Here is a 140,807-nt window from a genome sequence, read left to right on the forward strand (position 1 = left end):
ATATATTTCGAAGATTTTTTTTCTATAATAATTTATGCGTACTAACTTATAATATATAACTTATAACATATAACTTATATGAAAAACTTAAACTCAAGAGTTATCAAAACACAACTTATTTACAAAGAGTTATTAAACATAAAGGAACGCGACGTGATGAATAAAAATAGACTCTAATTGCATTTATTTTAAAAAAATATTTTTAGTAGTAATTTATATGTACTAACTTATAACACATAAGTTGAGTACAAAAGTTATATGAAATAACTTATCATAGTAACTTATGTAGACAAGTTATATAGAACTACCTATGTACATACAAAAGTTATTAAAACACAAAAGAATAAATTAAACTTATAGCTTATGCCAGTGCAAACATAAAAAGTTATTAACGCACAAGGGAAAGAGTTAACTTATAACTTATACTACAATTTAGAAACACAAAAGTTATAAAACACAATTTATGTACATAATTTTTTCTATAACTTGTGCGACTAAGTTATAGTTATAATTTATATGTTATAAGTACTTAGTATAGATAAATTATACTAAAATAAAGTTTTTCGAAACATATATAAGTGAGATCTAGTTTTGTTTGTCTCGTCGCGCAGAAAACACCGGTGGAGACAGAATTGAAAATGGATAAACCGTTTAAAAGTTATAGCAAATTTAAATAAATGTTTCATTTTTTAAAAGTGACGTCAGTACGAAATCAGCGGATGGTCCTACACTGTGTCGGCTACACTGTGTCGGAATTAAATCGTTCGCTGAGTTTATTTTAAACGAACGACCGCTGTAGTGGAATTGTGATCCGGACGTGAGGACGTCCAATTGCAAATTTGGCTTTGTTTAGTTCCAAAATTTTTTGCAAAATAGCACTTTCGTTTGTATTTGACAAATATTGTCCAATCATGGACTAACTAAGCTCAAAAAATTCGTCTCGTCAATTCCGACCAAACTATGTAATTAGTTTTTATTTTCGTCTATATTTAATACTCTATGCATGCATCTAAAGATTCGATGTGATAGAGAATCTGAAAAATTTTGTAAAATTTTTTTTGAACTAAACAAGGCCTTTGTGCAACACTGTTCGTCTCCTACCGCTGGCGCTACTTGCCTACTCCTACCTCAATCAGCAACTCTCATCAAACGGTCTTGACGGACGGAACGACGGCGGTCACTCGACTTGAACAGTCTCGAGTCACGGCAAATTTGAACTTTCTTCCCCTGCAGCAAGGCCTTCTCTTCTCATCACTTTTCCAGGAAGCAGGAACCCTACCTACCCCACGGCTTGGCAGGAGCACCTGCACGCTGCACGAGTGAAAAAAAGTCCTTCCTGACACGGGCAGGGGCAGCGGCAGCGGCGCTGGGGCCCACCGCCCGCCGCAGAGCGAAGAGCGCAGCAGAGGTGTCAGTGAGCTTTGCCATCGATCATTTAAGGCGCAGCCGCAAATAAATAAACGCCCACTCGCCCCCCTCGCTCGCGCCTCCTGCGGTCCTGCCGTTGCCATCAACGCCAGATCCTAGCCCGCCATTAATGCCGTTACCCCGAGCTCGAGATCAGAGGCGGCGGGGCGGCTGTGTCCGTGTTCGCGCCAGGCGTGGCCACCGTGACACGCGCCCACGCCGTTTATAAAACCGCACCGCCGCCCGCCCGCCCTCCCCCCCTGCTCGGCTCGGGTTCTGCTCTCTGCACCGCACACTGTCACCGCGCGTCCGTGACCTGACCTTGGCGGCCGCGTAGGATGCTCACGTGCATCGCCTGCTCCAAGCAGCAGTTCGCCGCCGGCGGCGGCCCGCCACTGCATGAGCCGCCGGAGGACGACGATGTCGTTGACGGAGGAGGCGCCATCGGCGGCGCGGGTACGCCCAGCACACGGCACGCCATCAAGGCGCTCACCGCCCAGGTGGGTTCTCGCCTTCTCGGGACAGTATGTTGGTCCTAGGGAGTGGGGTTCTGGTCTGAATTTAGCAGATTTTTTTTCCGCCCTCAATGTACCCTGTTGATGAACTTGGAGTCTTGGAGCTTGGAATCCAGCGAAGACTTGTTGGGATTCAGGCTCTTGCGAGTTGTCTATCCGTGCAAATTTCTTTGGGACTTTGATTGAAGCTTTGAGCATTTCCTGCCTCGTTTGGAGGCTGTAGAGTCAGATCGGACGGGCTTCGGGGGTGCCAACTGACGGGGCCTTTTCTGGGTTCAGATCAAGGACATGGCGCTCAAGGCGTCGGGCGCGTACCGGCACTGCAAGCCCTGCGCGGGCTCCTCCGCGGCGGCGTCGCGGCGGCACCACCCGTACCACCACCGCGGCGGCAGCGGCGTCTTCGGGGGCTCCGACGCCGGCTCGGCCTCCGACCGCTTCCACTACGCGTACCGCCGCGCCGGGAGCTCAGCGGCCTCCACTCCGCGACTGCGCAGCGGGGGCGCCGCCCTGTCGAGTGGCGACGCCACGCCGTCCATGAGCGTGCGCACCGACTTCCCTGCCGGCGACGACGAGGAGGACGACGAGATGGCGTCGGAAGCCGCTGGCGGATGTGGTGGTGGTGGCAAGGACGACGACGCCAGGGAGTGGGTAGCGCAGGTGGAGCCCGGCGTGCTCATTACCTTCGTCTCGCTGGCGCAAGGTGGCAACGACCTGAAACGCATTCGATTCAGGTGCGTTCCTCTGGCTACTTGGGGTGAATTTTCAGTTCGTGGTTCACAAGTCCATTACTTGATCACAAACGATTTTGTTTGCTTTCTCCTTTTGAGCAAACTTTTGATTGAGATTTTTGTGTCACACTGTGAATACAACAGTGCTTGGTGGTAAGTTTGGTAGACCATTTCCAGATAGATGAAACAAATTGTTACTTTTGTTAGCTTTTTCTGAACTAGCTGTCGCTGAAGGTGCAAACTGAGCAGTTGACCTGTGGTAAATGTTTAAATGATTCCATGTGAATCATACTTGGCACTGTAATTTCTTTGGTTTACTTGCTAAACATAATAGTAGAATCTATACTGTTCCTTGAGAACTGTACAATAAGTTTGTTAAATTCTGGGGCTAACCTGGCTTGTCTCCACTTCTAAATTTCTCTAAATGATGGCTCATGCTTTAGTTTCCGATAAAAACGGCTGAATTCCCAATGTCCCATTTTAGCATTCCATTTCTTCTTCTGTTTTTCTTCTTGTGTGTAGCTCAAAAGCTTTCGAATAACAATCTGAATCCCAATAAAACCTTTAGACAACGGATGCGAGAAAGTGAAACCTTCCTGTCAGAAAAGGTTACCATCAGATGTGTGGAATCCAGATTGGATTTGATGAGGATATAAGAAAAGCATGCCATGCCCTTGGAATAGCAACATAGAGGCTCCAGTAGTCCAGTTCATTGAATTAAGTACGACGCATGTCCACTACACTTCTCACTCCTATGCAACCTCATTAGTTTACCCTATAATCACCCATCTCACATGCTAATCTGTGTGCAGCGTGTCATCTTACACTGGTTTTGCAATTCCTTCCATTGTCCACATAGTAAATCCCTTATATAACAGGGATTTACTATTTGGTAAATATGCAAGAGGAACAACCTGGCATATTGTTAAAGGCAATCGCATTAGAAAAAAGAAAGAGGGATGACCCATTCCATTGTCAACACTATGACAGAGCTCCATTTAACTTCTCACGTGCGGCCGCCTGGCCCAAGTCCATACATGTCGGCATGCATGTCCTAGGGTCAGTAGATTTAGAAATTTAAGCCATGCAATGAAGAGGTTAAAAGGATCATGTTGGCTGCCCACCGTGGAAAAGGGTTTTGAATTTAATACTGTTAGTACACTGGGGCAAGTCCAGCTTGGTCATTTGTGCTGCTCTAGCCTGTGCATATCATGTACACTTGTTGTACTGGAGATGCTGCTTTCCTAAGGAAGAGTTAGTAACATTATCAAGGGAAGCAGTCAGGCAGGAGGTTCACATCGTGCATTTCTTCTATGTGTTCAATCAAGAAGTTAAATGGAAAGGAAGAAGTAGAATAGACAAGTGTTATGTGCTGCTTCCCACTCTTTTCCATTTGGCTTTTTGTTGAAATAGTTTGTGGTGGTTTATGGTCTTATTGACATGTAGTTTGGGTCCCTCCACAACGGATTAGCAAGGGACCTGTCCAACTTGGATGCTGTTTGGCAGCGTTTTCCAGTTATATGGATGGATATCCTAGTCGAAGTAATAGTGTTAGTGTCATTAGTAGATCTTACAAACCACTATTTCAAACTTAGTCTGGATACTACAAAAGATAGTCTGCATATTTAAAAATATGCTCACTGTAAATTTGTAGTGTTCAGATTGAGTTTAGAATGGTCGTTTTAAGATTGATCTACTGAGTTTAGCAGTAATTTTATAATTAGATTCTCGAGAGGAGTTCCTCATGGCCAGCTATGCTCATTGGTCCCCACGAGTATTATATACAATATATATAATTTATTTTATAAGTTGAATACAAGCTGGATCTTAAGATGAGTGCAAGTGTCTTGTTTTTAGCATATTGGTTCTAGATCTGAAGGAAGGAGAGACATTGGATGTGGAGTTCTGTGGATCACTGGCTAGGTTTGGTAACGTTGGTTTGACAGCCAATGTTTGTCACAGGATGCACTGTACCAAGCTCCCCATTCCCAGTTGATTGCAGGGCTTTTGTTGCGACTCTAGGGGCATGGAAACCACATCCATCTCCCATTGCCCTCTGAGCATGATAGATCATTACTGTCAGTTAGCGCTTCATAGTTTGTCCTCCAATTTATAGGGAATTTTCAACCCTGTAATTTTCCATTCTAAATGATGGCAGATGTTTTGGGAACTGTATTTAGCTCTCCATCAGTTTTATATTTAATATTTTGAAGAAATCTAGGTTTCATGAATAGGGAGAACAATCAATCAACTTCTCCTATCAATGTCAAAGATAAAATTGCAGCACATGCCCCTAAACTTTTTGATTGATTGTCTCACCTAGCCCCTCAAGCTTGCGGTTTACTTCCAGAGGACCAGAGCCCCCTGCACGTGTTTTACCTAGCACCTTTGAATTTGTCATGGCTGTTTTCTCACCTAGCCCTCCCCCTTCCATGTGTAGGGGATTGGATTAGATGAGACAACTATGTAAATTCAGGCATCTTCTCTCGTTATATTTATTGGAGTCAAATATAAATTGGCCATTCACAACTACTTTTGCAGAATGCATCAGGGTTTGAGGCGTGGAAACTGATGCACAGGAGAGCATCAGTTTCAGATGCGGATGCGTATGCATGCTTATATCTATTTATGTAGCAGTTCTTTGAATAACCATGTGGTTATCTGCTCTTTTGCATGTAATGGTGTATGTTAGCCGTGAGATGTTCAACAAATGGCAAGCACAAAGATGGTGGGCTGAAAATTATGACAAAGTTATGGAACTTTACAATGTCCAGAGGTTTAATCAAACTGTCCCTCTCCCGACTACCCCAAAATCTGAAGATGAGGTGAGGAGGCCACTCAATTTATTTATCTGTTTTTAAATAATTCAAGGGAATCCCCCCCCCCCACCTGCGTTCATTGCATAACATTCTTTCTATCTGCATCATTAATTACAGTCATATTTTGTTTTATAACTGATACATTGTTCCACGGCATTTTGTTCTTCATATAGAGCTCCAAAGAGGACAGCCCAGTAACACCACCACTGGACAAGGAACGGCTACCTCGCACATTCCACAGACAAGGTGGTGGAGCTATGGGCTACTCTTCATCAGATTCTCTCGAGCATCACTCAAACCACTACTGTACTGGCCACCACCACCATCATGGACACCAATGCTGTGATTCAATGGGCCTGGCATCAACACCAAAGCTGTCAAGTATCAGTGGAGCCAAGACAGAAACCTCATCAATGGACGCATCAATGAGGACAAGCTCGTCACCTGAAGAGGTCGACAGGTCTGGTGAGCTCTCGGTGTCCATCAGCAATGCAAGCGACCAGGAGAGGGAGTGGGTCGAGGAAGACGAGCCTGGTGTATATATTACAATCCGGGCTTTACCTGGTGGGATCAGAGAGCTTCGCCGTGTTCGGTTCAGGTTTGTGTCCCATGATGCTTCAGGGCTCTTTCCACTAGCTTGCTCTTAGGATAAACTTGCAATGTATAACAATAGTAACGTAAAATCAGGACAAGATTGCAGTGATACACGATTTTTTACATGGCCCTTGTGCTTGCAGCCGGGAGAAGTTCAGCGAGATGCATGCCAGGCTATGGTGGGAAGAGAACCGAGCGAGGATACACGAACAGTACCTCTGAGAAGAAATGCCCGAGACCATCAGCATCTTCCCCTTCGGTTGAGCTGATGATCCATGCTTGTACATCTGGCACTAACAATTCTACATGCATTTCCAGCTCCATTCAATGCTTTGCTAACCTAAGAGGTCCCGTTTCCGGTATTTTACATTTCGTTCAATCTCTTTTGCCGTTTTTTTCGTCAGTTTTGATCAGGAAATGCGTGAGCAAAACTCGTTTAGCTCAAAGAGTGTCTAGCGTAGGTGGAAAAATAATGTACGTCTTTCACAACTGAACCTGTAATTCCGCTTTCCGGCAACCAAAGGTGTATCCCGTTTTTTATTAATACTGTATATCTACTTATTGTTTCCCATAGGACAAAGTAGCTTGTGTTGTGTGCACTATCTTGCTATTGTCACTGTCTTACTGTACTCGAGCTCTTCCAGACAGCACAATTATGAACAGACAAGTTGGTACTGAGTGCCCCAACTAAAAACCACTTTGTGACGGGTTGATTGTGACTAGAGTGAACGCACAAACGAGCAAAAGTTCAGGGAGGTGACGCCCTGCTCGCTTGAACTTACCAACAATACTTTTTAGCTATAGAATTATATTTTTCTCTCACAACAAATCAACTTAAAATCAGCGAGCCGAACAGATCCCGGTCACCATTTTTCATTGCCTCCTTTGCAGGCTCTTTGTTCATGGCCGATTTTGCTTCTTTTGTGCAACCTCATGACTTGTAGTAGACTGGTAGCGACCTTCCACCATCCAACAAATGCCAAATGGCTAATATATATAGAACTTCAGCGATCCACACACTAACCACTGGTATTTCCAGTCCTAATTAAGCTAATCACTTTGGGACTTTGGCAGGCTAATCCTCACCAAGTGCCATGGCAGTGGCAGGTAAAGTTAGCTCTGCGATCCCACAGGCATAGTTTCTTCTTCCACTGCAGTCGCTGTCTTCTACCAAGAACCACATGTTTTGAGACTTGGTTTTGAGATTACCATTGAATTCTAAATTCGAGCACTTTACGACTCTTTTCACTTTGCACCTGAAAGCTACTTTTGTCTTCAATTTTGTCGATAGTTCCGCAATGTTAGTATAGGGGACACTCCTTGCTTGGATGATGGGGCGATGTCTCGGACGTTTGAAAGATGTGATACAAAGGTTTAATATAATGGTAATTTTCAGTTTGGGATGAGGTAGTACAAAGGTTTGGTATGATTGTAATTTTCGGTCTCCCCTGTATCCATTTCTCACTCAAAACTCGGCTCACAGAGTCACAGGCATACTTAGCAAGAACTGGAACCAGATCATGTATCCATTTCTCAATCAAAACTCGCTCATAGGCATAAATGAAGATCAGAAATGAAGTTAATCGGGGATCTAAACATCACCTCATATTTTACAAATGGGTTTTCACTAGCGACAATCTACAAACTAGCTTCCACAATCTAGGTTAGCTGCCAATATAAATTATAAACTCCAGAAGCACGAGACAATGATTTGAGTCAATGAGTGCGTCTTATCCAGCACACAAGATGTTTGGCGCTCTAATAACAAAAGAACAATGGAAGAGACTACCACCGAACTTCAACCAATCCAGCATGAAGAGAATGATATCATAAACAAAGCATAATAAGTGCATCATTATTATCTCAAAGAAATAATTTAGGCAATTATTGGTGTGAATTTCTAGCCGAAGTAAAGACATTTGCATAGTGCAATTAGTTGAAACATCATCTATAATTTTTAAAATTCCAACAAAAAATACTCTTAAACCAGCTACCTACATTTGCCACCTTCTCCAATGACGAACAGAATGAGGTGGAATAAGAACGATAAAGAAGGGCAAAATGACACAAGTGCATGTTTCCAGGATTCCATTCCGATAGCTCAAACTGCACCCTTGTGTACAAGAACTCATATATAACATATCGATTGCACTTGCTTGCAAGCTGCAGAAGTATCACGCTACACTGTAAACTAGTCTACACTGTAAACTAGCTTAATGTCTATCAAGCATATTCAGATCCTGTCATGGACCTGGTTGAGAACCAGAAACAGAATAGAGACAAAATAATTGACACAGCCCATCTGATGCTTGGGCCTTGTTTAGTTCCAAAATTTTTGGCAAAATGAGCACTGTAGCAATTTTGTTTGTATTTGACAAATATTGTTCAATCATGGACTAACTAGGCTCAACAGATTCGTCTCGTCAATTCCGACTAAACTGTGCAATTAGTTTTTATTTTTATCTATATTTAATACTCTATGCATACGTTTAAAGATTCGATGTGACGGGAAATCTGAAAAATTTTGCAAAATTTTTGGGAACTAAACAAGGCCCGGTGTCATCGAATAGAGAAAAAGGATCTGTTTGACATGTCTGCTGTGAAGCAAGGTAATAGTGTAAACAGTGAAAACACATACCATTTATACTAGAATTAGAAGTACAATATTTGCCATCATGCATATAACATCTATATTCTTGATTCTTGTTCACAACCAGGTGCCAGTAAATTTACAGACATCCTAAGCAAAAATGACAATGTTCTACTAACATGGGACATGGACAACATTGTCAGTGTCCACAGAAGTCCAAAGGCACTTAACAACAACTGTATTAGAAACATCAGTGGTTCAGCACAAAGATTCAAGTAAGCATAACTGAATCAGACCAAGACAAAACCACCAATTTGATGACAAAAAATGCAGCTAGAAAAAATGACAAGAGAACTACAATATATAACTGACGTAAATTGCATTGCTTTGGAAAACTTGATTAGAGGAGCAAACAAAGATTATCTACAAACATTCGCCCGCCATTTTTTTCAACACATAACATATCATGTGTTGGAAATGAAACAATAAAGAAACAAAGCAAATGCACCTGATTACTTGTTGTCTATACTGGTTATCAAACATCATGCAAGATCACTCTCCTGGCCCTTGTCTGAGAGCCGCTTGAGGAACTCATAGGTGGTGATCATGGTGGTTGCAGACAATGACATGGACGCCCACCTCGGGCCTAGGCCCCTGTAACAAGCAGCCAACCCACCTTCCTTGATCAGCCTACGCACTGTCCTCCCCACGGTAATCGGCTCACCGTCCCCATCCATGACTTGCATCCTGGTTTTGATGGTGTCCAGTGGCATGGTCACAAACGCAGATGCACCACCGGCCATCGCGGCACTCAGTCCCTGAACTACCATGACAGTCTTGCAACCTGGCTGCAACAAAGAATCCCCATCACCGAGATCAATTTCCTGGACACCAACACCATACTCGCACAAGTAGCAGCCAATTCCACTCCAAATTATCTTCTGTGACAGCGAATAAGTCGCCCACCACACAGCATTAGAGGGGGCGTAGGTTAGGATGGACATGCCAAACCCACGGTACAGACCGCGCAGCCCGTCAGAAGCCACGATCTTGCGGCAGGCGTCAAGGCCGCCACGGTAGCGGGAGGCAGGGCAGGGGTTGCCCTGAACCATGAGGCGCTGGCTGATGACGTCGACAGGCGTCCACACGACCTGCGCGGCGACGGCGGCGGCGAGGCCCGCCACTGCGCCCGCTGCCGCCGACGCAGCGGGCTCCGCGGCGCCGAGGCTGAGCGCGGCTGGGCCTACGGCGGAGCGCGTGGCCTCGAGCGCGCCCATGTAGAGCGCGCGCGCCGGGATGGTGCCGGCGAGGGAGGTGGCGAAGCCGCGGTAGAAGGCGAGGGGTCCCTCCTGGCGCAGGATGGCAGTCGCCGCCGCGACGGCGGAGGGCGGGGGCGCTGCCGGCCCAGCCGCCGCCGCCGCAGGGGCAACTTGGAGGCGCGTCTTGAGGACAACGGCGGGGTAGAGCGCGGCCGAGACGGTGGAGAAGAGTCCGGCGCCCACGACAAAAAAGCGCGCCTTGTTGAGCCGCTCCCAGCGGATGTCCTCTGGGAGACGTAGACCCTGCGAGCTCTCATCCTTCTCCGCCGCCGCATCCGGCGGCGGAGGCGCGTTCCGGCGATCTATGGCCTCTCCTCCATGCCGGCGCGGCGGAGAAGTCAGCACGTGCTGAAGAAGCTTTCTCCCACTCGTATCACACAACCTATGCGTCTCCGAGCAGTGGATACATGTCCTCAGCCAGCGGCGGCGGCGGCGGCTAGGGTTTTGTGCGGGGGTCTGGGGGTGCTGTGCGTGATTGATGATAAAAGGGACCAGGGAGAGAGGAAGTGAAGCGAAGCGAAGGCAAAATAAAGTACGAACAAAGCGGTGGAAGAAGGAAGAGAAGGGTGTGGAACGACGTCCGACGTGGCAAGCTCCCATTATCCATTTTTACCACTTCCTCCGTAAAAAAAATACAATTTTAGGTGTGTGTTCCTAAAATCCTAAATTTTTTTGAATTTGACTAACTTTATATTATATAAAAGAGTAACAACATCTTTAACATAAAATCAACATCTTATAAAAAATATATTCTATAGTACTCCCTCCGTCCCTGAAAGAATAGATTTCTGGCCTAAAAATTTGTCTTCAAATAAATCAATTTCTAGGATATATGGTCCCCACTGCTCACCTCGTATTCATCGTGGCATCCAAGACGCACACGCCTCGTCTCTCTCTCCTTCATCAGTTGGCTGGATGAGTAAATGACGTGAACAGCTCGTAGCCCAAAGCAGTGATTCCTGTGCATCTTAATGGTGAAACTCATATTAATTAAGGATAACTTGGTCATTTGGCAGCTATGCTAATCTGTCTGAAACTTGCTAGAAATCTATTCTTTTAGGGACGGAGGGAGTAAATCTTTATAAATCTTAACGAGGGAGGACACGCTAGCATTGGCAGTCCTCCTCACTTTTTTTTGGCGAGGCTTCAGGGCTCGAAACAAATTTTTAGAAATCAACAATCATCCCGATTCACTACAAAGGTTTGAATCTAAACAACATTCTAGCCAGCTCTCCTATAGAGGTCTCACACTTTCCAATTAAATATCTAGGATTTGTTGTTAACTGTCAAACGCTTCAAGTGAGTGGATTTCTAGTCATTGGTGGACAAAGTGATCGGCAAACTCATCCTTTGGAACAGGCATCAAATCAACCTAGCAGGCCGCTTGGCCTTAGTTAAAGCCGTCCTTACTTCCTAGGCGGTATACTTCGGACCTGTTTGGTTTCCTTCTCATCTCAACCAGGCCAGCTCTAGAGAGCCAGGCTGCCTTTGGCCTGGCTGGATACATGCTGGAAGCCTAGTTTGGTTGCATGCATATGTGGAGCCAGGATCTGATTAGATGTTATTTGGTTGCCTGTATGAAGGTAAGTTATATGAGATAAAAATATTATAAGATTATGATTATAATTTTTATTTTTATACGAATACACTCTTACAGGTCTTTTTTTATCTAATTATATCTTAATCAACTTTAAAGTACACTAATATAACTTGATATTTACTAAACACGTACTAATACACCATTAGCCATGTAAACGGCTGCATCTGCCCAGCCTAGCTGGTCAGGAACGACCGATTTGGGCGTTCCTCCTCAGACTGGCTCAGGGCTCCTTTTTGCATGCCCAGAGCCTGGCCCAAACCTGCATGCGGGCAACCAAACAGGGTCATGCTGCATCCCGAGATGCATGTATGGTCTCATGCGGGCAACCAAACAGCCCCTTCCTCACATCATTGCGTGCCCCAAAGGAAACTCTCAGTGACATTGATCGGCAGAGGAAGAAATTTCTTTAAGCAGGAGCCGAGGCGCTAACTGGAGGAAAGTGCAAGGTAAACTAGCCTCGATCAGCAAGACCCAAAAATTCAAGAGGATTAGGCATCCTCCATCTTGGAAAGTTTGCGAGGGCCTTTAGGTTGCGGTGTTTGTGGTGGGGCTGGTCAATAGATAGAGAAAGACCATGGGATGGACAAGAAACACCCTACAACAAGGTAGACAAGCTCCTCTTTGCGGCTTCCACTACGCTCACAATTGGAAATGGAGAACTGGTGTTGTTTAGAAAGAGTGCATGGCTAAATGGGCAGCAACCATGTGATGTAGCACATCTTTTCTCCATCTCTAAGAGAAAATCAGAACGATGCGTCAAGCTTTGCTTGCTAACAATTGGATACACGACATCGACCTACGACATCCAAGCTTTTCTGCCCAACACTTCGTCGAGTACACATGTCTATGGTGAGAGACTAGGCGCATCCTATTGAGAACGGGGATGCTAGATGCCCTCACATGGAAATTTGAGAAAGATGGAGAATATTTCGCTTCGTCAACTTACCATGCCTAGTCCATAGGTGCAACCCGCAATAACTTTGAAATCATTATATGGAAACCGTGGGCACCATCTTAATACAAATTCTTCAGATCGCTTGCCATACAGAACAGAATTTGGACCGCTGATAGATTGGAAGCCCAGAATTGGCCAAATCAAAGGATCTGCCCACTTTGTAGACTACATGCAGAATCGGGCCTTTATCTTTTCAAAGATTGTAGGTTCACGAAGCGCTCGTGGAGCGAAATCGTTGTTTGGACGTCAAATCATAATTTGCATCCCTGACTACCTAGTGGCACCATCGAGAAGTGGTGGACGGCCATATTAGCTGTACCTAGTGCAAATAGGAGGGCCTCTGTTCGATCATTATCCTAGTTTGCTAGGAAATTTGGAAGGAGAGAAATGCGAAAGTATTTCAACGCGCGGAGTCCACAAACTTTGGGGTGCTTCGTAAAATCAAGGAAGAGGTGAGACCGTGAGAGCATGGATCATGGCGGGAGCAAAGCACCTAGATACTTTTTGTGAATCATCACCGACTAATTTTTTTGATTAGCCATCTTTTCCTTTCACTTGTTGTGGTTGTTGTATATTTGTGTGTTTGTACAGTGCCATCCTGGGCGTCTCCTTCTTGTTAATATAGCGGGCACCGGGCAGCTCTCCTGCCGGTTGGTTTGAAAAAAAAAATTATGCAGCAATGGGGCATCCAAACAGGATATGCGCAGGCGTCTCCTCTGCAGTGTGGCACACATCACCTATTGCACTGTCCACTATTCCTTTTTTCAGCAAGTTTGTTTTGCATTGAATCCTACCCTTGGAGAGCAGTCTGGCGAAGAATTTAACTCTGGGAGGAGCTTTGTTGTTCCAAACGATGGTCCATTCATCCGGACTGGAGTTCGCTGTTTTCAGTGTTTAGAGCATGGAGCTGTTCATTTCTCCATTCTTTTTTAGCCACATGCTGTGGCGCTGGTCTTTCCCTTGGCTCAAGGACTGCTGCTCCATTATCATGGTTACCTCCTGAAGCTGAGTTGTAGCCATTTCAGACCGTACGTTACCAACTTACCATGAACTGTGTTAGGCTCCCGTCATAAGCTTGTTTTACTGTCAATTCTGGTCTGTTCCAGTCGGAGAGGAGTTCAGGAAATCTGTCAGCGAGGGAGTCATCATGCCAGAAGGAGGTTGAGGTGCCGTTCTTCAATGTCACTGTGGTGATGGCTCTGTATAGAGGCAGTAGGGATCTTAGTACATCCCAGTGGTGGCCGAACAGATTTCCAGTAAGCGATGCCACGCAGGCATTTTCTTGCACCCAATTCGCCCAAGAGAGGATGCATTGTTGGAGAGTTGGAGTGCAACTTGTGGATCAGTTTCAGCAGGAGGCAAGTATTCCAAGGTCTTTCAATCCAAGTCCACCTCTATCTTTCAGGAGAAGATCACAGACTTGTTGCCAGGCCACCAGACTTTTTGCGCCATTGTTTTATGAGGGTCCATCCCAAAGGATCGTCGTCTCTTGTCAATTTGATCAATCACTCCGGGTGGAATTGCAAGGGCAACCATGGGGTAAACAAGCTGGCAGTCTAAAACTGAGTTGACTAACGTGGTTCGGCCCATGTGATTCAGAAGAGATGTCTGCCATCCAGCATAGTTGTCGCATTTGGCAATCTGCGGTGCAAAAGCAGATAACTTGAGTTTAGTAGTGGACAGCGGCAGCCTCAAGTAGGTCTGGGGGAAGCTTTCCTTGCGACAACCAAGAGCATTGTTCAATCGTAGTTTTCCAATCACAAAATAATACTTTTCTCTTAGAACAAATTAACATCAGCGTTAGCATCAGCTACAGCTACAGAAACGATTCAGCGACTCAGCAGGCCGATTGCACTAGCGAATTGATCCAAAACTTCTGTGAGGGCCTGGATATCAGCAACCTTGACCAGAAGCAATGTAACATCAGCATACTGTAGCACTGGCAACTGACACCGGAGACTTGTTTAGTTCGCGAAATTATTTTGGTTCGGTTACTGTAGCACTTTCATTTATATTTGACAATTATATCTAACTATGGACTAACTATGCTCAAAAGATTCGTCCCATAAATTATAGATAAATTGAGTAATTAATTATTTTTATCTATATTTAATTTTCTATATATGCGTCCAAATATTTGATGTGATAGAAAATCTTGAAAATTTTTGGAAACTAAACAAAGCCTAGATAAATCTACAACAAAGTCAAACAGGAATCATAGTGATTGATCTGAGTATTTTATTTAAAGTCGTTATGTCACTTAAAACTAATACAAGCAAGCGTGCAGATAGGCTTTATAGGATTCATTTTCATAAGAAGAGGAAGAACGCACAAGTGGGCATGTTAAGTCAAACAATGGAACGTTTGCGGTCATTGTTTTACTAGGTCATCAGTAAAAAAAAGAAAAAAAAATCTCAAAATGGATCGTCATCATCCACGGCACAGCCTTTATATATGCTCCGCGGCCGGTCCATTTGGCCACGAAACGAGAAGGCTTCAAATTTATTCCTGAAAAAACTCTGTTTTTCATTGCCATGGACGCCACCAGCGGCAGCAGCATGCACTTCGTGATGATGCCATGGCTAGCCGTCGGCCACATCCTCCCCTTCACGGAGCTCGCGAGGCGCATAGCTCTGCAAGGCCACCGGGTCACTCTGCTCTCGACGCCGAGGAACACCCGTCGGCTCATTGACATCCCTCCGGATCTCGATGGCCTTGTCCACGTCGTGGACGTGCCCCTGCCTCGCGTTGAGCGCTTGCCGGAGGACGCCGAGGCGACCATGGACCTCCGCTCCGACGATCTGCGGCCGTGCCTGCGCCGAGCCTACGACGCCGCATTCTCTGCCAAGCTTTCAAAGATCCTGCAGGGTCCGGAGCCGTCCAGCAGGCCTGACTGGGTGCTCATTGACCACGCGGCGTACTGGGCGCCCGCGGCCGCCGCGAGGCACGGCGTGCCGTGCGCGTTCCTGAGCGTCATGGGCGCCGCGTCGCTTGGCTTCTTCGGCCCCCCGGAGGCGCTCATGGGTCGCGCGGAGCACGCGAAGACCAAGCTGGAGCACCTCACCGCCGTCCCCGACTACGTGCCCTTCCCGACCACCGTCGCTTACCGCGTCCACGAGGTCCGCGCGATGTTCAAGAAGGGCATCATCCCGGAGGACGGCGAGGTATCGGATGGCTACCGGATGGCCAAGTCCATCGAAGGGAGCCAGCTCGTGGGGGCCAGGAGCAGCAGGGAGTTGGAGCCGGAGTGGCTGCAGCTGGTCGGCGAGCTCTACAAGAAACCGGTGATCCCGCTCGGGCTGTTGCCTCCGCCACCAACACAAGACGCCGGCGGCGCCGGCCACGGCCACGAGGCAACGCTGCGGTGGCTCGACAGACAGGCGCCGCGCTCCGTCGTGTACGTGGCCTTCGGCAGCGAAGCCAAGCTGACGAGCGCACAGCTGCATGCAGTAGCGCTCGGCCTGGAGGCTTTCGGCGTGCCGTTCCTCTGGGCATACAGGGCGCCGGCGGACTCCGACGCGAGTGGCAGCGCAGCCGGGTTGCCGGAAGGCTTCGAGGAGCGGGTCAGCGGCTGGGGACTCGTCTGCCGCGGCTGGCTGCCTCAGGCCAGGCTCCTGGCACACAGATCGGTCGGGGGGTTCGTGACGCACGCCGGCTGGGGCTCTGTCGCGGAGGGCCTCGCGCGCGGCGTCAGGCTAGTGATGCTGCCGCTTCTGTTCGACCATGGCCTCAACGCCAGGCATCTGGTGGAGAAGAAGTTGGGCGTCGAGGTGGCACGGGATGAGGACGATGGCTCGTTCACGGCTGAAGACGTTGCAGCTGCTCTGAGGAGGGTCATGGTGGGGGACGAAGCCCAGGAGCTCGGGGCAAAGGCCCAGGAGCTCGCTCAAGTAGTCGGAAATGACGAAGTGAATGATCAGTGCGTGCGAGATTTCCTCCGCTGCCTGTCGGAATACGGCACCGGCAGCGGCAGGCAGCAACAAGGAATCAAGGATGATAGTTCCGTTCAAACCGCTACACACGACGCGACGGTCATTGTTTCCGAAGCCACTCTCCGTGCGGAGAGTTCAACATCCCTGTAATGTAAGGCTGCAAGATTGCCCAGCGCCTACACACACACCACCGTTATTGTGTCTGAAGCTACTCTCCATCCGGAGAATTCTGTAATATGGGAGCCGTTTGTACTCCTGTCAGCTAGATGCTGCTAATAAAATCGTTTGTTGTCAAGAAAAAAAAAACAACCCCTTTAGTTGGCCAATGCAACTAAAACTAGTTAATGCTATAAGAATTAAATTCAAACAACTTCTCACAAACTAAAACCACCCAAGTGAGGAAACATGCGTTTTCTGTTGGTAGACTTGTTTTTTATCACATTAAATACTACATTCATTCTCTTTTATAAGGCATACGCGCACATCAAGACTCAATATTCAAAATCTTTGGCCAATAGTTTAACCAACAATTTTTTATTACTATAACATAAACTTACATCGTTAGATTGTAACTAAATTTACTATCTAATTATCATAAATTTATAAGTATAAACTGAACATTTTCTCTGTAATACTAGAAGCGCCCAAAACAATGACGTATTTTGGTTTAACCTTGGTGCTTTACTTTTGGATATAAGTACCCCAAATCTGAATATCATTTTAGTGGGTCGTGCCTAGGCCTAAACAAAAAAAAAACTCATAACTCGTTAGCTCGCTCGACTTGCTCGTTAGTGGCTCAGCTCGAGCTCGGCTCATTTGAATTTTTAACAACTTGAGCCAATACTTTAGCTCGGTTAATTAACAAGTCAGCTCAATCTAGCTCATGACCCAAAAACGAGCCAAGGTAAATTAAATGACAACAGCTTGAATCCGCTATACATGTTAGTGGCTCAACTCGAGCTCGGCTCGTTTTGTGAAGTTTTCTTGATATTTGTTTATGCTTTTGTATCACTTCTAGTTCTCCTAACCATATGGTTAGCAATCATCAAGATACGTGGGTATTCTTGGTAAAGCGAGAAGAGAAGCGTATTGGGTTCCTATGCTTACCCCTCATCTTTGGTCTTTCACGCTCTAAGACTTGTGATTGTGAGACAGTGTCATCCTGGCCCCGAACTACTATTTTTTTAGTTCTAGGTAAATTAACCCACCTCGAGTCCCATCAGTTGTCCAAACGAGTGCCTACCCAACTGGTTATGCGGCATACCAGCATGGAACACCTTAGCCCTAGCTAGCAATGCATTTTTATAGACCCGTGAATATATTGATATATAAGTAGAAGTAACAGAGTAACTTTCCTGCTTTATTAAGTAGATGTAGAAGTAGCATCAAGCGTTCTCAGTCATCCCACCCATAGCGCCTTCACCTTTTGAGAATGACATTCCGTACACACAATGAGAGGGATCATCACCAGTCCCCAAAGTCAAGTCCGCCCTGACAAACTGGAGCTCTCCATGGTGACCAAAACATCGTCAAAGGCAGGATTAGACGAATATATGATGATTGGTGGTGGGATTAAGGCAGATGAGGGATCTAAGTACCTACAACTTGCCACTATCAGTTCAAGATCGATGTCTACTAGGGTTGCATACTTGCATGTCGACAACGCGCAAAAGTGGCGATGGGAAAGGGAGGGAGAGAGAAGGGCGCTCTCAAGGCCTTATGGTCACGAGTGGGATGAGGTTTCTGTAAAAAAAAATGCATGTATGGGTCAAGGGGCTCCATGTTAACATGCCATGTTGACAAACAGGTTGAGTGTATGCTTTATACCATTGATGAGCAGGGGCGGATTTGCACTCCAGGCTAGGGGGGCGTGGTCCAAAATTACTAAGAACACCTCTTCATCTCCGGTCCAAAATAGTTCAGAGTTTAGGTGTTCAGCGCCAAGAACACCTCTTACATTGTTTCTGGATCCGCCAATGATGAGACCGGATGAGTTCCTATACCTAAAAGTAAACAAATGGGAGTTTGAGACTGGGATGTTATTAGGGCACTCACAATGCAGACTCTATCATAGAGTCTAAAGTTATTTATTACCTCGAATAATGTGGACTTAGAGTCTAAATAAGACTTGAAGTCTTATTTTTTCTACCTCTTTCTTCAATAAATATGTTGTCACATCAGCAAAATATCATAAATAATATGTAACTAATTATCTTGGACTCTATGATAGAGTTGCATTGTGAGTGCCCGCACAAAAGTTTAGAGACCGCAAATAAATTTCACTCTTTTTTTTAAAAAAAGGAAACACGCCACTAAGTAACAGTGTTAGTGTTTAGGGAAAAGGAACACACAGTGCGTGCATCAAACCTTGACTTTTGACTACATTCATACGAACAGATCGATGAATTCATGGCCGTATGGCACATGTATGCTACTGTACAAGTGTACAAGCAGGGACATGTTCTACAATCGGCCCAGTGCATTACATTACATTACATTACATTACACCTCGATCTCCAAGGGCGTGAATCCCTGAACATCGTCGTTGTCGCAGCATACGACCCCGCACTTGCGCTTGAGGTGTTCCTCCTCTTCGCCGGCGGCTTCCGGCGGCAGCCGCACGTACGCCGCTGTCTCGGCAGGATACATCCTGCACACGTTGACGTAGAGCACGACGACAAAAACCGTCATGAAGGATAGGTACCACCCGAACTGTATGTTGGCGAGCGCCTTGGCGCGGTGCAGGCTGGCCTCGCTGTGGCAGCGCACGGTGACGCGGCCGTCCTCCTCCACGAGCGAGCAGCCCCTGGGCACACGGCTCGGCACCCACACCATGGCGCCGATGACGATGAGCCACACCCCGTGGAACGCGACGCACGCCGACCGGACCAGGCCCACGACGAAGCTCCGCGGGAAGGCGACGCCCAGGAGCGCCGTGGCGAGGCAGGCGGCGACGACGAGCTGCAGGAGCCAGTGGAACTGGCCCTCGAAGCCGGCGTGGTCGGTGGAGTGGAAGTGGAAGACGAGCAGCTCCTGCGCGAAGACGGCGGCGACGAGGAGCAGGGAGAGCGCGCCGCGGCAGCGGGCGCGGGCGCGGTCGAGGTGCAGCGCGGAGGCCGCGTAGACGAGGAGCGCGAGGCAGATGATGGCGTGCTCGTGGTTGTGCAGCCGGTCGGACGGGATGGAGCCGTCGGCGTCGAACGGCAGGAAGGTGGAGTGGTCCACGAACATCTCCATGGCGAACTCGACGGCGCTGCCGGCGATGACGAGGATGAGCTCGAGGTGGCGGACGCGCGGCGCCGGGAACCAGACTGGCGCCACGTACGCGTCGGGCCGCAGGGAGAAGAGCCTGATGTGGTTGAACAGGTGCCACAGCCCGACGGCCAGGAAGCCGGCGCCGGGAAGGATGTGGCCGATGCTGCTGCGCGGAGTGCCGCCGCCCATGGCTCGATCGCCGGTCGGCCGGTGGTGGTTAGTTGCAACAACGGAAACTGGTCCGGTGTCGTCAATAATGGCTTTGCTCGATGTTTTCTTGGGGTGCTCGCCTCGCCATCGATCCATCACCTTTTGTGAGGCTTAAAAGGTGGACGTGTACGCTGGGCGCGAGGGGTTGGTCGCGGCGATGATCATCCATGGCGGGAGCTGGGAGGGAGGGACGATGTTGAGTAAGTGACAGTGATGCGAAGGAGTTGCTTGTACGACAGTGTACACTACAGTCTACAGTGAGTGACTACACAGCATGATATATATTTTCGAAGTTTTGAACACCACGGCGTGCGGTACGGAAAGATATGGAAGTTGCATAAACATGTTCACAGAGCCAACTGACACCCCAACTCCCCAAGCCTACGGGAAATGCACTCTACGCGTTGCCAACTTGCTGATTTTTTTTAGAAAGACGATCGATAAGAGTTTTGCTAGATTTTTATCAGAGGGGGAAAAGGGGAAAAATAATTACAAAAAGGTTTTCTTGGAGATGAAGCTCCAAACCACTATGGCGCACAGGCCAAACACCACTATGCTACTGAACTGAACTAACAAAACAAAAGACAGCCCCAACTTGCTGAATTTGTCTCAGTACATTTTTCATTGACAACTGAGGATTATATATAACTGGACGCAAGAGAAAATCACCTGAAAGTATGTCGTCCGTCGATACTGATAATTGGACTTTTTGAGTGACAAAAGTGAATCTGTTAATCGTTCTCGTTCATTATATTGCCTCCCGAATTTCTTATCAGTAGTACAGAGATAATACGTTAGACTGACAGGGATCCTTTCAGACGGTCTTCATTGAGATCATTGCACTTCATTAAGTTCTTTACACACGATCCATGCCAGTATTTAGCCTAATTATGTGCAATTAATACATCTAAGAAACATAGCGAGGTGTACAAGGAACTCCATAATGATGACACGCGTTTTCAGTCGTGTTGAACTTGAACAAGGGTGGTCTGAGAGATGACGGGAAGACATTGTAACGTTGTACTCCCTCAGTTCAAAATAAGTTCATTCTATATTCAAAGATTGTCTCATAAAATTTATTTTTAACATTTCCTGTAGTTCAGGCACCTGAGCAATTTTGTCCTTGTGTCTTTCCATAGAAAATTCTGCAATTTGTCTATTGTGATTTGTGCTAATAGATTTAGACCGTTGGAAAAAAAAACTGATAGTTGTTAGAGCATCTTGAAGAGACTCTTCGTATCATTTCTAAATGCTAGAAATAGAGAATTTAGTGAAAAAAATACTCTCCAATAGCTCTTCTAAGTGGTCATCCAAATACAATCATCTTCTATTCCAGATTTTTCGCTAGCTAAAAATAGAAGACAAGAACGACTCTCTAGAGTACGCATGAGATACAGAAAAACTGTTGGAGAGTGAAAAGATATGTAGAAAGCATTTTTTATGCAAATAACTCTCCAAATGATGATTTAGAGAGTGACATTTAGAAAAGTTCTTGGACATGCTCTTAGATGTCGCCTCAACAAATACTATATTTCAGGCACCTAAAATATAGCATTTCTCTTTACTTTTTGCAACCGTGCCTATGTTTTTCGTTAAGAGGAAAAGGAAGATTACAACATATACTAACATAGGATCTTATTAGTAAGCCTAGGATTACCAAGATCAATTTGATCCTTCAAAGACTACTCCCACGATGATCACCTACAAAATTAAACATAAAGAAACTATACAGAACAATTTACGACCCATCAAGTTCAGACTAAGAGAAATCATTTAAGACACCCTTGCAACAAAGAGAAATTTCCATTGCGGTGTCTAAAATAGCGTCATGGCACCATCAACCTCCATCTCACTGCTTGTTCAATTCATATGTGTTTAAGTGGATTGATATATAACTTAGTTTAATTTTATTTTAATCCAATCCAATACACAAACTAAAGTAGATACAATACAAATATATTCAAATAAGGCCTCAACATATTATCCACTACTGAAGAACAACCCCCGGATGGCACACCCAATTGGATGAGGACAGTGGTCTGCTAAAAGTTGCTCGATATATAGTTTTTGGGCTCGCACTTCAGGATCCAGCGCACGGAATCAATTCATTCTACTCCACAGCCAACCTACCCTTCTTCTCGGCCCCTCAGTGCTACTCAGTAGTGTTTGACATGGACAGTTATGGCGGCCCATCAACCAACACCCCAAGGCCCAGCCCAATAACATCCTCTACGCACCACAAGGCAAATTGGTCCGGCAAGAATGTCCCAACGCCGCAAGGCCCAGCCTAGCAACATCTCTTCTTATTGCTGGGCTTTCATTAATAGACTGTTATGGTCTTCATTGGCTCCGTTTCCATTCAAGTCTTCAGTATCCGTCGTTCGTGCATCTCTTTTATTATTTAACTTAAGGAATGAACGATGACAATGCCCACCCATCCTTTTGCTGAAATTTGAACGCTTCAAATGGTGGCCGTCAAGCGTCAACTGATTTGTCCATGCATTGTACTCCCTTCGTTGCAAATTATAAGCCATTTTGACTTTTTGTTCATTTATTTTGTTAGATATCTAGACATATTATTTATCTAGACTATATGCATAGCAAAATAAATATACCAAAAAGATCAAAGTGACTTATAATTTGTAATGGAGGGAATACTTGTCAGTATCCGTAGCTGTATGTAATGCAGTTGGGCAAATTAATAAAGTGGGAATCGTCTAAAAATAGGCCATTGACAGTACTTGAAAGCAAACTACTGTTTCTTGAACGGCAACCAACTAATCATCGACTAGTATATATCTAATAATGCAGCCAAACCATTAAACGAACTCGAGGAAACTGCAACTTCAGTTCTTATCAAACAAAGATTGCAGATTCTTGGCTTTTGCCAATTTTTAGCCCCTGGATGAACAGATTCTCTTGAGGACAATCCAACCTGTCGCTTTGGTCCACTCATCTGCTTACTCTTAGCAGTCTTCGCACGTAAGCGCCCCTGGAATTCCCAAGCAGCCGTTGGTTTTCTTTGCTGTATATAGCAGATTGCCGGCTGCTCAAGCTTGCCAGTTGCCACCTGAATTGATTTGCATCATCACGGACGGTCCCATGGAGAAAGAGACCCCCCAAAATGGTGGCTTGATCAGCTTGGCACGTCTTAGCTCTGAATTAGCAGCCGGAGGTCCGGAGCACAACTGGTGCTGACACAGAAGCAAAGGAACCAAATTTCTCAGGTTCCTTGTGGTCCCTGCTATCTACACAAAATGATTTGCATGAACATGATTTTATACTATTTTATTCTGCGCTCACTATCAAACGAGGGTTTTATATAATCCTGGAGCTGTGTCGTCAGTCATCACTGACCCATGAAAGATAATGGAATATGGGGGGGAGATGGAGATCTAGTAGGAGACACTACCTGCAGTGCCTTGCTGAGCAATACAGATAGAATAATCTTCAGAGAAGGTGCTAGCAGTAGCAGCCTCTCGCAAATGGCAAGTTGAAACCCTCGGAATATCGCTGTCCACTCCAGACCCACAAAATGACAAGCAAAAAACATCAGGAGGGGTTTTAGCCCCTACTGTAATGAAATTAAAGGAACTGAAAGTCTGTACAAACAAGCTGAGAAAAGTGAGGTAGTGAAGAAGCCAAAGCGCCTACGGGACTAGGAAGGAAATCTGAAACTGAATTTTACTAGTAGGTAACATCTGTTTCACTGGCGTGTGGAACTGTACTCAAGCCAATGTTACACGTGATGTCTCCTTCACTATATATCTTCTTGATTCGCATCATGTGGCTTAACTATCTTCTTGATTCCCATCATGTGCAGGCACACATGCCGCTCCCATATTACTGAAGAAGCGACCTGTTCTGTTGCAATTCTCAAGTGCAACCGTGCACGCAAACTCTATTCAAGATGTCACTAGCAAGACACCTGAGATGGTTCGATGATGCTATTGCATTGCTTAGAAGCGTGTCCTGGAAATTACATAGTACAAATTGGGTACAAACTATTAGAGACTTGCAGACAGGGAAGAGTACGCTATATCAAAACTAACACGGGCCGGAGATGCAGAGCGACGACGAAAAATGAATCCACAAAGCATTTAAAAGTTAACAGATACAGAAGAGAAGAGGCGGCAGCGGCTGCCGGAGACGGAGAAGAAGCGACGGCGGCGGCTAGGGTTAGTAAATCTCCAACTCCGGCAGGTTAAGTAAACCACCCATGCACATATTTCATTAAAACGATTTTATCGATAAGGGTGGGCTTAGGCCTTAGGGTGCTCCACTTCCAGCCCGCTTGCACATCACAGAGAAACTAAGGGAGGAAGAGGAAGAGGGGGATGGTGGGTGCGGGAGAAGGAAGAAGGAACTCAGTCCCCTAGTCATGAATCCTAGCTCTGTTCCTAGTTTCCTACAGACAACCATTGATATTTGACCACACAGTGTCACGCGTCACCTCTCAATTTCGATATATCCTAAGCCTCCTTTGGAGGCCTCAAGGTCATCCTCGTCGTCATTGACCTCTCCGATGGTGCACCGGCCATCGCTGCCTCTCCCTCCCTTCACCAGCGGAGCGTACTGCGGCTGCTCCTGGTACTGCTTGGCCATCTGGAGGTAGAACACGACGACGAACGCCACGGTGCCGGTCAGGTACCAGTTGAACTGCAGGTTGACGAGCGACTTGGCGCGGTCGAGCGCCTCGTCGGTGCGGCACCGGACGACTTGGAGGCCATCTTCGTCGTTCATGAAGCAGCCTTTGGGGACGAGCGCCGGCGTCCACATCATGACGCCCATGACGGTGAACCAGACGCCCTGGAACACGAGGCTGGCCGAGCGGACCAGGCTCAGCGCGATGCTCCGTTGGTAGGGGATCAAGAGCAGCGAGGCGGCGAGCGTGACGGCGACCACCATCTCCAGCAGACGGTGGTACCGCCCCTGCACGCCCGCGTGGTCCGCGGAGTGGAAGTGGAAGATGAGCAGCTGCTGCGCGAACGCGGCCGCGGCCGCCAGCTGCGACACCGCGTCCCGCATCGGCGCCCGGACCCTGTCCATGTGGATGGTGGCGGCGGCGAAGACGAGCCACGCCAGCGAGATGGACGCGTGCTCGAAGTTGTGCAGGTGGACGCTGGGGATGGTGCCGTCGTCGTCGAACGGCTGGTGCTTCGGCTGCACGATGACGAGCTCCATCGAGACGGAGATCACCGAGCCGATTATTATCATTATGAGCTCGATGTGACGGACGCCCGGCACCGGGAACCACACCGGAGCCACGTAGGAGCCCCGCTGTAGCAAGAACAGGCGGCTGTGGCCGAACAGATGCCACAGGCCGATGAGGAAGAAGAAGGCGCCCGGCGCGACGTGCCCGCCTAGTGTGCCCATGGCCTCCTCGCTGTGTCTTTTTGAGTGCAGCAGTGCTAGTACGGAGAGAAGAAGAGGAGCGAAGTGTTGTTGGTGGGCTCGTGACCTGTGGAGAGCGAGGTCTTGAAGTTGAAGAAGAGCTAGCGTGCAATCAGACCTTGGGTACCGTACGGAGCAGAGGGTGTTTAATTAATTAGGAATGGATGGCCCGCCTGACCTCCTCTTGTTTCCTAAAAAAATTTGCAAAATTTTTCAAATTCCTCGTCACATCGAATCTTTAGACGTATGTATGAAGTATTAAATATAGACAAAAATAAAAACTAATTGCACAGTTTGGTCGAATTTGACGAGACGAATCTTTTGAGCCTAGTTAGTCTATAATTGAACAATATTTGTCAAATACAAACAAAAGTGCTACAGTATCGATTTCCCAAAAAATTTTAGAACTAAACAAGGCCTAGTTTCCACGCAAAAACTCTTTGCTCCATCATATTAAGCATTAAATATAGATTAAAAAATTAATTATACAGTTTACATGTATTTTGCGAGATTAATCTTTTAAGCCTATTAGTCCATAATTGAACACGTATTACTATAATTACAAATATGTTACACTACCTAAAAACTTCTCTTTTCACCAACTAAACGAGGCCATGGACAGTACAATACTCCCTCCGTACCTATAAAGTCATTTGGACAAAATTTGAATCAAACATTGAAAATATAAATAAAAAATAACATTTAAGTTGTTGAGTTTCGAAATATGAAAACCATATGAATAGTTTTCTTTTTTAAAAAATATTTTTATAAAATATATATACTACTTTTTGATAAATATCTCACTCCTAAAAAAGATGAAACAGGAGACGTTAACACCATTTCAACGTGCCTCCTAGCTTCCGCGTGCCCCTTCGCTCCAGTGAACTGCGCCGACAGATGGGCTCCACACGCTCACATCTCACACGCAACGCTCGCGGGAACTGAGCTTGGGCGGGAATTGCAGCTGAACTGAGCTCTGGCGCGAATTGCAGGTAGGTAAGTTTTCTTTTCTCTTTCTTTTTTCTTTTTTCTTGTTTTCTTTTCTCTTTCTTTTATCTTTTTTCTTATTCTTCTCGTGTACTTAAGTTTTCTTATCTTTTTCAACTTTATTCTTCTTTTTTCATATTTTCTCATTTCTTTCTTTTTTTTTCTTTCTCTTTTCCTTTCTTTTCCTATCTCTTTTTTCTTTCCGTGCTTCATTTTTTCCTTTTGTTTTATTTGATTTTTTATTATTCTTTTTATTTTGTATATTTCTTTTATTTCCTTCTATTTCTTTCATTTCCTTTTCTTATTATTTTTATTTCCTTTTGTTAATTTATTTTAATTTATTTATTTTGTTTCATGTGATTTTTTTATTTTTCTTTCTAACTTTTATATCTTTATTTATCTTATTTTATTTTTGCTCGTACTTTAATTATTTATTTGTATTTGTATTTTTTGTTTATTTTTTATCTTACATTATTCCCTTCATTTTTTATATATCTTTTTTGATTTTACTATAAATAATTAATTGTTTGTCTTATTTCATTTTTTATATTTTATTATTTTTCCTTTTCTTTCTTTACCCTTTTTATCTTTGTCTTTATGTATTTTATAGTTATTTTTATTTTATATTTTATATTACTTAATTATTTATTTATTAAATGTTTATTTTTAAATTATTGTATTTTATGAGATGCTATGTTCATATACTATCATGATGATGTTTTATGGTGTTTTTTGCGATGTTCGTGCAATATACAGATGATGTTTTATGATGTATTTAGTGATGTTCGCGTAATATATATACAATGTTCTCTAATTTATTTAGCGATGTTACAACATTACTAACTGACAATGGAGAACTCACAGTTATTGTCTCATCAATGATAGTATTGCATCACCCACTTTCTTCACCCAAACACGTTGAACCATTTCACACAATTCCAATTCGTTTCAGGAGGTCTCTATAAGTTTCAGCAACCGGCACTTAACACACAGCCCAGCTATGGAAACAACACGCAAAGCAAATGTTATAGACCTTCTCGACAGTGGAGATGGTAGCGTCTGCCTGTAGCAGAGTGACGGTGAGCAAGCGGGTGCCCGGGCCAAACTCGAGCACGACGTCTCCGGCGCGGCGGGCGTTGGCGAGACGCAGTGAGTCACCGAGGTGGGCCAGGGTAGGCGGCGGCCAAGAAAAAATAAAAAAGTACATATTGATAATACATATGGCGATATGATTTTTTTTAGAAATTGTGCTTTTTTATTTGCAAGTGGATCAGAATAGTATGTTAGTCTATATATTTTGACTCGGTATAATTTTTTATATTATTGTGCATTGAAATTTTATTCTCGTAACAACGCACGGGTATATGCTAGTTTTTATAAAAAAGAAGAAGTCAAAGTTAGACTTTCGAGACCGTGTCATTATTCTAAACGACTTTATAGATAAGAATGGAGTATTGTTTTATAGTATGTCTAATTGCCCTCATTATTACTCCCTCGTCCAAGAAGAAAATACAACAACGGGTTGCGTGTTGACAAAAATAGCTCATATTTAACTAAATTTACTAAATACTATTCATATTTGTGACTCTAAATTAACTTATTATAAAAATACTTTTTGTAATTAATTTAATGGTTTCCATTTGATATCATAAATATTGCTACTTTTCTATCTATAATTGATACTTGTTGTATAGATTTCGAGACGGCCCATGGGCCGGTGGCACGGCATGCGGCACGGCACGCACCGTGCCCTGCCAGTGCAGTGCATGGGTGCCAGCCTGGCCCATGACACAGCACGGGCACGGCACCGCTAGAGGGCCGGCACGGTGCACGACACGAAGAATTTGGCCCAGCCCCCACCCCACCCCTGCCATATAAAAGGCTCTTGCGGCCGTAGCCCCTCCACCATCCCTAACCCTAATTCATTCCCCCCACCCCCGCAGCTCTCGGCCTCTCGCTCTCGCTGACTCGCTCAGTCAGATCTGATCGGATCCGCCGCCGCCGTTCGCCTTGAGCTCGCCGGCCCTGCTCCGGTGACCTCGACACCTCGCCGGCCACTCGTTCTCTCTCTTCTACCTCCTGTCTCTTTCCGACGGTCCGGCCTTCCCTCCTCCTCCGCCTCCTCCACCTCTGGTGTACCATGTGAGTCGTTGAGCTGTCATCTCTTCCGCTGCCACTTGTCGTCGGTCTAACGGTGCTTGTCTCGTCATTCTCTGCTTGGATGCTGGCTCCTTGGCTTCTTCTCCGGCACTGGGCTCCGGTGGCGTAGGTGATTCAAAACCCTAATCCTAGCATGTTCTTGTTCTTCATCTTCTCTGCATCTTCTTGAGTTCTTGTTCTTCGCAGGTTGGTGCCTGACGCTTTGTCCTCCTCCTCTGGAGGCGCGAGCGCGATGGCAAGGCCTTCTGGCTTGAAGCGCCCCTGCCCATCGTCAAGGGACAGTGCTAGAGCTGCGGCTAGGGGCTGGAACTGGCGTTCCCACTCTCCTGTAGCTACGGTGACGATGCCAGTGGCTGCGGATGAGCTGTACTCTTTTTCTCTTTCTAGGGTTTCTCACTAGGGTGAGTTTTACCTAGAAAGTTTTTTAATGAGGCAGCATTACACAACAACTCCTTTTGATAATATGTTATATGTTGTTTAATTACTTGTTCTTTAGTTCTTTACTTTCTAAGTTTCTATATATTTTTGTGATGTTGATGAATGATGCATCTATGAATGATTTATGAATGTGATCTGATCTGTCATCTGTGAAGTGAAAATGTCATTTGTGAAGTGAAAATGAAGAGGTGAGTTGAGTTGAGCCTTTGAAAACTTGGCAATTGAGAGTATACTCTGCTGATGGGCCGTGGGCCAGCACGACACGACAAAAATGACTATGGCCCATGGGCGTCATGGCACGGAAATCTGACCCATGTATCGTGCTGTGGGCCGATGACTTAGCCCATGGCACGGCATGGCCGACACGGCCAGCATGGCCGGCACGATGGCCATGTATACTTGTTGGACGGATGGAGTATGTGGCTGCCCCATACAATGCCAAGTTACCAATGGTATGTTACCTACCCACTCCGGTCTAGGTTTGGAGCAACGTTGTGGGGGTGGATGGAGCATTGCTTGTCTGTGATTGGCAAAGAGATCTTGATTAAAGCAGTGGCGCAAGCGGTTTCCACCTACCTATGTTTTGTTTCAGACTATCAAATGGACTTTGTGAATATTTGACTAGTTTGATGAGGAACTTTTATGGGGTCGTAGGGATCGTAAGAGAAAACCATGCTGAGTAGATTGAGACCAAATGATCGAGCATAAATCTATGAGTGGCTTGGGCTTTTGAGACATGGAGCTATTCAATCTAGTTTTGTTGGCTAAACAAGCTTGGAGAATATTACAGGAATAGCCTCCTTGAGTGCTAGAATTCTTAAAGTTGCCTACTACTCAAGGGGCGGGATTTTCTAGAGGGCGATCTTGGTTCCTCCCTGTCGCACATTTGGCATTCGATCGTCGATGGGTGTGAGGTGCTAGTAGAGGGATTGATAAGAAGGGTAGGCACGGGAGAAACGTTGGCAATTTGGATGATAAATTGGCTATCTTTCGAGAGCTTATGTCGCCCAATCAGGTCGGATGAACCAACTCTTTCTTGGCTGGTTAGTGAACTAATTAATCAAGCCGAGGTGGCGCGGAAATATGACATGTTGGGGGAGTTTTTCACCTCTCTTGATGCGACAAAAGGGGCAGCTTCTCTGTACACTAGCTCGGTGTATCATATGTTGGCCCATCAACAGGAGCAGCACGACGCAGCCGTGCAAAATATTATAGGCAGGTCAGATCACCGGATTGATTCGAAGCAATGGATGTCAGTGTGGAAGGTGAGATTACCTTAAAGATCTGCATTTTTTCTAATGATTAGCGAAGCTCTCGCTACCCGATCAGAGGCGTGCTTCACCATAGGAAGATGGCAGAAGGCAGCGCCTGATTTTCTAGTGAGATGGATGACTCATGGAGACACTCTTTGCTAGAACGTAACATGACAAGATGCATTTAGGTAATGGAAAAGGAAGAGACTGTGGACCACTTGAGTGGAAATTTTGAAGAATGCCGCTAAGTCTCGGTTGGCGATCATGTTGGAAATCCTAAGATATCGCTAGAATGACGATCATTTTGTAGGATATTTGGTTTGCAGGTAGGCAGGCATGAGGCAACCCCCCTCCTCTCCAAAGGTGAAGGTTGACACGACTTTATCTAAGAACTTGACTTGCTAGTAATTTTGTCAAGTCAAACTGCTCTAGAGTAGTTTTAGAGTCTGTTCACTAATTTATTATAAGAGAAAAAAACTATTAGCTGATAAAAAAATACAATTTATAAGACAAGAGAATTGACTTTGGGTCTGTGATTGGAGATGAAATTTTTTTGGGTGTCACATCGGATGTGTTGGAAGGATGTCGGGAGGGGTTTTTTCAAACTAATAAAAAAGCAAATTACATAGCTCGTCAGGAAACTGCAAAACAAATCTATTAAGTATAATTAATCTGTCATTAGCACACGTGGGTTACTGTAGCACTTAAGGCTAATCATAGAGTAACTAGGCTTAAAAGATTCGTCTCACGATTTTTAACCAAACTGTGTAATTAGTTTATTTTTTTATGTACATTTAATGTTTCATGCATGTGTCCAAAGATTCGATGGGATAGATGAAAAAATTTTGTGTGGCAAACTAAACAGGGCCTTTGAGCCATACAGAGCACCAGGAGTATGCCTCAGATTGAGAGCATAGTTTTGGCATCCAAGAAGCAAAAGAGTACAACTAGATGCCGCCGGAGTGGAAGATAATCCATATATTGCAACTAGGCCTTGTTTAGTTCATCTCAAAAACCAAAAAACTTTTAAGATTCTTCGTCACAACGAGTCTTGCAGCACATGTATGAAGCATTAAATATATATAAAAATAAAAACTAATTGCACAGTTTGCCTGTAATAAATCGTAAGATGAATCTTTTAAGCCTAGTTTGTTCATAATTGGATAACAATTATTAAATAAAAACAAAAGTGTAACTGTTCCCAAACAAAAAAAATTCATAACTAAACAAGGCACGGTTAAGGTGAGTGCCTATGCGTGCATGGAAAGCCTAATCCAAATGGACTATAACTTTGCCCTAGTCTATCTAGTTAATCAAGCTCTCTCGAATCGGAAAAAAAAATTAAGAAAAAAAAAACATCCGTGAACCGTTGAGCCTCAAAAGGAATGTACCGTGACTACTTCACGCCATAATTAAAGCTAAAACAGCGCTGATCATCGTCTAGAGAAACTACAGGGGATCGAAGTAGGTGATGACTGATGTGGACATACGTACGTCTGGACGATCGACGGAGGATCCTGCGGTTCGTTTTTCTCCTTTCCTTCGCATGATCCTTCTGGACCTTCTCGGCTTCTCAATTTCTCATCGTCTGCCTTGCCGAGACGATGACCGGCGGCTGTTGGCCGCCCTGATTTCGTACACATCTTATATTTACTTCGTGGCGCACATGGATGAGAAGAGAGAGGCATGTTTCAACATGTAAATTCACGTTTATTCCAAAAAAGAAACATGTGAATTCACGCGAAAGCTAGCAGTCGTCAGGCTGTTTGAACTCCATCCATATCATGCGGCGAGATATGTCATCTGTGGCTCAGCTTTCTTTCTTGTCCGGGAAGATTGCCAGGTGGAACTGTTGGTTTTTAGCTCGGTCACGCGTTGCACAAGAAGAGAGAATTGTTTAAGCCGGATAACACAGGCTTGCTTATTTGTCAACTCAAATCGTTTGCGATTAGAGTGGATTGCCCTTGTTGCGGTCTTAGGCCGTGTTTAGTCCTCAACCAAAACATTTCGTTATACTGTAGCTTTTTCGTTTGTTTGTAGTAATTATTGTCCAACTATAGACTAACTAGGCTCAAAAGATTCGCCTTGTCAATTTCGATCAAACTGTGTAATTAGTCTTTATTTTCATCTATATTTAATACTTCATGCATACGTTTAAAGATTCGATGTGACGGGAAATCTTTAAAAATTTTGGGTTTTTGAGAGGAAGTAAACAAGGCCTTAGGAGAGATTTGTATAAAGCTTGGAGCCTTTAGAGGAGAAACCATAAAGCCGTGCCGGCATGACGATTGCAACAGTCACTCGTCAACGGGGTACATTCTTTGTAACCACGGTGAGGACTAATTAGGAGGAGAGAAGCATCGGTGTCTGAAGGGACCGAATCGATAACCTGACCCTATCGATTTAGCGTGGTGACAGAGAACGGCTGCATAACAAGGGTCTCTTTGAATCTAAGGGCTACTCCTAATTGCTAGGTAGCAAAAAGTAGTCTAAATTAGCTCCAGTACATCTAAATAAAAAGACTAATAGTTTCCATCTAGTTGTTAGCTAAAGTTAATTTAGACTACTAATTTTTAACCCAACTAGTAACTACCCGTGTACGTTAAAATATAGTTTAGTTATTAATGCCACGGAACGAGCAGGGTGTGCCTACGTCAGAAGTAAGATGCCTTGAGGTACAATAAACATGGGCCGCCGTGGGATTCTTAATCCATAAGGATCACGAAGTTATCAACAATAGACCAGTAGTAAAATAATAGAATCTCCCTATACAAATATTTGCATGTTTTTCACCAACAAACGTTGAAGTCAAATTACACTGTACTGTAATCACACACAACAACAACCTAACCTTACGGTGCTACGGCGTACGACCTCACCTCTCGATTTCGACAGGCTTTGTGCCGCTAACCACGTGTCCGAAGCCACGTTTTGCAGCCTCGACATCGTCCTCATCGTCGTGATCATCGTCTCCGATGCTGAACCGGCTATCGCGGTCATCGCCGCCGCCGCCTCCTCCCTTCACCAGCGGCAAATACTGCGGCTCCTCGGGGTAGAGCTTCGCCATCTGGAGGTAGAACAGGACGACGAACACCACCGTGCCGGTGAGGTACCAGCTGAACTGCAGGTTGACGAGCGACTTGGCGCGGTCGAGCGCCTCGTCGGTGCGGCACCGGACGACGTCGTGCCCTTCCTCGAGGTTGAGGAAGCAGCCCTTGGGTATGAGCGCCGGCGTCCACAGCATGACGCCCATGACGACGAACCAGACGCCCTGGAGCACGAGGCTGGCCGACCGGACAAGGCTCACCACGATGCTCCGCGGGTAAGGGATCCCGAGCAGCGTGGTGGCGAGCGTGACGGCGATGACCGTCTGCAGCAGCCAGTGGAACTGCCCCTCCACGCCCATGTGGTCCGCCGAGTGGAGGTGGAAGATGAGCAGCTGCTGCGCGAACGCCGCGGCGGCGACGAGCTGCGACACGGCGTCACGCAGGGGCGCCTTTACCCTGTCGAGGTGGATGGTGACCGCGGCGAAGACGAGCAGCGCCAGCGAGATGGACGCGTGCTCGAAGTTGTGGAGGTGGTCTGACGGGATGGTGCCGTCGTCGTCGAACGGCTGGTGCTTCGCGGGGCCGATGACGAGCTCCATCAGGATGGACATCGCCGCGCCGATGATGATGAGTATGAGCTCGAGGTGGCGCACGCCCGGCGCCGGGAACCAGACCGGAGCAGAGTACGAGCTCGGGCGCAGCAGGAACAGGCGGATGTGGCTGAATAGCTGCCACAGGCCGATGAGGAGGAAGCCGGCGCCCGGCGCGACGTGCCCGACGAGAGTGCCCATGGCGTGCCGCCGCGCGCGCTGTGGCTTTTGCGTGCACCAGCGGGAGTGGACAGCCTAGCAGGGAAGAAGTTGGTGGTGGTGGTGGCGTGTGGAGGTTTGAACTTTGAAGGTTGAAGGGGCTGATGGGGGGATATTGGGGGGTTTAAGAAGGTCTCAGCAGGGTGTCTGGAGAGTTCGGAAGGTTTGAAGAGTACATTTGGATTTGAACGTCTATATGCATGCATGTGTGTTCATCAGCAGTGATGTGGTGGTGTTGAAAGCAGGTCACCAGGGAGGGTGATTTGTTCTTAGTTTTGTTTTGCTTGCTTGGCATGACTTTCTCTGATTGAATATATATATATATATGTTGCTCGCATCGCAATTTCTTATCCAGCCTTCCATTGAGATATGCTAGGTACTTTTTTAAGATTGTCGTTGGTAACACTCTACTGTTTTGTTGGATATCACTAACTACTGCTCCACTTATTATATTCTTTGTTATTTGGGAATATTCTGCATCCATTTGTTTTTATATTAAATTTTTATCTGAATTCACTTATCTGAACCTTATAAGGCACAAGGCAAATAAGTTTCACAGAAACAATGTTTATTTTTATTGCCTAAAACTGTGTACATATATACAAATGTTTCGTGTGTTTTTTTTTTCAAAACATGATATAAACACACGTTTATCTTTATTTGCTCACACATATAGTCTATCTCTTTGAACACCCTTTTAAGAAATCTAAAGATTTTGAGGTTAAGGAAAATCAGTATATAGACATCTTATTGCGTGTGAATAGTGTTTTTCTTTTTTCCTGATCAACACATATATACTTTTAAACAAAGCCACGTTTCTAACTGTTTTTGACAAGTATTAGGTTGATCGTTTGCTACTACCCAAATGGTCAACCCGTTCGATGCTTCTCCTTCTTTTCCTTCGTATAAAAAAAATGGTGTTATGTAGTTATCATCAGTAGGGGTAACGTGAGACGAGGCTAAAAAAGGGCTGTCTGACGAAAGATGTACTAGTAGATACTTTAGCACAGTACTAGTAATTTTTATGTATACAATCCGATGTTACAGCGTCTCTAAAAGATTAGCTAAATCATTTTCTAAAGGTAAATTTAGCTATTGTTGAAGGAAAAACGTTTCCAATAGCACCTTATTCGCTCTCTACTTTTGGATAGCCTACTTCACTAGTCATCTTTTACAGAGTCTGTTGAAGTACTCTAATATTTTTTGTCAAATCTATTTTAGAGAGTAGCTAAATCAGTAAATTTGGCTAATGTTTTTGGCTAATCTTTTTGAAGATGCTCTTGGGAAAATTATTATGTCAGTTAGTATTAACCTTGTTTTCTGGTTGCCGCGAACAAATGACATACGGAGTAGGAGTACTCCCTGTGTAACTGTTGGGCCCAGCCGTGAGGAAAGACCAACCCAGTTGACCGGACAAGTCTCTTAAACCTTTCTGGAACATGTCACGCTTGATCGAAGGGCTGGACCATGATATAGACCGGCCGCTCCTCGGACCGGTGTCGCGCGACAGTGAAACCTGAAACTGAAGAGAAGACACGGAACTCTCGGCCACGCCCGCGGGGGCAGGGGCCCCGGCGGCGCAAGCGCAAGCGGCAGAGGCCTCGCACCCGCAGCCGTCGGTTTTCGCCTCGTGCTTTTGCCCCCGCGCGCCTGGCACTTTTGTGGCCGAAAAGCCCACCTGTGACGTGAGACGGCACACAGCAACAGCAGCCGGCGGGGGCTCGGGCCGTGCGTTGCGTGGCGGGTCTTCGCCATTTGTAACTGCCGCGTGGCGTCACGTCACGTGATCCTCCGACCTTAATTGTAAGCCACAGGTGAACGTCGACTACTAGAAGCGTGCATTAGTTGCGGCCGGCACAGAGAGAGAGAGAGAGAGCGCGAGAGTCCGGTCGTCCCGTCGCGCCGCCGGCCGGGACTTTTCGTCTCGCACTCGCGCGCCCACGGCCGGCGGAAAAGGGCCGCTCGCTGGCCGCTGCACGGGCCACGGGCACGTACGCCGCCGTGATTGTGGCCGGGCCCTTGGGGTCAGTTTCCGACCGTTTTTCGCTTCCTTCCCCGCGCGCGGTTTCGTGCTGGGAACGAACAGACATGGACGGCGACGGCGACGGGAATCTCGATCGACGGTTTTGGCGTGCCCGTACCAGTCACAGTACAAACGGTGTTCTAGAAGCACCTCTCTGGTCTGTGGAGGTCCGGGCGTATGACCGTCACCCGGATCTCGATCGCTGACGAAGCGGGCACTGGTGCAGCAGGTTCCTTGAGTTGCAAGGAAGGTGGCGAGCGAGCGAGCGAGCAACACATAGCGGCAACGCCACCGCGGAACGACCAGATTTGCGTGCAACTCGGGAAGTCAACACCGGAGGAATGCCACGGAATCGTCTTAAGTTCACATCACCCAGCTAATAAGTTCACATCAACAGCGGAATGACGACTAACCGGCTAACTAGCTAGGCGGGATTAGAACTAACAACTCGTGGCTCACGCTGCGTCCACCTCAGCGATGATGTTAGCGCGCGCGCACGGGCGAGTATGCATCCCTCCGCTCATGTCACGGCTGTCTGAGCTTTCCGCTGTTGAAACCCCAAAGTGCTCTCTAGAAAAGGCCACGGGATCGGTCGAAGTATACTTGCGTACTACTCCTATTATTAGTAGGTAACAACGCACTGACACGCAGCATCATTTCGGGGCGGTGATAGCGAGTTGCTTAACCTTGGGGCACATGGATCCTGGCCGCGGGCGCTCCAAAAGACGGAGGATGCATCCTTCTTTATCTCGGCTTTTCGTCGCTCGTCTGCGGAGACGACGACCCCTTTCTGCAATTCGCAGTTCGCATCGCATGCATTCTGGAATTGGCGTTTGCCTTTTGGTTTCAGCTTCCTCGCCACACGAGGATGGAAAGAGACGGTCAGGTCTCAGGGTGCAGAAGGAGGGTCTGAAAATTATTATAATCTAGAGTTTCGCAGCAACAGCAGTCGGCCAGTCGTGTGCGGTTCCTGTTCCTTGTCCGAACAAGATTACCGCGGAAGGCGGATGATGGTTCTACCTCTAGAATGAAGAAGGAAAAAAAAGCGACGAACACTACGGCAACAGCAGATTCACGTGGAAACCAAAAGCTGATTCCATTTAGGTTTTTCGCTGAAATTGGTTTATACTGATAATAGTTTGTTGTGAGAAAAAACATTGTTTTTTCGTTGTAAGGTATTGCTGAAGTAGTGTGGAAGAACAATTCAGAGCACTTGCATTTGGGCGAGTGCGGAAGACGACTATGATCTAGAGCATCAATTCACTTTTCACGCATCAGAATTATAAAACACCACAACTACTTTACCAAAACCGAGTTCCATTTATATAAGGGCAACTCCAGTAATTCTAAAATAAATAAATAAATAAGTTTCTCAAGTGGCTAAAAAATAGAAATGTATTGGTTGGCTTCCTCCAACTGTTTGAAAACTTGCTTCTAAAGATAGAAAGCAACTATATGCATCAAGAATCCCGAACTATTTACGAATCATCCCAATCACTTTTACTATTTCTTTTTCTTTTGTGTATTTATATTAGAAACCATGTCTTTACTCTTTATTCTTGTCAACATCCTTCCACACATTCAGATTGGTCGATTGATACGTGTGTTTATATTTCCATGTGATTAGATCAACTTTCCCAAGTGCAGCAAGATTGTGAGTTGAGATAAAGAGTTGTTGGAGACTGTTTTTTAGTCTTGCCAAAGAAACAAAATTAGGAGTGAGTTTTGAAAATTCTTAGAGATGCTCTAACATGAAAACTAAGCATTTGTCCCCCTTAGACATCTTTTATAAGGATCAACTCAGCACATGAAAAAAAATGAGAAAATTCACTGGGTGTCACTACAACTTATAAGGATCCCTAATGTATCAAAAATGAAGGTTTTCCCCCAGTACCACTATTTTCATTTTATCTCCCTTTTAGGTCATTCAAAATCTAGTCTAGTTAGCATGGAGGAACGCATAGGCACACTGCAACGTTGTAGCAAAAAAACAAGTTCATACGGTTTAAGATGAAAACTTCAATTTGAGAAGCAAATATTGTTCTTGCACTAAGCAATTCAAAAAATACATAAAAACAAAATTCATCGTCAAAGATAAAACAACAACTATGGCGAGGGTTTGCCACCACAGAGAGAGCGTAGGGGAGAGGAGCGCTGAAGCGATTCAACGAAGGGACCATGGAACACCAAGCCATGCCATCACTCGTTACTTTTGGGAATTAGCATGGCCCAATTCCTGGCCCAATATTGAAGTGAAGTCATAATGAACTAAAATAGGCCCAAAGAGGATCTCCATGGACTACGACCTAACTATTGACATGGGCAACCGCAATAACTGGGCCGTTAATGCGTCAGCTCGGTCAGTTCCCGACTCTTTTTTCCTTAAAAAAAGGGGAACTCTCCCGGCTCCCCCACTCCAATCCGTGACGCAGGGAAGAAAGAGGGTCAACGCGATAAGCGGCCCTGATTTCGTACGACAAGACGACAACCCGTGCGGTGCGCCGGCGCCTGCCTGGCGCCACGCAGCGGGCGCGACACGTAGCTCGCGCCATCCCCCGCATCCCATGCATGGCGCGGACGAGGCTATGATTGTAGGATTGGCATAGGAATTTTGGAGGATTGGCTTTCCTAAGGATTTTTTCCTATCCAAGCCTTTGGTTCACAGAAAAGTAAAGGAATCATTCCTGAGGATTGCATTCCTATGACCTGATTCCATAGGAAAATAAACATGAAGTCGGACCTCTTGGAACTTTTCCTAGCGCGAAATCAGACTTGCGCGCGACTCACTAGTCCTCGTTCATCTTCGCGCTCGCGCCAACGACAAACAGCCGCCGCCCCATCGCCGGCTCGCGTGACGGCCACGCCTCGCTCATGCTTATTCATCTTCACATCGAGCCAGCGCTAAACGGCCAGCCCATCGCCGGCTCGCGCGACGGCCACGGCATCACCGCTGCACGGGACAGCACGACGCCCTCCCCATCTCGCCAGGTATCGAGTCGGCCTGCCCCAATGCTGGCCACAGGAAGAAGTTCCGCGGCCAACGTGAGCGCTCGCGATGGAGGGAGAGCGTTCTCTGCCACAGCGCCGGCGGCGAGAAAGCAGAGCAGACTAAAAACAGAGAGGTAGACTTTGACAAGAAACGGATGAGGATTGACGGTTGCTGGCCTGGGCGTCGGCAAGAGCGTGTGGATAAGAATGACCGAAGACATGGTCCCACAGGCTGGAGTGTTCGGATGTTAAGCAAACGTAACTGCCAAAGGCTAGCTGTTCAAATTCCAATTGATGTACACAATTCCTGTGTTTCACCTAAGCTCTTGCCAAAGGCATTTTCCTTTGTTTCAAATCCCATAGGATCAGAGGAGTATGCCATCTCTATTCCTTTGTTTTTCCTTTTCCTATCCTATACCTATACTGCAATCCAAAGGGGCCCTATATGGCTAGCTGCACTGTTACCATACCGGGCGACGGACGGAGCGAGTCATCAGTCCGAGACGGTGATGCATGCACTGCACCTGCTCTGCTCGTCCTGGTGGCTGCTGGCGCGAACACGAACACGAACACGCACACGCACACGCAGCCCAACGCGTCCCCGCGCCCACTTCTTGCATAGCATGCTCGTCAGCGGCAGTGCCATTGTGCCCGCGCGTAGGCCGACGACGACGGTGGTGTGCACAGTGCACGCACGCATGGTCCCGCCATGCCATCCCGGCGGAGCCCCGAGAAAACCGTGCCCCTGGCCCTCCTTGCAATGGCTGCAGCCAGCAGGCAGTGGCAGGCGGGCAGTACGTAGTACATCATCGACTGATGATCTGATCCCTGACTCTGAGCTACTATTACGCCAAGCCTTTCAGAGGGCGGCTTCTGCCGCATGCCCGCATGCTTCTTGTGTGGGCTTGAAGTAACCAACGCGTCATGCCGGTTCAGCAAGCAGAGGTGCGACAACGTAATTGCGGCCAGGGACACGCATGCATGCATGATGCCGCCGCAGGCCCGCGCGCGCCGGACGGGGACGACGAGTCGACCACGCAGATCACCCTCCATTCCCCACACTCCAGGGCCCTGTGATCTGGACCGGTATTTCAGTGCTCAGACTTGAGAACCATGCACGGCCATATATATCGATCCCCGGTCCTGCATGCATGCATATATGCATTCATGCATGTTGACCTTTCAGATGATCGATGCAACTAGCTACGAGTAGTATATAGCTCGCTGTTGATGTCTTGATGAGGTGGTCCTCCTCCTCCTGCTGCTGCTGTCATCTGCCTCGAAATGAAACTGAAACAGAGGCGTAGCGCGAGAAGTCAGTGCCTAGAAATAAGTAGAGACGAGGACGTGGTGGCCTGACTAAATCTGGAGAGATTTTTATGATGTGCTGCAGATCGAGTGGCAACCCCGGGTACTGACGAAGGTCGTGCCGTCCAACGTACGGCTGTTATACTCGCTCGTCTCGTCAGAGCCCCCCATGTACCTAGCGGTAGCGGCTAGCCTCCTCCTCTGCTTCGTTCGGTTTCGCCATCAGATAGATCAGCAAGCTGCAGCTACCAGCAGCTACTAGGAATGCCGCATGCAGCACGATCCATGTCAAGCTACAGTGCAAACCGGCCGGCGTACGTGCCTCTGTCACATGCACGACAGACAGAGCTAGTTGTCGAGTTCCCGGCCGCGCCACGTCTTCGCCCCGCGTCCCAGTTTGGCGCCGAGGAGACACGCGCGGATGCGGCCGGACCGACGCGGGCGCATCGCATCGCATGCATGCAAACGGCCAACCAACGAAACCCCCCTTGTTTGTACTCCAGCCCGCCCCGCGCGCGCGGCCTCTTCTTCTTCGCCCCACGATCGACGTCGGCCAGCTGCCGGACCGGCAAGTCCAGAGACACAGACAGACCGCGACGTGCTTCTGCACTGGCCAACCAATCGGGTGGACGGATCGTGCCATCCATCCACCACTGCGTCGTCTCTGTTCCATCTATCTATCGCGTCGCGGTAATATCCGACTACGATCGGACGAACCAGTGGCCACGACAGACAGGTCCATCCATGGACGGATCGATCAGCTTCAGCGAGAGATGCATGGGATCCCTCCCTTGAATTCAATGATGTCGTTGCGCCCGCCTATGGACCCGAGAGAGAGAGAGAGACCGGACAGAAAAGGTCGTGTGTTCTTGGGGCAACTGCCGTGACAGCCACCAACGGGGATGAATGAATGGCCGTGGCGATGGAAGCCGGGGAGAAGCGGGGACAGCGCCACGCAACGAGACGCCTGCCACACCGTCCCTAGCGAACGGTGTCCAGGAAACCCTGGTCCCGCATGCCGTCCCGTGCCGTGCCGTGCCACCGTATAAACGGCAAAACGTTTATCCTCAGACTTGCAAACAGCCAGAATTATTCAACTGTGCACACGGCCGGCCTGTACCAGTGTACCTCGGCCGTGCAGCGATTTCTACGCTACGCAGTACGTCCGATTCGGCGCTTTCGTTCAGATGAAAATGCAACAAGTTAGTAAAGGTCGGAAGATCGACGAAGACTTTTTCTTCGTCGCTGCGGCGTATTCCTACGTCCGGCCGGGACCGTTGCCGATGACAGAGGTTGCAGTCGCGATGCGCAGGCACCGTGAACTGAGAAGCGAGGCAGGGCGGGGCAGACCGCAGACACCGGACAGACAGGCGCCCTGGGGCGTCGCTGTCCGCGTCGGCGACCCGCATGCGCCGTGGGGCTGGCTGGGGCTGGGCGGCTGGGCGCCGGGCGGGCGAAGCAGATCGAGCGTGAGCTTGTTGTGGACAGGTGCTGGGGCGCCATCGCTTTGAAGCCAAGCGGGGATCACCTCTGGCCGTAGCCCGTGGCCGGCCTCTCTCTCGCTCGCTGCAAAAGTGCAAATGGTTGCCGTCTGCGCCTCTGCGGGCAAACGATACGAGTCTTCATCACAGTTGCGCCTGTCGACTACTCTACTCTACTACGTACCTGTCCCGGTCAGGCTCAGTACTGAAACTTTTTGGCAAACGGATGCGACTGAGCAGTTATTGGTGTTCATCGACTTTCCTGGCAACATTGCTACCTGCTTCTAAATTCAAACCGAGGAAGGAAAAGACTGTTATCCGATGCTAAGTAGACAGCTATGGGGACGAGGTTCCGATGGAGAAACTAACATTAAGGGCGAGCACATGCTGCATGCGCTTTTCCGATCCAGTTCTGCGACGCACGGGCAGCGGGGGCACTGGATGCATCCCCTGCAACATTCGTGCCAATCGGAGCGCAGATCCTCGTTCAGGGTACTTGAGGGGCGGCGAGCGGTTGAATGCGCCACGCCGGTGTCGCTGACGGGCCACAGGCCGGCCGGCCGGCCGCCGGGACCATGGCATTGGCATTGGCATCCATCTATACAACTACAAAGGAGAAGGACAGTTATGGCGGCAGCGACGGTCATGTGAATCCTCGAACGGATTCACCTACCTCACTTAATTTTGTACCGCACGGCCGGCTTGCTCCCTGGATCCCATTGGATCCGTCGGTTGGTTCCTCGGATAGCAACAGTACATGGATGCATGTTCCAAGTGTGATTGGCCTCGCCACCGGTGTTGTGCGCCATGCCCATTTGCTTGCTAGCTAGGGCCCGGATCGGACGGAAGGAAAATCCGGCGGTGAACAGTGTGAAACATGGAACGGCGGCGTGCGTGCATGATTGACGTGTTCATGGGACGGATCCAAATATAGTAAAATAAGCCTGACAAAATCAGAAGCCAAGCTAGGAGGAGGTCGTAATTTTGCAAGGATTTTTATGTAGCACAATAGTACGTGCTTGGGCAAACAGTGTCACTGAATCTGAAGTACGATTAGTATAGGGTGCAAACACAGTGTTTCAGGTCAGTTCCACGTCACTACGGCGCTTAAACAACCAGACAAGTACACGATGTTCAGTCATAACCAACTGTGGCAAAACGAGAAACTCCACAGGACTACAGGTCTGCTTTACTTCCCACAAACTGCCACAAGTAAATATCCGGCATGTGCCTAAAAAAGTTACTCTAGCTACCTGGTTTTAACGTCACATGTCGTCTTTGGTTCACTTCGTTTTCGTGGTAACATTCGTTCGTGATGAATGTCGCAGCAGCCAACCACAACCAGTAACCGACCAAAGTTTCACTTCGCTGAAAACGCAGCATGTCCTGTAGGAACGTTGAAATGTAGTACTACTACTTGTACCTAGCGGCTGCTCCGATGGCTCCTGCATCCGTGCATCATTGTCACGGCGCGGATCCAAACTCCAGACACGCACAGCTCTCATCATTCAAATAAAGCCGTTGATGGGCATTCGCAGGCGTTCCACTGACTCACCGCCGCCCGTGTGGGCGTGTCGCCACCGGTCCGGTCCGGTCCACCCAACGCTCACCGGCGATCGAACCCTGAAAAAACAGCCAGAAACCATCCCATCAGTTGATCAAAGTTTGTGGGGTGCTTCCGATGTGGCGTACGCGAGTCCACATCGACGCCATCTCTCGTCTCGGTAATAGTCATTTAATTTATAGCTGCGTGCGGTGTCCACAGACCCCTGAAGCTGGTTACACCGAGTTACTGACAGTGAAATGCCGCGCGCGAGCGACCTGCCGGCGATGATGCCGTGCCGTCCACGTCGCCCCGGATCGGGGGGTATCCTGGGCGACGGCGAGGGCGCGCACGAGTCGGCCTCGCGGACAGCGACGCGACTCGGACACCTGACGGTGTCGTGCACCCGCTTTGGTTGGACCGGGACCGGGCGCACGTCGGCGTCGTCCCGCGCCTGTCCCCGGCCGCCCGTCGCCCCGCCAGCGGCCAATGCGCGCGCGCGCATGCAGCCCGGCCGCGGATCGATCGACCGTCAAATTCTTCGTGTGAACCATGCCTCTTTTGGAATCACAGACAGGCGGCAGGCAGCCCGGGAGCGTTTATTTCTCCGCTTCTTTGTTTTGCTAAAAAAAAAAAATGCAAACAATGAATCAACTCCGACTCTGGGATCAATACGCGAATTCAGAGCTTCTACAAATTTCCCAGAGATCGATGCTTCCTGGGGCCATTCACCTGTTACGACAAAAAAGGACCAGAGGAATGGAATTTGAAGCGTGTCTCTATTTCAATGGGAATATGTGCTTTTCGTTCATTTCCATCCCGTTCCAATCCTTTCGGTCGTGGGTTTCTTGAATTATTTTTTTTAGCGATCTTATGTTGTGGTCTCTATTTAAACCATTCTCATAATAATAGTTGATATAACAATCTGTATATGATAATCTTATTTCCACAGGCAATTTACATACAAAACTGGTTGTGATAATCTTATTCCCACTAGCATTTAGTTATATAAAAATTAGATCAGGATTAAAATCTTATTAATTTATTACGTAACAATGAAATTTGCATTTAATTCCCGCTAGCATTTAATATGCATTTTCTTAAGCAAATAGAGAGTGCATAAATGATAGGAGTAAGTGTTCTGCATCTATATTGTGATTTGCAAGAAAAATATAACGATGTTTTTTTTTTAAAAAAAAGATGAAGCAACATAAAGATGAAACAAATGTGTGTTAAAACTAGTCGGACTAAAAACTGTATGAAACGAGTTGGATTTTAGAAGGATAGAAAGGCAATGAGGATGAGAAGAAAATACGCTATTTTGTTTTAGTTAGTTCTGCATTGTAGTTCCTTTTTTTATTTTTATTATTATCCAGTCCGTTGTTTTTTATAGAATATTTTTGTTCGATATCTATAGATTTATTTCATATCTATAAAAATATTTATTTTGTAAACTAAAAAAAATACAATATTTAAAATTTCTTAGGGCACTCACAATGCAAGAGTCTATCACAGAGTCCAAGACAATTAATTACATATTATTTATGATATTTTGCTGATGTGGCAGCATATTTATTGAATAAAGATGTAGAAAAAATAAGACTCCAAGTCTTATTTAGACTCTAAGTCCATATTGCTCGAGGTAATAAATAACTGTAGACTCTATAAAGTCTGCATTGTGAGTGCCCTTATAATAGCACACTTAATTATATCATAAGACCCATGTTTTTTTCAAGCCACCCCTTGAAATTATCTTTGTAACAAAAAAAAGGAGCACCGAGTTCTGAATTAGCACACAAAGTTATAAGGACAACAATGACCACTAAGAGATTAACACAACTCCATCCAAGCTTCCGTGACAAATCCGGCATGATAGGCTACATAACTTGGATGTGCTATTAGGATCAGCGGAGGACAGGACCTGTCCAGGTACTCTTTATATCCCATCCCCCCCCCCCCCCCCCCCCCCAAACAAAAAAAAAAAAGAAAAGAGGCCGGATCTTGCCTCTTTGTTGCACACATCTGGCAACTCCTCTCATGAATCGTGGAATCCTTCCTGATCTCTTCCTGGCGATCTCGTTCTTCGCGTACTGTGTTCTAAGACTCTACCATCATGCGTCAATTACAGACGCCATAGGTGAGGACATGATCAGGCTCATCTTATATCTGGAAAGAAACATGCCGCTATCATCATTCTCTAGCAATCGAGCACCACCGTTCATTTGCTTAAACAATGAACACCTCTACCACCATATATCCACGCTTACCAAGTTAGCTATCTCCCCCCACCCTCTCGTGTACCTTGAGCTACCCCCCTATGCTCTAGAGCCAACCACCATGTTCTTCCCTCACAATACTTCTTTCTGTGTTATCTTGTACTTTGATTCATATGTAAATAATATAAACATCTTTTGTTTTATTGCATCACAACTCAATCTGTGTAGAATCATATTTTTGGTCAAATAATAAAATTTTGACTTATGCCAGTCTCAATGAGAGTTTCACGGCCCAGTTTATAAAACACTTGTATTTTGGAAACAGTGCAGAATAGTTTCGTCCCCATGAAACTCTCATCATCTCTCTCTTCATCAATATAGTGCTACATCAACATATTTAATGTGCATGAAACTTCTATGAAACCTCCATTGAGACTGGCCTTACAAACTTTTTAAGACGAAGTATGCATAAATTTTGATGAAAGACAAAGGATAAAAATCACGATGACGGACAACAGGAAGTACATGAGTCATTAAGTTGCTATAAGATAATTGGTCCACTTTCCAACTTAAGTTGCAATAAGTTGTCCGTCAAGATTTGTACTTCAACTCCTGAGACTTTTTTTTAGTCATGACATTGTTTAGATAAAGGCTTCAAGTTACTCTGGCTTTGAGATTAAAGGTGGGGGGAGTGATGGTTGCTTAGGTAGTTAGGTGATGGGTAGTGATGATAATGGCTTGTTTGAGGTTTTGATGTTCTCACTAGTCATTAAGAAACATCACAAGCAGTGATGAAAATGAGCTGAGTAGATGAAGGAAAACAAAGATGTCGTCCTAGAAGGCTAGAACCTAGCTAGTTGTATCCAACAAAGGGTGAGCTATATGAAGGTGTGGAGAAGGGAGGGTGAAAAGAGTAGGGTGGTGTGCCATAGCGACTCTCACAAGGCCGGCCGGTAGCTAGCTAGCATCCTTTTGGAATATGAGTTGTTGCAGATTGAGGTAACTGCAGAGAGTGAAATTACCAAGATCTAGAATTTCATTCATTTATACTTTAAAAGGAATGCCCACGGAAGCAATGAGTCAACAAATCTGAACAAGCATCGAATTGATCACTTCCCCTGTGAACCCCTCAACCCCTTACCCTAAACTGGTCCCGTTCCTACCCACCGAATTTAACCCATTTTTAGCAGGGAACACGTACCGGCACCCAATACATCAGAGCAGCAGCAGCTCGGCTCTCCTCGCTCCATGCCAACATACCACCATAAACGCAACAGCAGCAGGGGCAGCCGGCCAAGGCGAGAGAAAACTCCTGAGAGAGCTGGAGCCGTAGGCTTGGCTAGCTGTAGGTCTTCCTTGTTGCTTCCCTAGCTACACATCCCTTACCCTAAGCGCGCATCTCGCGCTAGCTCTTGGGCAATGAGCGAGCAAGGCGGGCAGCACGTCGGGGGTACCAGCCCGTCGGACACGGCCATCGAGTCCTTCTCGCAGCTCCCCTTCGTCCGCCCCAAGCCCCCGCAGCCGCCGGCGTCCTCGTCCAGTCCCTCGTCGATCCGGCTGTTCGGCTTCGAGGTTCCACCCGACGCCGTCACGTCCTCCTCCGCAACCAGTGATGCTACCGCGGCCAGCAGCGCCACCGCAGCGGGCGGCCAGGTGGTGGTGTCGGGTGCCGGTGCAGGTGCAGGCGACGGCAGCGGCAGCGGCGGCGCAGGGCGCAAGTTCGAGTGCCACTACTGCTGCCGGAACTTCCCGACGTCGCAGGCGCTGGGCGGGCACCAGAACGCGCACAAGCGGGAGCGGCAGCACGCGAAGCGCGCGCAGTACCAGAGCGCGATGGCCATGCATCACGCGCACTACCCTGCAGGCTACCATCCCCACGCGTACCCCGCCTTCACTGCTAGCTACCACCACCGCTTCGGCATGGCGCGGTACGAGCCCCCGCCGGGACCGCCGCCGCACTACCCCTCGTGGTCCAGCCACCATCCCACGCAGGCTGCCGCTCCGCCGCCGGTGGTGGTGCCCAGATACTACGGCGGGGCCGCCGGCTCCCTGTCGCAGCCCATCAACGGCAGCCCCGTGCCGGCTGCCGCTCTCTGGCGGGTCCCGGCCGTTACCGTGGCCGCCGCGGCGCCACTGGTGCGCCAGGAGCGGCCGGCGCCGCTGTCCTTGGGCGGAGGACGTGGCGAGGACGCAATGGCAGGAGCAAGGAAAGGGAACGTAGCAGCAGGACACGGAGGCTCGCGTTCTTCCTCCTCGTCATCCACCTCGTCGCAGCATGAACGCCGCCGGGCAGGTGCTGCTGCTGCTGCAGAGAACAGAGAGAACGTGAGTCTTGATCTCACTTTGTAATTCTAGAGGAACAGTGGGTGTTGTCATCATGATTTAGCGGGTTCGTGCAGACTGAGAAAACTGTTATTCTCTAGCTCTTGAAATTGTTTAGGCAGCGGTGTTCAGTTCTTCAGAGAGATTCATTTGTTGGAATTTGTCTAATTCTTGGCTTCCAATTTCTTTGTGAAAAATGTGAGACAGATGGAAGAAACAAAAAACTTGGGACTGATCGAGCGTGTAAAAGGACTGCTGCCATGTTTTCCTTAATCCCCTTAACTTTTCCCCTCTTCCCTTAATTACAATTTCAGCTGCTGCGTGGGAGGAGACTCGCAATCAATTGACAATGGTCACAGCTCCTGGACAACCGTCCAACAAAGGTAAGAACCGCCTTTTGGTACTTTTATTACTCATCAGAGACCCAGCTAAATCGTCGGTCACCATGACCTTGACCTCGTGAGGTACACCTTCCCAAGTGTTTTTATAATCCTTCATGCAATGTGAGCGAACCATCTTGAAGCGTTGAATGTCTACCTTGATCAAGAACGCAGCGTCATAGGAAGCGTTCTGAAATACCATCCGATTCCGTTCTTTCCATTTGTTCATTCCACCAGTAATAGACCATTAACTAGATTGTCCTTATCTAAACAAAATTAACTAGACTATCAAAATCACTATGATTTTTTTTATGTACCATGTGTCTCCTTTCCTCCAACATTTGTAGATAGAGCCGGATATATAGGTCCAACCGTCCAAGTTTTGCAAGTGCCTTAAATAAAACCACGGGAGAATTATTCGCCACACCGCTTTTTTTAGTATAAGGACAAACCTTGCAGTGATGTGTGGACGTTTTCGTATAAGACGTGCACACCTTGCAAATTAGATCGTTAGGCCAATCACGTTTTTGCATATTATTTGTCATTAAGATCTTTTGGTGCAGCAATGTCTGGGCAAAGAACCTAATACTATATGTGCACCCCGAGTAGTTTACACACATGATCTTATATATTCTTATTGGTGAACAACAGAGAAACGATCGAGAGAGATATAACAAAAAAACTTTATTCAAAACTTTGATTATTACAATGTTAACTCTAAACATTTAACATAAATAAACATAATTGTCATAGATATAACTCGCAGCAAAACACAAAATTCCTCTATCGACGGCTGACCATGGAAACATGTGTGGCTAGAACTCTAAGAAATCCTCAGCTTGAATACCCATCTAGATTTTTGTCAAATAATATCTCTACAACTAAAAAGATCCAGAGGTCATCGTCATTGCCCCGCTAATCGCTCCACCCCGTGCTAATTGCGTTGCCCCGCCCCGTGGCATATCCCCTTGCTCCACGTCTGCTCTCTTCGTGCGTGGCCTTGTCAAAATCGACGCTCCTCATCACGCCCCCAGCCCCATGACGAGGCCATGATCCTTCGCCTGTTCCTTCGCTCCCCTGCTGGCTCTTCAGCTTCCCCTCCACCGCTGAGAGCCTCTTTGCGCTCGACGGGGGACCTGCTTGGAGGCCCCGAGGTCGACGGTTTCATCGCCCAATCTGATCCATGTGCAGCTGCTGCGGCCTATGGGAGGCCACACACGCCCCTATCCGAGCATCCCAGAAATTGCTCGGCATTGCGGCTCTAGCGCTGCGCGCCTCCGTTGACGCCGTATGTGGCCACCCACTGCCCGTCCGGCCTCGGCCGTCGGCAACCTTGGCGCGTCGTCGGTGAATGGTATCATTGCCTCATACGAGGCTGACGCCCAACGGCCTCCAACCAGTCAACCAGGAGCCGAACAAGGTGATCCCGCCATCCGCAACCCTTCATTGGTCACAGACTGAGTAGCCGAGCGAGCATGGAGGTGAGGACACCCTTCCCTAACCGCATACTGAGCAGCTGAACCCGCACGGAGGTGAGGAGGTTTCCCAAAACCACCGTACCTTTTCTCTCTCGTGTTTTATTGCTTCGGATCTAGAACCGCTGCCATCCTGTTGTTTGCCGAGGACCGTGGTCGTTGCTTCTTTGACAACTAAAATAGCTCAGGCGAGTTCGTGATGTCCCACCAGTGTCGTAGCATTGAAACATTTTGTGGGCTACACAATGGATCCGTTGCGTTGAAACATTCAAAATTTCACAGGCACTCCACGAGCTGAAAGATCTCCTTAGCCTTGCTCACCGTCTAACACGTAGACTGCTATTCCTTATTTGACGTATGAGCATTTTGGCTATTGAACTATTGCCCAATTTTTAATTTGGCAATGCGACTCTGACTCTAAAATCAGAAATCTTTTACCACTGAGATGTATTGATGGTCTACTTGCTATGTGGCATCATATTTGTATGACCTTATAATGTTCCTTTTGTTTTATATCATGATTAAAAAAGTCAATTATATTGTAGAAAATTAGAGACTGCAGATCCTAAGACAATACTTATGAGGTTGAGTTTTTTATGTGAAAGTTGGAGGCTACAGATCCAACCATGCATCAATTGATTATGCCCTTCACAATACCACTCTGTTAGGGATAAATTTTATCACTATCAGTTCAGGCAAGCACGACGATACCAATATTTACATCAAGTGAATCAGCTAGCCTGTATCCTCTTTGTTCAGTTGCAAGTACTGGTTATCCTTTGGTGTCAATTTATCACTCAGATAAAGGCATGATTTCTTGGTGTCGCTCCCAAAGAGCATTTATCTTATCAGCATTCATTTCCTCTGCCCGATTAGAACAACAAGCACAGGTCTTGTAGTTTGTTTGTAAATATAAGCACAATGGATTAAGGTCAACTCCTCACTTTGGTGAGGATTCGGAGCTTGTGAATTCGTGTTAAGCATGAACTTTGGTTAGGATTTGTACCGAGCTGAATATATCTGTTGTCTTGATATATATGTTATTGCATTAGCGCTAATTCAATCGTGTCGCTTGTAATTGTAGTGTCAATCTTCACAAGTGTCGATCTTCTTAGCTCTATGCGTGATGACATCACCAAGTACAAGGTTCGCTTCCTATCAGAAACTCTTCAACTATACATGCCATTGTTGCTGTATGTTTTGTGTGTGCCTCTGTGAACACTGGAATGTAGAATTTTGATCAGGCCACCGGCGGCATGTCGCCAAAGGTGCCTTTGCTCAGGGAGATGGCTTCCATTCATGATAGCATTACAACAATTGAGATGGACAATGTTGTGCTGGTTTACAGTTTGCTTATTTATTTGTGGTTGCCTGGTGGTTTGGGTATAATTAGATTGCTTAGTGGGGCCCTGGAGAAATTAGTTTATTACGTTCAATGTTCATCTTTGGTTGATGCTGATAGTCTCTTCTGTGAACTAGAATATCATTGAATTGTGCTTGATCTAATGTGGGAATTTGTAAAAGCTAATTATCCTTCCCACTGAAGCATCATTATGCCATTTTCATGAATTCTAAAATCAAGAGTGAAAAAGGGATAGGATGGCAATCATACAAAACTCTATGTCTGGCACTCTGGCTCAAAGTACTAATTTACTACCTTTGTTTGATCACAAGACTGATAAGGTGATTGACCGAGCTCAAAGCACAAGATTGGCCCTTACCAATTAGAGAGGGTCTTGTTTGGTGATGTTCAAGCAACTAGTGGAAAGTACCTGATAATCAGAGGCCTTCTAGGTAATAAATATGTTTGATCTCTTCTTTGCATGTATCTTCTCCATATTATTTTGGGATGGCATGATACAATTTTGCTGATCATTGCATAACTTGGGAAACTAAAGGCACTTTCAGAAATGATCCAGAGTGCACCAAATATTTTATTATTTATTGAATTTTAAAAGGATGAGGTCTCACGAAGAGAATCGACCCAACGATGAAGGCTTCCCCTCTTGGAACAGATCACCGATAAATTGATGATCGCACATGGCACATTATTAATGCTGAGAAGAGGGAATGATAGAGATCAATTTCTTCTGTGTTAATTGCTTTGTGTTTAACATTTAGTACCTTCTATCTTAAGATCATCATGCACACATAGAGAGCAGTTTTGCTTCTCAAAGTAACCCATTTGAGCATGACTGCATTGTTCATTGCATGCATTTAACATGCATTGTATCTTAATATCATCATGCATATGTACAACAACTTTTATTCTAAAAAGTAGCCCATCTAATCATGATGTTGTTAGTGTAAAGTGTAAACATATGATGACATCAATATCAATGGGTTCTAATGTAAGTGAGTAAGAAATGGTACAATCTTCTTATTTGAGTTTAAGGGCAAACCATGCTGCAGAATCCCCTTCATGTCAAATACAGTTATGGCATTCAACTACTGTATTAGTCAAAATGGCACAAAAGGAATCTCTGACTGAAACTAAACAAGTATTTGCAGTGGATATGAATTGAAGGAGACTGACACAAAAGTACATGCATGATGTAGGGTTGTAGACATTGAGCTAAGCCAGATTGCCAGCTTTTGGTGGTGATCCAGAGACCACAAGACCACATGTTGTAGTGCTCAGCTCTGATAGCAGGGTCGAGGCTGAGAAGCTTGTTGGGCTGTGAGGTCAAAGGAGCTGGAGGTGAACCTGATGAGGTTCTGTAAGGGCTGATGTCTCTGACCTTGCCGTCTTGGCTATAGTGGTCCTGCTACCCCCCCCCCTCTTCAACTTGGCCGCTGCCACTTGGTTAGGCCGATGTTGATCATGAAGCTGAAGCTCTCGGCCCCTTCGCAAGGTTGCCATACTTCTCCAGCTGAGTCACCCATCCACGATGACCTGACAAAATTTTATTATTTTCAAATGGCTTCTTGGCAGTGAGACCTTGTGGTTGTCCCTCTTTGTAGCGATGACTGTAGAGCTCTTGGTAATGAATTGGAGGATTGATCTTAAAACACCTTATCAGTTTGAATTATGTGCTTTTGTATTGATTATTTGTGATGCCATAAGATTTTATATATGTTCTACCCGTAGCAATGTACGGGCACTCAACTAGTATCTCTACTATAATGGAATTCTTAAATTATACTTGGTCCACTCACTAAATCGTTCCCCGCTGAGAGTCTTCAGCCATTATGTACCCAGAAAATTGCACACAGAAATCCTACATTATTAAAATCAAGGGCTAATAAAACACACAAAACAAATCTAATGATCAGAATTGGATGTGTGAAGCCAGGCTTCTCACTCGGTTTCTCACCCCACGCCTCCCACGCCGCTTGACGCCTACCCGACGCTGCGAAGCCCATCATCAGTGAAGAAAAAAAATTGAACGCCCAGAACAACGCCCATCCCACTTTAGGGCTTCAACGGCCGCGGCGGCCGGCGGCCAGGATCGGCGACCAGGCAGTGATCTCGGCCTCGCGGCGGATCAAAGCCTCCTCCATCGTATCCCCCACTGTCCTCGCCCATCCCTCCGTGCGCACATTAGTTCAATCCACCCATCCCTCTCAACTTCCTTGGCCGTACGGGCTCGGCCGAGGGAGTGCTCGACGACATCGCCACGGCGGGGGAGCACGACGAGCACAGAGGCGCTGCACCAGTTCTCCTCGGTGCCTCCTCGCCGCCCATCGTTCTCGTCCATGCCATCTTTGGCTTCAACAAAGGGGGAACCAATTAGAAACACACACTCTCTCGGTTCTCTTCTGGCTTTCTAGGTGGGGGCGGCGAGTGTTTGGTGAATGTCGTGGCGGCAGCGTCCTCGTCACTTGTTTTTCTATTTGGTGCTCGGAGCCACTCTTACTTTGCCGGCGCCTTGAAGAAGGACGACCGTGTGCTTGTGCCAGATTTGGGATGCCTCACCAACATCCATGACATGCGGGTGGTTCGTGAAAAAAAAACATATTACTGCTACCATACTTCTCTGACCGTAATCTAATACAAAACCTGCCAAACATTCTCGTTTGGTAGTAGTCCGCTGCTTTACCTTTTTCAATCACCTTATCTTCTCCGTGCCTGTAAACAAGAAAGATTATGTCCTCCAGAATATAGATCGCAGAAGATTAAATTGTTCTAGGCAATGCAGGGCGCAAGCTGTTCTACTAAGGACGGGCAGGTGGACTACGGCTTGCCGCCACAACAGGTTTGGGAGAATATATCACACCTAGAGATTCTGATGAAGAACGCAATACATGACCATGGCCTTTCAGATTTTTTTCTCACTAATCTATAGTCTTTACATGGCTGTTCTAATTTGGTGCAGGGCACTATCTTGTGTGGGACGAGCACAACCCAGTGCATTTTGTTGGCATTCTGCTGGTGCGCAGGGTATGAGGGTGCTGAATTAGATGCGTGACGACAAGGTACAGAGACAAGGGATTTTTAGTTGTACTCACAAGTGATAGGTTTTTATTGCTGCTGGTGGAATTTGTCATGCCTATCATATGCTTTTAGATGGTTCTTGTGACTATATTCAGAAAGTATAAACGTACAAACAAAAAAGGCAGCATAGTCTTTACGCATAATTCTTACCATATAAGATAAGATGATGCCACCATCTATGTCTTCTGTGTAGGAGCTGTTTTTTTAATGTCTTCTGGTATATTTTACTGTCTATTTATTTTTAGTTCTATCTCAAAAATTCTTGATAAGATCAGTCAAAACATTCGTCTTGAAACACATGTCACAGACACGTTCACAAAATAAAAGATCAATCAACGTTTGGTGCTATTTGCCCTTTTTCCCACTATTATTTTATATAAATGATACCGATGTGCAGGCATCACCGTGTACTATTCTTGCTTAGACGTGTTAGAATTCCTGGTTTATTTTTCTGTTTTAACATGCCATTACTGAGCCACTTGGTTTCCCCTGAGTGACGTCTCCTTCGTGTCCTTGATAAGGTTGAAGTGGACAACCTCCCATTGATCATTGATCTTAACTGTTGCCAAGTTAGGACACTCACAATACAAGACTCTATCACAGAGTCTAAGATACTTAATTACATATTATTTATTGTATTTTGCTGATGTGGCAGCATATTTATTGAAGAAAGAGGTAGAAAAAATAAGACTCCAAGTCTTATTTAGACTCCAAGTCCACATTGTTCGAGGTAATAAATAACTTTAGACTCTATGATAAAGTCTGCATTGTGAGTACCCTTATGCAACAAATCTTGTGTACTTGAGAGAACTAATGGTTGTAACCTTCTATAGGTGTTTGAGAATTTGAACAGACATCTACTGAAGAAAAGGTTTTGGACAAAAAAAAAACAGATTGCTCTGCCTAAGGTGAAGATGCCACTTTTTGTGTAGTTGTTTTTCTTATTCATGTCATTGCATGATCATGTGTAGGATTTGGCTTAAGACATAATTTTAGACTGGTACAGAATTTTATCGTGTCAGTTAATTTAGATAAGCTTGGCCCCTCCAATTCTAAGCACTGTTTACTTTGTTTTGTTATGTACAGTCAATGTGGCTGCCAGTAGGAGTCATATTTGGCTTAAAACATAATTTTAGACTGGAATAAAGTTTTATCATGTCAGTTAATTAATTTAGATAAGCTTAGCCCCTCCAATATTAAGTTATGTTTTCTTTGTTTTGATATGTACATTAGTCAATGGCAAGCGACATGATAAACTGTATAAAGGAGTGGAGGTGCTACCTGATTTTAAGAAGCTTGCAAATTCTAGGGTTGTCGAAAAGGTAAACAATGTTGGGCTTCAATTCAACTCACCTTTTAATTTATTTGAAAACATTTTTAATAAGAAATAATGGTACTTTGGCTTTTACCACAGCGTTAGCATGGTCATGCTATTTCATTAGACTATTTGTTTACCCTGTTTTTGAATCTAATGATTACCTCTTCTCTGTGTACAGATCCTGGTAACTCTGGAAGTTGCTTTGTGAGTATCCATTACTCTTAAACTTAGTGTCTCATGATAAATAACCAGATAGCATGATCCATTTGTCATCCATTGACATTGAAGGGTGCAACCGTCTCCAAGTGATCAAGTTCATCAAGAACTCATGTTATTACCTAGCATTTCTTTGCCATTTTCCTGTAAAGGTTTGATCACTATAAAGTTTTTGTGTGCTAATATACAATGTAATTTGCATTGATAAGTATATACTATTTCGTGTACGAACCAGGCCGCCAGCTCCAATTGGCAAGAAAGACACGTCATACTGGGTTGCATAAGGCTTGGTTCAGCATCATCTGGCATCCATCCAAATACAAGGAAGGTAGTGGAACATGTCAAATTATGTAAGGGAAGCTGGTGTCAGGCGAGCCCCAAATTAAGATTTGCCAAGATAAGTGAAACACAACGCAAGTGGTGTATTTTGCACGTTTTTTAGTTTGTTGCATTATTTGTGTATTGAGACTCAGACCTGCAAGAGACTTTTTAGTTTGTTGCATTATTTGTGTATTGAGACTCAGACCTGCAAGAGACTTGGTAAAATGTTTGTTCTATGTCGAGAACTCTTGATGTTTCGCTAACTTAAAGTGAAAGCAATGAGAAGTTTGGAGCATAATACTCTGAAATTTTCTAGATGGTCTATTCTTTTTCCTATTGATAATATATTTAATTACCATCCTATTTTATTTTCCATGTATTCTTTTTTAATAGAAATATATTTTATTGGTGCTTGTTTTGCATCAGGATCTCCAAGACATGCTTATTAAGGACTTAGGCAGAACGTGATTTAGATGGATAATGCAAGAAATAACTTTATTTCTGCCTTCATATGCAAAAGTGTTTTCTAGCTCAAATATAATTGTGTAAAAGTTAAACTATGAAAAAAATAACATTTAATTATTTTTATGTGTATCGCTAAAATAAATCGTAGCGTTAGCACGGGCATTATACTAGTAATAATAAAGCATGGATACCATCGTACCCACATGAGTGTTGGAATGAATGAGAGCTGGTTCTCTTGTCCCAAAAGACATGACTGAAAGTATTATTCGCTTACTGTTTGCTGATTTGTTGTGAGAAAAATACTGCTTAATGGCTAACAGATTCGGCAGATAAGCTCAAGTGAACATGGCAGTCTGAAAACAAAAAAAAAAAAGCTGACTCTAGTTAGAACACTGTGAGGTTTTAGTTTGCATATTTTATTAGCAACATGTTTTTTAGAATTACACAATATAACACACATACACCCAAACATGCATGCATGCACATATACTCAATCCTAAAATAAATTTAGAAAAATACGAACACTCATGCAAAGTCGAGGACTTTCACCTCGGTGGGTAGGTTCCACCACAAGAAACCGAACCAACTGATCTAAGTTTGCTTATTAGCAACATGTTTACTAATAGAGTATTAGCTCTGTCAAAAAAGAATACAATTCTAGATGTATTATTTTGTAAATGTGCCTATAGTTTGATAAAAATACATAGATAAAAATATTAGTTTTTATAATACCAAATAAATATAGTATGAAAATATGTATCATGGCAAATCTAACTATACTTATTTGATATTATAATGTTGATATTTTTTATTTATAGTTAATGAAACTCAAGATACTTCAATTTAGTATCATGTTAGAATTGTATTCTTTTATGGACGAAGAGACTTATGTTGATCCATGGCCTTTAACAAAATTGTGTAAGTAACTTAAAGAAAATAAAGAATGTATAAACACAAGAATAGAGAATATTAACAATTCAAGTTCAATTAGGGTGCGAGGGTCTAAGCTGTTCCTAACCATAAATATTGTTGTTGTAACAGTTTTTGACATTATGTAGAGATTGCACACTTAATCACAAGTCATGAACCCTTACATGACTTGCATGGAAGGATTACAACATCTAAACAATTGGGCAAACAAGGATATAACAGTATAAAAAGAATTTTTTATGTTGCTTAAGTTATAACGCATGCTGCAATTGCGTAGTTAAGGTAATTGGGATAATAATATAATCAAGTTAACACTTGCCTTCCTCCAAATCCTAGGGTTGTTGCCGTCAAAGCCCATTGAAAGACTACTATGACAAACCAGCTCTCGCTCGCCTTCTAAAGTTGGCAACATCAATAACACAGGCACATATAAGCAAACACAAAGATAGTAGATTAAAAACAGTATAAAAAGGTACTTGTCACAATGATCGTGGATGCAAATTTTATTAAAAGTAGATTTGAACTGAAGAATATACGAGAGACATATGGTTTCAGGGCTAAAACACGAAGAAACTTTGAAAAAAAAGAAGAAATTTGCTTTTCTATTTTTTTGGGAAAAAATCGGTCATAACTCGAGCAACTCCTAAAACTCACTTGACAAATCTATAGTTTTGCTAAGTCTCAAAACCAAATGCCAAGTGAAAAAAGAAGCTTTCTCCAATAATTTGTTATTTGGACTTAGCAAAAGAACTTGGCATCCTATGATTTTTGCCAAAATCACAAAATTAAGCCTCCAATAAGTTGGCAAAATTAGTTGGCAAATTGGGATACACATAATGCCAAGTGATGGAGGACTTGGCATATTTGCCAAGTGAAGGGGAAATTTTGCCAAGCTCATAAAATTGCCAAGTAGTTTTACCAACTTGTTGGAGGCTGTTTTTTTTTTATTTTGGCAAAAATTCTAGGATACCTAGTACTTTTAGCAAACTGTTGGATTGGAGTTGCTTAACACAATATTTTCTTCGTAAAATAGGTAAAGCTCGCGGTCCTCTTTGCAAAAAAAAAATGTTATTTTCTTTCTCGAGATCCCATGGCCGACCGGTTCTTGCTGATTGCTCGGACGTGGGCGAGGGCCCATCCGCTGCAGGGAGGCGCGCGGCGGTTCGCCATGGCAGCAGGGGGGCGCCCTGGAACTCGTTGACTGCAAACAAGAGCATGGAGAGGGATGCTGTATTTTTTTTTTCTTGGGGGCGTGGGGTGGCCGGGGGGGGGGGGGGGGGGTGAAGAGAGGGATGTTGGATGCACCACAGGCTTCCTGGCTGGGCCAGCGGGTGGCCATATGGGCCGATAGCCTTAGCCCACCAGAAGGCGCGCGAAGGGAACAGATAAATGGCCTTAGCCCAACAGGTTTCCGTGTTGAATCAGGCCAGGAGAAAGTTTAGGCCCTGCTGAGTTCCCCTTGCTAAATTTTAGTCAACTAAACTTTAATTATTTTAGTAGCTAAACTTTCAAACACACTAGCTAAAAAGATGCTAAAATAGTTTAGTTCCACTAGTCACACAAGAGTAACTAAAATAAGTTTATCTGGTTAAAATTTAGTAAGGAGAATCAAACAAAGCCTTAGTCTAGGCCGAAGCAAAACCAACCCTTTCATTTCTTAGCATTGTTTCTAAAAAAAAATCCAGTGATTGAATGAAAATTAATAAAGCACTGCAACTGTTTCTACGAAACAGAAAAAATTCACACAAGTTAAAGTAAACATACATAAATAATAAATACAACAGCATGAATGAAATAAACATGTTTGGCATGCAATTAATTTTATAGTTGTGCTCCCTCCATACTCATAATGGAAGTTGTTTAGGACAGCTTCATGGTCTCCAAAGCCTGTATATTTTTATGAAAGTATTTTTCAAGACAAATCTATTTATATGGTTTTTTCATTTCTATTCATGATTTATATTCCTAATGTTTGACCCAACCTTGTTCAAAACGATTTCTTTTATGAGTACGAAGGGAGTATTTAAAATTTGGTTTCCCCCAACCTAACCCCTTGAGTTATCTAATTGAGCTAAGGCAAAAAAAAATTGAAAAACTGAACTTGGGGCATTGCAACTTCACTCTTGCACTCCATATGGGGCTAAATTTCATATTTGTTATACTTCCCTTAAACTGGATGAGGTATGCACTTCAGGTGCTGTTTGGTTATAAAATTGTAACGTCAATGGAATAAAATTAAAGTTGTGGATGTTACCACAAGGGAATGGAAATGAAGTAATTTTATTTCCATTTGCGTTACCATTGCAAGAACCAAACAACACCTTAATGGTATATGTACTGTTAGTCATCCAAGATCGAACCTGTCTTTCTGGTCGTGGTTTAGTTGTCACCTCGCCTATAGTGGCCCACAATATAATAAATTGGTGTGTTCGTGTTTCTTCACTTGAATTGATTGGAGAGATATGACGATCAATCCAAATACTATTCTGCATTGCTCTCTGCCCCATATACTTTCTCCATAACGTCGTTAAGGATAACGACACGGTCTTCAAAGCCTAACTTTGACTCTTTGTTTTACAAAAAGTATTTATCAAAAAGTGGTATATGTATATTTTTACAAAAGTATTTTTCAAGACAAATCTATATTGATATGGTTTTCACATTTCCAAATTCGATAACTTAAAAGTTATCCATGATTTATATTTCCAATGTTTGACCCAAACCTGTCTAAAACAATTTTTCTTTATGGGTATGGAGCCTGAGTATGCATATATGTTTGATCTATAACTTTGCATGTCATAATTTCTAGGAATAATTTTCAATACCATAGAATATTTACAACTATAACTATGCATCCTCTATTATAATTTAGTGAGGTATAAATTTTTAATATAGAAATATAGTAAAGCACTAATGGATAAGTGTTGGGTTATAGTTTTCAAAATTATAATATGCATAGTCACATTATTCGTCTCCGCCTCCGGTTAAAAAGATAAATGTTGGGTCGACCACAGATGCTAAAAAGAAGGGCAAACTATATATCTGCTAAAAGAAGTACAAGCAAATCAAATGGCAAGTCACGTGCCACGTGACCACCAAGACAGTAACACTTGTCTCCATGTCCCCCTAGGTCACTCTGATCTACAGGTCATGCTTGAGCTGTAGGGAACACCGTTACACCGTCCCTAAAGAAAAGTACAGATCCGGCTGCCTGACCAAGGCAGCTGCTTGCTGCACGTACTGCGCGCGGTTCACGCACGCACGGCACCGGCCAGCGGGCGGCAACGGCAGCTAGCAGACCCACGCCAGACGCCAGCCACCCCCGCTCGGCTCGCCGCGCACCCGCTGACGGCCCCGGCCCCGGCCCCGCCACCGCGCGCGCGCTTTGCTTCGCGTCGAAAGCAAAGGCGCCCGCCTCCACCTCCTCCTCCTCTTCCCGCGGAGCCGGCCCCACGTGCGTGCGCTGCTCTCGCCCGCCGGCTCGCCGCCCATGTCGCGTGCGGTGCGTACGTGTCGTGCGGCGAGTGGCCAGCGCTCGAGCTCCCCATGTGTAGTCGGTCACTCGTGGGTGGCGAGCGCGCACTGGCTGGTGTGCGTCTCCCGCCGTGCCGCGCAGGCGCAGGCCGTATAAAATGAGCTGACCCAGATCGAGCCCAGCCTCCATTGCATCAAGCTTTGATTACTTCCATCCATCGATCCAAGAAAAACCACCTGCTAATCACCTGAAAAACCAAACCACCATTCACAAGCCGCCGGCTGAAGTCCTGAACTCTGAAGCCACCACCAACCGAGATCCATCAAATCCATGGGGAACTCATATAGCGGCGGCGGCTCGGCGTCGTCGTCGGCGGCGCTGGAGGTGCCGCTGCACCTGTGCTTCTTCCTGCTGGTGCTGCTCCTCTTCCTGGGCTTCTCGTGGTACACGAGCTACGAGTCGGCCGCGGAGTCGTTCGCGTCCCAGGCGCGCATCGTGCTCATGGCGTCGCCGTTCGCGCTGCTGCTCGCCGTGCGGCTGCTGTCCGGCGTCTCCGGCGAGGGCGTGGGCGACCTGCTGGCGGTGCCGATGCCCGAGCGGGACTCCATCCACCGCGCCGGCGGCTCGCCGTGGGGCGTCGCCCTCCTGCTCCTGCTGCTCCTCGTCATGGTCTCCTACCAGTCCAACTTCCGGGAGAAATGGTTCCCGCTCGTGTAGCTCCGGGATCCGTCTCCGTCCATGTAAACAAAAACAAATGCTTGCAGACGATTGTCGCGGTGATCTAGATGCTTTTACGTCTTCGTTTCCTGTAAGTGTGATGAGTTATCGGCGTTATGCAATCTCCAATTGTCAATGCAACGGATCAGTACAGTAATACTGGCTCTCTGGCTGTGTGATGTGCTAATGTGCTCAATGCTCGCGCTGCACATTCTTGTTTGCTTCTCTAACTCTAGAAGTCTAACACGTATCGAGGGAATACATTTTGAACGATATCGAGGGAATACTCAATCCATAGATTTAACGAGCCATGATTTTTCAAACAGATTTGCTATTGAATAACCAGTTGTTTTACTGGCTCTTGGCAACCATTTTTCAGGCCGTTGGATGTTGATCCTCAAACCAGCCTGTTCGCTTGGCTGATAAGCAATGACTAAAAGTAATGTTCACTGATTTATTGTTAGAGAAAAATATTGCTGAATGGTTGGTAGATTCGGTAAATAATTTCAAAGCTAAGGGTTGAAAGGCGCGTGTGCGGGCGAGCGGTGCAGGTGCGCGGTGAGCAAGTGGGGACAAGGCTGAGCACGACATGGGCACATGGCGGCAGCGCAGGCGTGCCATCTTGGGCGTATGCCACCGTCAGATTTTTTTTTAAAAAAAAAAAGTTGTGAAAAATTTGACATATCTGTTGTGTATTTCTCTAATATCTATAATCCATAAAAATAATTTGTAAATTTTACATATATTTATCTGAGATTTACAATTATCCTCAAATTAGATCAATGTATCTAATGATTTACACTGAAGAAATCATGAAAAATATAGTAATAAGACAACATAAATATAGCTATAAGACATTGTAAGTGCATAGACAAAATCTAGTTGTTGGAAGAGACTAAAACAACTAGTTGTTAGGTAGACAAATTCTAGTTTTGGGTAGTATTTGATTTGCTACCAAAACTTGCCAATCTCTCATATTTGGCTTGTCAAATCAAGGGTAATTTTTTTGCCCAACTATAAGTTGTCAAATTTTTAGTATGACAAATTTTGGTCGCAAACGAAGCAAGCTCCTGAATTTATGAGGGTTTTTTTGCCTGATAACTCTGAAAATTATATCAAAACAATAAATAATGTCACAAGTGCAAAACCTATTCTTCTATTCTTAGATTTCCGGGAATGGAATCTAGTCAAAGCCAACCGGCGTTGTGGGCTACTGGGCTTCTTTCCTCGAACATGATTTGCTGGGCTACTCATCGTTTCAGACTCCACAGAAGGCCTCGGTTTGTTGCAACACACATTTTTTTTTTGAGGAACTTCTATTGCAAACACACATGTGCCTATTTCACCTGATCTCTGGGATAATGCATTCATTGTTAGGATGTGCTGCTTCGTGGCCTGACGTGCTGCATCACAACTGTTTAGGGATTAGTTTGTTAGCATATATATAGGGTTAATTAGTGCAACACTGCAGCACTGAAAACATTCCATTCATCAAGTCTCTACCGAATACCTCTGCATATTATCACAGCTCGAGGACGTTGTAGTGTTTTTCTCTTTCAATAAATCAGCGAACAATATTTTTAGTCATAACTTTTCAGACAAGTGAATATGCTCTTAGAAGGGTGGTGAAATGTTATGGCGAGTGGGCCGATTCTAGTCCTAGATATGCTTCATACAACCTAGGATTACTTCACGGTTTGTTAGATTTGTTAGCAGATACTATAATTGATTTGTTACTTGGATAAGATCTGTTAGGAGATTTATTAGGTTCTACTAAGGAAGCCATAAGGCATATGCTAGGCAAATAGAAAGAGATCTAAAAGTAGCTCAGTGCATTAAGAGGGAGGGTAAGTTAGCCAATCTATATGTTGTTCTTATATCCTGATCTCCAATCAATTTACTACAACATGCTCCGCTACTTTGTACAAGCATAAATTATGGCTCGGTAAAAATCCGTTTATCAGTGATGGTGGGCCACAGATGAAATATAGAATAGACCAGGTTTTCATCTTGGTTCAGCCCACTAATCGGGTAAATACCTTAAGTCCAGCACTGAAGCAAACAGGAGGGGCAAACCCCTAACTTACACAAACAGTTTAAGACACGAAGAAAGAGATAAAAAAAATGATAAATCTTACAACAACGATTCTTCCCATAAAACAATACGAGGGAAGTAATTCTGTTTGGCCTGATGGATAAACATGCTCCTTTCTGAAGACATTTTGGACTCGCTCCAAAGATTAAACAACACTGTTTCTTTTATTATCTTGCATTGGTGAGAAGTGACAACAATACGCATATAGGGTTTCCTAAGCAATGCAATCGTGATTACAACCACGGACTACATAGCTATTTAATTATTTATACCATGAGCCCGAACCTCCGGCAATTAAGGCCTTTCCCACTCAAAATTTTTTCATCCATCACATCGAATCTTTGAACACATACATGGAACATTAAATGTACATAAAAAATAAACTAATTACACAGTTTGGTTGAAAATCACGAGACGAATCTTTTAAGCCTAGTTACTCCATGATTAGCCTTAAGTGCTACAGTAACCCACATGTGCTAATGACAGATTAATTATGCTTAATAGATTTGTCTTGCAGTTTCCTAACGAGCTATGTAATTTATTTTTTATTAGTTTCTAAAAACTCCTCCCGACATCCTTCCGACATATCTGATGTGACACCCAAAAAATTTTCATCAGCCATCTAAACAGGGCCTTAATAGAGAAAAAAAGGATATTACCCTTTTCTTGTGCTTCCAGAATTAATTGGGACAGGGCATCTGGATGGTCAATTTCTATCGAATGCTTAATGGATAGTGTTATAAAATATGTTGCCAGCGGTTGGGACTTTTCCCTCTCCGTCTCTCATGATCAATATAGTAGATAAAAGTAGAAGAACAAATAGACACAAGATAGAGAGACTATTCTTTATTTCTCTGAATATTGATAATTACAACATAGAGCTCCCACATATATATAGTCCAATCAAGGCCTACGAGTTTCGGTAAGAGCCCACATACAAATGGACTAGGATTAGCCCACATACAAATGGACTAGGATTCCTCCTTCCCCTTTCCTTCTAGGATCAAGTCCGTATGTTTTACAACAGATAGTTTCACATTAACACTGAGAGGGCGCAAGAAGAGAGATCATTCACACAGGGGAAGTTAGAGATCAAAAGATATCTAGAAAACAAAGCCATCGGATAGCGGCAATACAAAAACGTGAGCTCGCCAACACTCAAGGCTAACCTGGATCGGTAAATGGGACTCTTCAAAACAAAAGGTTGCAACCCAAGGTAAGTGGCTTTCTTGTGCAAGGAGGAGATCGATCAATATCAGTTGGCCACAAGACCAAATGCTCGAGGCAGTTAGTTGCGGTGGTTTCTTTGTTTTTCTTGCTAGTACTTCATACTCTCCTCCAGTTTATTTCTTTCTTTTGCTAGTCTCTGAGTCGAGGGGTTGGCCAGTGTGTCAAAGTGGCAGCGAGCTTAAGCTTGTTTTTGTAAAACTGTAATTTTGTTTTTTCTTTTTTCCTCGTCTAATAAAAATCCGGCAAAGCTTTTTGCCGCCTTTTGAAAAAAAAAATAGCTGTAACCATTAGCCTTGTGTAGGTGATAGTTGTTCATAGTTTTGCTAACTAGTCCATCAGCCCATGTTCCCGCATGGGCTAGGACCTTATGATACATTAGCATTATGTCTTAATGTTTAAGACATATGACTAAAAAATTGCTTTTACTATTTTTTTTTTTGCATTTTCCATTTTTAACATAATGGGTATATTTATACTATGCAATATCCATCCAATTGTGGCTGAACCATCACTCAAGTAGTGGTGCTAATCTCAAGAGAATATTAGTATTTTAAGCTTTATAATCATTATCCGTCCAAAGAAATCTCAAGGACTAGGAAGGTATAACTATAAAAAATAGATTATAATTATACTACCAATATAAATATGAAATTACAGTCAAATTTCATTCTAGTTTATTTCTCCCCCCTCATTCAAATTGTATGTGAAATGTCATCCTAATTCATTTGAGCAAGTTTTTGGCTCGATCCAATGACCCAAAATAATTAGAAGTGCCTCCCTAGCAATACCTAAATTAAATGCTAGCTGTTTATTTTTATTATTGTAAAAGTTCTAGTCTTTTATCCTAACACTCTCTCATAATTTAACGTGGAAACTCTCTTAACCTCTCTGGACCACCTGACAGTGGCTAGGTAAATTTAGATAGAAACTGGACTGGCACAATCAATACTCTTGCATCCTCGGCCTTTCGTCTCAATATTTGCAGGCCCAACAAGTTGAATTTGTCCATACTTCTTAGAGCAATTTTAACTTGTCTCAAAATGGAACAACACACTGTTTAAACTGATGGGGGAAAACAGACTGAACATAAAGGCCAGACTACTCTAGTGATTAATTTATCTTACGCTAAAGGTAGCCCAATGCACTTGAAATAAAGGAAAAGAAAAGTTTCCACGAAAGACGCAACGCAAAAGCCCCGCCCTCAAATAAAGGTTAAAGCTTGCACGCTCAGTAAAAGTGTAGTTTTTTCGGGACTCAAAATCAGATTCCCAACCATGTGTATGGAGAATACTGCGGCCGGATAGATGCCAAATGCAAGGAAAATTCCTTTGGAGGAAAGTGCCAAATGTTTTTATCAGGGAAAGAGAGCACCAAAGCAGGGAAGTATCCTAGGCCTTTTTTTATTTCTAGCAAAAAAAAAAAATGCTGCTGCTCTTACTATCATCCATAACAGCCAGTATATATCTGAGTCTCTAAATTCATATGCTTTCAGTTGAATTTCAGATTGCTCATGAATCATGAAATCAATCATACTTAACCTTACTTTATATTCACATGTCTAACATAAACATTATTGCCGAGTTTGGAAATCAGAAGAGAGATATATAGCAGACCGGATGATTGCAAGAGAGCATGATAATAATCAGATAAAGCCCCTGTTCTTTCGCATTCACATGCTGCCATGCATGATGTCTGCTGAGCCGAGCCGGCTCTACTGCAATTTCGGCCCATCCATCACCCATGTCGAAAGAAAAAAAAAAGAAGGGTGTTTGCACGCACTTGCACGCGACGGAAAGGCCCGTCTCGCAATGATGGATTTTCGTTTTGGCATATATTCCTTGCCCACAAAAGGCACTCCATCCAGCGCCCGTCAGTGACAGTGAGCTACAAAGGACAATTAGGGCCTTTGCTCTAAAACAAAGGACAATTAGGGCCTTTAATACCAGCCTTTGGTAAAACTAATCTACCCTGCTTTGGCATGGCAACAAAGATAGAGAGATGATGATAGCAGATTGAACTTTCGTCTGAACGTAAGAATCCAATGCGCTTCGTGCGAGTTTGATTCCCATGTGACATCGTGCTGTGTACTGTACAAGAAAGTAGCTGCACTGCAAGCTATCTCGAGTTCTTGTCTTCTTGACAGGGTGCTTCGACTCCCAAGTCTAGCCATACATACTGGCACAAGATACTGCCAAACTGCCAATTTCACTGATGAACACAGAAGGGTTCATGCAAAAATGTTTAGTAACCAGTGCCTAGATGGCCAGTGCGTTCGGTTTCGAACTCTGTTGAAAGTTCATTTGGTTTCTGTAAACGGAGTGTGTTTCGCCAGTCACTTTCAAACGAAGCGAGTTTCGAAGTCAGTCAGGCGCCAGAGCACCTCGCTGTCAGTGTCAGTAGCAATACTGGAGAGAACATTCTATGCGGCAGCTCATGCCTTCTCCGTGCGCACAGCACAACCCTGCTTTTCTCGGCAGCAAGTGCCAAGTGCAAGGCCGGCCGCCGGCAGCGGCGCCAGTGCACCACCGGCACCGTGTCCTTTCCCAGCTGCCGAGGCGCCTCCACCCTCCTCCCTGTTAAAGATAGACGAAACAACGTGTGCAAAAGAGAAGCTGCAGCTCTTGCTCTCTGCCCCTTTCAGATCTTTTTCACCCTCTTTTCTTCGTCTCTAGCTGAACCACAGCAAAAAAATATTCTTCGTCCTTCTTTAACCAGAGATTACTTCCATAGCATAATAATGTTGGTTCGTTTATTTTACTCCTGCGGATACTCTGTTGTCTGTTCTTATATATAGCATCTCCAAGAGTTTTTGTGAAATTTATTCTTTAAATCAGAGAGTCATTTGAGTAAAATCATTTTCTATATTTTTATACGCTTCAATAATTATTTTTTATATGTCATGGTATTGTGTCACTCTAGATAGTCATCCTCGTTCTTTATCTTTGGCTGACGAGAAATACGGAATAAATGATGTTTATATTCAGATTCAATTAAGGAGACTGTTGAGGACTTTTTTTTTTCTTTTTACCAAAATCTCCATTCCTTTGAATTAGAAAGGATATAGACCGAGGTTACGACTGAAGGTGTTGTCATCGTCAAATAGTATACTTATCCATCATTCTTATCTACCTTTTGGAGAATGCATGCAAGCATACCTACATTCAAGCGTATAGTGTGTACCTTTTCTCCTCCCCCCTCTCTTTTCAGCGGACTTTGTGCCTCCATATAACAAGGAGAAGATGCCATGGCCAATCACCAAGCTGCATTACAGCACAATACACTACACTGCACTCTCTCCAGCTACACTACACAAGTAGAGCAAGACCAAGGCAAGTGTTGCAGCTGGCAAGAAGCTTTGCTCAGAGTCAGAGACGATGGAGTTCCTGTCGCAGATGTGGTCGCTCCTGGGCCTGCTCACCATCCTGCAGAACGTCCTCCCCACGCAGCTGCTCTCCCTGCTCCACTCGCTGTGGCAGTCGCTCCAGGACTCGCTCACGCCCTACTCCTACTTCGACGTGCCCGAGTTCCTGGGCTCTGCCGCCGTCGAGCCCAACGCGCTCTACCGCCACGTCCAGCTCTACCTCCACCGCTCCCTCCTCCTCTCCAGCTCGCCTCCGCCGCCCCGCCTCACGCTCTCGCTGCCGCGCTCCTCCGCCGTCTCCGGCGGCCAGGCCCACGGCGCCGCGCCGTCCCCGCCGTCCGTGTCGCTCTCCCCGAACCACTCGGTCGCGGACACCTTCAACGGCCACCGCGCCGTGTGGACGCACCACGCCGACACGCTCCAGGACTCGCTCGAGGAGCGCCGGTCCTTCTCGCTGCGCCTCCCGAAGCGGCACGCCGCGGCGGTGCTCCCGGCGTACCTCGCGCACCTGGCCGACGCGGCGGACCACCTGGAGCGCTCGTCGCGGGCGCGGAGGCTGCACACCAACGCGGCGTCCCCGCGTGGCGCCGCGGCGTGGGCGTCGGTGCCCTTCTGCCACCCGGCCACCTTCGACACGCTCGCGCTCGACCCGGGACTCAAGGCGCGCCTCCTCGCCGACCTCACGGCGTTCTCCGAAGGGAGGGAGTTCTACCGCCGGACAGGCAGGCCGTGGAAGCGCGGCTACCTCCTGCACGGCCCGCCCGGGTCCGGAAAGTCTTCGCTCATCGCGGCCATGGCGAACCACCTCCGCTACGACGTGTTCGACCTCGAGCTCACCCGTGTGGCCACCAACGCCGACCTCCGCGCGCTCCTCATCCAGACCACCAACCGGTCGCTCATTGTCATCGAGGACATCGACTGCTCCCTCCACCTCACCGGTGACCGAGGCCTAGCCTCCGAGAGGATGCACAAGAGACGCAAGCTCCACGCCACTTCCTACAACGACGACTCATCCGACTCGGACGACGACGCCGAAGCCGGTGCCAATGGCGACGACAACCACAGGGGCAAGGTGACGCTGTCGGGCATCCTCAACTTCACCGACGGCCTGTGGTCGTGCTGCGGCGAGGAGCGCATCATAGTGTTCACGACGAACCACGTGGACGGCATCGACCCCGCGCTGCTTCGCCCGGGGAGGATGGACGTCCACGTCCGCCTCGACGCGTGCGGCACCCACGCCATGCGCGAGCTGGTGCAGCGCTACGTCGGCGTTGGTGACCACGAGATGCTCGACGCCGCCGAGGACTCCATCAGGCGCGGCGCCGAGATGACGCCGGCTGAGGTCGGAGAGGTGCTGCTTAGGAACAGAGACGAACCGGAGGCGGCGGTGACAGAGCTCGCCGCCGAGCTGAAGGCGAGGCGAAGCGCGGCTGACGATCTCCACCAGTGGGAAGACTCCGCGGCCGAGCTCTCCGACGGGTCGCCGACGAAGAAGGGGAGGAAGGGGTTGGGGTGGGAGGGCAAGGTCAGGATCCTGGGAAGGCTGAGAAGCCTCACCAAGTCAGAATCGGGCCGGCGATGAGCTAGTTTGACTTTGTTTTAGGTCAGCTCTTGCCTCTTGGTCGGAGGATTAATATTAACTAGAATCTCTGCTTGGTTCAGAATTTAGATGTTTTTTTTTTGCTGTAGCCTCTGTAATTTGGTTTGAAGTGGATGCTTAATGCAATAATGATGTTGATAAGATAATAATTGAGCCAATCCGAACGCTGCTACTGTGTAGTGTGTACTCCTCTCGTGTCCCGGTTTGGAACGCTGCCTCGATTTCCATGGTCGGCACGGCAAGCGATCAGATCCATGACGGGGACGACCTCATCACGTCGGGAACGATCATGGACGCCACACGGCTCGCCGCAGTCTGCGCCAAGATCGACGAGTACGCCGCCAGGGGAGCACCCATGAGCGGTAACAAAATCGCGGCCATCTGCGCCATGATCGACGACGGCGCCACCGCTCGGAAGCACGGCAGGAATAGGAGGCGGCGGCGGCGGCGGCTGTGCGTGGACAGCACCCGCAGCTACAAGCAGATAGGCGAGGTCGGCAATGGCAGTTTCGGCGCCCCAACCTCGTCGGGCTCCATGCCGTGGCACGCGACCCGCGCACCAAGGAGTACTCCGTCGTCATGGAATACGCCGACGGGCCGAGCCTGCGCCACGCCCTGAAGGAGCACCTGCGCGCGTCCACAGCGCCCCGTTCCCGGAGGCCGACGTGCGCCGGGTCATGAGGCAGCTCCTGACCGGCGCCGAGGCGATGCACTCGCGTCGCATCATCCACCGCGACATCAAGACCGGGAACTTCATCGTCAACGAGGACGGCAGCGCCGTGAAGATCTGCGACTGTCTACGGGCTGGCGCGGTGTCCACGGCGGCCAAGTCCGGGCGGCCATGCATGCCCCAGGGCAGGCACGGTAGCCTACATGGCGCCGGAGGTGCTCAAATATAGATCCGACTACGACGAGCGCGTGGACCTGTGGTCCATCGGGTGCGTCATGGCGGAGCTGCTGTCCGGCAAAGGTGTTGTTCAAGGTGGGCGACGACGGCGCGCACCAGATCGACAGAGATCTTCGACTTGCTCGGCACCCCGGTCGAGGAGACGTTGGAGACATTATATTCATGTCGCCTTTCATGGCCAGCAAGGTGCTGCGGCGGCGAGCCCGGCAGCCACGACCGCGCCGCGACAGCCGACTACGCGAGATTTTCGCCAGTGATGTGCTCTCGCAGGATGGCTACGATGTCTTGAAGGGGCTCCTGACGTGTAACCCCAAGGAGAGGCTCACGGCCGCGACCGCTCTCCAACTCCCGTGGTTCACAGCTGGCACCGTTGGTGTCCCTGCTTCGGAGGTAGGCGCCACGGAGTCGACGACACAGACAGCATTGCTTATCGTGCTGGTGGTGACCAGTGTTTGGGCATTTTTGAGGAAGATGGCATTGCCATTGATCAAGTTGCCCCACCAATTGTTTTTAAGATAAACTGGCATGGTATGCCCTTTATCATAAAGTTACAAAAGGGAAGTCAGAGTCGACACAAAAAGAAAAATACAAATTTTAGGCCTTGTGGTAAAGACTCGGGTGTGTTTGGTTCAAGAAATTACCCCAACTTAAACAAGGTGATGCATCATGAGTCTATTCCTCAAATTTGGTGAATGACACCCTATTTATATCATACTAATACTCATTATTAGTTTTGTGAGAAATGAGATGATGAATTAACCTATTCTATTCCACGAACAAAAAATAAAAAATAAAAAATGGACTATATCATTTCTCAAACTAAACAACCTGTAAATGATTCCACAAAGGCATTTGGCGATAGCAACACACCAAACATAGCTCCTTTTTTGACTTTTGCCACCAGATTTTCCATCCAAACGTGTTGTCACTGAAAAATACACGAGCGTTAGCTCTTTCGAAATCTCCCACGAGACTTTCAGGCTTCAGCGGGTTGCCCCCACCATTTTCAATATAAAAAAGTAAAGGTTGCTCGGCTTTGCTTAGGCAAAGTAGGAGTATGTCCTAAAAGTACAGCTTAGAGAACTAGACCAGTTGATGTAAAATATTTTTTTAGGTTTATAAAATACGATGGTTTTGTGAAATACTGCAGTTTTAGAGTAGACTCTCCTGCGTTAACACACACACACACACACACACACACACACACACACACACACACACACACACACACACACACACACACACACACACACACACACACACACACACAAGGCCATACTAAACTGGACGGTGAAAAACGGGGTGAACCAACCATCACCATCAGAGAACGAAGAACCAAGCAGACATTTAACAGTTAAAAACCAAAACGAAGGCTCCAAGTGAAACTCCGGCGCTAACTATCGAACCCTTGACCTAAGGGGATTTCCTTGTGATAGATGTGCAGATGCCATACATATGGCTAGTTTCTCAGCCTCAGCACCACTTGTGTAAATTCTGATACTAGTAGTTTAACAGGATAAATCAAACATGTATGTAGATCACCAATTATCATTACCTCTATATATAACTCAGTTTACCAATTAAATACAAAAATCATTAATGGTCCAGAACCATAATTAGATGGGCAAAGTTTCCAATCAACAAACTGACGAGTTGACGAACATGCACAGGAAGGGCACCATTCTTTCGATTAATATGGTTGAGTTGAGCAAAGAACTGCAAGCATCACCAACGGAACATATTAGAGAAGTAACAAAGAACAGACTTAGCTGTTAAACAAACAGGTAGCAGCATTTCGGCAGGTTGTGCCAATCTTCTAGAATCTGAGTAAAGGGGAAAATAAGCAATTATGCTCGTGAATAAACTCAGAACTCACAATAAGATTGCAGAACAAAGAAAACACAAAGCTTAGGACAGCAAATATATTAAGATGCGTGCCATGAGTAGAACATGTAGCACATAATAATAAATAAAAGGTCCGATAAGCTAAACAGAAAGATGAAAAATAAAGTACTTACGTTAATCGAACTGGTTAAGCACTAAATTTAACTCGCCTTCTATGTACATTGATAGGCCATCGAATTATATATCATGATTATCATCACTTGAAAAACTTTATATGATGCTCTAGTCTATAGTCACCTCAGAGCTATAATTATAGGTATACATATGTTCATGATTTCATTAAGCATAATCACTCCAGAACATTAAACTGCAGCTCCTTTGGGCTTCTTATATTGCAAAAAAGATACAATTCCATGCTGACACAGAGTCAGATGCAGGTATGTTCAATATCATGTTGTTGTAGCATCTAAAGATTGCATGACAAACAACCAAACATTATTAGTTCTTACTTCTTACGACCCTCCGGACCCTGTGATACTCCACTGTTACAGCACTTATACCAGTTACCTTCACAAGTCAGTTGTTTAGCCATTTCTCGGTGACATTGTAAATGGTTAAATGCGGGGAAGACCTAAAAATCTATGAATTAGCCTATTGATAAGAATAGATTCACTGTCACAAATGGATCATAAAGAATAGCAAGTGAGATAGCAACTGAAACTACAGGATGAAACTAGTATTTGTGATAACTTAGCAGAGTTTTTCTCTTTTGATTGAATTCAGTTTTCGGCTGCACCTGTGGATTTCAAATCTCACCGCCTAATATACTAGTTGGAATGTTCTGAATCCTCAACATTTTTTTCTTCTTCTTTATTTTCATATCCCAATCTCATAAAGCAAATCATTATTTTAAGCATTACAACAGAGTCAGGAACAAGAATGCTTTCCACAAAAAGGAATCAACCAACGAGAACACCCAATCTGCTTAAGACGAGCTGCCAAATCAGGATATTGGTCTATATCCTTGAGCAAATTAGCAATATTTAGCGCAGGTGACATGTGGACTGCATCGAAAAAGACCAAGAAAAGACCCCACCAAAATCTTATGCTGATTACACATCGGACCATTCAACTGTTGAATATTGTTGGTACGGTAGTGAAGAACTTCTGCAGCTAGCATTAAACAGCAGATTAACAGAAGCATGCATAGTCGTTACTAATGCTACAGAACTAAAAATGATTCCACAGAAGCACATCCAGGACGCAGACACACACAATAGTAGCTAGCACTGTCATACCATCGGGTGGCGTGGAGCGCGATCCTAGGGGAAGGGCGGCAGCCGCAGCACGACCTGCTCGGTATCCGCCAGGTCCGACCGTGATATCTGCAAAAAAAAAAAAAAAAAAAAAAAAAAAAAAAAAAAAAACGCCCACCAGAAACCCTAGATCAATGATTTTGCACGAACAAGAGATGCGACGAGGAACAGTCCCTAGTTTCTGCCTACATTAGCCAAGTGGGATACGAACCGGATCGCGGAGGACGGGCTTTGTGTCGTCCACGGCGAGCCGGAACGGCGGCTTTCGGCTCTTCGTCGGCGCCCCGGAGGACGAGCTCCTCCCAGTGCTATCTGTCGCGGCCGCGGTGGGGGTGGGCGCGGAGCCGGAGCCGCGGGAGAAGGGGCCCGGGACCACCGAGGGGGTCGCGAAGGTGTACGGCCTCTCGCTTCCGGCGGACATGGTACCGACGGGGGATGTGGTGGAACACCGATTGGGCGCCTCAAGATTTCAGATCCGAAGTGCCTGAGCACAACCGTCTCGTCTTCAGCAGTTCAGCGCTACTACCTGTTTGAGGCTTTTTCAGCCAAGTCGTACACAGCAGTCGCAAATTCGCAAAAACTCCTATACATTTGCTTCATCGAGAAAAAAAGGGAATTATTTCAGTCCGACGTATGTGCGGCAGCGTTCAAGAAAAAATTAGCCAGCATCTTCGCTATTATTTTCAGAACTAGGCTTTCACCGAGCAATAGCAACTACACAACTTGCTGCATCATGCATGTAGAATCTCTAATAACTAACAAGAATCTCATAGAATCATGACTATTAACCACACAAGCTGCAACATATGTTTTTTTTTTCTGTGGCTGATGTCTTAACTCGACAAGCCTCAGATCCACACATCATTCGCTCCATGATAAAATTATTACTTTGGTCCGTAGGATACACAAAAATTGGTCAGTCAGACAGTCACCGTGAATTCGTAGTACAGGTGTTGCATATTTACAAAGGAAACACCACAGGATGAGAACTGCGAACACAGATGCACTATTCAAATTCAGTACTAGTCTACTACTGCTTCCTTTACAAAATGAAAACATTTCCATTCTTCTGATTGCAAAACAAACAAAACACAAAGGCTACTTTGTTCATTTATTTGCTTCTGAATTCAAAACGTTTTCAGATTCTCATTCTTCAGCAGTACATTGTTTGCCTACCTCAATGATTCCATCTCTTTGGTTTGCAGGTTACAAAAATAAGAATTTCAACAGAAATGATCGCTAGAATGATAACGCGACACAGACGCAAACAAAACACTTGCATAAATCCCCTCAACTATTGAGATTCATCAGACTTGGGGCGAGGCCGCGCAGAACCTGACAGTGGTCCTGACAGCATCACAAAATGCCTGTACATCCGCCACCAATTCTCTGATGCCTCGTCGACCGTCCGGTAGGTCCAGATATGTGGCTTGGCCGCCTTCTCACGGGCGATGAGGATCTCCTCCACCTCTGCCGCCCGCTTTGTCTTGAGAGTGAGGCAGTCCACCAGGTCAGCCCACTTGCCGAAGCAGTTGTCGAACTCCCCAAACCGGTAATAGTTCTGCATCTGGTGGAATGGTGAGTAGCAGAACCAGAGCATATCAAAGCATTTTATGCAGTCCAGCCGTCGTGGTGGTGGGGTGCTGCTGGTTGCCTCTGGCTTCTCTTTCTTATCCATAAATCCTTGCTGCATAATAAAAAAAATCCAGCAATAGTAAGATTTGTACACATTGGGTTCAAGTATTAGTACTTGTAGTGGATACACATCTTATCATAAAGAGCTCAAAATCTTGTTTGGCATGAAGAATGCACAGGCCAAGCGGATGGTGGTGTGCCATAATCACAGCCAAGGGGGTCAATCTCACCATCTCAGCAACCTACAGCACTGAAAACACTACAGAAAAAAGCGCACTAGAGACTCTATTTATTGTTTTTTATTGATAAATCCTCCAAGAGCAAGATCAAGTAACTGGAAGTTTGGAATAGAAAATAACTAGAAAATGTGTTCTGTTTTTTTGTTGATAGAAAAAAAATGGGAGACAGCTTAGGTGACGATTGATTATAAATCTCCAATGGTATGGTAAGTTCATCTCAAATCATATAAAAGAATTAATAGAAGGGCTAGGGATCAAACAAAATGGTTTTCAGGAAAACAAAACAAGGAACTTTCTCATGTCTGTTGACATTGTTGCAATGGCCGTGGTGGGTGGTGGTTACTCAATTGAGGCAGCAGGAGCATGTACCATATCTTATAATGGGTTAGCTCCAGTTTTGCCATAATAACTCTGAAAATAGATTTGGTGGATAACTGGATATAGATGATTGGCTTCTCGTATTGTGAGACAGAGCAGCAAGGTATGAAATCCCCTTGGCCCTGCCAAACTCCACAACCTCGTCTCCTCCATTGTAGCTGAGAGGAGGTTTGACAGATTGGCAAAACCCAATCCGACACACAACATTTATGAATGTTCCACAGACACCAAGCAGCCAGGATGACAATCGAATTACACCTTGCTGAGCTTGACCAGCCAAAGCCCAACTAGCACCTCACCACCACTCATCAAAGGAATCTTCCCCTGGCTGAGGGGAAAGGTTCTGAAGCCCAACATTGTGCAACAACAGGAACCAGAACTGCAGAGTGAAAACACAAGCCACCAACAAGTGATCTATCGTCTCATCTCCCTGGTCACAGAGGGGAAAACAGGGAGGATGATCAAGACCCCGACAAGCTAATATAACAAGCAAGAGTCCATAGCCCACTCTCCTATTAGATAAACCTAATAGTCTGCTGGACATTAAGGGAACACCATTGAACATGCAGTTTTTCCACAACATCCAAGCCCCCAAGGGGTAGAGGGTATTGAGCTGGATGGGCCAGCATACAATACCCAAGTGGCCAAGTTGCTGTTCTTATTTAGTTTTTGCTTCTGTTATCTGTATGGATCAATAATCATCTATAACTACTTATGCATGGGACATCATAGCTCATCAGTCTAAACTTCAACAACCAGAGAAGATTAGGGTCAGTCATTCTATACAGCCCCCTTCAATCACTGTTTTTAAACATCTATGACCCACGCCCTCAACACCAACCAGCGAGCCAGTCGACCAAGCTTTCTGGATATTGTGTGCCAGAATCACGGTCCAAGGGGTTAATCTCAGCATCATACAGCACTGAAAACGCTAAAGGAAGAAGCGCACCAGAGACTCCAATTTATTGCTATTCAAATGCCAAAATTACCTAATGAGCAAATATGGAGTGAAATATAAGAACAAAGAAATTTTTCCTTGTTTGTTGACAGATCAAAGACATTGGATACTCAGAAAATAGGATAATGTTCAATTTGACCCTGAAACATAAAGCATTTTAACAATAATTTTTTTATCTCAAACAAAAATGTGATGCAATAACATTCTGAATCAACATCAGAGGTAACTGAAGTCAAACACTACAATAAAGCAAAAAATTAGCAGTAAACTAATTAAGGATGTAGAAAAATAATTAAGGATTGCATCTAAAATGACTAAGTTCAGATTGGATTTAAAAGACAAAATCAGAGTTCGGAACCAAGTAAATCAAAAAGGGAAAGGAAGTGAATACAGAATAAAACACTAGATAAGTTGCTAGATATGTAGCAATAGTAATTCAAAAAATTTAGCATCGCAGAAATTTTCCATGCAAATACCACTCTAATGTACTCAAATGTCCATTGAGCTGAATATTACATCATTGATGATTAGAAATGTTTTAAAAAAACAGAATAAGACACTCAGAGCATCTCCAGCAGATTTCTCATCTCATCACCAATACCAAAAAACTTTGAGAGTGCTCCAATAAATTACCTAACCCATTACCAATACCTAAAATTTTTCAGTAACTACTCAAAATCGTTCCTCTCTCCCTCAAATCTAGGAGATTCACACCCTTCCCACACCCGGGTTTTTTGTGTGGCAAGAAGTCACTTGTGAAGTGCTCATTGGGCTTAATGCGTAGGTTAAAGGGTTTAGGTGATGCCAATGCAGCAATCAGCGACAACGGCGCATGCGCTGGGACTTGGCGACAGCATCTATGGGGTTTGAGATTTTGAGAGCGCCAAAAGCATGTCGTGTGTGCAAGTCAGGTGGGGAGATCACGAGGCCACGGACCGGGGTTGTAAGCGCTGCGAGCTGGAGTTGTTCGACGAAGTAGATACCGCAGCTGCCAGTTTGTAGGAGAGCAGCTTCGCGGCCCTCAAAGAGCAACGAGCAGGCAAGCAATGGACAGGGCTCCAGGCGTACTTTAGAGTCTAGAATCCTAGAGGACTTCCCGGAGTGGAGGCTCCATGCCATTCCTAATCACTAGTCGTCACCGGCGGTGCCAAGGCCCGGCCACCCTGGGCAGCTGGCCGGGCTCCCACGGGAACAGCAGAGGCGGGAGGGGAGAGGGAGGTGTGTACGCAGGGTCGTCGGCCGGTGCGCGGAGGACGCAGGCGAGGGCGCGAGGCGACTGGCGACAGAAGGTGGGGGGAGCCGCCGACGCCGCCGCCGAGCCTGGGACTGCCCCTCCGTCGCTGGACGCCGCCGACGCGCGGAAGATCCGATCCTTGGGACCGAGCCTGAGCGCGAGTCGGGGAGGAGCAGAAGATCTGTGCTGAGGGACCGAGTTTGGGCGGGCGCACGGTTTTACCTTCGCACAGCAGGAAGGGAGGACCAAGGGGAGGGAATACCTGGTGTCCTGGTGGTGCTCGTCGCCGGCCAAGGTGGCGAGTGGCGAAGTAGGACAGTAGCGACGGTCGCGGGGACACCGGGACTCCAGAGGGCGGACGCCGCGCCGGAGCTGGTCGCGACTCGCGAGGACGCTGGGGCCCAGGTGGTGCTCGACTGAGCGAAGTCTCCACTCCGGGCTGCGGCGCGGCGAGCGGACAGAGGAGATCGGCCGCGGGCTGGGTCGAGCCTATGCGGTTTTTTTTTAAAAAAGAAAAATATCTCTTCTAAAACGTCTAGGCTTTTTTTAGTTTCTTATAAATTTTGTAAAAAATTTCAAATTCTCACATTGAAGCTTACGGCACATACATGTAACATTAAATATAGATTAAAAATAACTAATTATACAGTTTACTTAAATTTATGAGACGAATTTTTTAAAACCAGTTAATCCATAATTGAACAATACTTATCAAAACAAACGATTTACAAAATTTTTTGCAACAAACAAGGCTCTAGACTTCCACAACGCTTGGAAGAGATGGACAATAGTTCTAGATAAAGATTAAGTTGTTGTAGAATTGGTTTATCACGAAAGTCTGATCAATTTTAATTGTAAATAGCCATGGCTTCTAGGTAAAAATAACGGCGATGACATATAAGGAATACAAAATCTAAAATTAATGGTAACGGTGGAAACATATATTTTTTATTAGTAACATAGAAGGGATGGTACATAACGAATTTTTTTTATAAGATATGGTTATGTATTTTATATGTAACTCTAATTATCAACTTATAAGCACCTACCAATCATGTGTATTTTCCAATGACTACCGTTTTTATTTATCGATTTCATTATATCTAACTCCATTAACACTCCATCTATACTGCTAGCATTATTTTCTTATGTGATTTCCTCTCTTTCTCTTTAAAAACTGACTATTAATAATCAAGTTATATATAAATGACTAGATAAACTATAATGATGACATATTTATATTCCTCCTTCGTACTCATGGCAACATGCAGAGAATCCTCCTAGTATAAATATAAACATGCCATCAGCTTTTTATTATAGATATAAAGACCCGCTTCAAATGAAAAGGGCATTAAATTATAGGTCTGTTTGGCACAGCTCAACTTCAGCAGTAAAGTTGTTTTTATTGGAAAACAACTGCGGCTTGGAAAACAACTCCGACCTTATTTAGTTCCATTTTTTTTGCAGAGCATTGTAGCACTTTCGTTTGTAGTATTTGATAAATATTGTCCAATCATGGACTAACTAGGCTTAAAAGTTTTGTTTCGCAAATTACAGACAAATTGTGCAATTAGTTATTATTTTTATCTATATCTAATGCTCCATGTATGCACCACAAGATTGAATGTGATGGAGAATCTAAAATTTTTTGTAATTTTTTTGAACTAAACAAGGTATGCATGAGCAACTTTCTATGTAAAACTGGGCTGTTTTGGAAAAAAAAATGTTTGGCAAAATAATTTCACTAACAGCTTCATATATGGATGAGAGAGAGAAATGAGACAACTCACTATTTTTTCAGCTTCATCTTAACTTGTATATAGGGTGAAGCTTTTTTGTAAATGAGTGTTGGCAAATAAAACATCCCACAGCAGCTTCATCAGCTCATAAAACTACTGTGAGTTATGTCAAATAGGTCTCTTTTCTATCTACAACTTTAATGTAAATTTTTATATTCATAATCCTAGTTCATGATAAGAAGTTAGTATTTACGATGAGCCAGCAGAAAATATCAATCAAATTCAAACATTTTGGAAAAAGAATTTAAATAAAATAAAAAAAATTCTCTTCATAATGTGGAATCACATCACGCATAATTTACGGGACCCACATGCAGACGCACGGCAATCAGCCATTCTTTCAAAAAAAATTCTTCATAACTTTTTAAGATTATTTGTCACATCAAACATATGTATAAAACATTAAATATAGATAAAGAAATAATTATATATTTTATCTATAATTTACAAGATAAATTTTTTAAATCTAATTAATCTATAGTTAAATAATAATTACTAAATACAAAAAATACTATAGTAGCTGAACTTAAAAATTTTCACAACTAATAGAGCCCAAACCCATAGAAATTTGGAGGAACACCGCGCTCGTCTCGTCTCCACTCTCGAGTCTCGAGAGAGGAAAGAGGCAAAAAGAGCGGAACCGCCGAGTCAAAAAAAATATTTTTATTTTTCTTCTTTTCCACATCAGAAAACGCCACCGCAGTGCAGCAAAAATCCCCAAACCCCGCACACAGTTGCTGGAACCCTAGCGCCACCCTCCCGCCCGCACCAATGGACGACCAACAAACCCAAGATCTCGTCAAGGAGCTCGTCCACCGCCTCCTCTCCGCCGCCGAATCCGGCGGCGGGCGCGACACGGGCGGCGCGCTGCGGTTCGCGCACCGGCTCCTCTCCAGCCGCCTCGCCCCCGCGGTCCTCCCCGATGAGCACGCGCTCGCGGAGTCCATCAAGCGCCGCCTCGCCGCCTCGGGCCGCCCCGACGACGCGCTCGCGTTCGCCGACCTCCACTCCAAGCTCTCCGTCCGTGCCCGCCCGGCGTCGCTGTGGCCGCTCCTCTACCTGCTCGACTCGCTCTCCTCGCAGCGCCGCGCCGCCGCCGCGGCCTCGTGCCTCCCGAACCTCCCCAGCGCCGCCCCGCCGCGGAATGCCACCTCGGGGACGGCGCCTGGCGCCGGTGGCAGGCCGGGCTCGCGGGCGCACGGGGCGCCGCCGGGCGGCGTCGTGCTGGTCTCCAAGGATCCGGACAACATCCGCGAGATCGCGCTGCGCGAGTACACCGAGCTGGTGATCGACGAGACGGAGGTGTCGGAAGCCGCGCTTGTGCGGGACGTGCTGTACGCGTGCCAGGGCATCGACGGCCGCTACGTGCGATACGACAAGGCCGTCGACGCCTACGACCTTCCAGACGGTGTCCGGGTGCCGCGATCCACGCGCACGCTCGTTCGCAAGCTGTGCGAGCTTGGCTGGCTGTTCCGCAAGGTGCGGGGCTTCATTTCTGACAACATAAGCCGCTCGCCCTCAGATGCTGCCACTGAGGTGGGCACTGTTGCCCAGGCATTCTGCTCGGCGCTCCAGGAGGAGCTCTCTGATTATTACAAGCTGCTGGCAGTTCTGGAATCGTACTCATTGAATCCAATTCCCACACCTGGATCTGATTCAGGTGTGTCCAGTAATTACCTCTCACTGCGCCGTCTTGCAGTGTGGCTTGCTGAGCCTGCAGTGAGAATGCGCCTAATGGCTGTTCTGGTCGATGGATGCCGGGGATTGAGGGGTGGCGCTATGGCTGGTGCGATCCATGGGCATGCACAGCATGGAGATCCTATGTTTCAAGAGTTTATGGGCCGATTGCTGCGCCGGGTGTGCTCACCATTGTTTGAGATGGTCAGGAGCTGGGTGCTAGAAGGTGAATTGGAGGATGTATTCACAGAGTTCTTTATCGTTGGACAGCCAGTGAAAGCGGAATCTTTGTGGCGGGAGGGCTACCTTATTCAATCTGATATGCTTCCAGCTTTCATCTCTCCAGTGCTGGCACAACGGATTCTGAGAACTGGCAAGTCAATCAACTTCCTTAGAGTATGCTGTGATGATAGTGGCTGGGCTGATGCTGCTGCCGAGGCTGCTGCATATGTTGGCACCACGACGTCTCGTGGTGGCCTTGGTTATGGGGAGACTGATGCTTTGGAGGCATTGGTGGTTGAGGCAGCCAAGAGGATCGATCGGCATTTGATGGATGTCATTCATAAGCGGTACCGATTTAAGGACCACTGCCTTGCTATCAAGCGGTACTTGCTGCTTGGGCAGGGTGATTTTGTCCAGTATCTAATGGATGTTGTTGGCCCTGAGTTATCGGAGCCAGCAAATAGGATTAGCTCCTTCCAGTTGGCTGGCTTGCTTGAGACTGCAATCCGAGCATCCAATGCACAATATGATGACCGTGATATCTTGGACCGGATAAAGGTAAAGATGATGGATCATGGAGATGGTGATCGTGGCTGGGATGTCTTCTCTTTGGAGTATGATGCTAGGGTCCCCCTAGACACAGTGTTCACAGCTTCAGTTATGAAGATGTATCTCAAGGTTTTCAACTTCTTATGGAAGCTCAAGCGTGTGGATCACTCCCTTACTGGAGTGTGGAAGACAATGAAACCTAACTGCATTGTTTCTTCTCCATTTTACAAGGAAGGAACAAGCATCAGAGCTCAGTTTGTTTCAGTTCTTCGTAAATGCCAAGTTCTGTTTAATGAGATGAATCACTTTGTGACCAATTTCCAATACTACATTATGTTTGAGGTCCTGGAGGTTTCGTGGGCCCGTTTCTCTGATGAGATGGATGCAGCAAAGGATTTAGATGACCTTCTCTTGGCGCATGATAAGTATCTCAACTCGATACTGGAGAAGGCCCTGCTCGGTGAGCGTTCCCAAGGACTTTTGAGAAATCTGTTTGAATTGTTTGACATCATCTTACAGTTTCGGAGCCATGCTGATCGATGGTTTGAACGGATATATGAGTTGCAGCTAAGGTTAGATTATTGCAGAATCAGATATTGTGATTCATCTTTACTTTAAAATCTCACCTCATATCTATTGTTTGACTTACTCCAAAGTTTCATTATTACTGCAGGGGAAGGGGTAAACCAAAGACAAAATCTAAGGATACAGGTTCATGGCTTGATGGCGGCAGAAAAGCCATGATCCAACTAGCTGGAGAACTTTTCCGGAAAATGGGTGAAGACCTGGATAGCATCGCAAAAGATTATACAGCTTCTCTTGATGCTTTTATTACTCAGCTGCCCATGCAGCAGCATGTGGATTTGAAGTTCCTTCTCTTCCGCCTGGACTTCACTGAATATTACAGTCGTGTTTCCTCCAACAAATGAAAGTGAGCTGCTAATGTGGAAAACTAGGAGTTAGATTGACTGATTAGTTGGGACTTGGGAGGTATTACTTTTACATCATATTCCCGTTGTTTGATGCTTGGTCGCTTGATTGGCGGTCACTTCCATTTTCCTTGCGCCCACTGAGGATTACCAATGCTAGAATCTGTATTGATTCTGTCAGCTGTTCACCTGCTGATGGTTATGTGCCGCTTCAACGAGGCTAAAGACATGCATTCCATACAACTCTGTACAAAATTAGTAAGTTTGTTTTGGTCTTGATCTTTATGGATGTTCTGGTGTAAATTTCATGTATTTGTTTTGTTTGATTTATTTCTTGAGTGGTTGGAGCTCTTGAAGATTGTCCTTTGTATTATCAGTTTTACAATAGTGGGTATCTCATTACGCCGGTGCTGTCCTTTCTTGGATTACTAAAATTTCTATTGTTGTTAGACTGTCTGCTGTCTGGAACTCTGGATAGCATGCTGTGCTAAGAACAGCTCATGATAAATTATATATAATTCCTCATGTAAAGGTGAAGTGTAGAACAAAGAGGTAGGCTCTATTTGTCTGCAAAGTAATGGCTGAAAATACTGTCCCCTGATTTATTGTTAGGCCTTGTTCAGTTGGGAAAAAATTTTGGTTTTGGCTACTGTAGCACTTTCGTTTGTTTGTGACAAATATTGTCCAATCATGGACTAACTAGACTCAAAAGATTCAGCTTGCGAATTACAGGTAAACTGTGTAATCAGTATTTAGTTTTGTCTATATTTAATACTCCATGCATGTGCCACAAGATTCGATGTGACGGGGAATCTTGAAATTTTTTGAAAACTAAACAAGGCCTTAGAGAAAAACACTGTGCAAGATTAAACATGAGCAAACGATGTGAAATTTAAACATATGCATGTAGAGGAAATACTTAAGCATTGTATTGGATAAGACCAAGGATAATGTATGCAAAATGTAACGTACAAGTGTCAAATAACATGTTTGCAAAAATTGATGAATCGGAGCACATTTATTATTTCTTTGAATTGAAAGGTTAAATGGGAGTGACGATCTAAATTTTCCAACAGTACTTAAGCTGTGCATGTTGAGAAATTCAGAAAACGCTTACTTAGTTTTGAAATCGAATCATATTTATTAATTATATAGGAAAAGCCTTTAAACCACATCCGCATGGTTAAAAGGCTTTTCCTATATATTAATTATATAGGAAAAACCTTTTAACCATGCGGATGTGGGAAAAGCCTTTTAACACATGGTTGCAAAGTTAAAAGTGAATGTTGTAGCACATTTGCTGTTTCTGAAAGGTTAAATGAGGGCAAACCTCCGCTATTCTAGTAGCATTTTGAGTTGTGCATGTAGAGAAAACACTTAACTTTTTTTAAAAAAAAAATGTAATAAAACTGATTGTACAGGATCAACCGAAGACCATGTATGCAACATGGAATGGAACATACACATTTTTAGAGGCAAAGCTTGATGAATTTTGAAGTATGCTTGCTATTTCATTTGAAATGTTTAATGATGTCAATTGGCAATGGGTGTAAATTTTCCAAGCTAATCCGTGCCAGCCAGCCCACGACCGATAAAATGCGGATGTGGTGGTGGCCCTTTTCATTGTTTTTTTTTTTCAATAAAACATCTACAAAAACAGGAAGGCGTCCTTCGTATACGACTTCATTATTATCAGTACAACACCACTCTGTCTTCGTGCGTAGCATGTGCGCAGCACAACTGTCGGGTTAGACTGGCGTCGGCCAAGAAATTAAACCGAGCACACATAACACATGTTTCACGTATATCCGTTCGAAAGCAAAGACACACAACACATGTTTGGGTTTTGAAAAGCTTTGGTCTTCTGATAATCCGACCATGCTTCTCTGGATAAGATCGAGCTGACCTGTCTTCCCTATTCTGAGCTCGCCCATCGTCTGATTCCCGTTATCAAGTCTGGCGTAAAATACGGCAACGGTCACGGACTCGTAGTGGTGGCTCTCTAGCCTCTGCCGAGGCGCCCGGAGAAACGCATGCAGGTTTATTTTGTTAGCTGATAAATTATGATTAAAAATACTATTTACTAATTTATTATAAGAGAAATTTTTTGAATAAGGCCTTGTTTAGTTTCCAAAAAAATTTGCAAAATTTTTCAGATTCCCCGTCACATCGAATCTTTAGACACATGCATGAAGTACTAAATATAGACAAAAATAAAAACTAATTGTACAGTTTGGTCGGAATTGACGAGACAAATCTTTTGAGCCTAGTTAGTCCATGATTGGACAATATTTGTCAAATACAAACGAAAAAGCTACGGTGTCCATTTTGCTAAATATTTTGGAACTAAACAAGGCCTAATTGACAGCGGCAACCCGGCCGGGCGTTCTGTGCCGGCCGGCCATAACGGAGCGAAGGCGTTGCCTTTTTACCTGCTCTCCATTGACCGCGAGCCATCACGGCAACACGAAACATCCAGCGGTTTGCGCAGACAGCAGCCATAGGCGGCCGCCGCTCATCCACCGCGCCAACAGCAACGCGACAAATGGCCTTGCGCACGCGGCGACGCAAGCAGATTCGGACGCACCCGCCTAGCTCGCTACTCGCTAGTCAGTTTCGCCGCAAGCCGGCGCCCCGACCAGCCACCGCAAAGTTGGCGACGAAGAAGCATCTCCGCGGTCGCCGTCCATGGCCTATAAAAGGCGCGCGTCTGCATTATATTTGACCTCACAAGCCACAAGCCACAGGCCACAAGCACAACGCTCCACGTACATCCCTCGTGCGACTCGGAAGCTCTAGCGCGGCGTTCGGTCCAGAATTTGATCGGAACTTCGGAAGCACTGCAGCCTCGCCCTTGTTCAAGGCAAGAGAGAGGCAGCCTTGTGTGTTGCCGCCATGGAGATGGAGCCGGAGATGCAGGCGGCGCTGATGAAGGTCGGCGTGTTCGTGCTGGTGCAGGCGCTGGTGTACCTCATCCTGTCGCAGTCCTCCACCGTGTTCTCGCGCGACAAGAGCCTCGGCCACCGGCCCGCGCGGTCGCTCAGCGCGCGCCGCATGCTCGCGCTGCTCCTCTCCGACGACCTGCCGCTCGCCGCCGGGGAGCCCTGCTCGCCCGTCGCCGCCTTCGCCCGGACGTGGTCCGCGTCGTCGTCGTCGTCGCCCATGCTCGCCGCCGCCCACGGGAAGCAGGACTGAGGTCTGAGGTCCGCGACGACCATATGCGGCCGCGTAGCTAAGCTAGACAGCTTGCTCTTCATTGGTAGTAGTATTCTTTAATTCTTTGGTTTGATCGATCGATGTGTGTTGGTTTGGTTTGGTTGGGTTGTACAGCTTCCAAAATCAAGTACAGCTTCCAAAATTTCATGGAATTTTGATTTGCGCGTCTCACTGCTGCTTGTGCTGCATTGTTAATACCCACAACGTATCAAATATTGACGCTGAAACGAGGAGAGAGAACTCTGAAATAAAGAGAGAGAAGAATTTAGCATCGATGCAACATAAGGATCGATGCCAGACCTAGAAAACTCAAGCATCGTGACATGTAGATGCATATGCTGAAATGGATAAAAAATCATTTTCCCAAACTGTTTCAGCATCGCTCACGTCGTGAGCAGTGTTACAGTCCATTCAGATCGTTCTGTATTCTGTGGACTTTTGTTAACGTTGTCTTATCCAATTTGTGAAGTAAACGGCACGCTTAATGTGACTGCTGGCTGCTGATGCGTGCCACTCCTTCCCCTTTTCACTGAAAGGCCATGAGCTAATTTACTATTTAACCTGAATTGGGTGAAACTTTCCGCTTGCGGAAGATATAACTTATTTCTGGATAAATCGAGATGACACAGTCACACAGAAACACTTTACGAATTTCTTGATAAATAAGTAGGGACAATTATCATTGTTTGTATAACCTCTGTTTAGAGGAAGTTACTCAAATGGTTGAACCATATTCTTTTAAATTATTTCAACCTGTATAATGACCGCTGTAGGCAAACACTATATATGATGTGATTTTGATTCGAACCAGAGATCTTAAGTCCTCAGGGACTTTCATATGGATTTTCAAATCTAGTGGCCAATACAAGTACACGGTCACAATATCCATCAACCGCATTTTTGAATTTAATTCAGTTGGCATAGATATTAAGTATCAGAGAGTTATGCCACTAGAGCATGTTTTATCATAATCAATGCTGTGTCTCGATGTGAACTCTTATTCCACTAGTCTCGTTTTATATCTCAACACTTTCTCTCTTAGAGGAAGACCCATTTGCATCCTATATTGGGATGACTTTCAGAGGTGTTGAGACCGCAAATCCAAAAACCTCACTTTTATAAAGCGAGCACAATTATACCTTAATTGTGTCTTTCCATTTATCCCCATATAAACGCTTCCAGCATTTTTCCACGGACTTTGGTTTAGGTCTAGATCCATTGAGCCAGTACTTTTAAGGCAAAGAATACGTCACAACAATGATATTTCTTTTATGCACTCTCCTGACTCAACATAATTAGTCTCAATCTCCGCATGCACATTCTCTAGCTCATCGCGATTTCCCATAATGACTAGACTAGGATGTTTCGATTTTTCTAGTGTGACAATGCGCGCGTAAGTCACTGGGATTTTCATCTTCAAGGGACCATCTCAACTTCGGGTTGATTTGCCACTTAACTTTGTCTTTAAAATGATGTCCTTTAGAGATGTTCCTAACTTCAGGTTGAACTTCTTCAACCGAATCTTTAAGTAATGCAAGTGGCTCAGAGTATTTGCCTATGCGGAGTCTTCACGGGACCTTGTCCCAAGCACCTAGAGGTCTCCTCATTTTCCTAGGATTGGAGGAGACAATAAGCTAGTAACCTTCTAGGGTACTTGTACTCTCCTAGACTAATCTACTATGTAGGTACATGCAATCTTATCACTCGTTATGATCAGTGAAGGCATCTGACAACTTTTTTGCAAGATTCTGCAAATTTATATTCCTCTGAACTTTTAGCTCAGATACACTAATGCGTTGATCTCTGGACTATGTAATTACCCGACCTTCTGGATGCGAATCTCAACCTAAGAGTAAGTATTATAGTGGACCGTAAGCTGGTTAAATGCTGAGGTGGAGGAGAGAAGAGAGGAGAGAGAGGAGAAGCAGACTGTAAGCTTCACTACCAGGCTACACGTTTTTCCTGACGGCCGAAAACCGACAGGAAAGTCCAAAAAACCGTCAGGAATTGTATTCCTGTCGGCCAGCCGTCAGCAAACAGCCGACAGGAACAGCTCGACAGGAAAAGCACACTATTCCTGACGTACGGCCGTCAGGAAACAATTCCTGACGGCAGTTCCTGACGGTTTAGGTTATGCCGGCGAGGATCAGCTCCTGTCAATACAACCGTCAGGAAGGAATTCTGCATTTTTGTCTTGTCAATACAATCCGTCAGGAAAAGACTGTACCAGGTCTATCTTTTATTACTGCCAATATAAATAATATTTGTGCACTACAATATTATATATCCATTCAAATCATATTAGAAATTCACTCTCACAAATGATCACGACCATATAGTGAATCATGGTTTCTCAAGCCAACCAAATCCATACTGCCTTCATATTACAAATTCATTGGTCACCACACAAGGAACATTGCAGCTTCTTCTATACTAAGTTAAGATTACAAGTTCAGTACACTGCATATACTGCTTCTCATTACAAATTCATTGTTCACCTTCACCACACAAGGAACATAACAGCTAACAACTAACATACTAAGTTGCGATTACAAAGTTAAGTATACTACATGGGTTTCCTGTACTCTTTTCTATCAAGTAAAATATTTTCTACTGCTGAAGTTCGGATTACCCTCCATCAGTAGATATGCAACTTTAGTCTTCCATGTGTCCTACAGAAGAATATGCTAAATGTTAGTATGAAACATTGTGGCCCAACTTTAGTCTTCACAAATCACCAACCTAGCATGCCAAAAAGGGTTTAAAATTGCCAAATGGATGCCACAAGTTGAATAAAACAGACAAATTGAAACTCCTAAGTATCACGAAGGATAGTCTATAAACAAGGTAAATGGCAAACAGGCTCATATTCTGATAGTTCTCATACTTCAACTCTTACTAGTTCTAATAGTTGTTAACATTTCTTATCTACCATTTACACCTCAGAGGAAAATTGCAAAGGATTTGTAGTCCTTACCATATTTCAGTCATCCAGTAGCTAGCTAAGCCAGATCGCAGCAGCCGTAAAATGTTAGAAAAAAATATTTTAGTCTTCTGTAATATTACTTCTGGATTATTATTGTCTAGACTTGGGAGCTTTTAAGGCTCTGCACACTAGAGAAAATGAAGCTACCAGAATAGTATCTTCATAAAAGATAAACTTGAATCTGCAAACTTAAGAGCAAGTTCAACTAACTTTGCAGTCGCCCAGCAAATCATCTTTAACTATAGAACTTCTCTTATTTTATTTTTAGAACTAGTAAGAGTTCAAAATGCAAATACAAACCTCTGATAAAGCATTAACAACTGATAAACCAACACCATATATATATCATATGGAGTCACCATATATATTAACAACTGATAAACCAACTTGAATCTGCTCCAGGGACACTGTAACCACTCTTTGAACCTCCAAATTTGCCACCAATACGTGCATTAGCTGCATCGTTAATACAACAAATTAATTAACATTAAGATTTCACGCAGTTTGCTAGTTCTAAATCTAAATCAAAACATAGATCTCATCAGTTTTATGCAATTGTGAAAATAGATCCCTTCAGAAAACTAAAAACACAGCAGATCTGAGAGGGAGGTTGGGAGAGGGAGAGAGAGAGAGAGAGAGAGAGAGAGAGAGAGAGAGAGAGTACACCTGAGGGCAGTGGCGGACCCCTAGGGCCACGCGGACGTCGAGGAGCCGGTCAGGGCAGCAGCGCGGGCGTTGACGAGCCCCTCAGGGCAGAGCGGCACGGGCGCCGAGGAGCCCCTTGGGGCGGCGACATTGCGGGCGGCGGAGAGCCCGTCGGTGCGGCGGCGGCGCGGCGCGGCGACGGCTTGGAGTCGGGGAGGCCCCTCGGGGAGGTGGCACGGGCGTCGGGGAGGCCTTGGAGGCGGTGATGGTGCCGGCGGCGGGGAGCTCCTGGGGCGGTGGGGAGACGCTCGATGCGGGGGATCCCTCGATGCGGAGACGGGCCTGTCGCTCGGTGGCGGCGGGAGAAGGAGATGGGGCCGGCATAAGAGATAGGGTTTGGCGATGGCGAGTTTTATCTGTGGGACCCACTATACTGTAGCTTGGGGAAAAACACGTCCTTAATTTTTTTTAGGCTGCGTCACGGGAGCAATCCTATCTGTCGATTTAGGACAGTTGAGTCGCGCGGGGAGGAGTCCTGTCGGTTGGACAGCGCCGTCAGGAGTGATGGGCGTGTTCCTGACGGTTTCTTTCTTTCGCGTCGGTTTCTACTAGTCGACGGGAATACTTTGACTCAGTCCTGTCGGTTTGCGGCAACCGACAGGAGTCCTTTTAAATTCCTGACGGTTTTGACAAAACCGCCAGGAAATAAAAAAACCGACAGGAAAAAGCTGTGGTCTGCTAGTGCTTACAGCCAGATTAGACACAGAAATCAAAAAACTTTGTGAGAGAGATAAGCGTGCCATGTATTAATAGTGAATATCTAACTATTGTATAGATGGGCTGCAAGAAGGCTAAAAAAACCTTACTGCCAGCAAGTAGGCTGTATTATTAAACTTGCTCTAACGCGAGCTGCAAGCTGACCGAGAAAGTTGTCTTCCCTATTCGGCTCGCCCATCCTCCGTTCGCCGTTATCAAGTCTCGGGTAAAAGCCGGCAACGGTAACTGACTCGTGGTCGTGCGCTCTGCCGAGGGTCCCCGAGGTGGCCGGAGAAACCCTCGTGCACTGCAAAACTCGGAACACTTACTCGTACAGGTTCCAAGTTTCAACACGAACGCACGACCCGTTCTGTTCATCTAGAGTAAAACAGTGACTGGTGCCGACCGATCATAACGGAAATCGTTGCCTCTTCTTGCTCTCCCTCCATTGACCGCGAGCCATCACGGCAACAGGAAAACACCCAGCGGTCTGCAGCAGGCAGCAGCCATAGCCCATCATGGGCCATGGCCCCAGCCCCAGCCCTAGCCCCATCCACCACGCCAACAGGAACGCGACGAATGGCCTCGCGCACGCGGCGACGCAAGCAGACTCGGACGCACGCACCAGCACCACCCGCCTCTCGCTAGTTTCAGTTTCACTTTCACCGCGCCAAGCCGGACCGTGCCACGGCAAGTCGGCGACGAAGCATCTCCGCAGTCCGACCGACACCTCTCGTCACCTCCTGCGTCTTGCCATGGTCAAAGTCAAACCGGCGCCCGGTCGTCGTCCGTGGCCTACAAAAAACGCGCGTCTGCTCCCGCCGCTTCGCCTCACAAGCTAGCGATCCAAAGATATTCCTCGTGCAATCGAAGTGACTTCTGAGTGATAAGCATAGAGCTGTATTGGCCCTGGTTCAAGGCAAGAAAACCGGTGTGTGTTACTGTATAGGGACGATCATTTTATTTCTTTTTTCACCGAAGACCATAAGACAATTTAATATTTGCCCCAAATAGAGAGGATTTTTCCCCTACTCTCTCCATCAATGAAAGAATCAATTTCTAGAGTTATCCTAAGTCAAACTTTTTAAAGTTTGACCAAATCTCTAGAAAAAATGCTAAGATTTATGATATCAAATTAGTATCATTAGATTAATTATAGAATATATTTTAATGTTATAGATGTTATTAATCTTTTCTATAAAGTTAGTCAAACTCAAAAAAGTTTGACTGACATGAATTCTAGGAATTGATTCTTTCGTAGACGGAAGGAATACTGTGAACACTACAACAGAACATGGTTTGGACGATGCTCGAAATCTACAATTGTGTCGGCTTTTTTGCGCCCCGCGGCTAAAAAGACCTCTAGTCCCGGCTCGTCACACGCGCCGGGACTAAAGGGTCCTGCCCAACGGCTACATGTCATGGCTGTCGGGGCAAGGACCCTTTAGTCCCGGCTCGTGTTACGGTCCGAGACTAAAGGTGTCCCTTTAGTTCCGGGGCAAGCCACCAGCCGGGACTAAAGATTTAGCCCCGATTGGTGGCTTGTCCTGGAACTAAGAGGACTCATTTTAGTCCATGTTCTTTCTTCAGCTCGGGACTAAAAGCTCACGCTATAAATCACGGTCACTTCTTCCTGATCGAGACCGAGTCCATTTAAATTTCAGTGAGCTGTTTTTGCTTGTTCTTACTCTTGCCATTGCTAGTTCTTGCTTGTTCTTCATCTCCGGCGCCCATTGGTGATCATCTTTGACGCCGCCATCGTTTTCCTCGGTCTAGGGGTAACTAACTTCATCCTCTCTTGTCATTTTCATGTTGTTTTTGTCTTTGTCATATCGCCGCTATTTCTTTGAGCTCAAATTCAATGGTTATAGTTTGAATCGACGTCACCGGCGTCCATTGGTGATCTTCTTCGACTTCGTCATTGACTCTTCGTGTTTATAGATAACTAGCTTCATCCTCCAATATAAAAAAGTCTGAAATAATTAATTATTATATAATATCTTTACAACCCACTATCAAGTAGGCACAACAGTGAACTGTTTTTTGATATGTCATTACAATCCTTTTAATAATCACCTCAAATGTCCTCAATTTCGGCACCATTGACATTGTTGATGTTGAGCAGCAGAAACAACTTCCTGATGTTATCATGCAGCGCCAGCAGCAGAAACAACAAGCTCCTTTGTAGCGTCATCGTGATGGCCTCGAGATAGGCGATAGAGGAGACCTCGTGGACGTGCTCGTCCATGACGTGCTCATATAAATCCATAGACATGTGAGGTAATTATTAAAAAAATTGTAATGAAATGTCAAAAAACGGTTCACTTTGGCCTTCCACACCTTCCTGCGCTAAACGGCTTCACATGCGATGCCGCTTGGCTTGTGCGGGACGGATTCACAAGCCTGAGCGTTTAACTGGCGAGGGAGCGGAAAAGCTACAGAATGGGCGGAAAAACTGCCGGCGCGGGGTTTCCGTTCCGTTTCTGATATCCTATCTCCCCGTTTCGGCCTCACGTCTCCCGTTTCCCGCCCTCGTCTTCCGTTTCCGGTACCCTATCTCCCCGTTTCCGCCTCACGTCTCCCATTTCCCGCCCTCATCTCCCGTTTCCGCCCCCGCCCCTCCCTCCCCGACCCGCCAGTTTCGCCACGCAATCGCATCACACTGGCCCGCCCCCGCAGCCGAGCCCCACTTTCCCCGCCCCCATCACCCACCGTTTCTCGCCCTCCGCTCGCACATATATAATCGTGGCATGGCACGTCGCCAGAACGGCCAAACCTACGCACAAAACACAGGAATCATAGAAGATCAAAAACTCCCCGAGAGAGATGGCGAGCTCCTCCGCTGATGGCGGGCTTGCGCCGGCGGTCCTCGGTCACGGCGAGCGTGCGGCGGCGGCGGTCTCCGGCCAGGGCGGGCGTGAGGCGGCGGCGGTCTCGGGCCATGACTGGCGTGAGGCTGCGGCTGTCTCTGGTGACGGCGAGGCGGCGGTCTCCCGCAAGCGCAAGCAGTGCGACTACGAAAACATCCTGGACTACCCATGCACGGAGCGTCTCCGTTGGCGCCGGCTCCTTGCTTTCCTCCGGGAGAACTGCTACAACCAGATCTACCATGCGTATATATGCCCTCAATCTAACACACACCCACCTACCAAAATCCTCGTGTGAATGCGTATGACTGATCGATCCGCTGGTTAACATCGCAGGGCCAAAAACAAGTTGGGTGTGTTCTCCGACCTTGAGGACGTGGTGGAGCGGGTCAGGAAAGGCCAGTTCCAGGAGGCGTGCGACCACCTCTGGACCTTCGCACCCATCCGGTATTTGAACAGCAAAGCTGAAGTCCTCACGCTGTTCCTCTATTACCTCATGGCCGTCAGCAGATTCGCCGAGGGCAACACAGCCAAGGAAGGCGTCGTCCGCGAGTGGTTCAGAAAGCTGTACAAGTATCCTACTCTGCTCTCCAAGTATCCTTGCCTCGCCACCCTTGTTGCCGATGTCCTCTCCCTTCGCACTGTTCGTGTTTGGTACCCTACGCTTCTCTCCCTTACATCGATCTCGTTGTGGCTTGTGTGTTGACTATATGTAATGTGATGAGCGATCGAATGCCCCGTATGCTTGCTGCAGGAACTCTCTGAACTGGCAAGTCGTCAGGAACAAGGCAGCCGAGATGGTCAAGGAGATGGTTTCTGAGATACCTGAGCTCAAGGAGCAGACGCGTTACCCGCGCTTCCAGAACGAGCTGTACGACGTAATGCCCATTAGGTGCAGGTGCGTGTGTGTGCGCCATTGTACGAACTTATTTCTCCGCTGCATAATGTCACTCAACCAACTGTCTGACTGTTGCCTTTGTGATCTACTAATCTTTGCTAGCTTCCGTCCAAGGCGTCAAGTGAAGAAAGCAGGCAAGAAACAAGCAATAGATCTTGCAATGTTCTATCTTGAGACGAAGAAGAGGTACATCATGCACATTGATTGAAAGAGTTCTAACTGAAACCCTGTATTTTAGTTCTCTCTCTCTCCAAAAAGACCCTGTACTGTAGCTTTCTCTGCTTGTTTTATATACACAGATCTGTGCTACATATATGCTGGTTTGTGCAGGTTGGCTCCTTCAGCTCAGATGGACTATCATGATTCAGGTATTATAATGTTATAGGATACCTCTGAGTAGTAGCATCACATATCAACTGTAGGACATGTTTAATTGATATACAGCTGTGCTGATTAACAACCCACCTTTTCAACAGCAGAATTACCAAGGAATAAATCGGGATTGGTGCTAATAAAACTATTTGGTACGTGCATCTAGTTCGCCCTCTCTCTCTGCCTTTAGTTTGTTCACTTGCTAAACCGAGTATATATCCCCATGTTGTATTTTGCTGAGCCAGGTCCTTCTATATCTTTTTTCGTTGCTGTGGTGTCTAAGTTTTATTTACTAACTGATGAATGATGCTATGTTTTGGTTGCATAAAACACCCTTTTATGCAATGATTCTGTTTGATCTTCCAAGCTTGCACGTTTGTGTTGCTAGATACAATGGTCTGTTTTGTGGCAAAATCATTGCTTGTGATGACTAGAAAAATAATGTGATCTTCAGAGTTAGCTGAAAGCATGTACATTAGATTATTGGATCTTCAATGCCTGAAAACTAGCCTAACTTGAACTGCCCGATATCACAAACAAAGTTCCGTTTGCAAGCCAGCCACTTGATATTTTTTGGTGATTGACTGGAAAACTCATTAAATATTCAGAAACCGTTTTGCAAGCTGGTCAGCGCATGGTACTCAAACAAGGCCATCCACCTGAATATTTATCCAGAGGAGGTAATATAGTATTTTCTGCCATTAGAAACAACTCCAGCTTTGGATTTGCTCATATTGTTGTTTCTCTGCAGTTGCTGCTCACGCCTGTAAATCCATACCTGGCCACACGATGATAGAAAAAGGACATCAGTCCGAACATGCATCCAACCAGGGTAAACATGCACTGTATTTTCTGCATTTCAAATTAATCTGCATCTACTAGAGTTGATCTGAACGGGGAAGACCCGCACCCACACTGTGGCAATCTTCTGGCCATCGATTTATTCTTGCCTTAATAGTTTATCTCTTGTAATATTCAGAGAAGGTTTTCCAAGCTGTCCAGCCTATGATACTCAATCAAGGCCACAGAGGAGTTAATATTGTAATTTCTGCTGTTAAAAATAAGCTCTGCCCTCGATTGCTGATATTGTTACTTGCCTGCAGTTTTTCCATTTGAGGCTGCACATGCTTATAAATCCGTAGCTAAGCGCATGAAGATAGAACAAGGACATGGACTTGAACATTCATCCAACAAAGGTAAAGATGCATTGTGTTCTATACAGTAATTAAACAGCATCTTCTAAATGCTGTTCTGACTGATTCAAATGTGGTGTGTGATCCCCCACCTGCACCTTTGGTCCCTATTGTTACTTGCCTGCAGTTTTTCCATTTGAGGCTGCGCATGCTTATAAATCCGTAGCTGAGCGCATGAAGATAGAACAAGGACATGGACTTGGACATGCATCCAACAAAGGTAAAGATGCATTGTGTTCTGTACAGTAATTAATCTGCATCTTCTAAATGCTGTTCTGACTGATTCAAATGTGGCGTGTGATTCCCCACCTGCACCTTTGGTCCCTGAAATTATTGCTGCCCCCGTTCCAAATTATAAGTTGCTTTGACTTTTTTGGTACATCCATTTATACTCATCTAAATATAATAATATGTCTAGATACATAGCAAAACGGATGAACCAAACAAGTCAAAATGAGTACTAATTATTAATTGTGGCAAGCTACTGTAAATGTAGCTATCGAGTCATCGTCTTCATAGTTTACTGTTTTTGGCATCCTTGAAATGCCCAAGGTTTCTGGAGTCTCACCGTGACACTGTCTATCAAGGAAATGCTTTAAAGATAACTGGAGTTTCACCGTGACACTGTCTATCAAGTCCTTTTAGGTACTGTTTTGTGTGTTCATAAGTAAAGACTGCAATGGCAAAAATGTAAAGCTATATTTGAAGTTCCATCTGTATTCTGTGTAATATAATTATTTGATCGATGCATTTTGCTTTGAGTTGCATTATTTGTATTCAGTACTTACGTAGATGTGTTGTGCTACTCTATTATGATTTATGAAAGAAAAACCCGTTTCTTTGCATATGCAATTTGGACTATGTGATGAGCCCAGAGCCCCAGATACATTTATAAATTCACCATTGCATGTAGTGCTAAATAGTATTGATTATGATCCCTACTGCCAATAATATCAATATTAGAAGTGCTCATCTATTTCAAACTATAAGACGATTTGACTTTTCTAGATACATTGATTTTTTACCGGTGTATATCCAAATGCATAGCAAAACATACAAATCTAGAAAAAAAAGTCTTACTATTTGGAATGGAGGGGGCATGTATAGTTCACGAGTTTTATGTACTTTTATTACTGTAAGCCCTTCTAAAACATCTTTCTCACTACGTTTATACCATATTTTTTTGTTGCCATTCAGGATCTGATGCACGGCCATGGTGATTTTGGTGGGTGTGGTGGAAGTTAATGGCCTGTCGCTATTTGGCTCTAAGCTATGGCCTTGGCAGTGTTGCTCTTTGGTGCTCCTCAGCTGAAGGGTTGCCAGTTTAGTTTGTTGCTACGTATAGGGCTAGCCACTCAGGACTTTGTAAGCGTGACTGTCCCCAAGGGCTTAAACAATCATTGTAATAATCCTCGTTAGTGTCGTGCTTTAAAACCCTTAACCTCGTACTGTTTCGTATTGGTCTTATTATTTGGTCGAGACTGCCTTCTGAATATTTATTGAATCGATCTCTTGAAAGATCGGAGTGTTTTTGTTCTCGCAGTCCTCCACGGTGTTCTCGCGCACCAAGAGGCAAGAGCCTCGGCCTCCGCCGCGTGCGGTCGCCGTCGCTCACCGCGCGCCGCATGCTCACGCTGCTCTCCGACCTGCCGATCGCCGGGGAGCCATCACCGGTCGCCGCCTTCGCCCGGACGCGGTCCGCCTCGTTGCCCATGCTCCCCGCCGACCGGAAGGAGGAGGACTGAGGCCGGTCTGTGGCGCGGGCTTCAGCGAGACCGGGAGAGGGACCCTCTGAATTAGGACTCGATTCTGTTGGTTTCGTGGCCAGTTTAAATTGTCACTGTTCCTTGATTCTTTGTTCAGTCTGTTTTTGTAATTGTCACTGTTCCTTGATTCTTTGTTCAGTCTGTTTTTGTAAGCGGCTTGGATGTCCAAATTTCATCAAGTTTCGATCGATTGGTGCGTATCAGCGCATGTTGTGGCCTTGTGGGCTTGTACGTGGCCATTCTGCATGCATGCTTGCAGTTCATTTCTCTGACTGAATGCCGACATGCCTCGAGGATGGAAGGGGCATTTATCTATGATAACGTTGACTCTTGTTAAGGCGAGCCTATTTCATCACCCATATAAGCTCACATGGCCAGGTATAAAATGGTTCATCTGACCCCTGAACTATTGTGCCGTTGTGCGAATGATACCTCCTCAATTAGAAAACCAGATTTTAGACCTTTTAAGGCAATATACAACCCACACATAGATTTGTCTTTAAAATCTCAAAATCTGATACAGATACAAGTAAATAGACATTTGTCGCAAAAAACAAGACAAGTAAATAGACATCTCGTACAATTAAATGGATTTTCCACAACCTTGTGTGGGCGCACACTTATCTGGGCCGCTCTTACACAAGCACGTGCGTGAGCGGGGATGTGGGAGGGGGGGGGGGGTTCGATTTGACCATGGTTTGGGCCGCTGCCACGACCCTAGGCACCATTGTCGTGCGTGTTGAGGGTCCAAGCGGGGAGGCCACGGTTGCATGCTGCTATCAGGGGCTGTCAGGGGCTGAGCTCGGGGCTAGTGTGAATGGGCGCCATCGGCCGGAGCTGAAGGTGGCAGGGTGCGGGGTAATGCCGGCCGGGGCTGTAGATATCGCTATATCGGGGCAGGGGTGGCCGCTAGCTGAACATGCAGGTGATGGGGTGGGGGCGATGCTGGGCGGAGTTGCAGGTGCAAAAGAACCACTCAATTTATATAAGATCAAGTATGATTGTCCCTGCTAAGAACGTTCGTACCTGCATATACCATCACTTACATAAAGTCGGTAATCCGTCGAGTGTCACAAGGAACCTTGATAAGCCACATGACAACAAGATTGTACTTGATTAATAAACAAATACACATCACATACAAGAAGTTTGTAGTGAAAATAATATTACAATTAAGTTCATAATAAGTAGACAGTACGAACTCTCATGTTGTCACTAAGAGATGAGTCAAAGGTTAAATAAGTCAAAAGGCGCAACCTATCAGATCTGTACATAACACAAGCAAAATCTGACAAAGAATCATAACTCCCGAACCTCATGGCCTAAAATCATAAAACTTTAGGAAAACTAAAATCATCACCACACCAAGCTTCAATTCACTACTAGCATAGTGAGTATCAACTAACCAACAATCAGCGATAACATCATAAACATAAAAGATATATTTATTTCTACTTGGCTTTTATTAATCATTTATATATAAAAAACATCCAGCTTAATTTAGGTGGTGGGGTAAACATATAGTTTGGAGCTGATATTTTTATGGGTGAGAGATATTATCAGACATGGCTACTATAAAAAGATAATGTGCTGAGGTTTAATGTATTAACTACTACAATAAAATGTGACGAGGTATGTGGGAGCAAGATAAATCTATAGACCAACATTTTATGTAGTAACATGGTGATGTTATGCGTTATATGACATGGCATAACAACATCATATAAATGTAGTGGAATCATATTTTCTATTTTTACACTCTTTAGTTAATTATAAATTATTTAACAACATATATAAACCTAGATAAATCAATAACTCGGCCATACTTGATCTGGTATAAATTGGACGGTTATGTGACAATAGGTGTTAGTGTGGGGAGCGACAGCAACAGCCGAGGTCACGAAGAGATGGGCGGCGATGGCATAATGGCACAAGAGAGAGATAATGAGAATCAATAACTCAGCCATACTTGATCTGGTATAAATTGGACGGTTATGTGACAATAGGTGTTAGTGTGGGGAGCGACAGCAACAGCCGAGGTCACGAAGAGATGGGCGGCGATGGCATAATGGCACAAGAGAGAGATAATGAGAATGAGAAAAATGCATTAAGATTGGTGCTGCAGAGGAGGTGAATGACTCAAATAGCCCATGCGACCACACATGGATGCGCCTTTCTCTCATACAATGGTCTATCTGTATGATGTCTATAAGTTGTTTAATACTTACACGTGGTTATAATAAATCATGAACATCATTTAGTATACCAACGTATCAATATTTGATATAAAACAATTAAGCATAAATAAGATGGACATGATTACAATATTTTTTAGACCTATCAATATAAATAATATATTGTATGTCTATATATAGGACTAATGAGATTTATCAAGATGACAAGCAGGTAAAATAAAAATGAGGATAATACATGAGATATGAGATGACACAACCCAAACTACAAAATGATGCAGTGATGGACTCATAGTGGACCTTTGAAGTTTATCTTTTTGCTCTTGAGGTTAAGCTATGTCGCACTATAAAGAGGGATGCAAATTTAGGAACATCGGATTCTGTTGATATTGAGCTCATACTCCGATAAAGTGAATAGTGCTAGCGCTTACTTTGGTGCCCTGTTAATGGGTACCCTAGCCTTCGCTAAGTGTACTCCCTCCATACCCGTAAAGAAAGTCGTTTTAGACAAGTTTAAGTCAAACATTGGAAACATAAATTATGAATAACTTTTAAGTTATTGAGTTTGAAAATGTGAAAACCATATGAATCGATTTGTCTTGAAAAATACTTTCATAAAAATATACATATACCACTTTTTGATAAAATATTTTTATAAAAAAACAAGAAGTCAAAGTTAGGTTTTGGAGACTATGTTGTTGTCCTAAACAACTTTCTTTACGGGTATGGAGGGAGTACTGTGTACCTCTCTAGCGTATTTTCTGGTGACTCCCCTGAGGGGCACTAGATAAATCCGGTGAGTAATATAGAAACCCTACACTAAGTCCTATTCTCCGCAAGCGTCTCAAATTCAGTAATAATTGCAATATGTTCTAACATGAACATCTCCATCTTAAGAAGTTAGCTTTTCAAAAATACTTTTCACTTGTATCTCACCACGTCACTAGATCCAATGCATATGCAAAGTTAGTTCATACCTAGTTGCACTTAGATAACTATTTTTGCATTAAATTTCCCTTTTAATAATATGTTGTCTATCCTAAACCTGACCATACACTCTATTGCATATTGGCCAGCAAAAGCAAAGCCCTACCATGTATACCTTTGCCTTCGAGCTTGCTCCTCTCTTCTTTTTCCAATGTCAAGCACTTGATCAACTTGTGGCCTACACCGTCTTCGCCATGGATGTCATCTTGCTCAACCTGGTGTGTAGACATCACCTAAGCTTAATCAACACTAAGACAAAAGGCTAGTCCACTAGTTGTCACTCAATTAACAAAACCAAACTATGGCTTTCACTAAGTATCCATTGAGGAAGCTCCAAGAGCCAAGGGTGTAGCATTAGCTAGTCTCCTCCAACCTCTTTCCTTGATCCACTATCTAGATCTCATTCCTTACAAAGATGATATCGTGCCTTCACAAACTTCCTTCAGCTCACCACAAGCATAGGAGCTCACCAGATGATGCCTAGCCATATAGGATGCTTTACTTACAAGTGTAACAAATGCTTCACGAACATTTAACTAATAATATTGTTCACTAGGAACAACAAACAATAGCTAACGACTAATAATAATTAGATGCCTTAAGCAATATTTGAGCTCATTTCTGTCTCAAAAGAAAGAACAATTTAAATAGAGCAATTCCCGTTCCCCCCTAAACCAAGAAGATTGAAATCTTGACACCCCAAATTTTGTTTCCGCAAATTTGCTGTTCTCGTAATAAACCTAGGAAAATTTCCATTTTTTATAGGAAAATTGCCACTTTTAGTATTGACTAGCATGGGTGGACGCGCCGCGGTTTTCCGTGTCGAGAGATCCTACTATTCCTTGATTTCATTGATATTTCTTCCCACTAATAAGATAATCATGACCCTTTAGATAATCTTTCGTCCTCCTGAACATCACTAGAGATGATGGTTGACGTGTTGTTTTATGGTTCATAACGACATGAATAATAAGAGTCTAATTGATATGGTTTCTTTTGTTTCAGATTCTCTAACTCTACATTTGGATTCTTGAAATTAAATTCATTCAAATAATTATAATTTAGGTACAAATTAATTAAGCTAATATGATTATATATGAAATATATTTGTATATTGTTGTTAGCCATACAAGGAAGATATTTTTAGGTTGCATTTCTATTGTGGAGAAGTGAGTTTTGAATAAAGCAAAAATATAGCATGGTGATTTATAGAATCAATTTCCATCTTCCACCCTATAAATTTAAGATAGTCTTATTTGTGAGTTTGGAAAAGTTGTGGAATGTTGAACTCCAAACCAAATATCCTAATCCACTAAGTAGATTTTAATTCCTTCAAAATAAAGGGATCGAAACGCCTCCTAAGAGAATTGATTTTATGAGAATAATTATGTTAATTTCCTAAGATAAAATACACGTGATTTTGAGCTTGAAGTAAATCGAAAAGGTTACTTTTTCCAACTTCGTAGTTTATTAAAAGAATCATTTTAGGGAATTAGCATAGAATGACTTTTTTTACAAAATACTATTCCCTCTATTCTAAATTATGAAACATTTTCTAGACATCTAGAAGAAATATTTAAGCCCTGTTTGGATCATAATGCTAATAGTTTGCTGGTAATAGTTAGCTCATTGGATTCAAACAAGTCTAGCTAATAGTTGAGCTAAGTGTTAGTTGAATACCCAACTAACAATAATTTCACTAGTTGAACCAAACTAGTTAATAGCAGCTAATATTGACTATGAACTATTAGCTAACTAACTATTAGCAGGTAATGGATCCAAACAGGACCTAATAGCAGCCAGCCAGCACAAGCTACACCCTATGGTCCTGTTTAGATCCATAAGTTAATAGTACAACCTATGATCCTTAGCTAGCTAATTACTACTAACAGCCAATGGATCTAAACAAAGGTCTACTCCCTCTGTCCCTTTTAATTGTCGCTGTTGGTGTGCGTGCCACAAGTTTAACTCAATTTGTAGAAAATACATGCAACATTTGTATCTCTAAATAAATTTGTTAAAAAACTAGATTCAAATATCTTTCTAATGATACTAATTATGTATTATAAATATTAATATTTTTTAATATATAATTGTCGGTAGTTGTTTTTCGGGAAGCGTAAGCGACAATTAAAAAGGGACGGAGGGAGTAAGTAGCAGCCCCCATTGTGTAACAGCTGGCCAACACAAGCCTCCAGCAGCAAATAGCTGATGCCATGTGCTCTGCAGATGCAGCCAAGCCGCCGTATGTTTGCATGCACCGCCCACAAAAGGCCAGATTAAAGGTTTGTTGCTTCGAAAAAAGATTCCTCTGCACGCGGAAACACACAAGTTTGTTAGTAAATCCGCCGGACGCGCCTACTGAATTTCGCTCGCAATGCTCGTGAACTGATGCAACGAGGACAAGCAAAAGCCACCTATGAATCCTTACCGACTTGGCTCGTGCTAAACCCCTCATCGATGCAACGATATCGTCAGTTCATCACGTCCACAGCTACGCAACGCAAGAAACCTTTATCTACAATTGCGATCCTTCTTCCATTCATCCCGTCCCGCGAGATAAGAGGAGCACCACCAGCCCGAGGCAAAAACCTTCCCAAATTCTGAAAAACCCCGACGTTTTCGGATGCTGCACGTTGCTACGCATCGCAAGTTCGCAACACCGGATTACAGTTCTCGGCTTGTGATTTCTGAAAACCCCCGAAGTTTTCGGATTAAGCGCGGTATTAAAGCTTTCGTTTTCTTTTTTTTCCTAATTAAACGAGTTATTATATATTTTGAGGAGAAAAAGATAGCGGCATCTTGACATGGATCTGCGTGCCCCACCAACCAATTATCCCAAAACTTTTTTATCTTCCATTATCCTATGGCGTCGTCGTCCTGACGCGGGGGCGGCGAAGAGGAGGCCGGAGTCATCATCATCGTCGTCAATAAACAATCGCGCCAGCCGGAGGCTCTCCCTCTCCCTCTCCCTCTCCCGTCCAATCGCATCGCCCGCACGAGCCTCATCATCAGTCCACGACCATCACCATCACCACCACCACTCGCTGCAGCGGCCCACTGGACTCGGCCGCGACTCCGTCGTCGCGAGATCCAGCGCCGTCGTCGCGCCGCCTACGCCGACGCCGCTGCCGCCGCCGACGCTGCTGCCGGAGATGCCGAGCCCGACGATCCGGAGGCTGGACGTGGCCTCGCCGGTGCCGGCGGACATCGACATCGCCAACGCCGTCGAGCCGCTCCCGATCGCCGACATCGCGGCGGAGCTCGGCCTCCGGCCCGACCACTACGACCTCTACGGCAAGTACAAGGCCAAGGTGCGTACGTTCCTGATTGGTCCCTCCCTCCTGGGTCCTGGCGGCCCGGTGCGTGCGGTTCGGTCGGATCTTGAGGCGACCTTCCTCTCTCATGTTTTCGCAGGTCTTGCTGTCGGTTCTTGATGACCTCAAGGCGCAGCAGGATGGATACTACGTCGTGGTCGGCGGCATCACGCCGACGCCCCTCGGGGAGGGCAAGTCCACCACCACCGTCGGTCTGTGTCAGGCTCTTGGCGCTTTCCTTGATAAAAAGGTGAGATGCTTACTGCTAATTTTGCTTGACACAGAGTCCGTTCCCCGATGAGACGATTAGCATTTTATTATCGGACCAAATTTGTTACTAGTACTGAATTGCTGTCCAAGTGCTGCTCTCAGCTGATGAATTCAGCCTGAGGCGTGATGACCCGTTTTGATCCATGGGTCTTGTAATACCCTGAAATTGTTTGATGAAATTCTGGACCGATTGTAGAATGCAATCTTGTTTGCTGCCACTTGTGCAGTGATTTTTGTCTTTGCATTGGTTATGCTAGTACTAGGTTATCTATTTCTCTGTTGCAATCAGGATGGAGTAGTATTTATTAAGATTGATGTTATGCAGATGGTGTGATTCCGTTGAGTATGCTCTGTTTAAACAATTGGAACAATCTATTGCTAGATCTAGATCGGATTTCGTTACTCTTTGAAATTTAATATGACATCAAGTTGCATCAAGATCAGTACAGGTACTTTCGGTGAAAATATTAATTAAATATGCTCTTCTAAGTTCTCTGTACTTCATGGGGCTGTAAAAAGTTCCAGAGCTTATATAGTATAACTACATCTTTATGTATATGTATTTGCTCGCATGAGTTATATTCACTGACTTTCTCCGAACTTATTTGATGTGTTGAGTCCTTCAAGAAAATCTGTATCTTCAGAAAAAAAAAATCATTTTCTTTGTATTATCTATCATTTGTACTCCCTCCTTCCCAAAAAGAACGCACTTTTAGTTTGGGGATAAATCAAATTTTCTGAAGTTTGACTAAGTTTAAAGAAAATAGTAATAAACACTTGTCTCCAAATAGGTTTACTATGAAAAATATATTCCGTGATTAATCTAATGGCACTTATTCGGTATCATAAATGTTAGTTTTTTTTATAGATTTAGCCAAACTTGAAATTGTTTGTCTTTTTTTAAAAAAAAACGAGGAGTGCACTCTTTTTGTGACAGAGGGAGTAAGCAATAAGTATAGGATAAAATACTGTTTGTTTTGCTTATCTGTCTTGTGTAAACCTTTGAGTCCTTTATTTACATTACATTTCATGCAACTGATAAGCTGCGACTTTCTTTTGTGTTTCCATTATACTTCTAGTATTAAAAGACAATCATATGTTTGATAAAATAACTTCAGACTGTTGTAACTATCTGCTCCAGATCATGTGGAAGTTGTTTCATGTATTAATGTATTGTTTTTACTATAGGTTGTCACATGCCTTCGTCAACCATCACAAGGGCCTACCTTTGGAATCAAGGGAGGTGCAGCTGGAGGTGGCTACAGCCAAGTTATACCCATGGATGAGTTCAATCTTCATCTGACAGGCGATATCCATGCAATTACGGCTGCAAACAATCTACTTGCTGCTGCTATTGATACAAGGATCTTCCATGAAAATTCTCAGTCAGACAAAGGACTGTTCAACAGATTGTGTCCGGCAAACAAGGAAGGCAAGAGGCACTTTGCTGACGTAATGTTCAGACGTCTGACAAAGTTGGGCATTTCAAAGACAGACCCCAATGAGCTTACACCAGATGAAATCAGGCGTTTTGCAAGGCTTGATATCGACCCTGAGTCCATTACATGGAGACGGGTGATGGATGTCAATGACCGTTTCCTGAGAAAAATCACTATTGGACAGGGCCCTGAAGAAAAAGGTATGGTGAGAGAAACAGGCTTTGATATATCTGTAGCTAGTGAAATAATGGCTGTATTAGCTCTTACAACTTCCCTCGCTGACATGAGAGAAAGGCTTGGAAGAATGGTGATAGGGAACAGCAAGTCAGGTGAGCCGATAACTGCTGATGATCTTGGGGTTGGAGGTGCGTTGACTGTCCTAATGAAAGATGCTATTCATCCCACCCTCATGCAAACTCTTGAAGGCACACCAGTTTTAGTACATGCTGGACCGTTTGCTAACATTGCTCATGGAAATTCTTCAATTGTTGCTGATAAGATTGCTTTGAAGTTGGTTGGGAAGGGTGGCTTTGTTGTTACTGAGGCAGGTTTTGGTGCTGATATTGGAACTGAGAAGTTCATGGACATCAAATGTAGGTATAGTGGATTGGTGCCACAGTGTGCTATTATTGTGGCCACAATTAGAGCTCTCAAAATGCATGGAGGGGGGCCTGAGGTGGTGGCTGGAAAGCCTCTGGATCATGCATATGTGAGCGAAAATGTGGCCCTTGTTGAAGCTGGATGTGTAAATCTGGCTAAACATATATCAAACACGAGGAGTTATGGAGTTAATGTTGTAGTTGCAATCAACAAATTTGCATCAGATACTGAAGCAGAAATGAATGTGGTGCGTAGTGCATCAATGGCTGCTGGTGCTTTTGACGCTGTCGTCTGCACGCACCATGCCCATGGTGGTAAAGGAGCGGTTAGTTTTCTTTCTCTATCAATTTTTTAAATTTGGTCACCAATTATAGGTTAGTGGTAAAATTTAAGCTCATAATCTGTTCTGGGGTTGATATTGTACTCCCTCTATTCCAAATTATAAGACATTTTGACTTTTTTATATACATACTTTTGCTACGCACTTAGATATACACTATGTCTACTCTAGATGCATAGTAAATCAATGTATTTAGACTAGAAAAGCCAAAAACGTCTTATAATTTGGAACGTAAAAAATACCTTTTGTAGCAACATAGCACATTTGATTGTTTCCTAAACAGGGACATATTTATAGCTCTTATTGTTTATGAAATATGTTACTGTATTTGTTATAGTTATCCTTTCTAGTATCCCTTCTAGTTCACCGTTGCGTAGAAAGTTATTCATTTTTTTTCTCACATGAACTCTTTATTTATTTCTTCAGTACTAGAACAAGAGCAGTGTGAATAACATAATTGTAAGAATTTAACCTGATCCTATTACTACCATTTAACTTATTTCTAGGTCGAGCTTGGACTTGCTGTCCAACGAGCATGTGAAAGCCAGACAGAACCTCTGAAGTTTTTGTATCCTTTGGAATCTAGCATAAAGGAGAAGATTGAGTCAATTGCTAAGTTTTATGGTGCCAGTGGTGTTGAATACTCCGAGCAGGTATTTTCTTGTAACCATGCTGTGCGTTTGATGTTTTTGGTCCTTGTTGCATCACCTATACAAGATAAAAACACTCACCCACCAAGATTACCAGGCACCTAGTTTAAGATTTTAATCATGTCAATTGCCATCTGAGAGGCTGAGTTACATTCCTGGAAAGCATAATCTGAAACAAAACTAAAAATCTTCTACAAAACTTCCCCCAATGCTTTCTGCATCTAGAAAGATTATACACACGGTGCACAAAGGATTAAACGTGGCTTCACTCTGCTGACTTTTTCTTGACCTCCCAACAGGCTGAGAAGCAGATTGAGATGTACACCAAGCAAGGGTTCTCCAACCTCCCCATCTGCATGGCGAAGACCCAATACTCATTCTCACACGTCCCATCCATGAAGGGCGCGCCGACGGGCTTTGTTCTACCAATAAGAGATGTGAGGGCCAGTATCGGAGCTGGGTTCATCTACCCGCTCGTGGGCACCATGAGCACGATGCCTGGGCTTCCCACAAGGCCCTGCTTCTACGAGATCGATGTAGACACTGCCACCGGGAAGGTCATGGGCCTGTCATGAATGGAATTCAACTTCTGATGGTGTCGTGCATATACCAGATTTATTGCACATTCGTTGGAGCGTCATATTGTGTAGTCGGGGCAGTCCTGGAGTTGAATAATGGTAGTGATAGTGATAATAATAGCCGTTCCTGGCTTCCTGCTGTTGCAGTGCCGCTTCTTGTTACTTGCTTTTGTAATCCGGAGCTGTAAATGTTGTCGAACCGTTCTGTTTAGACTCCCATGCCTCACATGCAGCGTTCAGTTAATTGTAGTTGTATTTTCGAAGATTTGTCTTTGAACTGCTTGATCAGTGATTGATGAAGTCTGCCTGTTCGGCCAAATCTGCACGCCATGTGCTTTTTGTTTATGGGAAATTGCGCCAGGTGTTCTTTGGCCCAAGGACATAGGACTCTGCCAGCAGTGCGGCCCATAAACAAATAAAGTAGGCAGCCAGATCGAGTTCATGCCACGGCCCAGCATTTCTACTTTAGTCCAGGTCTCCCGTGCAGACCTTCTATTCCTGGCAGGCCTCTTGGTCCATCTCATTAGTTTGGGCCTCTGCATACATAATTGTAGACAGAAATTTTTATTTTTGCTGAAACAAAAAAAACACAGAAATCTTAATTCCACAAAAAAACCAAAATCTAGGCATTATATAAAGCTGCATCATATTTAGGTCAGTTTCAGTGGAAAGTTTTATAACGTTGTTTCCAAGGTTGCCAAGTCATATGAAATGAAATGAAACTAGGATGAAGCACCCACTCTCAATGGAGAGTTTCATTCTATGGTTTCATAGACATTTAATTTCAAGACTTATAGAGAGTTGGTAATCGTGCCAAGAGAGTTTTTTCAATACACTGTCATGTCATCCAAAATACCTATATGGCAGCCTATTTAATATGATTGAAACCTAGATGAAACTCCCGCTAAGACCTGGTCTTGCAATTCAATTCACATGTATGTTTATAGAAAGACACGCCATCAGATATGGCTGCTGGAGACCATCCAGAATTCCAGCATTATTTCGAAACAGGCTGCACAGTAACGCTGGTCACGCCCTCACGGGTAGGCGGGCAGCAACCATGTCGCGGGGAATGGATAGTCCAGCACGGAAAAGCACCCTCCACAACGAGGTACCGAACTACTCCGACGCGACAAGTCAACGGAGCGAGTCGCCGACGCGGCACGGAACGAACCACGCGAGCGGCTGCGAGTCCGGCAAGAGCCCTCGCCGCGAGGGCACCGGCAGAGCGCCTTTCTTCCCCCGGGCGAATTGACCTGAGCTCACACCTCACATCACATGGCTGCTTGCCCTGTTTCCTCGAAGGAGAACAGGTCTCGGTAGCTGTCACGAGCAGAGCAGGATGGTGTTGCTGTCAATCCTAGATGGAATTAGGAATGCCGGGAGACGCTTTTCCCTCCACGACAGGTCGGTGCGTGACTAGTTCGGCTATGCAACCAAATTATTGGGCAATCCACAGGAAAAAGGGGGCACTAGCAATCAAGCTTGGAAGAGTGAGAGAGTTTTTTTTTTTTGACAAGGGGAAGAGTGAGAGTTGAATCCGTCAAACAATATGCCACTGTCAGGCAGTACTGTTCCATTTACGGTGAGGTAATATACTATCAGACAAGGAGTAGACAACCCTGCAGCTGCAACGTGCCCAAAATCTTGAGCCTAGAATCTGTGCTGTACGATCTGGAGTGGTGTTTATAAAGAAAATCTGTACAGTAGTGCTCTTGTATGGACTTCAGAGAATAATAATACTGCAGCTTCAACGATGTTCATGCGATCGCTACAAAAGGTTTCAGTCTATAATTCAAATCTAGTAAACCAGCTTTCATCAGATCATCCAGTCTAAGTACACTGAATGGAAACACATGATTACTGATTCGCAGAAACTTGACACGCTTTTAATCTTACCTGATCATGGGGGAACACCTATTCCAGTTGTATTCCCTTCAGCCCATGCAATTCAAATGCTCAAACTACAGTCAGAATGGAAACAATTGATCTTGACACTGCAAGTTCGAGGTGCGACTGTGCACCCTCAAACAGTTACAGAACACAGTGAATTATTGTAAGGCAATTTTTACTCATTTGGTGGTGTGCATGTCCATCAGACATGCTTGCTTGAGCTTATCAGCATAATCTGTCAGTCATTCAGCAGTATTTTTCTCTCACGATAAATCAGTCAACAATAGGGTTTAGGGTTTAGGGTTTGGTGCATAGAAAACAGTTCTAGGACTATTTGTTACATGAATTTTGTGCATCATCCGACAATCGCCATTTGTAGTAGTTGTAGTATTCGGATATCAAGAATAGACATCAACTACTGTTGGAATGTAATTGGGCTCGTGGGCCTGTCTATCGTGACTCCCCACCTAGCCTATATAAGTGTACACTGACTATGCCATTGAGTATTGTACTCATTCATGGTATCATGTGAGGTTACGATCCGTATCTTTCGCTTCCGCACACCTAACCCTAGCCGTTGCTGATCCCCACGATCGGTTGGTCCAGACCGTCGCCGGGCAAACCTTTCGCTCACCGGTCTCGCTTCCACACACGCGCGCGATTGCGCCATGCCGTCGTCGTTGGGCACACTCACGGTCGCCGGTCCCCTTCGCTCTTCATCGCGCCGCGCGCGGATCGCAGGCTCGCGTGGTCCGTTGCGACAACTTCTGCAAGAGCTTCATCACCCTCTTCGCCGCGCCACAGTGGTATATTGTGACAATGTCAATGCCGTCTACCTCTCCACCAATCCAGTCCAGCATGAGCGAACCAAGCATGTTGAGATCGATCTGCACTTCATCAGAGAACGAGTCGCCCTCGGTGAAGTTCGCGTCCTACATGTTCCCACTACATCTCATTACGCCAATGTCTTCACTACAAATTTACCGACGTCCGTTTTCACAGAGTTTAGGTCCAGTCTCAATGTTCGCGGTGCTCCCAATTTAGACTGTGGGGAGTGTTGGAATGTAATTGGGCTCGTGGGCCTGTCTATTGTGACTCCCCACCTAACCTATATATGTACACTAACTATGCCTAAGCAATACATTAAGCATTCCACTCTTTCAGCTACTTGACTGATCTAATCTCCTCGCACCTTTTCCCCTGCGCTAAAGTAAGAATGCCAAAACACATATATAGATTATTCTCTTCTGGATTCCTACACCGCGCGTCTCAAAACACTCCTAGGCAGTACTAGCTAGTTCAAAACAAAACACTCTGAAACTGTTCTTAATTGCTTACCCTGCACACCCCGCAGTTGGCCAATGAGTAAGCATGCATCTCTAGAGTACTCATCACATCAGACGACCGTGAGTACCTGTTGGAGCAGCTGCACTGATACAAATAAACAAGAACCTACCGCGCCATCAGGCAATCACCACTGGCTACAGCGCATTGTTTCAGTTTCAGATCTCATGCGCGGGCCGGCATCGATCATTTGCTTGGCGCGACGTGAATCTCTCTCATCGCGCTAATGCGTTGGGCCTACCATAACGCTGTGCTGTGCTTCGCGCGCGGGAGTCGCGTGCCTAGCAGCTAGCAGCCTACCTGATCGTACTGGGACTGGTGGATGGGCCAACCCCAGCCAGGCAACCAGGTCCGGGCCTGCTGCTGCTCATGGTCGCCAATTTTCTCTGCATGGTAATGAGTGGGCGCTTGCATGCTTTGCACTCTGGCATCATCACGGTCATCATTTTCTGTGATCCATCTATCTCGTCGATCAGCCACTGCCCAGTCACGTACGTACTTGCATTTGTCGTCATCATGCCGGATGGTCATGCACAGCACACGTTTTTCCATCAGAACGTTCCATTTGAACGGCGACGAAGTTTTGTCCAAGCGGCGGCGCATGCATGCCGTGTCCTTCTCTCCCTCCGCGAGTGAGCTTGACGCTCAATCTTGGGATGCCGCGCGTATGTACTCGCCAAGGTTGACTGGCTTGCGCTCGTGATCGTGGCCGGGGCTTGATTTGTTTCACCTTCCTTCTAGCTTCCCCTTATTTCAACGAGTGAAAAGTCCGTCTAACGAACCAAAAAAAATGCAAGAGGTACGATCCATACTCCAGAGGAAGTAGGGCCAACAAAAAAAAACAAGGAATAATATAGCACATGCTGCGACAGAGGTACTCATGAGGTAGCTCATGTTGTTTTGTTTATGCGTGGACGCTTGATTGCACGGCTGCACGCTGTCTCTGGTCTTAAACTAGTCCTCGCCTCACCAAGTTGTTTATTAGTCACGGGCAGATCAGAGCAATGATCGGGATTTGCACGGCCGATCATTAAACTAATCGGTCTCTGTTTTGTCCTAAAAAAATGGTCTCTTTTCATATAGGAGTACATACACCGAGAGGTACGTAAGCGTTGAATTAAAGCTAAGAACGAGGTAGGTACGGCACTGGCCGGTTTTTCTTCTACTCCCCATCCATGCATGTACAAGTATGTACTTCCTCTATCCCAAATTATAAATCGTTTTAAAAATCTTGGAGAGTCAAAGTATCTCAAGTTTGACTAAATTATATGATAAAATAATAAATATTATGATACCAACTAAGTATCATTAGATTCTTCCTTAATTTTATTTTCATAGTATACTCACTTTATGTTACAAATTTTAGTATTTTTCTCTATAATTTTGGTCAAACTTAAAAATGCTTTGATTTTCTAAAATTTTTAAAATAACTTATAATTTGGAATAGATGGAGTATGAAATTTCTTTAAGGTCCTGTTTAGTTTCCACCTAGAAATTTTTCATCCATCCCATCGAATCTTTGGACACATGCATGAAACATTAAATGTAGATAAAAAATAAACTAATTACACAGTTTAGTTGAGAATTGCGAGACGAATCTTTTAAGCCTAGTTACTCCATGATTAGCCTTAAGTGCTACAGTAACCCACATATGGTAATGACAGATTAATTATGCTTAATAAATTTGTCTTGCAGTTTCCTAACGAGCTATGTAATTTGTTTCTTTATTAGTTTCTAAATATCCCTCCCGACATCCTTCCAACACATCCGATGTGACACCCAAAAAATTTTCGTTCCCAATCTAAACAGGCCCTAAGTTCATGGCACGTGAGCGGTGAGAGGGCAGAAAGTTCAGGCGACACCAGAATTATACCCTACTATCTAGCAGTAGTACTAGTACCTATGTAGCGTAGCTAGAGAATTTGAAGCTACAGTATTTTTGCAAAGTTTGGTGCATCCCATGATCCCAGTAAACCTCAACTTGGCAGCTAGAGTTCTATACAGTAATCGTGTGCGTGCACCGAATGCCGTGGCTGCTGATACATATATACAGTAATAATCGTCTAGTATGACGCATGCAGAAAGAGGGAGAAACCGTGGGCCGATGGATGCGATAAATCGCCGCGGCTTGATCGACCACCACCGCATGCATGGACGGACGTGAGAAAGGGACGTCACGTCGTCGGGCATGAGCCACTCACGGTGGCCCGAAGAGGGAGGCAGGCCAGCACCAGCAGCAGATTGCATTGGGAGGCAGGCAGCGGCAAGTGGGCGCAGGAGGAGGTGGCGAGCGGGGCCTGGACCGGGGAGGAGGGTCTCGTCCTCGGCGGGCAATGCAAGGGCCAAGGGGACACGACGCAACTTCGCCCATCAGCCTGCCTGCCTGCCTCCCGGGGGAGGATGGGGACGGGTGCGTGCCGGCCGGCCCCAGCTCTCGGCCTCGTGACGTGAGTGAACTGAACTGTCCAGCCCCTTTCTCTCGGCCTAGTATTATGTGATGGTTTCCCGATCGATCGGTACGGTGGCCACTCATGTCGTCGTGTCCTCGTCCCGTTTCCTTGGGCACTGATTATTGGTGGTGCAAAACAGCAGCTAGCATTTCTCCCTTTTTGCTCCGTCCGTGTGAAGACGAAGCTGGCATGATTTATGTTTGGCCGTTGGTAGACATGGCGCGACGACTCCTCACATATCCGTACCGCCCCATGTACACATGCACTCCTACTGAGATTGGCAAGATTGTTGACTTAGGCCTTGTTTAGTTTCAATATTTTTTTTTAAAAAAAATGGACGTTGTAGCATTTTTGTTTGTATTTGATAAATATTGTTCAATTATGCACTATCTAAGTTTAAAAGATTCGTCTCACAAATTACAGTCAAAACTGTGCAATTAGTTAATTTTTATCTATACTAGCAAAATATGTTCGTGCGTTGCAACGCAGAAAAAATTATCAAACATGTGTTAAGGTATAAAAATATTTATGGAAATAAATATATTATAATACTATTTATTGTGGTGCTACACTTAAATATCGAGCTCAATGACTTCTTTGAGAATCCACAACAATATGTAAATCCTCATATCTAATTGAAGTCAAATTGAGCCTCATCTACACAAAGAATCTACCGTTGCTGAAAATCAATCCTATAGTCCACATTTTGTTCTAATAAGTATTACTATCAAGACTTCTTACCACGGCTAGACACACGTTGTTTGAAATATGGTCTTATGCTAGTTTAGGATTACAATAGCTTTATATTGTAAACACAATCTCATATAGAACCTATAAATATAAATAGAGAAAATAGAGCATTAAATATAGATGAAAATAAAAACTAATTGTATAGTTTATCTGTAAATTATGAGTTGAATCTTTTAAGCCTAGTTACTCTATGACTGGATAATATTTGTAAAATAAAAACGAAAAAACTACAGTGTCAAAATCTAATTTTTTTTTAATTTAAACAAGGCCTGAATGAGAAAATCACACAAATATTAGCACCTAACTGAAGAACGTAACGGTGAAGCCTACTAGGTAAGTTTTGCTGAGGTAGTCCGTTTTGCAACTGGTCTAAATTTTGACCCCGGGAACTGATGCTCGTACTCCTCGTAAATGTTCTGACCTTTGTCTTTCGACATTACGGCCTCCTTTAGTTCTAAAAAGATTTTGTATTTTGGTATCGTAGTATTTTCGTTTTTATTTGACAAACATTATCCAATCATGGATTAATTAGGCTCAAAAGATTCATCTCGTGATTTACAGACAAACTGTGCAATTAGTTTTTGTTTTTGTCTATATTTAGTGCTTCATGCATGTGCCACAATATTTGATATGACGGGGAATCGTGAAAAGTTTTTAAATTTCGGAGTGAAGTAAACAAGGCCTACATTCATGGGTCCGCCTGAAAATTAACTAGGTTTCAAACGAACTGGTTCTGAAGTTTGACTCACGAGTTTATTAGACACCAACAGGTAACTAATTTGGCTGGGCAGGTTGTCTGTCTGCAAAGGTCAACAACATGCGAGGTGCGTGATGTTTGCGGACATTTAGAGAAAGGAACCGGCCGGTCGATAACAACATGTGACCGATGACCTCCGGAACACCTCACCTGTAAGGCCTGGTTCAGTTGAGGAAAAATTTTAGTTTTGGCTAGACTTTCGTTTATATTTGGTAATTATTATTTAATTATAGACTAACTAGATTTAAAAGATTCGTCTTATATATTACAAATAAACTGTGTAATTAGTTATTTCTTTTATCTATATTTAATGTTTAATGCATGCGTTCAAATATTTGATGTGACTAGAGATCTTGAATTTTTTTTTGAGACTGAACAAGGCCTAACCTACCTGCCCTGACTGTACTTACGAGTGTAAACACTCGACACACACGACTGTAACAATCTTACGGATTACGGTTACATACATGCCATTTGTAAAAGAAATAATAATAATAAAAAAAAGGCCCACGCCGCCGTCACCATCGAAGCGCACAGAGCAGGCACTGTAGGACGGAGACCTCTGCTGCTGCATCATTGCCGAATCCTTAACAATCTCCAAAGCAAAAAGGGGATCCGTCACGAGCCCACGGCAAGAAAGAATCAGATCAGGGTGGAGACTGGAGAGCGAACTCGCCCGCCGACGCCGACCGCATCCGGTAGTATGCTGACTGTGTGTGCAGGCAAAATAACTCGGGTGCCTCGGGGAAGCTCCCCGGGCGGCAAGGTCCGTCCCTGCCCCCTCCAGGGTCACCCGCGGCGAGGCTGCTGCGACGGCTACCACGGGGTCAGCTCGAGGCGCGCGGGCATTGATGATGGCGCATCGCATCCGGCCATCCGGGGAGAAAAGATTTGCCGCGCGCTCGGGGTCGGATCCATCCATCGCACCGGGGGTCGCTCGGGCGGACTCTTCTGCAAGGAGAGGAGTAATAAGGCCTTGTTCAGTTCGCAAAAACTTGTGAAAACGGCACTGTAGCACTTTCGTTTTTATTTGACAAACATTGTTCAATTATAGAGTAACTAGGCTCAAAAGATTCATCTCGCGGTTTACAGATGAACTGTGTAAATAGTTTTTGTTTTCATGTATATTTAATGCTCCATGCATGTGCCGCAAGATTCGATGTGACGGGGAATCTTGAAAATTTTTGCGAACTAAACAAGGCCTAAATGGCTCCGCGCCAACGATCCATCCGTCGCTCCCTCTCCAGGCAGCCGGCCGGCTATCTAGGCCATGTTTAGTTCCGAAATTTTTTCGGATTTCGGCACTGTATCATTTTCGTTTTTATTTAATAAATATTATCTAATCATAGACTAATTAGACTCAAAAGATTCATCTCGTGATTTACAGATAAATTATACAATTAGTTTTTATTTTTATTTATATATAGTGCTTCATGCATGTGCTCCAAGATTTGATGTGACGGGAAAATCTTGAAAAGTTTTTGTTTGTCTCGGTGAACTAAACAAGGCCCTGCGGTGCCCGTGCCCTCGTAGTCACGACAGATATGGACGCTGGAAAATTGGGTGCTCAGCACCAGCATTCATGGCGCTCCCCACGTCTACGACTAGTCATGCGCGGTTTGGAAAACTGACTACTGTACCGTAACTATTGCAAGGTCAAAAATCCCCGTTTCAACTGCTGCCGCCGTTTCGGAAGATATCGATCATCGATTCTCTCTCTGTGTGTCACTGGTGCCATGTACCGCTGGTCCTAGGAAGTACCAGGGGGGAAAAATGATCCGAGGAAAGAAAACTACTGATGAGAGAGCCGGATCACACTCGAGGGCGAACTGGGAAGCGTCGAGCACTCATAGTGCAGTCATACGTGCGTGCTTTGTGCAGCTCCCAGCAGCGCTAGCAATCGATCGGCAGACGGGATGGAGCAGGCAGTACTGCTATACGAGGACCACCACCCAGTCCTGTACAACGTTTGTTTCCATACCTTGACAGGTCGGGCCACCGTTTGTGCATTGTGTTTTTGGTCGGGAGCACGAGCACAGGCAGAGGCAGCCAACTGTCGCGGTCGGTGCTGCTGCACTAGCATTATTTCTCAAACATGCACATGGCAATTACTAGGATTTACACCGTGTTTAGCAGCATTCATTTCGTTCTTTACTCATACCGATTGTTGGAGAAACACCATCCAGTTTCCTTCACCCAATCACCCTTGTTTGTTTTGTTTTATTTTAGCAGCACTCGTTTCCGCAACCGAGACCCCTTTTTTCCTGGAGGAATTGATAGGCTTTTCCCACCGACGGGGGCAGGGAGGGGGTAGCACTCGATGGGCGTCATGATTTCACAAATCTGCGTGTGCAAACTGCCGAGACCAAAACCGGTTTCGTTTGCCACCTCGGAACCAACAGCGTTACTTCATCAACAGTCAAAAGTGACACCACCCATTTTTGCGCCTCTCCCGTTTTGAGGAGGGAGAGGTGGGGATGTTCATCATCGTGACTTGGTAACTTCGGATTTGAAGGCCTGGATTGACGCCAAGATAGCAAGAAACAAAACATGATCGACGCTGAGGTTAATGATCTCTATTGCGGCACTTTGTGCACCCCCGACCGTCCGCAGTCCAATCCGACGGCCAGACGATGCGCTACACCCTCGGATTCCTCTCTAAACTTGTAGTAAACCAACCCGATGGCAATTCCACAAAAAAAAAATCCCCAAGAACCGCATGATGAAGTGAAAACAAAAGGAAAGGAACAAAAAAAAAAGAAAAGAAAAGAAAAGAAAGGTGAGCGTATTTACAGCCAGATGCTCATCCAACCATTTCGCGTCGTCGGACCGGAGGTCAAGCAGACGACCGGGCGACCGGCCTCAAGAGCTGGCCGGCGCCTGCGGTCGCGGTTGCGGTTGCGCCTGGGCGGCCACCAGCGGGCGGTTAAGGGGGGACGAGAACAGAGCTGCGAACGACGATGGCCTCTGCTGCTCCGACGGGGCCGACGATGCCGCAATGCCAGTAGCAGCAGGGGAGGGCGACGACGCTGGCGCCACCGGTGCGACGGCAGGGGCGGAGGAGTTGGAGGCGACGCGCTCGCAGGAGGGGCACATGGAGAGGGTGGTGGCCGGGAGGTGCATGTAGAAAGGGTGCACCGTCTTGAGCGCGCGGAGCTCGGCTAGCTCCTTCTGCAGCCGCCGGTTCTCCTCCGTCAGCGTCTCGCAGCAGCGCTTCAGGTACTCGCAGTCCACCTCCGTCTGCTTCAGCTTCGTCCTGCACGCGGCACGGCCGGCAGAGGCGTTTTATTATATACTATTTCCAGTCGAAGATTGCCGGGGTAATTAATCAAAACAAGAAAGATCGCGGATGCAAAGCGTGCGCGCACGCACGCACGCACCTGGCTCTGCGGTTCTGGAACCACACCTCCACCTGGCGCGGCCGGAGGTTGAGCTGCTTCGCCAGCGCCAGCTTCTGCTTCTGCGCGCCATGGACGGACCGGCAACGACGAACGTCAGGATCGAGAACGGCCGAGGAACTGCTAAGACTTGATGATTTCTGCGTGACCATCGGTTGCTTACCGGGTTCAGCGTGGCGTGCTCCTTGAAGCTCTCCTCCAGGAACGCGGACTGCTCCTTGGAGAGGCGCAGCTTCTTGCGCGCCGACCCGCCGTCGTCGTCGTCGCTGGCGCGGGAGCACGCGCCGCGGTCGCCCCCGCCTCCGGGCGCCACCTGGCCGCCCTGCGCGGAGAAGTCCGTCGGGAAGGAGCCCGCGCTGTTGTTGGGCGACGACGACGCCGCCGCCGCGCCCGCCTCGTCGTGCTCCTCGTCCTCCTCCGCCGCGGCGGCACCGGCCACGGACAGCGACGGCGCACGGTTAACGTCGAAGCCACGCGTCGTCGACGCCTCCAAATGCCCTGCCGAACGCGAATCGCCATTTCAGCGATCGATCTCGCCGCGCGCCGGCGGAAAATATAGAAGGGAAGGGACGAATCCAGGAAGCACAAAAATAAGGCGGCGACGGTGCATGCGTGTCAGGTATCACTCACGGTTGGTCTCGGACGACGGCGGCGGCGGCGGCGGCGGCGGCGGCCACGGGAGGCCGCCGAGGCGGGGCACCAGGCCGGGCAGGAGCGTGAGTCGCACGGCTGGCGGCTCCGGCGAGGACCGGGCGCCGCACCACCCCGTCGTCCCGAACTCCAGCTCCCTCCTCGCGTCCCTATCCCTCCTACTCCCCCTCTCGGCGGCTTCCTCCTCCCTCCGCACTCCGACGACGCCCATCCCAAGCCCAAGCACGAGGTCCCTGCCGGCATCCGCCATGGTCTCCCCCAAGCTGAGCCCCAACTCCATCCTTCCTGCCAGTGCCAGGGACCAGTAATGGAACCGTCGGGACGCGACGGGCCTGCGGGGCTTTATAGCAGAGCAGCAGCCGGAGCCCGGAGGAAGGAGTCGCCCGGCCCCGGCCCACGCCCACGCCCCTCCTCCCTCCTTCCCGGTGCGTTTCCGCCTGAGTGATAATGGCGGGTTTGACCAGTTGACGCGGCCGCACGTGACCCGGAAAAGGAGAGCTGGGTGGGGGGCAGTTGCATGCAATTCGGAGGCTTCGCGGGGGTGGTTTCGTGAAAATGCAAAGAGCTGGGTGGCGTTGCCAGGCGATAATAATGAGGCTAATCATTATTGTATCGCTGGGTACGTATCTTTCCCCTTTTGTAAATGGCACCCGCAATCTTTACAAGAAAGCTGCCCATGCAGCAGCTGTTGTTGCTGCTTCCTGTTTTTTTTTCGTTTCCTTTTGGCATTTGTGGGTCGTAGGCGTGTGTGTAGTTTACGTGCAACGCAATGAAAACGGATAGGATACGGATGTATTTCACCGATATTATATTTGTTTTTATATTTATGGTCGGATTCGGATTCGAATACGGATAATGTCAATCATACGGATAAGATATGATTCGATGTCGACATCATAAATATACGATTTAAGTATTCGGATACGGATACGGTATCAGATGTTAAACATTCAGACTCGGATAACATTCAGACTCGGATACGGACATATCTGAACCTCTCTAAACGAATTCGGTCCCGAATACGGTCCGAAAATATCCGTACCGTTTTCATCCCTATAGCTCATGCGTTGTGGAATTATTGTGTAGAGTATTGTTTGTTTGTAAGATGTGTAATATTTCACTCATCCCATAATTTAAATATCATCATGTCAGTTAAATTTTCTCTTAAGTTTGATTAAATTTATAAAAAAATATTAACAATTTATTCTCCAAATAAATTTATTATGAAAGTAGATTTGATGGTCGATCTAATGATACTAATTATGTACCATAAATATTAATATTCTATTTTATATATTTAATAAAAGTTAAGTACATTTGATTCCACAGAAAGTGTGAACGATATAAAAAGGGATAGAGAGAGTAAGTAGTATATGCTGAAATTTGCCTGATGTTGTTATTTATGCTGATTTGTTGCGAAAGAAAACATTGTTGCTTTATTAAAAATATTATTGAAGTAGTGCTGAAGAACATAGCGATAGAATTCTAAGACTAGTAGAGAGCCTGTTTGGATTTCATGAATTAAAATCTTTTTTTCAACTCTCACCGGGAGGAGCATTCCACCTGAGCAGCCTCGTTCCATAGGAACGGAGCAAAAACTCTTTGTTCGATTAATTTTGGAAAACCGGACTAAAACCAGTACAGTAGCTCAGCACTAGGGCTAAATTATGGCATACTCCGTATCCCCAGTAAGTCCCAGTACAAAGACGAACGGTGGCATAATTATAGATACATCGAAAAGAGATAAGGAAGTATAACACCAAGGTAGATGGGACTCTTCAACAATGCCTCCAAGGATGTGCATAAGGCCAGAACATAATCATCGTTGGCCAAGGAGCAAGAGATGACTCTGTAGGATCTTGACAAAGGCTTTCATCCGAGCCTTGTGTCAACGGGTTGAGCGGAGTGAGCCCGGAGACAATAGCAAGAGGTTCTTCAGTGACCCTTTCAAGAAAAAATTAAAATCAATAGTTAGAGAATACTAGTCATTTCATTAATTAATACTAACACTTATGACTCAAAATAGATGTATTTTGAAAATATCACAAACTTCATGGTACTAATTTCTACCGCAAATATGAGTATTAATTTGTTTGGTAAATTTATAAATTTAAAATGTATAGATTGACTTATTATCGCTAATCTAGAATCGTATTTCTTTTGAGGGTCGAATAGTAGTGGTAGCTGATGGCTATGTGCATCGATTTTTTTAAAAAAAATAGTTTGACTTATTATCGCTAAGCTAGAATCGCTAAGTTAGAATCATACTCCCTCTCTCCGTAAAGCTTTAATTTACAGAGTTGTTTTAAGTCAAACTTTTAAAACTTTGACCAATTTTTTTTTAAAAAAAATTGATAATATCAGATTAATACTATTAGATTTATCATGGAATATACTTTCATAATATACTTATTTTTTATGTTATAAATATTGATGTTCTCTTTTATATAGTTGTTCAAACTTAAAAAAGTTTGACTACCACAAAATCTAGGAGTTGAATCTTTCAGGGACAGATCTTTGAGGGTTGAATAGTAGTAGATATCTATTTTTAAAAATACATATACGTAAATACTAATGATGCATTTCATGTATAGTACTAGTCCGGTTTGCTGGGCAGAAAAAAAAAATAAAAGCCTTCTGAACAAGTGGAAATGCGGAATAATGATCGAATGTGATGTACCAGTACGTATAGAAGTAGAATTGTTGGTGTGCTGCATCTGCATCAGTCATCAACTCCTAGTAGCATGCAGCAGCAACATTTCTCTCTCGGCCTGCATGGAAGCTCATGATGGTTGCCAGATCCTAGTATAATTGCATGGAATGGAATGAGCAAGGCTTGAGAGAGGACTCCAAGGGTAGGAGAGCAAATTCTGCTATCTGCATGCAGGCATGATTACGGCCATCAATTCCTCATCCACCGCCATCGCCATGCCATCCTCATCATGTGTGGTGAGGCTGCCCTTGCCTTGCCTACCTGCGTGATAGTATGAAGCAATCCTGTTGATGTGTGGAATGGGGACAAGGCGATGGGCCGTTCGCTCGCCGCAATCATGCCGCATGATGGCGGCATACGGCCGGCCGGGGCAGGCGTGTGGTTCCTGACCCTGACTGCCCTGTCGTCCGGTTCGCTTGCTCTCCGTCCTGCCCCATGATGGCGCTGAGGATGGGTTGGGGTTGGGTGATGCGTGATGGATGGAATATGGATGCTTTGGCGGAGCAGCGCACATCAGGATGCAATCATCCCTGTTTGTACGCGGCCGGAGTGTTGTGTACCGTACCCCAGGGCCCAGGGGTTCCTTTCTCCGCGGAAAGTTTTGTTTTCCGCGGCTGTGCAAAGTCGGAATTATGTGCACACACACGTCTCTCTCAACGGCACGGTTTACGTTTGGGGAGGTCTGGGAAGACAAGCACAGCCCTTTCTTTTACCTATCCATACTGAAGTAAAATATACTAAGATTTAGAATATATATTAAGTATCATTAGACTATATTTTATACTAATAGACATATTTGAATATACAAATATTGTTACTATTTTTTATAAGCTAAATTCATGATTGTTTGACTCCACAGAAAATAAGATTTCTATTCTTTTTGCCATGCCATGAAGAGAGTATGTTCCGTTCATTGCAATTCCTGAAGATTATGTTTGTTGATTGCGGCATGGTGCAATTATTATCGAGGTAGTTTAAACATTCCAAAGAAATGATGTTGTATAAAAGCGTTTTTAGCTATGTTATCATGAGGCGCCAAGAATCCAAGGTGAAGAAACATGATGAATGCCCTTCAAAGTTTCAAACTGATCTATTGAGTTTCTTGTGGTGAAACCTGCCCACCTAGGTTCATTCAAGTCCCCGACTTGACATGGGTGCTCGCATTTTTCTAGATTTATTTCAGAATTTAACGACAGTAAGCTTTCAGTGGTAGGTGACGTGTCCGTCGTCAACGAGACGCCTGTGATGACTTCGTCAATCTCAAGATTTGTCGGTCCAACTCAGTTCTTCGGAGGTGCTTATAAGGGTAGGGTGTGTGTTGCGTGCATGTGTTCATAGAAATAAGTGTGCGCTCGTGTTTGTGAGCGTCTGCATCTGTAACTAGGTCTCACAAAAAAAACAGTTTCAAACTAATTTAGTGGTGACTGGATAATCTTCCATGAGGTAGGGACTATTTGGATTTTCATGGGCTAACAACAGGGAGTAGTAGCTAAAAAAAAGGAGAACTAGTATATCCAAACAGGAAGACCGAAGACTAGTAGGTGGAATGATAGACTATTTTTTCTTAGTTCATTAGCCAAATACAACTATCTAACAAATAATAATAGTTCATTGCTAGAAATATACCATGCAGCTTTTAGCCTGAGGTCCAAACATGCAAGAACTAATGCTAGAAGTATATGGTAATGTTAGGTAGCTATTTTTAGATCCGCCCTAATAATTAGTTTTAGACGATCTAAACAGACCCTGAGGTGGATTGTATTGTCATGAATTCATACTACAGTTGGTGGATTGTAGTTATTAGCGAGATATCCAAAGCAAAACACCGAATGATGATATATGAAGTGCATTTAGTATCGTTTATCATGAGACATTAATTAAGAATCTGTACTATCCACAAACTAAATTGATTGCTACGCCGGGATGTTTCGTGATGTATGACGAAAATATTCGACGTGAAGGAACGGACTTGGCTCACTAACCACTACTGGACGCGCCTTCTTTGCCGAGGGCTAGAAGCCCTCGGCAAAGGCTTTGCCGAGGACGGCCCTCGGCAAAGGGCTCTCGGAGAATTTTTAGACGGCAAAGATGGTCTTTGCCGAGGGCCTCTACCTCCGGCCCTCGGCAAAGAAATTGAGCAGATTTTTTTTCAAAAAATTCTTTGCCGGCCCTCGGCAAAGAAAATGCCCAGATTTTTTTAAAAAAATTCTTTGCCGAGGGCTACAATGAGGCCCTCGGCAAAGACCCCGTCTTTGCCGAGGGCCTCCTTGCGGCCCTCGGCAAAGAGTGTACGCAAGAATTTTTCTATAACTTTCTTTGCCGAGGGCTATGACGAAGGCCCTCGGCAAAGACCCAATCTTTGCCGAGGGCTATGGTCAAAGCCCTCGGCAAAGAGACAGAAAATTTTATTTTTAATTTGTTTTTTTTACATTCCATCGACATAAACATTTTATATATATATATATATATATATATATATATATATATATATATATATATATATATATATCAACCATCACATATGTATATCACGCATAATCCCATTTCTCACAATATATCACAACCATAATTATGAACCACAAATCATAATATCACAACCATATTACAAGTCTCAGCATGTTCATCATCATTCACATGTTTATTACAACAAGTTCATCAAATCCAAACACAAGTCACAAATATAACCCACAAATCACGCTAAAGTCCAACCACATCACCTACCACGAGTCCTCATCAAGGTAGCCTATGAGACGATGGTGAAGGAAAGGCCTGATCACCTGGTGACGCATTTGCAGGATGATTCGAACCCGCGGACGGAGGCTGCACAAAGAAGCAGAGATTGCATGTTTGAGTAATATGGGAAAAAATATTAAAAATTTTGGCAGCACCTCCCCTAAACAGGGAGGTTTACAAAACCTGCAAAAACAACGGCACGAAGGCCGACATCCACAACGACACGAAGGCCAACATACATGCAAAGACAAGTGAAAAGCGGACTTTTATACTTACAGTAGTAGCTGTAGGAGTAGGAGGAGGAGCTGAAAACAGCACAGGTACACCCGATGCTTGCCCAAGACTTTGCATGATCACCATCATCTCCGCCATCTGCTTCTGCGCTCCCTCGAACGCGGCCTTCTGTGCCTCTAGCTGTGCGGTTAGTGCCGCGGTCTGCTCTTGGCTTTGCCTTTTTGTTTCTTGCAGCTCAGCCTACAATATTTCACTCCAATATATTAGTAATCTGCTTGTAATTTTGGTGTGTAAATATGAACATACGATGAGTAAGAGATCCATTACCTGGAGTGCTTCAACCTGCCGCAGTGCTGGAGAAGGGCGTGGGCGTATGGCCTGGCTAGAGCTCGTGCTCCATGCTCGGATAGCGTCGAGGTTTCGAACAGTGGAGGAGTCAATGGCACCATCTGCAATCCACAGTCGCCCGTGCTTCTTGCCTCCTCCGAGCCTCATGATTGCCTCTGCATCAATGGGCTCAGTGCGCACATTGTAATCTTCCCCATGGATCTCTCTTACCGCTGACGTGTACTCTTAAACTTTAGTGTACACGTTCGGGTCAGAGTACACCTCTGGGGGGCAGCTGGATCGAAGGAGATAGAGGACGACACCCTGCCCATGTGGGACATAGCCCACGCAGAGAACTCTGAGACCTCCTCGCCCGGGTGCGCAGCCTCCTGCAAGAAAGGCGGGAAGATGGTGAGAAATCTAGCATAATTGAGTCTCAAAAGAAATGAAAAAATCACTTACATATGCTTGTTTGTATGCTGGGAGGTTGCGGCTGCCTTGATGGTGAGTCAGACCTTGCCTCATCAGACGTTGTTCCCGCTGCTTCTCATGCGTGTCAACATAGTCCTGTGACAACCATTTGTCCACGATCATGGCCCAGCACTCGGGAAACGATCGGCACCACCAGGGAATCACCTACAAATCATCAACAGAGTATTTGACATATTAGAAGATAAAATTGAACCCACTTAATATCAAAACGAATCATTGTGGATGTTATTCACCTACCTCAAGGTACTGGTCTCGGGTCAGCGTAACCTGTCTTGCTTGTGCCTTGGGGAGGGACTGGTGAAGTACCGACCTGTAGTAGTCTATGTGGGACTGGATGCGCGCATTGTGGTGCATCTCGGTGACGAACTTCCTACAAGCTGTAGTAGCCGCCCGATCCGCCTGGGCCTCAAGTCCTTCTTCGGCCTTGAAAAAATTCTACATACAAAACCAATGTATCCATTCATTATTTCAATAAAAGTTTTAACTAACGAATATGATGTATTAAGCAATGTTCTGCGAGAGAGACTTACCCAAAACTCCGCTAATACCCGCTCCTGCTTGTTGCGGTAAGTGTCATCCGTGGCCAGCTCGTACCTATCCCAGTTGGAGGCCGGCTCCCGCACCACCGGCTCCTCGGACTGTTTCACAATGCCGGGGTACCATTTCCTGCACAAAACACCGAGGACGCTCGCAGGGGTGCATGCTGTAGTACCCGACAAAACCAACCAAGTCCTACACAAGTGATTAAGAAAATTTATTAGTTTCTCTTATGATTTCCAACATATCTTATGAAGTAGCTGTGATGACATCTATAGTTACTTACCTCTTTGCCACGGGCCGAATCACTGCGCGGTTGTGAGGAAGCGGTACCGGAGGCAGGCTCGCAGGACCTCGCTCGTAGGGAGTCCGAGCAGTGGTACCCCCTCCCTCACCCTCGAGCGCCTCGCCTCCCTCGCACTCAAGCGCCTCGCCTCCCTCGCAATCGGGCACCAAGGCTCCCTCACCTTCCTCGCCCGTCTGCTGACCTGCCTCGTCCCCCGACGTGTCTGTGGTCGTGGCCGTCACGTGCTCCTCCTCCAGCACAAGCTCGCGTGGTGCTAGAGGAGACCGCTGCCTCCTACGACAGCTGCCCCTGGTCCTCTCGTCACCTCCTGTGGACGCTGCCCCGGACGGGGACCCCTCACCTCGAAGGCGCGGGCGGTCTCTCCCGTAAACCGAGGGTGTCTCTCGGCGTGGACGTCTGCTCGCCATCTTGGTTCAATCACCTGCAATCACAATGAGTGAACAAGATTAATTAGTACATATATTAGAAATAGATTCAGAATATATAAACAAAACACAAAATAAAGAAATATAGTATTACAGGTATTAGGAATAATCTTCATGATTGGGATCATGGGTCTCATCATCACTGTCAAAATTGTCCAAATGGGTAACACTATCCGAAGGTTCTATGTTGTCATCATCATCATTGCCTAGAAGTAATTGCTCAAGCATTGCTATGTCCTTCGCATTTACCACCACATCTCCATCGACCTCGCCATCAACCATTTCGTTGTCCACTTCCATTTCAGTTGGGCTAGGTAAGACGATCTCAAATGTCCCTGGTAGCCCATCTTCTTGATAGAACTGTCCATCATATGTGTTTGCATTGAAGTTGTAATCATCATCATTTGGTGCGGGTAGTTTACCATGTGGAGATACCTGGTGCACAATAGCCCAACCCTTAAGATCCTCTTTGTCTTGGTTGGCGTATCGAGTATAATACACCTGAACGGCATGTTGAGCCACAATGTATATATCTTTTCCAGGATAGATGGAATCTTCCCGAATCTCGACTAACCCAAGATGAGGGGTTTGTCTTGTTGATCGTGGATCGAACCAGTGACATTTGAACATGACAGGTTTAAGAGGTTTGTCTCCATGAAACGAGAGCTCAATGATTTCCTCAATTCTACTGTGATAGTCGAGGCCATCCGTGCCGGGCGTACAAACTCCACTATTTGTGGTTTTTCGTTTGGGTCGAATCTGCTCATAACCGGTTGTGTGGAAACGATATCCATTCACATCATAGCCAGCAAATGACTTGACCCTAACATCACAGCCATTTGCAACTTGTTTCAACTGGTCACTCATGGACGAACCGGTCTGGGCCTACAAGGTGAAGCATGATAGATTGTTATATTAATCAAACTAACGATCAGCTTGGATGATCGAATGTACAACCTAAATTCAACATTACCTTATTTTTGAACCAAGAAATGAAATCAGGCCTCCCTGCTCCTGCACTTGCCGAAACAAGGGTGTCTTGTTCATGCGAGGTAGGATCCCTTGAATGATGCCAGAATTCACGAACAAATTCCAAGATGAATGGCTCCACATCGGTAAGGTTCCTCAACACATATAGCATTATACTGCGCCACTCTTCATTTCCCAATAGCTTCGGTGACGATCTACTTGCACTGCCTAGTTGGCCTTGGAAAAGGCTGAGGGTTGATTCATTTTCGACGACATTGTAACGAGGGAGTGGATTATGATTCCTAGGAAGGTTTGGCTTGTAGTATAGCGTCGTGAAGTTTGCCACCTCCTCTCGAAGGCATGCCTCTGCAATGGAAGCCTCAATTCTGGCTTTATTTGTACATTTTTTGCGAAGAGTCTTTAGACATCTCTTGATTGGATAGCACCAACGGGCCAGCACAGGCCCCCCCAAACGTGCCTCGGTCGGGAGGTGCACAATCAGATGCTGCATTGGCAAGAAGAAGCCGGGTGGAAAGATCTTCTCCAGCTTACAAAGCAACGCAGGTGCCGCTTTTTCCAACTCATGAGCGACGGTCCAAGATATCTCCTTGGCACAAAGCTGGCAAAAGAAATGGCTCAACTCTGCCAACACTTGCCAGACATGCTCGGGGACATAGCCTCGGACCATCGCGGGAAGAAGCCGCTCAATCCAAATGTGGTAGTCATGACTCTTCACCCCGTTGACTCGCATAGTGGCTAAGTTCACTCCCCTACTAAGATTCGCTGCATATCCATCTGGGAACATTAACGTCTGGATCCATTGTAGTACTTCCCTCCTTTGATCGATGCCTAAAACAAAAGGCACCTTAGGCCTTTTCCAGTTCTTGTTTCGGCCACTAGGAGGCTGCATATGTTGGTTTGGTCTATCGCACAACATTGCTAGGTCCACTCTAGCCTTAACGTTGTCCTTAGACTTATCAGTGTCCATGAGTGTTCCCCAAAGCGCCTCCGCGATATTCTTTCCAGTGTGCATTACATCAATGTTATGTGGCAGAAGAAGGTCATCGAAATAGGGGAGCCTCGTCAAGCCAGACTTATGAGTCCACATATGTTCCTCACCATATCCCACAAAACCACCTTGTTCATTTGGCACGAGAGCATCTATCTGAGCACGAACCTCGGCACCAGTCCTCAAGTGCGGTTTAGGGTCTATCACTTTGACACCTTTTGTAAAGCTCTTGATGTCTTGTCTGAATTCATGGTCTAGAGGGAGGAATTGACGATGTTGATCGAACGATGAATACTTGCCACTCTTCTTCAACCAAATGAACCTCACAGCTTCCTTGCATATTGGGCATGGGAACTTCCCATGAACACACCAGGCAGCGAATAACCCATATGCCAAGAAGTCATGCAGGGAGTAGTGGTACCAAACGTGCATTTTGAAGCTTGTCTTCGTAGCTCAGTCATGTGTCCATACCCCCTTCTCCCAAGCGTGGATCAATTCATCAATCACAGGCTCCATGAACACACCCATATTACTACCCGGATGTCTAGGAATTATCAACGATAGGAATACATTATGTCGCTGAAATGAGATGCCAGGAGGGAGATTGAGGGGGATAACAAAAACGGGCCAGCATGTGTATGGGGCAGCCATCATTCCATAAGGATTGAACCCATCTGTTGCTAGTGCGACACGTACATTACGGGCCTCAGATGCTTTGTCAGGATGTTGGTCATTAAAGTACGTCCATACTTCAGCATCTGACGGATGTACCATCTTCTTAGGATTATACCGTTTGCCATCTTTGTGCCTTGTCATCTGTTTTGCGGATTCCTCGGTCATGAATAGGCATTGGATTCTTGGCAGGAAAGGGAGGTGACGTAGCACTCTCGCGGGGATCTGAAGCTGCTTCTTCTGACCATCACCAGAGTCTACCTCTAGGTACCTAGAGGATTTACACTTCGGACATTAATTTGCATCCTTGTGTTATTTCCTAAATAGGATGCACCCATTTGGACAAACATGTATCTTGTCATATGGCATCTTCAGCATACGAAGGACTTTCTCTGCCTCGTACAAGTTCATCGGTAAAGTATGCTTCTCCGGTAGCATGGTGCCAAACACGGCCAACATCTTATCGAACCCTTCTCGACTTAGGTTTAACTCAGCCTTCAACCCCATTAAGCGTCCAATCGCATCCAGCTGAGAAATCATTGTACGCTCGTGAAGGGGTTTCTGTGCCGAGTCCAACATTTTGTAGAAACCCTTTACGGTGTCCTCCATCTCCTCCCTCTCACGTTGTTCAGCAAAGTGAGCTTGGTGGGTGTCATCTAACATGTCTGCTACCCCAGCATCATCATCAAAAGCCTCGAGCCGTGGTCTCACCACCTCCGCTCTTATACGATCTGCTTCACCATGGTAGATCCACCGATGGTAGCCAGGCGTATAACCATTGAACACAAGATGTCTACCCATGGTCTTCTTGTCTACCTTTCGCATGTTGTCACATTTCATACACGGACACGACACTAGAGAATGTCCTCCTACTGCTAGTCCAAATGCTTGTTTCAAGAAAAGATCAACCCCTTCACCCATGCAACGTCATAGTCATTCCCGCTTCTCCAGCCCGTGTACATCCACTCACGATCCTCCATCCTTTAACATTTACATCACAAAGTATTGTGACCATCAATTGCATCTACGCGGTGTTACTACTGTCTTATAGGTGAGGATAGGTCCTAATCCCACCTGCAGATACGTAGATGAGTTAGTTTCCATGGTCGGGTCCTATCCGAGACAAAATTTCGGCAGCACCTCCTCGTCGTTCTCCCGATACACGTCCTACAAAGGAGAGTGTGTATCCGGAGAACAACAGGGAGGTGATGTCGAAACTTTGTCTCGGACAGGACCGGACCATGGAAACTAACTCATCTACGCATCTGCGGGCTGTCCAAAAAATGTGGACAATCTAAAACAGATACGGTCGAAGATATGGAAAGATCCACATACCTACGACCGTATCTCTTTCGGACGGGAGACGCCTAACTAGGTCACGTGATCTACGACAACAATAAGAAAGAGAGGCTATTTATACCTAGGGTGTCGGTGAAGTCAGGCTACCGATGCAGTGTGAGTCGACGCAGTGGTGAGGCGACGCAGTGCAGGCAGAACCGCGACGCCGACGAAGACAAATGGCGTCCTCTGGGTCTCCTGCAACGTGCTCTTCTCCTGCATAAAAAGGCAATAGGTTAGTGTCAATTGAAAATTTCGACAGCACCTCCCCTGCATCGGGAGGTTCCAAAAAACCTACAACAAACGTAGGCACGATGGCCAACGATCACACACACATGTATATATATATCGTCTCCATGCCATCAGAAACACCGCTAGTGCTAGGCTACTAACACAGAAATTATGCCACCAACACCACTACCACCACATGTATAATATCAAGGGAAAGAAGAAAGCGGTGCCATACCTTGCGATGGTAGACACCACGTCGCAACACGGGGCTACTTCTCCTTCTCCAACCTCCTTCTCCTCTCTCCTCAGATAGGCGGTGGGCGGGGAAGCGCGGCGGTGGGCGAGCGGGCGGGGGAGGAGCGCAAGGCGGCAGGCGAAGCCGCAGGCAGGCGCGCAGCCGGGGTTGCGCGCGGGGACGGGCGAGCGCGCGGGCGAGGTCGGGCGTGCGCGCGGCCAGGGCGAGCGCGGAGGCAGGCGAGCGTCGCAACTTACTCGAAAACGATTGAATTTTTTTATCATAGCCTACACATGTCTCAATATGAAACCTCGTCAAGTTTCGTGATTTTCTGACTTCGTATACATTTAATATAATTTTAAATCAATTTTCTAAGAAGTGGCTAATCATGTCACGCGTAAAAGATACGCGGAGTTTGATTCCAGTTTGTGCGTAGGGACTCCACACACATCAAATAACATGAATAACATTTTTGGAAAGACTACAGTGAATTATTCCATGCATCTGCAGTTCAAATTTAAAATAGCGGGAAAATTACGACGAATTGATATAAATTCAAGAAATATATAAAAAAAGTGAAATTTATGCCAATTTTTAAAATTGTGTTTAAAATAATATGATTTGTGCCCACAAAAAAATTAGACTGAAAAATCAAAAAAAAAATTCTTTGCCGAGGGCTAAGGATGGCCCTCGGCAAAGGGGGTCTTTGCCGAGGGCCACAAGAAAGGCCCTCGGCAAAGAATTTTGTAAAAAAAATTAAAAACCTTTGCCGAGGGTATGACGGGAGGCCCTCGGCAAAGGCTGACGGGGCTCGGCTGCCGTTACTCAGCACAATAAAATTGCCGAGGGCGTCTTTGCCGAGGGTCGTGGCCCTCGGCAAAGAATTTCTTTGTCGAGGGCCTTTCTTTGCCGAGGGCCTGGCCCTCGGCAAAGGCGTCTTTGCCGAGGACTTTTGTTTGCCGAGGGCCTCAGCTGACGGCCCTCGGCAAAGAAGGTCTTTGCCGAGTGTCCGAGATTTGGCCCTCGGCAAAGCCTCAGGCCCTCGGCAAAGAACGAGTTTCCAGTAGTGAACAGGCCCTCGGCAAAGGCGTCTTTGCCGAGGACTTTTGTTTGCCGAGGGCCTCAGCTGACGGCCCTCGGCAAAGAAGGTCTTTGCCGAGTGCCCGAGATTTGGCCCTCGGCAAAGAACGAGTTTCCAGTAGTGAACGTTTAATGGTTTTAGTGTGGAACTTGCTCCTTTCAGTCGACGGCTATTTTGCATATATTCTATACCAAAATCACAGTAAAAAAATGTTGGGGACGCAAAAAAAAATGTTGATGATATTTGCAGGTAAAAACTACTGTCTAGATCATTTGGAAACATGCACCATAATTCAGATACTAGCAAAACGATCTAATCTTCTAGTCCAAAACATAACACAAGACTATTGTTGAATAAAAGAGCACATGTAAACCTGTCAATTGCTAGAACATGCGAGAGTAATCCACTACTAGCAAGATTACACATGAAACACCAAACACGCCATATGCAAGAAATTAACCATTAAAAACAGACCGATCTTGCTAGTTAACGGCCGGTAAAGACAGTTCTACACTGATTCATTTGAATCCATCTACCAAAAGGTGGGATCTAGAGGAGAGCATGAATTACTTACCTTGATTCAATGAGTAGAGAGCACCGACTGATGACGTGTTAGAGATACATGTCGCCCTGGATCCCCTATCTTTGCCAGTTCGCGAAGGAAAAAATTTCGCGATACTGTAGCACTTTCGTTTGTTTATATTAATTATTGTACAAACCATGGACTAACTAGGTTTAAAAGATTCGTCTCGTCAATTTCGACCAAACTGTGTAATTAGTTTTTATTTTTGTCTATATTTAATACTCTATGTATACGTCTAAAGATTTGATGTGACAGAAAATCTTGAAAAAATTTTAGATTTTTGGATGGAAGTAAACAGACCCTTCCTCTCGATAGAACGTGAGGTGTGAGAGGTTGATGGAGGTCATCTGTTCTGTCGACGAAAGCTAGTCGGCAGTCTACCTTGGGGTATACCCACGGTAGTAGTTTATCGGTAGACGGTGCGCAAACTACGAACTCGATGGTGACGCAAGACACGGACAAGCTTTTTATCCAGGTTCGGCCGCCGAGTTGGCGTAATACCTACGTCCTGCGTCTGGTTGTATTGGATTGTGTTGAGCGATAATCTGTCCTAGGGGGTCCCCTTGCCCCTCCTTATATAGTCTGGAGGGCAGGGTTACAGATCTAGAAACTAATCCTAGCCGGTTACAATTGCCATAGATAATTCGATATCAATTCCTATTCTAACCGACTAGAATCCTGCTTGATCTCCACGTCTTGTTTCCTTGCGCGAAACTCGGGCTGTCGGATCAAGCCTTGAACTCGTCTCGTAGTGGGCCCAGCTTCCTAGCTGAAGTCTAGCCGTAAGGGTATAGGGGTTTATACCCCCACAGCTAGTCCCCGAGCGCCATGTATTGTGATGCAACACTCCGTCTTGAGCTTCTTCGATCAGCGTGGCCTGTCGTCTTCAATGAGCGGGGAAATCGCCCAAACGGTTCATTGATCAACGTTGTCATCGAAGAAGCAGGTTGTTCGAAGAATGCATGGTGCTCTAAAAAAAATTTCTTTCCTGGTGAAGTGTGCCCACTTTGCCTTTCTGAAAGGTAGAAGCAACAAAAAAGCAAGCAAATTCACCGCTAGGTGAAGTGTGCCCACTTAGTCCCCGAGCCTGGTAGTAGGTGTCGTAGGCACATGGTGCCAGGGTCAAAAGAAAATTCCCCAAAGTAGTTTTGAGACTGAGATGCATCGCTAGATGCATCGTACCGATGTAGTCCCCGAGCTTGCTGGAAGGCGAAGTATGAGCCTTGTAGCAAGGTCTAAAGAATTGAATTTACCAGTCCCCGAGCATGTCATACTCGTCTGCAATCGAAAAGACCAATCGACCAGTCCCCAGGCACTTAGTGTGCTGCCTGGAATTACATGTTACTATACTGTACGACCAGTCCCCGAGCATCGAGTGCTCAGTGGTCGGTGCATGCTTTAAAGCTTTGAGCTGATAGACTGAGAGACCAGTCCCCGAGCGTCGAGTACTCAGTTTCCTAAGCATGCTTTAAAGCTTTGAGCTGATAGACTGAGCGACCAGTCCCCGAGCGTCGAGTGCTCGGTGGTCGGTGCAGTCCTTGAGGTTCTGAGTTGATAGACTGGGCAACCAGTTCCCGAGCGTCGAGTGCTCGGTGGTCGGTGAAGTCTTTGAAGTTCCGAGCTGATAAACTGGGCGACCAGTCCCCGAGCGTCGAGTGCTCGGTGGTCGGTGCAGTCTTTGAAGTTCCGAGCTAATAGACTGGGCGACCAGTCCCCGAGCGTCGAGTGCTCGGTGGTCGGTGCAGTCCTTGAATTTCCGAGCTGATAAACTGGGCGACCAGTCCCCGAGCGTCGAGTGCTCGGTGGTCGGTGCAGTCCTTGAATTTCCGAGCTGATAAACTGGGCGACCAGTCCCCGAGCGTCGAGTGCTCGGTGGTCGGTGCAGTCCCCGGATTGCTGACTCACTGGCGTATGTGTCTTCTTACTTTTGAAAAGGTCTTTCAAATTTAAAGTTGACGTGACGGGGTCTCCTGACGATATGTCAGACGGATGCATGAAAAGCTGTGCCTGGCAACTGTACAACCGCTCTTTGCGTGGTTTGAGAAAAGGAAACCATCAATTGGTACGAAAACTCCGCCGCATTAATTGTCTATAATCATTGTAAACCGAAACGCCGCGTCCGCCGCATGGCCTGCCCACTTCCCGAGATTACAGGAAGTGGGAGAGGTGGGGTCGCTGGTTTATAAGGGCCTAATAGGACCGCCTGTACCGCTTCTCCGGCCATTGCCTTCAAACCTTCCGTTCTCATCTTCTCCAATCACCTGCATCTTCCTAACTCCGGCCCACATTCGCACCTCTAATGGCGAAGAGCGACTCCAGGAAGAGGGCCGACCTGATGGCCAAGGAATGGAAGAAGTCTCGCAGCACCACAAAATCTCTTGGTGACCTCGTCGATATGGGGCTGCTGCACGACGCAGAGCTCGGCGGCTGGAGGGCACCAGAGGGGGAGAGCTACCCCGATCCTCGCGCCGGTGAGGTCGTCGTTTTTGAAGACTTCGTTAAGAGAGGTTTTGGTGTTCCTGTCCATCCTTTTCTTCAAGGTCTTCTTTTGTACTATGAGATCGGGATTTGCAATCTGCACCCGAACTCAATTCTCCTTATTTCCACCTTCATCCATCTGTGCGAGGCCTATGTTGGCATAGAGCCGCACTTTGATCTTTTCCGGTATCTTTTCTGTCTGAGGAAGAAGGGAGCAGTTGGAGGCTCCAAGGTTGCAGGTGGAGTATACCTCAACCTCCGTGATGGGATGAAGAATCGCTACCTGCACTGCCCATGGAACACCTCCTTGACCGAATGGTACAGGAAGTGGTTCTACGTCAGGGAGGAACCGGGCAGCTCCACGTTCTGCGACGTGGGGTACGTTCCCGAGAAGAGGGCGAGCTGGACTGACCGCCCAGAGTTCGACGGTCAAGTGGCGGATCTGATGAAGCTGATCGACTGGTCGCGCCTGGATGGGCTTAGCGTGGTCGGCAACTTCATTTGCCGCCGGGTGATGCCCTGCCAGAAGAGGGTGCACTCGGCGTATGAGTATGCCGGAAGCACAGACCCGACCAGGATGCGGTCGGAGATCCTGGAGAAGGCGGAGGTACAACAGCTGCTGAACGAGCTGTTTAACTTCGCGGATGGGGGCTTCACCCGTAGCAGTGATCGGGTGCAAGCCTTCAAGTTAGGACGACCAGCACCAAAGGTATGTAGCAGACTTCGTTTGATCATTCGTATGTCGCCTGTAGTTGGCTCATCTCTGTTACTTTTGCAGGTCGGTGATGTCGACCGGTGCGTAGTGTACGTATCACTGGCACCGGGGATGGAAGATCCTGTGGGAGAGGTCCCGCCAGAGGAAGGCAGAGCCCGCCCCGTCCCGACCTCCGAGGAGAGGGTGGCGGGGAAAAGGCCATTGCCGGTGGATCCCCTGCCGACGCCGGAGCTGCCGGCAGACCTACCGGCGGAGAGCAGCCAAGCGCCGAAGCGTCGTCGGCTCGTGCGGATCGTCGACGACGACGACGACGACGAGGAGGCTGCGCCGTCGTTGGTCCGACGGCCTCGGGGCCGCCCAGACGCTGCACCGGTCGCCACTGATCGAGTGGCCAGCGGCGCGGCTGCCCCGCAAGTTGCCGAGGTGGGGGCACAGGCGCCGACCGGCCGGGCGAGGAGGAGGTTCACCGCGACCCATCGCCGGTCAGACCTGTAAGTGTTCAACTTACGTATTTTGGACTCCCCTTCTTTTTTTTTTTAACTTTTGTTCCTGTAGTGCGGCATCGGATGTCGACCCTGGCCAAACTGCCGGCCAGGGAACGGGCGAGCCTGCCCGCGGTTCTGGGGATGCGGCCCCCAAGACCACAGAACAGCCGACTGCTGCAGTCGCGCCTGGGAGCACCGAGGAGCTCCCGAGCGCGGCGCCGACTACAACAAGCAGCCCGACCAGGGCTGGGGAGGCTCCCCCAACTGACTCCTCGGAGAAGGGAAAGTCTCCGACCGCTCCTCCTGCCGGGGGGAGTGAGGTCCCCCCGCCGCCCCGAGCAGGAGCCTCTCCGGCTGCGTGCTCCCCAGGTCTGGTCCAAGGGACGGTGACGCCTGGGACCACCACCGGGGGTGACGCAGCCCAGGAGGAGGAAACCAGGGCGGCCTCCGACGACGAGGTAGAAGAGATCGAGGGTCGTCCCCGTGATGGCCGCCAACACGTGTATGTGTGGCGCCAACGCGGGGATCACTTTATCGGTCATGAGGAGCTTGCCGAGTCCGAAGAGGCTGCCAGGGTGGAGCGCGCGGCCAAGCGCCTTGTCGACGAAGTCAAGGTAAGCGTCGTTTTGAGCTGCCGCGCATTCTTTTGCCTTGTCTTCTGCGCATTGTTATATGCTTGCTTTGTAGGACGTTATGAAAACGGCGAAGTACCGAAAACGGTGCTTTGACCAGATAGAAGGCGTCATGGCCGAGAACAAGGCCCTTGCCGCGGAGGTAGACCGGTTGCGGGCGGAGGTCGGAGAGAAGGTGGTCGAGATGAGCACCGAGAAGGAGCGTCGTCTCGACCTCGCTCGTCGCCTGGCCGACCAGTACCGGCTGCAGGAAGGTTAGTCTCACGCTCCGAGCAGTTTCGCAGACTTGTATAGTTTGCTTCGCTGACCAGTTTAGGATTCACGCAGACTTGGAGGAGGAGGTGGCGAGCCTCCAACAAGAGAAGGAGCAGCTCGGCCAACAGCTCGCCAGTGTACAGGAGTCCGGACGGCGGGCGGAAGAGGAATTAAGTCGAAAAGACCGGGAGTTAGCTGGTAATGGGTGCCGCCTTGTTGGTTGCTACCTGCCCCTTTGCTTGTCTGGTATGCCGAAAGTAACGTTTCGTTTTGTTTGCAGTGCTCAAGGTGAACGCCAAAAAGCACCTGGATGAGCTGGTCAAGGACCGGGACTCCTGGAAGGTCAACTGTTGCAGGATCTGGAAGGGAGTGTCCCCGGTCCTGGACCTGATCAGTCCCGAGCTCCCGGAGAGCCAGCCCCGCGCGCCGCAGTTGACCCCGGTTCAGAAGGCGCAACGGGCGTGGGACTGGCTCCAGCAGTTTGTGAAGGACGCCGGGGAGTTTGCCGGCGCGCACGTCCTCAGCATGGTACGCGCCCACTACCCCCTTGTCGACTTGAGCAGGCTGGAGAAGGGGTACCCGAAGGAAGTCGGCCCACAGGAAGCGGACGAACTTCGGGGTAGTCTGCTGGACTTGTCGTCGACAGTGATCGGCGACATCAACCTGTGCGGAACGGCCACTCCTCCAGACCAGCCGAGCTCAGATAGGTCGGCCAGGGAGTTGTCGGGCGCGTCCTTTGCTGGAGATGGGCGGTCGACGCCTGCGGTCTCGACCAGCCAGGCGCCGGTGGCCCCGACCCCTTCGTCCGGGCAGCAGGGCCAGGCGGGTGATCAGCCCGAGCAGCTAGGCCAATAAAGTAGTCTGTAGGAATAGACTAGTATCTGCCCGTCAGGGTATTTATTGTAAACTTTGTATGTAAAGTTTGTAATAAAGTTTTCTTTTTTGTCATGACTGTTGTTTTGAGCGCTGTACAATATCTGAGTGACGTGTCACCGTGTTTGTCTTGGTTGTCGCCAAGAGCATCCATTGCAGGAGTTTTGCCGAGTGCTGTGTATGACAAGGTATAGGCGAAAAATAGAGAATCTTATTATCAAAAAATTATAAGATACTTACAAAAGAAAGTCATTAAAACTTTATGGATAGAAACGTCGCAGTTTGTCGATGTGCCAAGAGTTAGGTACTCGTGTTCCGTCTGGGTATGCCAATCTGTAGGACGTAGGTCGTGTGACCTCGGTCACGACGAAGGGTCCTTCCCAGGGAGTGGATAACTTGTGCATTCCCTCCTGGCTTGTTTTCCATCGGAGCACCAGATCGCCGACCACGAAGGAACGGTCCTTGACGTTCCTGTTGTAGTATCGCCTGACTGCCGCGAGATATTTTGCTGTTCGGAGACATGAAACTAAACGCTTTTCCTCCATGCAATTGATTTCGAGTTCTCTGGCGTTGTCGGCGGTCGCCTGGTCGAAGTGCTCGATTCTGGGAGATCCGAAGTGTATGTCGGACGGCAAGACCGCCTCTGCACCGTACACCATGAAGTAGGGAGACACCCCTGTGTTTCGACTGGTCTGAGTTCGGAGGCCCCAGACCACTGCCGGCAATTCTTTCATCCATCGACCGGGTGCTCTGTCGTTCTCGGTGTACAATCTTTTCTTTAGGGCATCGACGATCATTCCGTTAGCACGTTCAACTTGACCGTTGGCACGTGGATGTGCCACTGACACATATTTTATGACTATGCCTCTGTCATCGCAGAAATCCCAAAAAGTGGTGCCAGTAAACTGAGTGCCCAGGTCGGTGATTATGCTGTTCGGGATGCCGAATCTGTGTATGATTTGATTGAGGAACTCCACAGCCTTCTCGGAGGTTGCCTTGACCAGGGGCATGTATTCAATCCACTTGGAGAACTTGTCGATTAACACGAAGACAAACTTGAAGTTGCCCGGGGCTGGTTTAAATGGTCCGATCATGTCGAGCCCCCAGCAAGCAAAGGGCCAAGACGACGGGATGGTTTGAATTTCATGGGCAGGTACGTGGGTCCTCTTAGCGAAAAACTGACATCCTTCACAATGTCGAACCAGTTTTTCTGCGTCGCTGACCGCGGTTGGCCAATAAAAACCTGCTCGGAAAGCCTTTCCGACCAGCGTTCTAGATGCGGCGTGGTTGCCGCAAGATCCGGCGTGTATGTCCTCCAAGAGCTTGATACCATCGTCTTGGGGTATGCACTTGAGCAGTACCTCGGAGCTTGCGTTTTTCCGCATGAGTTTTCCGTCAACCAGGATGTAGTTCTTTGATCGTCGGATGAGACGCTCGTTCTCTGTTTTGTCTTGAAAACCTGTCCCGTCCGAGATGTATTTGATGAACGGGATACGCCAGTCACGCCCACTGGTTGTCGGAGTGGCGTCATCTATGAGCATTGCCTCGGTGGGTTGCTTGTCGACC

General features: G+C 45.9%; 16 protein-coding genes, 2 long non-coding RNA genes and 1 pseudogene across 21 annotated transcripts; 11 read left to right on the forward strand and 8 right to left on the reverse strand.

Moving 5' to 3' along the window:
- LOC8062755 (protein Brevis radix-like 1) lies at positions 1,445–6,660 on the forward strand. The gene is made up of 5 exons (XM_002460243.2): positions 1,445–1,907; positions 2,202–2,653; positions 5,343–5,475; positions 5,643–6,067; positions 6,207–6,660. Exons 1-5 carry the CDS (start codon positions 1,746–1,748, stop codon positions 6,283–6,285), a joined length of 1,251 nt encoding a protein of 416 aa, XP_002460288.1. The 5' UTR covers positions 1,445–1,745; the 3' UTR covers positions 6,286–6,660.
- LOC8081011 (solute carrier family 25 member 44) lies at positions 9,009–10,587 on the reverse strand. Its single transcript, XM_002462418.2, has one exon. It carries the CDS (start codon positions 10,570–10,572, stop codon positions 9,196–9,198), a length of 1,377 nt encoding a protein of 458 aa, XP_002462463.2. The 5' UTR covers positions 10,573–10,587; the 3' UTR covers positions 9,009–9,195.
- LOC8062756 (putative UDP-rhamnose:rhamnosyltransferase 1) lies at positions 14,998–16,831 on the forward strand. Its single transcript, XM_002460244.2, has one exon. The coding sequence runs from the start codon at positions 15,062–15,064 to the stop codon at positions 16,607–16,609; it is 1,548 nt and encodes a 515-aa protein (XP_002460289.1). The 5' UTR covers positions 14,998–15,061; the 3' UTR covers positions 16,610–16,831.
- LOC8081012 lies at positions 18,799–20,170 on the reverse strand. Its single transcript, XM_002462419.2, has one exon. It carries the CDS (start codon positions 20,018–20,020, stop codon positions 18,962–18,964), a length of 1,059 nt encoding a protein of 352 aa, XP_002462464.2. The 5' UTR covers positions 20,021–20,170; the 3' UTR covers positions 18,799–18,961.
- On the reverse strand, positions 24,129–25,504 carry LOC8062757 (transmembrane protein 45B). Its single transcript, XM_002462420.2, has one exon. It carries the CDS (start codon positions 25,298–25,300, stop codon positions 24,374–24,376), a length of 927 nt encoding a protein of 308 aa, XP_002462465.1. The 5' UTR covers positions 25,301–25,504; the 3' UTR covers positions 24,129–24,373.
- Positions 32,884–34,173, reverse strand: LOC8062758 (transmembrane protein 45B). Its single transcript, XM_002462421.2, has one exon. It carries the CDS (start codon positions 33,992–33,994, stop codon positions 33,032–33,034), a length of 963 nt encoding a protein of 320 aa, XP_002462466.1. The 5' UTR covers positions 33,995–34,173; the 3' UTR covers positions 32,884–33,031.
- On the forward strand, positions 46,504–54,152 carry LOC8062759 (zinc finger protein 8). 2 transcript variants are annotated; one of them, XM_021452914.1, is made up of 5 exons: positions 46,504–47,896; positions 48,208–48,276; positions 50,833–50,894; positions 51,423–51,542; positions 54,068–54,152. In XM_021452914.1, exons 1-2 carry the CDS (start codon positions 46,991–46,993, stop codon positions 48,238–48,240), a joined length of 939 nt encoding a protein of 312 aa, XP_021308589.1. In that variant the 5' UTR covers positions 46,504–46,990; the 3' UTR covers positions 48,241–48,276; positions 50,833–50,894; positions 51,423–51,542; positions 54,068–54,152. The 2 variants fall into 2 exon arrangements, with proteins under 2 accessions (XP_021308589.1, XP_021308590.1); XM_021452915.1 differs by lacking the exon at positions 54,068–54,152 and having other exon boundaries at positions 51,423–52,123.
- LOC110432293 lies at positions 55,430–56,277 on the forward strand. The gene is made up of 2 exons (XR_002449713.1): positions 55,430–55,508; positions 55,683–56,277. It is a non-coding gene; the product is annotated as an uncharacterized LOC110432293 (long non-coding RNA).
- On the forward strand, positions 61,026–61,764 carry LOC8081013. Its single transcript, XM_002460246.2, has one exon. The coding sequence runs from the start codon at positions 61,242–61,244 to the stop codon at positions 61,626–61,628; it is 387 nt and encodes a 128-aa protein (XP_002460291.1). The 5' UTR covers positions 61,026–61,241; the 3' UTR covers positions 61,629–61,764.
- LOC8081014 (AAA-ATPase At5g57480) lies at positions 68,080–70,060 on the forward strand. The gene has a single exon (XM_002460247.2). It carries the CDS (start codon positions 68,328–68,330, stop codon positions 69,894–69,896), a length of 1,569 nt encoding a protein of 522 aa, XP_002460292.1. The 5' UTR covers positions 68,080–68,327; the 3' UTR covers positions 69,897–70,060.
- LOC110432747 lies at positions 70,141–71,600 on the forward strand (annotated as a pseudogene).
- Positions 72,216–74,741, reverse strand: LOC8081015. The gene is made up of 3 exons (XM_002462422.2): positions 74,194–74,741; positions 73,965–74,051; positions 72,216–72,537 (listed from the first exon to the last, which is right to left on the reverse strand). Exons 1-2 carry the CDS (start codon positions 74,401–74,403, stop codon positions 73,989–73,991), a joined length of 273 nt encoding a protein of 90 aa, XP_002462467.1. The 5' UTR covers positions 74,404–74,741; the 3' UTR covers positions 72,216–72,537; positions 73,965–73,988.
- LOC8062760 (uncharacterized protein C227.17c) lies at positions 75,056–78,914 on the reverse strand. Of its 2 annotated transcripts, none has more exons than XM_002462423.2 (2): positions 78,689–78,914; positions 75,056–75,669 (listed from the first exon to the last, which is right to left on the reverse strand). In XM_002462423.2, the coding sequence occupies exon 2, from the start codon at positions 75,658–75,660 to the stop codon at positions 75,277–75,279; it is 384 nt and encodes a 127-aa protein (XP_002462468.2). In that variant the 5' UTR covers positions 75,661–75,669; positions 78,689–78,914; the 3' UTR covers positions 75,056–75,276. The 2 variants fall into 2 exon arrangements, with proteins under 2 accessions (XP_002462468.2, XP_021309535.1); XM_021453860.1 differs by lacking the exon at positions 78,689–78,914 and adding an exon at positions 78,419–78,632.
- On the forward strand, positions 80,916–84,004 carry LOC8081016 (gamma-tubulin complex component 3). The gene is made up of 2 exons (XM_002460249.2): positions 80,916–83,245; positions 83,347–84,004. Exons 1-2 carry the CDS (start codon positions 80,997–80,999, stop codon positions 83,600–83,602), a joined length of 2,505 nt encoding a protein of 834 aa, XP_002460294.2. The 5' UTR covers positions 80,916–80,996; the 3' UTR covers positions 83,603–84,004.
- On the forward strand, positions 86,340–86,976 carry LOC110433007. The gene has a single exon (XM_021454484.1). It carries the CDS (start codon positions 86,498–86,500, stop codon positions 86,795–86,797), a length of 300 nt encoding a protein of 99 aa, XP_021310159.1. The 5' UTR covers positions 86,340–86,497; the 3' UTR covers positions 86,798–86,976.
- Positions 89,141–90,849, reverse strand: LOC110432423. Its single transcript, XR_002449873.1, has 2 exons — positions 90,471–90,849; positions 89,141–90,260 (listed from the first exon to the last, which is right to left on the reverse strand). It is a non-coding gene; the product is annotated as an uncharacterized LOC110432423 (long non-coding RNA).
- Positions 94,000–98,064, forward strand: LOC8081017. Of its 2 annotated transcripts, none has more exons than XM_002460250.2 (11): positions 94,000–94,318; positions 94,409–94,726; positions 94,827–94,970; positions 95,073–95,156; positions 95,301–95,338; positions 95,447–95,494; positions 95,951–96,022; positions 96,094–96,174; positions 96,446–96,538; positions 96,663–96,755; positions 97,733–98,064. In XM_002460250.2, the coding sequence occupies exons 1-11, from the start codon at positions 94,032–94,034 to the stop codon at positions 97,753–97,755; spliced, it is 1,281 nt and encodes a 426-aa protein (XP_002460295.2). In that variant the 5' UTR covers positions 94,000–94,031; the 3' UTR covers positions 97,756–98,064. The 2 variants fall into 2 exon arrangements, with proteins under 2 accessions (XP_002460295.2, XP_021310429.1); XM_021454754.1 differs by having other exon boundaries at positions 95,450–95,494.
- Positions 103,943–108,937, forward strand: LOC8081018 (formate--tetrahydrofolate ligase). The gene is made up of 5 exons (XM_002460251.2): positions 103,943–104,794; positions 104,898–105,047; positions 106,256–107,431; positions 107,953–108,099; positions 108,396–108,937. Exons 1-5 carry the CDS (start codon positions 104,288–104,290, stop codon positions 108,669–108,671), a joined length of 2,256 nt encoding a protein of 751 aa, XP_002460296.1. The 5' UTR covers positions 103,943–104,287; the 3' UTR covers positions 108,672–108,937.
- Positions 118,403–120,432, reverse strand: LOC8081019 (homeobox-leucine zipper protein HOX11). Its single transcript, XM_002462424.2, has 4 exons — positions 119,897–120,432; positions 119,430–119,764; positions 119,249–119,328; positions 118,403–119,124 (listed from the first exon to the last, which is right to left on the reverse strand). Exons 1-4 carry the CDS (start codon positions 120,195–120,197, stop codon positions 118,731–118,733), a joined length of 1,110 nt encoding a protein of 369 aa, XP_002462469.1. The 5' UTR covers positions 120,198–120,432; the 3' UTR covers positions 118,403–118,730.

This window comes from Sorghum bicolor, chromosome 2, assembly GCF_000003195.3.
Source record: "Sorghum bicolor cultivar BTx623 chromosome 2, Sorghum_bicolor_NCBIv3, whole genome shotgun sequence".
Lineage (NCBI taxonomy): Eukaryota > Viridiplantae > Streptophyta > Magnoliopsida > Poales > Poaceae > Sorghum > Sorghum bicolor.

Coding starts and splice junctions, on each gene's coding strand:
- LOC110433007 (XM_021454484.1), top strand. CDS start 86,498: ATGGAGATGGAGCCGGAGATGCAGGCGGCGCTGATGAAGGTCGGCGTG.
- LOC8081018 (XM_002460251.2), top strand. CDS start 104,288: ATGGATCTGCGTGCCCCACCAACCAATTATCCCAAAACTTTTTTATCT. Junction 105,048..106,255: donor GCGCTTTCCTTGATAAAAAG/GTGAGATGCTTA, acceptor TTTTTACTATAG/GTTGTCACATGCCTTCGTCA. Junction 108,100..108,395: donor GTGTTGAATACTCCGAGCAG/GTATTTTCTTGT, acceptor ACCTCCCAACAG/GCTGAGAAGCAGATTGAGAT.
- LOC8062755 (XM_002460243.2), top strand. CDS start 1,746: ATGCTCACGTGCATCGCCTGCTCCAAGCAGCAGTTCGCCGCCGGCGGC. Junction 1,908..2,201: donor TCAAGGCGCTCACCGCCCAG/GTGGGTTCTCGC, acceptor TTCTGGGTTCAG/ATCAAGGACATGGCGCTCAA. Junction 2,654..5,342: donor CTGAAACGCATTCGATTCAG/GTGCGTTCCTCT, acceptor GGTGTATGTTAG/CCGTGAGATGTTCAACAAAT.
- LOC8062759 (XM_021452914.1), top strand. CDS start 46,991: ATGAGCGAGCAAGGCGGGCAGCACGTCGGGGGTACCAGCCCGTCGGAC. Junction 47,897..48,207: donor CTGCAGAGAACAGAGAGAAC/GTGAGTCTTGAT, acceptor TTACAATTTCAG/CTGCTGCGTGGGAGGAGACT.
- LOC8062758 (XM_002462421.2), bottom strand. CDS start 33,994: ATGGGCACTCTCGTCGGGCACGTCGCGCCGGGCGCCGGCTTCCTCCTC.
- LOC8081017 (XM_002460250.2), top strand. CDS start 94,032: ATGGCGAGCTCCTCCGCTGATGGCGGGCTTGCGCCGGCGGTCCTCGGT. Junction 95,157..95,300: donor TATCTTGAGACGAAGAAGAG/GTACATCATGCA, acceptor TGGTTTGTGCAG/GTTGGCTCCTTCAGCTCAGA. Junction 95,495..95,950: donor GGTGCTAATAAAACTATTTG/GTACGTGCATCT, acceptor TTAAATATTCAG/AAACCGTTTTGCAAGCTGGT.
- LOC8081014 (XM_002460247.2), top strand. CDS start 68,328: ATGGAGTTCCTGTCGCAGATGTGGTCGCTCCTGGGCCTGCTCACCATC.
- LOC8062760 (XM_002462423.2), bottom strand. CDS start 75,660: ATGGATAAGAAAGAGAAGCCAGAGGCAACCAGCAGCACCCCACCACCA.
- LOC8062757 (XM_002462420.2), bottom strand. CDS start 25,300: ATGGGCACACTAGGCGGGCACGTCGCGCCGGGCGCCTTCTTCTTCCTC.
- LOC8081016 (XM_002460249.2), top strand. CDS start 80,997: ATGGACGACCAACAAACCCAAGATCTCGTCAAGGAGCTCGTCCACCGC. Junction 83,246..83,346: donor ATATATGAGTTGCAGCTAAG/GTTAGATTATTG, acceptor TTATTACTGCAG/GGGAAGGGGTAAACCAAAGA.
- LOC8081019 (XM_002462424.2), bottom strand. CDS start 120,197: ATGGAGTTGGGGCTCAGCTTGGGGGAGACCATGGCGGATGCCGGCAGG. Junction 119,329..119,429: donor AGCACGCCACGCTGAACCCG/GTAAGCAACCGA, acceptor CATGGCGCGCAG/AAGCAGAAGCTGGCGCTGGC. Junction 119,125..119,248: donor TTCCAGAACCGCAGAGCCAG/GTGCGTGCGTGC, acceptor TGCCGCGTGCAG/GACGAAGCTGAAGCAGACGG.
- LOC8081012 (XM_002462419.2), bottom strand. CDS start 20,020: ATGGATCGATGGCGAGGCGAGCACCCCAAGAAAACATCGAGCAAAGCC.
- LOC8081013 (XM_002460246.2), top strand. CDS start 61,242: ATGGGGAACTCATATAGCGGCGGCGGCTCGGCGTCGTCGTCGGCGGCG.
- LOC8081015 (XM_002462422.2), bottom strand. CDS start 74,403: ATGTCCGCCGGAAGCGAGAGGCCGTACACCTTCGCGACCCCCTCGGTG. Junction 74,052..74,193: donor AGCCCGTCCTCCGCGATCCG/GTTCGTATCCCA, acceptor TTTTTTTTGCAG/ATATCACGGTCGGACCTGGC.
- LOC8081011 (XM_002462418.2), bottom strand. CDS start 10,572: ATGGGAGCTTGCCACGTCGGACGTCGTTCCACACCCTTCTCTTCCTTC.
- LOC8062756 (XM_002460244.2), top strand. CDS start 15,062: ATGGACGCCACCAGCGGCAGCAGCATGCACTTCGTGATGATGCCATGG.